This window comes from Armigeres subalbatus, chromosome 2 (genome assembly GCF_024139115.2).
Source record: "Armigeres subalbatus isolate Guangzhou_Male chromosome 2, GZ_Asu_2, whole genome shotgun sequence".
NCBI lineage: Eukaryota > Metazoa > Arthropoda > Insecta > Diptera > Culicidae > Armigeres > Armigeres subalbatus.
In genome coordinates, this window is record NC_085140.1 from 218858083 (window position 1) to 218982594 (window position 124512).

Below are 124512 nucleotides of genomic sequence, written 5' to 3' on the forward strand. Positions count from 1 at the left end.
AAGGCAAAGTTTATTTTTGATCAAGCATAAGTCCTAAGCCTCACTAGACCAATTAATTAACCCCATTCATAGTGACATATGTCTGCTAGAAGGAGATTTGGAAGCATTCGGGGAAATTTTCCATTTTCGCAAGTAAGTGGATAACTTTTTTGCAATCTACTACTGCAAACGGGCTTCGCCCTTTGGCGAAAGGCCCGTGTCATCTGATCTAATAAATAATTTTGGATCAGTTGGACACAGTCAAACATTTTCTATATATCAAGAAGAGCGACTCCAGTCGAATATCCTTCAGATTTGTTGAGTCTAACTTGTTACCGAATGAGGTAACAATATAGTCAACTACTGGTTTCATCCAAACGAAAAACCATCCCATCCAAAAACCAACTAACACACCCCTGGACATTTTCCACAACCGGCGAAATTAAATCGGGCAACCCACCTTTTTGGAGCGAAAAAGCGACAACCCGGAAACTGAACGAAAGGGGCAGCGAAGAAAGACAAAAAAAGGGGGAATCGAGGAGTCAGTCGCAGACCGTTGAAGCAGAGAGTTGAAAAACGAGGAGTCTCCGTATCCAACCTCCGCGCCGTGGTGAAACGTGTTTGCCAACCCGTCGGACCACAACCAAGCCAATACAACGTCTGCGAGTCCAACCTCCGCTCCGGGAAACGGGCCAGCGAACCCGTCGGACGCCAAGCCAGCCACCAAAAGTCTTCGAGTCCAACCTCCCCTTCGGAGAACGGGCCTGCAAACCCGTCGGACGCCTCCATGCCACGTGTAAGTCGTCACATCCAACCTCCATTCCGGGAACCGGGCTTGCGAACCCGTCGGACCACAACCAAGCCAATACTAAGTCTGCGAGTCCAACCTCCGCTCCGGGAAACGGGCCAGCGAACTCATCGGACGCCAGGCAAGCCACCAAAACATCTTTGCGTCCAATCTCCCCTTCGGGGAACGGGCCTACGAACCCGTCGGACGCCTCCAAGCCACGTGTGGGTCATCACACCCATCCTCCGCTCCGGGAAACGGGCCAGCGAACCCGTCGGACGCCAGGCAAGCCACCAAAACATCTTCGAGTCCAACCTCCCCTTCGGGGAACGGGCCTACGAACCCGTCGGACGCCAACCAAGCCAACAAAGGTCTTCGAGTCCAACACCAAACCCCACTTCGAGGAACGGGCCAACGAACCCGTCGAAAGAACCCAGCCACGTATCGGGCCTACGAACCCATCGGACGCCTCCGGCGACCTACTAGGCGACGCCACGTCTTCGCCGTCGCCTGCATCCTGCCTTTCGTTCCGAGACAGCCACCTATACGAACGCTTCCGGCGAACGAACGCTTCCAACCAAGCGACGTCACGTGTTCGCCGTCGGCACCATCCTGCCCCTCGTTCCGGGCCAGCCAACCCGTCGAACCCATTCCTCCGTTCCGGGCGTATGAACCCGTGTAACGCCACACAAGGTATGTCAACAGAGCATCTTCTAAGTCGCATGACCCAACCATCAGGTACCCAACGTAAGCAAACGGCCGCACCGAATGTTAACCCTCCCCAAAACTAACCCTACCAAAATGAACCCACAATAAACAAAGTAAAATGTATAAAAAAATCTTTTAAATTAACCACTCAGCCCTAGGTAGCATGCCAGTCCGTTGACTTTCTTGTCCAGTCCGCTTCAGCCAGATTAATGTGTCGTGTGTTCCCCCAAGCAGGAGTCGTGCCGACCCTGAGAAATTAAGAGCAGAGAGCTAGTGAGGGGGACGTAAGGACGTCCACTCCGCAGGCGTACGGACGTCAAAGGAGTTTGTAACAAACTAAATTCGTAACTCTTAATAACTGATGAGTTATTGAATGCCCATGGTGAAAATCAAATTGCTCATAAGCAAAAATAGGATTGTCATTAATATGAACCATCATTCTATTTAAAATAATCTTTTCAAACAGTTTGCTTATTGAAGAAAGCAAACTGATTGGGCGAAAGCTAGAAGCCTCATCTGGATTTTTGTCCGGCTTCAAAATTGGAACAATTTTGGCAGATACATTGATTTCTTGCATATGGTTTGATCAATCAATTTTAGAAGCGTAATAATATTTTTTGTAGACCTGTCGGCTACGTTCCTTTTTGGCATCTTTCAGACTAACCCAGGTTTGTTTTACGCGGTTGGAATTTGATTGGTTTCTCGGTTAACCTGAACTTTCACAGTTTTTTAAATACCCCCTAAATTTTCTTTGATTTTTTGTGATTTTTTTTTTGTGGGGTAACTCATTGCTTCATTGATGCTGAGATCTTAAACGACCAAAACCAAACCGTGTAAAAAAACCGAATAACGAATTGAGTACAGTATACCCCCGCTGATCCGACAAATGTATGGCCGGACTATCGGGGTTTCTCTCGTTAATCCGACTGTCAAATCCATACAAATGAATCAAAACAAAATCACAGCACATTTTTGAAAACTGACAGCATAATGTGTTTAAATGGGTGTTGATACTTTTTAATCCGGAAAATTCCGAATTAGCGAAATCCGGACTAACGAGTCGTCGGATTAGTGAGGTCCGTATAAGCGGGGGGATACTGTAATTGACGATAAATTTAAGCCGTAATTTTCTTTATAATTTATTAGTGTTAACGAAAACCTAGTAGGTAGTCACAACTTTGTTGCGGGTCAAGGATGAAAAAATCATTAAGTATTACAAATGAAAAAACTAACAGCTAAATACAAATCAATTATGTATTAGATAACCTTAGATTTCGTCCAGTGCTTTCTTGAAGGCTCCGATTGTTAACATTTCGAATCAACAGAGAGATTTTTTGAATGAATTCAAATGAATGAATTTTTACCTAAAAAAACGACCATCTCAAATAATTTTGTCGTGACTGCAGAATTCAAACGGGATGCTCTGAGTGTAAGCAATCTTTTCGATATTTTCGATCAGTTTCGTTCCCAGCACACAATGTCTCTCGATTCACGAAAAGAGAGAATGTCACCTAGACACATCCATGCTTCAGTCGCACAGCGCCAGAGAAACGAAATTCTCACAGACCCACAGAAACAGCTGAAACGTCACGGCGAACGGGTGCTTCGTGTTTTGTACGTGGTGCTCTGAAACAGCATTATTATTACCTTGTCGTCGGTCGAGCGCATCCCATTTAATCGCGGTTGTGGACATAAATCAGTGAACTCTATATATATGCAACTATTTACTCCCATTTTGGTGATAATCATTCCGATCGGATTGCAATGATATGAAGATGCGTAAAATGTCACGACGGTAAAGAGTTGACACAAATAAAAGCAGTGCCTTACGATTGTGATACATAGCAGCGTGTTGTGAGCAGGTGAGATTAGTGTTCCCGAGATTGAATAACATTCGTGCGACCGTCGTCCATCGCATGTTACCTTGAAAGTGCATTCGGAATACCATAACAAGGGAAGAATAGAATCAAATCGGGTTGTTGTCAAACCGGTTTCCCATCAATTATCGAGTTTATGGCCGTGGAAATCATTTCTTCTGTGGAACATCACCCGGGAATTCTTCAGAATATGGAAATAATCGATATGGTTATCTGAGTGATTTCGAAATACATGGATAACCTTTTTCCTATCAGTCGTTCGTTAGTTCCAAGTATTGGCTTATCTTATCATTTTGCACTTATGCCTTTAGAAATCGTTGGTAAACAAACGGCAGCAATTTGAATCCGTTACGCAACTAATTTGAGCGCGCTAATTTACCCTGAGCGAATATCGAATTAGGGAATGTGTATAAATTACATACATTTCTGATGATTCATACAAAAACCGTGATTAATAAGTGAGTGTTGAAAATAGTCTGTTATGAAGTGAAGTAATTAGTAAATCTTCTCACAGCATGTATAAAGATTAGTGTCGTGAATCACTTCGACCCATTGTGGAACTAATTTGACAAAAATATAAATCTTGAAATTATTCGAATTTGAAATTGGAATATGAACCGAAATATAGAATCATTTAGTAGGAGATAAATATCATATTTATCTCCTACTCAAAATAACTAGGTTTCTTGACTTTCTAAAGCATTTAAAATGTGTGTTAAAATGAGTCTACGCAACGACGGACTAGACGATGGTCAATGTCATAAAAATGAGATACAAACACAGACTTAAGCTGAAAATGATGCTTAAAGATGAGAAACTGAAACAAAACGAAAAATATTACGCTACTATAAAGCAGTGGCTGATTTTCTTTTTCACGGAATGACTTCGGTGCGTATTCGATTACTCATGAAAGAAATATATTTATTGAGCAGTTCCCAAATTTCAATTGAACTCCAGCTGAAACTGATAAGCTGAACACAGTAAATAATGTAAAATATCTGGTAAAAGTGGTATATCCGTTGGCCAACACTACTAATCTGGTCATAGGAGGTCAATTTATGGATAGTTGAACGCGTCTACGACGTCGACAAAAATCCAGCATGGCTCACGAGTGAGGTATTTCTCGATGAAAAGCCCATTGTATTGGACAAAGACATTCCTTCGACTCAACTGAAAAGACTGTCGCCGATGAATCAATCGACAATTCATCAATAGACACATTATCTGCTAGAGCTGGTACCTATATATGAGAAGGAACCAGAGTTCATATGTGACATGTAGGGTACATGGGGGACCGAAATCCGTACAGCACTGAAGTCCGTCAACCTCAGATATCAGTGAATTGGGTTTTTTAATTTTGAAAAACAAGTTAATTTTTAATATGCATTCGATAGAACACCTTTTTCTGAACCACAACATATTTTTTTCACACTCAAAGACCCTAAATTTGATGTTGAAAATCAATTTTAAAAGTTTTTGAAAATTTAACTGCTTGGCAATTATAGATTCAAGATATGTAATAATGTCAATACCTCTAAAAAACCCAATTAAAGCGATTTAAAAGTAATTACTATATAATTTATTTTATCCTGTTCATACACATGTCTGTTAAATTTTTGGCTATTCAAATAGAAAGTAGGCTTTGAAAACAAAAATAAAAATCAAAAACAATTCACCGTCCGGAGACGAGCCAGCTTCGGCCTGAAAGTCTCCCTAATAAAGACATAAGAAAAATTGGCCGTCCTGCAAACGCGGGGTTTCAGGCACCATTTGTGCGCGTGTTGACCATGATTGTATTCCAGAAGTGTCTACGTTTAATCAATTTGCAATGAATAAAGTAAGCTTATCGGAATACAAATCAAACGGATCTTTCCTCAAGGTGAATATTGAACTATTTACAGTGATAGTCTACTCAATTTGGGTGCTTTGATTTAAAAATTAAGTAAACAAACAGCTGTACGGATTTTGATCCTTTGATTCGATTCAGGAGGTGTTGATTTACTTCATTATTTTATCATGGTTCTCTTAGATTCTATTGCGTAAAAGTGGGATACTTCAAAAATAGAGATCCTCTTGTCACTGAATCAACGACAAACGTCTTAATTACATTTGATAAAATTTTCTAGAGGCTGTTACATATAACAAAGTGCTAAAGTGTACGGATTTTGATGCCCCACGGTACAGGATGATACAGAAATGAAAAAGAAGAATCAAATAACATGAAAACAGGGTTTGCAAACTTTGCTTTCGATTGCTAATGATTTGTATTTGTATTTGTTTTTCATTCATCGGACTGTGTTGTCTACATGAAATTCTTAAATCTAATGGTGGTCAAACAATAAAAACATTAAAGACGGCCCAGCAAGCGGCAGCGAAATCTGGATGTAGAGATGTTGAAATCAAATTCATCGGACACTTCGTTGAAGCGATGGATCATGGCGACAATGGAACTGTTTGCAGCATAGTTAGTAGCTTGTCCGGACAGGTGCGTATAAACTGATCCTCGACAGCAACTCAGGAGCATCGTATTCAGATGATAAAAGCTTGGCAATGAAAACACACTCAGCCACATTCCTCCGCTTGGCTAGAGTATTCAACCCGAGTAGACGACAGCGATCAGCGTAAGCAGGCAAGTTCAACGGGTCATTCCATGGAAGGTGGCGCAAAGCATATCTGAGGAATATTCTTTGGACAGCTACGAACTGGTCACTCCATACAGCCTGGTAGAGATTCCAAACAACAGATGCAAACTCTAGTATTGAGCGTACCATAGAGCAGTACAGTGCTTTGAAACACAACGGAACATGAACCCAAGCTGGCGATTGACTCTATCGATGGTATTAGAGAAGTGGCGGCTATAGGTAAGCTTTTCATCCAAAACAACTCCTAGGTCTTTAACATGATCAACCCGTTGAAGTTGAGAACCAGCAATACTGTAGTCAAACTGGATGAAATTAGTCGTTCGTCGGAAACTTATGACACAGCACTTCGGAATGCTCAGAACCATCATATTCCGAATACACCAGTCATGGAAGATTTCGAGAAGGTTCTGTAGCTCATAGCAGTCAGTGAGGTTTCGGATAACTACATACACTTTAAGGTCATCGGCAAACAACAGCAGCATACCTGCACGTTGCAGTATAAGGGTTGCATCGTTTATGAAAAGCGAGAATAGCAATGGTCCAAGGGTGCTAACTTGTGGAACTTCAGAAAGGTTCGAGAAACACTCGGACGAATTGTTTTCAATACTGACCGACATTTGGCGTCCAACCAGATCTAATCGTAAAGCAAAAAACCCTGATTATACCACCTAGCGGTGTTGGTGCCTTTCTCGTGCAAAAAAAAACTAAAAAATATGAGTGAGTGTTTTTTAGCGTGTTTTGCGCATAGAAAATAGTATTTTAGCCACAACTTCTGATCCCATAGTCCAATCTGGCCAATTTTCAATAGCAAACAATGGGACAAGATTCTCAGTCGAATGGAACTTGTTGCGAGTAATTCGGCCAATGCTAAGTTCCAAAAAGTGTGTCTACAAAATTTTGTACACATACACACATACACACACACATACATACATACACACAAACAGACATCACCTCAATTCGTCGAGCTGAGTCGATTGGTATATAACACTATGGGTCTCCGAGCCTTCTATCAAAAGTTTGGTTTTGGAGTGATCATATAGCCTTTACGTATACTTAGTATACGAGAAAGGCAAAACAGCCCATTTTTTCTAGTTTTGCAAGCAGCAAGTCATGACTAACTTTGTCGAAGGCAGATTTTAGATCGGTGTAAACGGCATCTATTTGGAATTTTTTACACATGTTCTCCATGCAAAACGGAGAACTGGTAAGATTGGTTTCCACAGAGCGGCCGGGAAAGAAGCCATGCTGATAGGGGCTGATGTAATTTTTGCAGGAAGCGAACATTCTATCGTTCATCAGCGACTCGAACACTTTCGACTCCACTCCGAGTGATGTAATGCCACGGTAGTTTCTCACATCACGTTTGTCGCCTTTCTTGAAAACTGGGAACATTGTAGAGCATTTCCACTGCACAGGAAATTTACTCTGCTGGAGTGATAGGTTGAATAGTAGACAAAGTGGAACAGCTACAATATCAGAGCATTTCTTCAGCACGACCGATGGAGGAACGCTCGGTCCAGGAGAAAAGGATGATTTGATCTGACGTTTCGCTGACAGAACCATTTGAACGTCTATATCAAAGACATCCACATCCACTGCATTACTAGGTACTCCACTCACAGCTCTATCAGTGTCATCCTGAGAAGGCGAATAGCTCGAGAATACACTTGAGAAGTGTTTAGCGAAAAGGCTGCATTTCTCCTCAGTATTCAGCGCAATGTCGTTATCGAGAAAAACACTTGATGGCAGTCCAGTTTCCTTCTTTTTAGAATTCACGAAAGACCAAAACTTCTTAGGGTGTCGTCGGAGATTTTGTTGCGTGAGATGAACATAATGTTTGTAACGAAGTTTATTATACCGCCAATAATCATTGCTGGCAATGTTGAATTTCCGTTTAGTGAAGGCACACCGTCGATAGGAATAAGCCCGAAGAGCTCTAGCGAGCACTCTTTTCAGGTTGCGTAATAGAGCATAAGTCCACGGTGGTTTCCTCGGGAGCTTTCGCTTCGGTACAGTGGCTGAAACGCAGTCAGGTAGCAGACAGTTGAAACGGTCTACAGCTGATTCGATGTCCAGGCGGTCTAAAATATTTCAGTCAATACAGGACAAGCATTGTCGGAGCTGTTGAAAATCGGTTTTGCGAAAATTGAGTCGGTCGTCACTCACAGGTCCATCGAAACGTAGATTAAATCCGTTGTCCATTGATATATCCAAAGCAGGATGATAGTTGTCAAGTGGCACAACGGCGTCCGGAGCCTTAAGGATAGTGCATTCATGCAGTGAATAATCATTGATAAACACCAAATCGAGCATGTTTGATTGAAAGTTGGAAATCCTGTTGATTTGGCTGAGTCCAAGAAAAGCAATTCCATCGACTAGTTGGCGACTTGCAGGTGTAGTTGTAGACAAAAGCGGATCAGGAAACGTATATCCATGGTGAGAGAGAGACCAGACAAGTCCTGGTTGATTGAAATCTCCAAGCAAAAGAACCACATCCGATGATAACACCAAAGCGGAGGCAAATTCTGTAGCATCAAGGTGAAATTGTATTACACTGCAATCATGTCGTCGGTCGGGAGGAATGTACGAGGCACCGATGAAAACGCTGCGTCTAGAGAGACTTATTTTGGCCCAAACAGTCTCAATTGAATTGAATTGTCCGACGGCGATCTGGCAGGAAACAAGCTCATTGGAAACAGCAACTAGAACAGCACCACGCACGCGATAACTATTAGATATACTGCGATCCATTCTATAAACGACGAAGTTGTCATCGAAAAGTTGGAGTGAGTTGATTCTCCCATCAAGCCAGGTTTCGGTGAACACATAAACATCATACTCGCCATCAAGCACAGCCAGATAAACGTCGTCCAATTTGGTAGAAAGTCCTCTAGTATTTTGGTAATACACTCGTAGACTCCTAGTGGGAGCGGTGTCCATGACGGAAGTTGAAACCGAACTGAAAAGCGGCGAATTTTCAGGCAGCGACAGATCATTAACGTGATTATACTCGCCTGGTGAAGCAGATCGGAAATCCCGTATACCATCATGATGGATAGCATTTCGATTGCACAGTGTCAGAGGCAGTACACGCTAACGTCGAACGTGTGTCGGATTCATATGTACCGTGTAATTTTTAGTAATCTGTAGTTTGAAATGATTATTGTACGCAAGAATACTCTACATTGAGGAAAATCTTTATATAAAATAAATGTGTGACTCACATACATTTTTGCAATTTTAAAACTCAAATATATCGATATAAATCCTCACATAAATTCAATTTCTGCTTACTCGAGACCACACGTGAATTTCATTTGATTTTAGATTTTATTTGTACTTTGCTTGGAGAGTGGTTATGTGTGTATGTGTGTCATTCAAGGGTGTTTTCGGTCATTTAGTAATCTGGGCTCGATCATTTAGTAGTCTGTCAACAACTCATTCCAGAAGCTAAATTTCAAAATGTGTTATATGGCAGGACTTCTAGCTCTCTACAGCTCCAATTTGGAAATACGGATAACATATGCAATTGTGTATACATAGAAGTCAAAGATAGCGAGACAGTCGCTCGCTACCAAAGACTTCACATCAAAAGCGAATCCATTCCTGTCCGGTTACACGACCTTTCTCTGGCAAGAACCACGGTTATCAAATACTTGGTATGGCGATGTGCAATCGGCGACCAGAAAGAAATGGAATAAGTTTTTTTTGTGTGTCTATGATGTTTACGCGCTTACACGTGAAGGCAAAACAGCCCATTCTTATTACAGCGAACGTTCGCTAATTGGGGTTTTATTAGTTGTGAAATGTGTCAAAACCGCGTTGACGTTTTGGTTACGTGTTTGGCGGGATCGATACTTGTGTTAGTGCGTACAATTTTCCTTTGTTCAATGCAAAACGTAAACAACGTTGACGCTCGTCAGAACACTCCAATTCAAATTCGCTAGTTGGGGTGAGGTAGTGCCCCAATTAGCGATCACTGTAGTAGCTATCCCGGGCAACCCTAAATTTGTGATAAATGCCAAAACCCAGCTTATCTAAAGCATCCTTAACGGGCTAAAATTCTAACTCCTCTGATTTGTGGGCGGTCTACTGCAGCTTTGGCTTCTCTTAGCTCCTCTATGTTCAACCAGGTCTCATCGGTGATCCACTGTTTTCTCTGGGTACAAAGTTTCCCAAGATTATTCTCACTGGTGGCGCTGAAGACGTTCTTGGTAGGTCTTGTACACTGCCACTTTACGGAACATCTGCAGCACGAGTCTCCAGTTCTTCAACAAAGGACCTTTTCACCATAGCCGATGTGGTCGATTTAATTATTTGTAAATCTGTCACGGAAGCCCTTCATGACCTAGTGAACCGGTTGATAAAGGAAGAGCGATTCCCCAAACACTTCTTCGATCATTTCTCCGAAAGCATGGCATATCATAATACGCTCATAGTTTGAGTTGTCAGAACCAATTTTTGCATTGATGTCACCCATATAGATCTTAATCACCCTTCTGATTGCTATCTACGACGGTATTGAGTAGAAGTTGTAGAAGTTCTATTTGTCTTTCGGATCGGCAACATCGGTTTGCGCATAACATCGAATGCCGGAGACGAGTCAGCCTTGGGCTGAAAGTCACTTAGTTGGACGCCAACTCCACGATGGCAAGGAACGTTTTCACCTCGTAAACCAAACTATTCCAGAATTTGTCCCGGTGATATTCAATAAGGTTTGGCTAACGGACTTCACTTAGCATTATGTGATCTCAAGCTTCATATGAAGTGACTCATTATCAAGTTGTACCAATTTACCCTGTTGGGCTAGGGTTAAGTTAAAACGCTCTATGTTCATATTCGTGTCCGTCGTTGCCATTAAATCAGTCCGTAACCTTTCATTGTTTGATTCTCGAAGAAACTGATATTTCGGGTATAGTATACTCGATTCTTTTTTTTTACACGGGGGATGCGTTCCGTGTAAAAAAAAGTTTTCAGTTCAAAATTTGAAAATCCGTTTAAAAAAAGTTTTATGTCAGTACATTCAAAGTTAATTGCCTATATGCCGGGTATTAAGCCACCCGGAGTGGAAATTAATTACTATGTCTGAAACTTGATTATGCATATGTACAACATGTGATAGATTTAGTTCGGAAAAGGTATTGGAGGGTAACCGCCCCTTCGGTGGGGTTTGATCCCACGACCCCAGTTCGCATGACAGATGCTTTCCCTACTAAGCTACGAAGGACCTCCGTCGTCCACCGCAGCTTAGCGGGTACTGATGAAACCAAATTCCCAGCACCAGGTACCAGCCGATCTCTCGCAATACATTTTCAGAACTAACTCTCTCAAATGTATTTTTGTACACATCATGTCAACCAAGTAGGATGAGTATTTAGTATTGTCCGGCTCCTACACACTTGCTTCATCAGCAACGGCGCTCAATGAAGTAGGGTTGTTTGAGTTATTGCCAGTTTGGTCGTCAGATCCCAACACGACCACACAAGCGAAGAGAGATCGCCGCTCGAGATCAGTACATTCAAAGTTAATTGCCTATATGCCGGGTATTAAGCCACTCGGAGTGGAAATTAATTACTATGTCTGAAACTTGATTATGCATATGTACAACATGTGATAGATTTAGTTCGGAAAATGTATTGGAGGTAACCGCCCCTTCGGTGGGGTTTGATCCCACGACCCCAGTTCGCATGACAGATGCTTTCCCCTACTAAGCTACGAGGACCTCCGTCGTCCACCGCAGCTTAGCGGGTACTGAATTTGGTTTCATCAGTACCCATAAGCTGCGGTGGACAATCGTTTCAGAACATAAAGTTATGATTTCTCGACAAATCATGCAAAATGGAGCAACTTTGAAAAATATTGTATAGTGTAAAAAAAAAATCGGGTGTATTTTATTGCCTATCATTATCAATTGCGAGCGAGTTCACACCTAAACCACATTACGTAACGCAAAAATTGGGTATTTTCAGCCCCCCTCTCCCCTACGTCACACTTTTTGTATGAAGCCTCTGAAAATTGTGAAGGTATTGTTACACTTCAGACAACTCCCCCCTTCCGCTCTCTAAGCGTTACGTAATTTATGGATATTCCACAAAAGGATATATAAACAAATAATGCTTCTAAATTGCATGCATTCAAAATACATTTTTTATATGTTATACGAAAACACAAATCGATACAGGAATCTTTAATCCAGGCTTTAGTCGAAATGAATGAGTGACAATTTGAATCTGAACCAGTTTTGAAAGTAATGAACCATGAAACGATTATTGGTCCCTGGTGACAAAATAACACAAATGAAGAAAGATCATGCTGTGCATCTCAGTAGAAATTGGATGTCTAAACTTTGACATCAATCTAATCTATGGTTACTGCTACTGGACTTCATCTCATAGCTCCGATATTCATCCCACGAAAAATGAAAAGGTATTTGAGAACATATGCTTCTTATTCCTTTGATTTTGAAAAACCGCTCCATTAACCTTATTTTGTCCCATTTTATTAGAATTATTGCCAATCATTTATAAAAATATAAAATTCTGTTCTAAACCAACCTCAGCTGCATACATGAGTCGAAAAGTTATGTAAATAGCTTGCGCTAATTATCCACATACATCCACTCTATATGTATACAACATCATGGCATAATACATACTTGCCAGTATACATACTTATCAAATAAGCATTTTAATTGAAATCCTAATCAAATGCAAATGCTAATCCACCGCTTCTTTCTTCTCTTTCAGATATTCGTTTCACCTGTACGATTGTGATATGCATCGCCGATGTTTTTCGTATGAGTCATCCTTACGATTTCTACACGACATTGTTTTACTGCGTGGAGTCACCGTGTGACCCGACGAATTCGAGTCTAAGATTGTGTGACTAATAACGAATACATTCAGTGCCACGTCTCTGATTCACATGCGCTGCAGATATCAAACCGACGTTGCTTAAATTGTTATCTGCGACGGTGGGTTGAGAGTGGTTATATCGCGTGTCTTTTATCTTATGTGTGCATTGTGATCGGTAAACGTGAATTATAGTGTGTGGTCATTCGGAAGTTGATAAGCGAGAAAAAATCGTACATCCATGAGTGGCTCAGGGGTAGCGCCATCTGAAGTGACACCGTTGAAGAGAAGCACTCAGACGCAATCCATCGCTGACAATCAGGTGCAAAATCATCAACCGCCGCAGTCGGTAGTCGTGCACGCTGGTAGTAATAGCACAGACAGTAATACCAGCAACAGTAGTGGGGCCTCGAATCCGAGCAGTGAAGTTCCGATCATTAGGAACAGTCAAAGCGAAAACATGGATGACACGAAACGAATATTGATACGTGTTGGAATTGACTTTGTCATTTTGTGCTGCGGTAAGTCCATAAATAACCATCTTATCTTAATTTGATTTAAATTAGGTTGGAATGTGTTCAGAAACTGGGTGTTTACCTTAGGTCATTTGTTGAGTATAAGCATTGAAGAAAGAACATGCTGTGTCTCTTGATATGAAACGGCGTATACATTATTCTCAGTGGAAATTGGATGCCTAAACTTTGACATCAATCTAATCTAGGGTTATCGCTTCTGGACTTCATCTCATAGCTCTGATATTCGTCCAACGAAAAGCAAAACAATGAAAAGGTGTTTGATTTGTTTCTTATTTTTGTGATTTTTTGCAGCAGTAAGCACGCATGTGAGCAAAAAAGCAAAAATATTGGTGTCGTTTTTCTTTGTTTCGCGTTGAGACGAACATATTATGTTCAGTGAGATGGAAAACGGAGCAGTTCCCCTATATCACATAATTTGGCTAGTGGCATAAATAGGCTTGAAACGATATTATTTCGATCTTGTAAAAACATTTTGGACTTTTGCTAATGTTTTCTTCCTTAAATGACATTTAAAATATGTGAATAGATAAATGATACTATTTATGAATATTTTTCTATGTGAGAAATTTTGTATGCCGACTTATCGAGGCTTATTCATTTAAATAGTGTTGTCTTGGATGTATTGATGGGTACCGTTTTTGGTCAGAGACTGTTTAATATAGACCCTGACAAAAAACGAAACAGCCCAAAAGGTGATGGTTCTAAAGTGTAAATGAATGGGATTCGTCGCTGACGACATGTGATATGGTGACATGTGATAACGATATTAACCGCGAGGTAAGAAAACGTGTTGCAATTCGGGCATTCCACATTATACCAATTACAATTCAGCACACATATAACAAACGTTAAGCAATTGTTCGCATTACAAATATTTTGCATTTATATTTTATTATGTCATTTCATTACATTGAACTGGTTTATGAACATGATTCGTCCATCATCGAACAACGAACACAACCATATTATTTCTAGACCAACATTTGAAAATGGCGTAACAGCCAAAATGTATTGCTTCTGATTCTTTGTCTACATAAATATATAGCTATATATTTTGACGAAGAAGAAGAAGCAATAAATTTTGGCTGTTACGCTGTTTTAAAATGTTGATCTAGATTTAGACTAACATTTTCAACAATTCTGTGTTGCGGCGAAAAAGGACAGAAAAAATCCGGTACAAAATTTGCTAACATCGTCCATAGCGATGAAGCCCCATCAATTATGTATTACATGTAGGGGAGAACGATTACAAAGTAATGCAACCCTTAGGCTTTTTCAGTGTGTTTCGCCATGCATAAACAAAAAAAATACCCAACCATTTCAACGCAAAGGTGTTTAAAATTACAAACCCAGCTACATTTTCATAATTATCTCGTATTCAAAACAACCAAAGGTTTTCTATGACTTTCTGACGCATTTGAAAATGGTTTAAAAAATAGGACTGAGGGCAAAACTTGCCCAGTTAATGTTTGGTCTAAAAATGGCTCCAATTGCAGTTTAAATTATGATGGTGAACGCATCGTTGTTTGTCTTTTCTTAATGGATTGAACTACAATCTTACGGATGTGGTGGAAGAATAGCAAATCGTTAAAGTTGAGTGAATATGAAGGGATTATATGGAGCTCAATGATGGATAACTAATTACGAATTGTAATGGTAATATTCGTTCATAAATGTACTACAACAAATCTCGCTTAACTTTTCAAAAGGACCTAAGTAACATTTTTTTCATGAATTAATTTGAATACTGCAATCAATAGCTTTCATGTTGTTCAGTTGATTGCGCTATTCAAATTATTTCATAAAAAAATATTACCAAATCACCTAAGATGGCAGCTCTCTAGTAATTTTATTAAGTGAGGCCATTTTGCCCCAGGAGTGCATTTTGGACCGTTCTCCCCTATCACATTACTACTTGGAGTTTTCTCCAAATAAATTGTTTGTTATTTTAAGAAATAAACCCTTAAAGGGTAAACAAGATGGAAATATTAGTTAGTTCACAACATGCAGAACGTATCTTTCAACTTTTTTCAACTAGTAAATCAGTTTAGATGGATATCAGCAGTTACATTTTTAGTAAAAATGTAAAGTACGTGGAAGTACTGATCTGACACGATTCGATTGATGTGTATAAATAAATTCAATTAATAAAATCGAAGTACTTACACTTTATACAGCTTTGAAGCATCGGCGTGTGTATGTAAGCGAAATCACGCGCTTAATACTCTCGACATTGTGGAAAACACTCAATATTGTTGAACTCCCATAAGAAATGCACTTGCGTTCAACAATAGGCACCAAAATTAGCCGTTCAACATTTGGCGAATTACCCTACTACCATGTTAGAGTGTTCAATACGGTAATATACCACTTGCCAATAACCAAGGGAGAAATTGTAAACACTTTAGATAAAAATGAAAGATAAGAATGTGTTCTATAAAATATATAACACATTCGAAACAGTTCGGTGTCGACTTTTTGAATCATTTCCTGGTCGTGAGGTAAACCCCCATTAAGGCAAAGCCAAGGTAGTCCGCTAATTCAAGAACCCACACAGACCAACTCTGTATCTTGATGTTTTCAGTATACGCATCCCAAGCCAAAACCGCTACCAGTTCACCATTCACGCTGAGTTGTTTGTTTCAAAGGTTGAATGGGGGGAGGCTAGTCATATTGTACTTTTCAGTTTTATCATAATGTAGACGTAAACATTCGGTGCCATTTCCCTGTGTAGGTACTCGGTGCCTTGCGAATGGATTTGCGTACGATGACACACTTAACGTTAATAGGACAATTTTCCAATCTGCGGTGTGCTTCCACTTCACAACCGAATAAACTTTTCTCTACATCGGGAGTTTTGTGCAACAACAAGGGGAGAGAACTCATGATATGGTGCAAGCAAACTGGAGAAGCATATGCACTGAGCCTTGTAACGAACAATTGTTTTGTTGATGAGTATTTGACTTGGCACAGACTAGCATATTTTGCAGGCATATTTTTCGTAATGCGACAGAACTTGGCTTTAGTTATAAATTGTAGGAGTAAGACCCGAATACCTAGCATGCGTAGTGTAGTGTTGATTTAATTCGCTAAAAAAAAAATGTACCCATAGTTCAAAGTTTGTTCAAACTGCATATCAATGACGTTGCTTTACGTCGAAATTAAACATATTTAAAATACTACGATTTTGATAAGAACTTCATCCTAGTAATGAACAGGTGGAGAATGATTTGCGAAGACCGCCTTAGATTACGTAGATTGACGACGTTGCTGGCTATGAATCCAGATCATGACGAAGACAACTCCGCTTGATAATAAAGGCGATGATACTGTGTTTTGTCATATTTCTAGTTACATAATCAGCAAAATCGACATTAACGTAGAGGCTCGAAACGAATTTTGTGGGCATTTTTGAAGCTGAGTTCAAATCCTAATATACTGAGAATATAGAATTTTCTTCGTGAATTGGATTAATAAGTTCTAACAAGAATTTTATTTTAGCTGCGAGGCGACAATGTCCCGGTAGGATGTAATGCCTATAAGAAGAAAGAAGGGCTTGGGCTTTTATCAACTTCCTACCATCTTCTTTCTATATATAAAATGAGGTTGCATTTGCTTTGAGGCAATATAACTCTGAACAAGAGTTGACCGATTTGTACGGTTTTCTCACTAATCAGTTACGTTTTTGGATTCCACTTTGTGTTTGTATATATGGAAAGATGGAATTGTTTTGATTGGGAAAGTAGGATAATCATGTGAAATGCGATTCGGTGTGTTGTGGAGAAAACAATGCATGCTTGCACTGAAGTCGATCTAGAGTGTGGCGCTGTAATGAGTTAATATATTGTCCAGTTTCAACGCACAAAATACAAACCGAGCAAAATCGGGCGGAGTTCTACTAGTTTTGAATGAAAATAATAATTCCTACAGGTCTTAATCCACTTGATCCCGTGATTCAGTATTCCCTAAAAAGATTAATTTATTCCTCTGTACTACGACCTGCATGTGTTTGCAAAGAAAGCTCTGTGATGGACATTTGGATAGGTATTTCTTCTTTGAATCTCTTTCTCCATCCGGTTAATCTGGCCACTTTGAAACCCATTTTGCAACGTGACTTCATGGTTTTGCAAAGCGTCGACCAAACGAAAAATGGCCACTTCTCCAATACCCAGAAAGGTGATCACTTCAATCAAGAAACGTCCAAAAGTATATATTTGCGTTTTGTTCTATGACATCGGTAAAAGCATTAGTACTAGCTAGTGGTACTTTGATGGCATTCAAAATGTTTTTGTCGATACATTCATGTCTTTCAATTTGACAAAGTGTAACGTGCGTCAACTACAACATATTAACACTTGTAAGAGTATAATAGTAGTTAGTGATTTCTGGTTTCCTTGCTAATTTTTTGAACACTTTCCTTGCGTTCCCCAGCAATTTATTGTTGAAAAATTTTCAAATAAATATGATGTTGCTGCTAAGAAAAGCGCCGTAATATGGATTGATTCGTAGATAGTATGATACCTATTCAATGAATAGTATTCCTTTACAAACGAAACAAATTTGCATTCATTTTTCACGAACACATTTGCATTAACGAATTATAGCTGGGTGAGATTGAAAGCTTTCAGAGATGGCTCTAACCAATCACAACAAAATCACCACAGTCTTCCGAATACCTACCACAGACAAGTATCATGTTTTTTAGAACTTTCTGTACCCTGAATCGCTTACCGTTTCCAGTCCACAACCGGTACCTACTGGACACTGAGATGCCTAAGCAGAACCTGTGTCATAGAGGTACCTATTTCATCAAATCAGTGGATCCTTGCGGAAACCTCCCAGCAACCAGGCACCGTACCAGAGCGCAGTATACATGTCGTCTTCTAGGGACCCTGGCAGCTCAACTCCAATTACACGCTAGATGCTTCTGGATGTCATCACTGAGATTTCCTGTCTTTGAAGAATCATTCCTACCAGCCTGAGGACTCATTGCGCATCAGCTCTTTCGTATGACAGCGGTTGCATGGTTTTGCTCGTTTCGAGGTGAGATGCACAATGCCACCCTAGGTTTAGATCTGGTGTGGGGGTCTCCCAAACACCTCCCAGTTCTTTGCATAAAATCATCACTTTCCAATGGCACCTCGGAATTCACTGTTCCCTACTTCTTCTTCTTATTGGCATTAAATCCTCCACTGGGGCATTGTCGCCCCGCAGCTTAGTATTCAGTACACATTTGTTAACTGCGAGGTTTCTAAGCCAAGTTACCATTTTTGCATTCGTATATCATGAGGCCCTAACAAGATGCTAGTTTGTATGCCCAAAGGAAGTCGAGAAAATTTCCAACCCGAAAGGGTACTAGACCGGACCAGGAATCGAACCAAGCCACCTTCACCACGGTCTTACTTTGTAGCCTAAAATCAGCTTTACAGACAGAATCTAAATCGCCCACATTCTGTTTGATGGACGGCACTTCTCCGACATTATCGACGTCAGGAAATTTCAGTGACGCTAACATCACTCTGACCACTATAAGGTGATGGTTGAAACTGCGCCCCAAAACTATCAGTAATCAACCCAATCTTCGGTACCTACAGCCACCGCGGTATGACGGCGACTAAAAACAGCCTGATGTCGCCAGTGATGCATACGCGCAGCATCTCGAGAACAGCGTTGCCCGGAAGAGGGTGAGCTTGATGGGGCCCCTCTTGAGGACTGCTGCAATACAATTAAAGCAGCCTTTTACAACTGGCGGAGAACAACGTCAGGTGTTGTGGGACGAGGTCGACTAGAACGATTGGTTCGACGAAAACTGCAGACAGATTCTGGAGGAGAAGGACGCAGCGCAGGCGATTCGCGCGCCAGCAAGGTACCCAACAGAACGTGGAACGTTAGACGGGAAGCAGATAGCCAGACCCACCCTTTTCCAGGAGAAGAAACGCCGCCTGGAAGAAGCGGAGTGCTTGCAGATGGAACAGCTATTGCCGTTCTCAAGAAAACACACAAGCTCTATCAGAAGATCAACGCATCCCACAAAGCCTTTGTGACGCGAGCCGAAAGGTGCAGGGATATGGATGGGAGCATCTTGACGGACGAACATGTGGTGATCGAAAAGTGGAAGCAGCACTACGAGGAACATTTTAATGAATTGCTGAGAGTATAGGAAGTGACTGATAGTCAGAATTTGGGAAACTGTACAGCTACCGGAGGAGAGGAAGGGGTTATATGCCCCATCTACAAGAAAGGCAACAAACTGTAGTGTAAGAACTTTCGAGCGATCACCGGCTGTAATACCGCCTACATAAGTGATATCCCAGATCATTTTCCGTCGATACGCCACCGACTGGTGAATGAGTTCGTGAGAAGGTTTTCAGAAACCAGCTTCATTTGACGGCCGCTCGACAACAGATGAGATCTTTACTTGCGGCAAAATCCTTCCAATGTCGTGAAGCAACAAAAGTTAGACTGGTGGTGAATGCATCAAAGACAAAGTACATGCTGGCGGGCGCGGAACCGAAGCGTGACAGAGCCCGCCTGAGAACCTGTGAAGCAATATGTTTATTGTGGCGGCGAAGAATGCGACCACGAGCTCGCCCAGCTCTACGGCGAACCCAGAATCCAGAAGGCTATAAGCCGGAAGAATGCTGGGCACAGCGAGGTGGAGCCGAACAATTTTTTGAACGACTTGGCGAGCGTTGGGCGCATTCGAGGATGGAGAGATGCGGCATCGAGGCAATCATTGTGGCGTCAAATAATTGTTGCTCCAGTGTTATCTTTTGCTGCTAAACTAAATAAATGATTGAATACGTCCCTTTCTATCCCACGAAGAATTTAACTCAATAACCGTCAAAAGCTGGACTATTCAAAACTATGAGTAATCTTACCTGCGATGGAAAATGAGTTAAATTCCCGTGGAAAGAAAAGAAGACAACAATACAACTTTACTCAGTCAATGAGAGGATTGAAATTATTCATTGGCTTTCGAATAAGGGGAAGATTCTAGCACTCCGTAGGAAAAAATAGCCCCCCTAGAATTTGAAAAGTTAGTTTGCTATGATATCCAATTTCAACATATAGCATGATGAACTACTGGAAAAGTTTGAAGACAAAAGAGTTATCTCCCATATTCACCTTATCGCGTGAAATGAGTGGACAAATGAGTTTTGTTTCTCATTTTCTGAGATAGATTCCTATATTAGCAGTGAAATTTCACTTGGTGTTAATTATGAAAAGCGTATCAAATTGATTTGAAAGCATCGAAATTGACTTGATATGAACGCAACGGAGACTTACCAGAATATCAATCAAAGCAATCGTGATACTTTGCCAGCAGACAAAGACATGTGGTTAACCATGCGGACTGGAGTGGCAATTTTGGCAGAAAGGAGTTCCACTTGCTTATCAGCGGCGATAATCTCCACCATTTCGAAATCAGCAGCATCAGAGAAGGATTCTCCAGCCACAATCAGAGAAAATTCTCTAATTGGAATCTCTAATGAATTTATTTTCAAGAATCATCGAAATGTTCCAACCGGAATCCAGAAGAATTAATAAGGTCACTCCTTACGGAATCAAGTTTCAAAGTGCTCCATTTTTCCGGGGGCACCACTCAACTCTGGAAGCCTTGCTGGCTTATGTCATTTTTTATTTTTTCACGCATGCTGCGACACCGAATGGTAGTTATGCGCCGCAACTCGTATCAAGTGGTGTGCCCCAAAATCACTGCACTTGCTGGCTTTAAATTCCATGAGGGCTTGACTGCTGCTGAACCTATCAGCAATGAATCTGTGGTGGATGCTTTTGTAATACATGAGAGAATTTGCTTCAAAATCTCTCGTTAATTTGAAATCCCCAGAGTCGTTCGAAGATTTGTTTCGGCATCGTTCGGAGATATGCTTCTGAATTCCTTGACGATTTGTTTCAGAATACTGCGCCGATTTTCTTCAGAATCCCTTCAATGTTAATTCATAGTCTCTCAACGTTTTTGCCTCAGGAATGCCTCAATAATTTGCTTTGAAATACTGAATTGCTTCAGGGTAATCATTCGACGATTCATTTCGGAAGTTTTGCTTCGGAACTCATCGAAGATTTAGTTTGGACGCAGCCGACGAATTGGTTCCGAATCATTCGACTATTTTTTTTTTCGAAATCCTTGATGGTTTGCTTTGGAATCCCTCAGAGATTTGCTTCGGAATCCCTCGACGATTTGCTTCAACATCCCTGGAGGATTCCCTTCGGAACATTCTTTACGGAATCCCTGGAGGATTAATTCGGAGTTCCTCGACGATTTGTTTCGGGACCCCCTCGACAGATTGCTCAGGAATCCTTCGACGATTTGCCTCTACATCCCTGAAACATTTCCTACGCAATTCCAGAACATTCACGTTGGAATTCTTGGAGGTTTTCCGACGGAATTTCAGGAACATTCTGAAAAATTTTCGTCGAAATTCCTAGAATACTCCCGTCGGAATTTCTGGAGAATTTTATACGGAACCTCTAGATGATTCTCATTGAAATCCCTGAAACATTTTTCATTCATTTCATTTTTCATTTATTTAGTTAACATCTAAACAAATAACACTGAATCAACAATTTGACGCCCTACCAATACACGGTTCGAGGCCGCATCTCTCCATCCTCGGATGCGCCCCACGCTCATAAGTCGTTCTGCACCTGGTCATGCCCATCTCGCTCGCTGCGCTCCACGCCGTCTCGTACCTGCCGGATCGTAAGCGAACACCATCTTCTACCCAGGGTTGCTGTCCGGCATTCTTACGCTTATGTCACTGCCCATCGTACCCTTCCAGCTTTAGCTACCTTCTTGATACTGGGTTCACGCGTAGAGTTGGGCGAGCTCACGGGTTCATTCTTCGCCGCCACACACCGTCTTCTTGCACACCGCCAAAGATGGTCCCTAAGCACCCGTCTCTCTCGAATACTCCGAGTGCTTGCAAGATGCCTCGAGCATTGTCCATGTTTCATGTCCGTAGCGGACAATCCCCGGTCTTATAAGCGTCTTGGCACGTGACACATTTGGTGCGGTGGCGAGTCTTTTTTTCGACCACCAGTTTCTTCTGGAGCCCGTAGTAGGCCCGACTTCCACAGATGGTACGCTTTACGTATTTCGAGAGCTAACGTTGTTGTCAGCCGTTAGCAAGGATCCGAGGTAGACAGATTCTCGACCACCTCGAAGGTATCCCCGTCTGTCCCCTGAAGCATTTCCGTCGGATTCTCTGGAACATTACCGTTTAAATTCCTGGAGGATGGAGGATATCTAAAAGATTTTCACTAAAATCCCTGGAACATTCCCGCCGGAATCCCTGGGGTATTCCCGTCGACATCCCCGGAGGATTTGGAATCCCTGGAACATTCCTTTCGGATTACCTGGAATATTCCTGTCGGAATCCCTGGTGGGGTGCCTTCCGAATCCCTGGAGGTTCCATTCGGTATGCTTGAAGGATTCCCGTTGAATATCTAGAGATTCCCACTGGAATCACTAAAGGATTACGCTATAAATTTGAGTCGTTGTAGCAATCATCGACTGGTAAACAAACACACTTCTTCGATACTGGTAACTACAACAGAAAGCACGATAACGAGAAAGAGAATATAGATGAGTGTGATTGAAACGCAATTGGCCTAGGTGGTTGGATAAGCCGCCATCCACATTACCACTAAGATAGCTTAATGAGGTGGTAAAATGTAATAGGGCAATGTAATGTAAAATAGATGAAGGGGCTATAAAAACCACGCGAGTCAAATTTGTTTTGGATTCCAAAAAGGCTTGTCCTTCAGAGTAAAACTTCACGAGCCCTGCTAGTGACAGATTTATTGCCAGACCGAATCGATTAAGAGTGCTGTACTCCAGATCGAACAAATTAATGCCAAAATTCAGCCTAAGTAATAAGCATAATATTCACGTCATTTCAATCACTTCACTAATAGAGGCCATCAAAAGGTTCAAAGATCATTCAACCAAACTTTCGGATTTCTTTGATTACCACCTTCCACGACAAACACTTTGCAGACAATCTTCTTCATGAAGTATCCTCAACTTCTTTTTTCGGAATTGTAAGATGATGTGATTCAGTGATGTAGTTTCACAAAAAATAATGATTCTTTGGAATATGCTTTGAATTACATACTGCCCACATCTGCCAACGAAATTTAATTGAGAGGACAAATAATCAATAAACTCCAGTGGATGTAATCGGCTTCCATGTAAAGCACTTAAACTGAAACAATCAAATAACAGTGAGTGAAAGCGATTCTTCCACAAAGAAGAAGCAATTAATGAATCCATCCACTTACATTTTAGAACGACAACAGCCACTAAGTGTATGTTCGTCACTTGTCGACAACCAGATGCATTACATTACTGTTACATGTCTATGCTTGCTGCAACAATGCCAACCGGAGCAGCGACCGCAAGAGTCCTACGTCTTTTCAACTTTTTGCTCCCTCAAGGGTCCTTAAAGCCGCGATCAAGTTCGAATATCTTTGCTACTGTGCACTTATAAAGCAAACGTATGGCGCAAAATAAATATTTTATAGAGAAAATATGACGGAGCCATGTGCTCACCATTTTCAAAAACATCATCACTGGTGCAACTCTTGGGGATCAAACCGTGACAAATTTCGCTTTCGCTTTCCATTTTCTGAGCCAACAACGCCAGAAGAAGGGAGTAAATTGTTTTATGTTAAGTGTCAACTCGTTCACCGCAGAGTGACTTATTTTGATTTTCTTCGTCGAAACTGGCAGAATTGACTTTGCTTTCTGTAATTGCCCGAGCGGCTTTCTTCATTTTGGGCAAAATTGCAGCAACTCTCCACGCAGATTACAACCTCTCTCTGCCAGAAGCATCACATTTATTTTGTAGGCCATGTAATTTAGCTTGAAACGAATTTGTCGTCATCCCCATCCATTCCATGAGTAATTTTTATTTGTGAGGCAGTGGTGTAGTGGTGACACAGATTTCGTGTAAAGGTATTGTGGGGAAGAATGCATTTGGACTGCGTTTTAATTCACTTGTTTTTCGGAATGGTAACGGGAGAGATGGCATTCGGCAGAGAATTGGAATTTAATTATTCTTCTCGTTACAAATGGGAACGAATTTCAACAAATTGCTATGCATGCCAATCAATAGTGGCAACCATATGTGGATATAGCGTTGACATCTTGAGCAAGGGATTTTTGTACTTATAATTGTTTATGAAAAATTGAAGCATTGGCACGTGCTATTCAAATCAACCAAAATGGTACTACACTCATGTTGAGGCATGTGTACCCTTATTTAACACTAATAATTAGAATGTCTTACTTTTTTGTGTAATTTATTTTATCTAGATCTCAACTGAAGATAATTTCTTTTAATTTGAACATTGCAGCAATATAAAGCAAGTTTGTTATCGAATTTAACAGAAATAGATACAAGGATTTTTCGTTGATTTCGTTTTGTTCTACAATAGCAAACTTTAAGCAGTTTTGAAGGTTTGCAATATTTAAAGGTATTTCCTAAATACAAATCTTTCATTTGTTTATTATTATTATACAATAGTATTTGTGATAATTTTCCACGGGTTGTGTATGAATTGAATTACTTTCAGCTAATTTCTCAAAATAAAATAGGTGATACTTCCTTCCTTATCCAGTGGTAAGCTAATTAGTAAAACATAATTTTAGATTACGCTTTTGAGAATTGGAAAAAAATCAACAAAAGCTTACAAATGTTACAAATTATGCGAGAATGGGCAGTGTAGCAGATGGGAAAAAAAAACATCCTCTGTAGGAAACAACAGATGCTATCAAACCATTTCTTGCTTCACTCCAACCACGTGTTGGAATATTATTACAGTGTTGACCCGATTTTTTCACATAACAGTATTTCAAGCCAGTTTCTCTGAAACACCCACTATATACGAAGTACGAAGACTACACTCTTTCACGTTAGCTCATTCATAAAATCTACAACCGAGTGTTATTTTTCGTATTACATTTTGGGGGTTAAAATGACTACCATACAAGATTTTATGGAATTTTGCCTTTAAATGCTTATTGAAGGAACAATGAACAAGGAAGAAAATAGGGGAATGAGGAAAAATAAGAATAAAACAGGAAGAAATAAAAATTAAATAAGTTTTAGGGATAGCTCTTTTCATTGTTTACTACTCGCTTCTCCTTTTTATTTATATTTTTCCACTTCTCACCTTTCCCTTTTCACTTCTGGATTCTTGCTTCATACTTTCAACTTCTTACATCTCACATCTTGCGATCTCATTTTTTACTTTTTATTTGCTCACTTTTTAACTTCGCATTTTCGCCTCTCTACTAACTTCTTACTTCTTCTTTCTCACTTCTCACTTCTTACATCTCACTTTTCAGTTCTTACTCATCCAATTGTCACTTCCAACTACTCACTTATTGTTCCTTATGTGACCGTGGTGTTTTTCTTTTATAAAACCCTAAATTGAACCACCTAGTAGTGGTACTACCTTTCTCACCATTTAGCCAAAGACACCAACCATATTGGTTAGTTCACCACTTGCTTTATTACTTTTGAACGCGTGACCAATCGTTGTATCAAATTCAAGTAGCGATCAACAAAATATACCACCTTGCACAATGCAACTTGTTTGAATTTTATATGTACTGTCTATAAATGTTAGAGGTAATTGGTATTGTTTAACATCTGACAACTTGAAATTACACATTACCTCAATAAAAATATCCATTTGAATCTGAACTAAGAAATTACAACCGATCATGCAGAACACGTAAATACAGACTCCACATTAGACGGATGCGATACTTTCCATGTAGCCCGCGGTGGCATTGGTGTATTATTCCACATCAACCAACAGAAATAATTTATGCTGATAATATGCAAATATGCTGGGAACTGCCTGTGAGCATTCAAGTAACTTTCATTTTTCTTTGTAATGAAGAAATGATCGTAGATCACGGCATGTTTGGCTTCAACGTTTTGGAAAACAAAATTGCAAAAATACTGCTAAAAAATAAACCTATTTACTAAATATATTAATTATTGTTTTTTTATGCTACCATGCCATGTAGCGGCACTTATTTCACGTTTCGCCTTTCTCTGTTTCTCTAAGTTTACCGAAAGGCAATACGTCCATTTCCACCATTACATTTTGCTTTGTTATTTTAGATCTCAGTTGCAAATCGCTACCAAGGGGTATGATGTCATGCAGACCACATTTTATGTACCTGCAGGTTTATCACTATGGATACGATCAACAATGATGTGCTGATTACAGATTTTAACGATATACTGGTGAGATCCACTGGTATAACTGCGTTGCCTGAAACGGTTAATACATTAAATAAAACTTTTACTGACGAACAAGCATGCAAAAGAGTTTCCATAAATTTGAATAATTTTTCTTTGTAAAGGCTACAAGCTAAATGATAAATAAACAAAACTGAGCAATTGCATACGTTATCTTCTTTTCTCTGGTGTATTGGCATTTACTACCCTGGCTTTTTGCTAACTATACTAACTTATTTATACTAAATACTCTCAGAAGGCGTTTGATCTTTTCTTACAATTCTGAATAAAAGCCTAACAAAATGTGTACAGGAGATGAGCAGAAAAATTTAGATATTCATACCTTCGTATGGTATCGCGTATTGCTGTATCATGCATGATTTTTGTAAAAAAATGCGGTATTACACAATGTTTTCGTACTACTCTAATTATGTTTTTCTGAATAGCGATGTTTTTTAGCCAATGATATTTTTATCTGTGAGAATTAAGGAATCGTCTATCACTCGCCAAATCTGAATGAATTGATCATAAATAGTTAGTACCTCATTTAAACAGGAATCGTCTAGTTTGGACTTGATTAGGGGTATATGGGGTCTCCAGTAGCCTTGCGAGCAATGGCGGAGGATTACTAATCCGGAGATGTTAAGCTCGATTCTTGGTTCGGTCTAGGATGTTTTCGGCTTGGAAACATTCTCGACTCCCTGGACATAATTATTCCACATTGTACTTGCCACACAATGTACATTCTCATGCAATGGCGGATATATAAAGGAATTTCATTAGAGGCAAAGATAAAGGTGCTGTTTTGTTAGAGGGCGCCTAACATTTAAAGTAAAATAAATTTCCTTGTATGGACCAGAGGCGGGCAAAACACGCTCATTGCAGTGAGCAGATCTGATCCGTTCAGCTCATTTGAAAAGAGTCAGCTCCTTGGATCCAGCTCTTCAGTTCTTTAATGCTACATATAGTAAAAACATAATTGGTAATATTATTGGCCTGGTATTATTGTTAAAAAATTTGAAAAAATTTATGTCATTCATTAATTTATTCATTCATTCATCATTCATCTATTTACCTTTCTTTGAAATTGGTACTAAAATGTTTAGCTACAGTGAGGTATAATAATTTCTATTGGAAAACCGACAATTTTAAAATAATAACATTTATTACGCTTTTTCTGACCGTCTAGTTTTAAAGTCTAGGAGTTCATTTAGAACCATCACATTTATTTCTATACAAAAACTAACTCCACAACATTATTTTCTATTCCTTAATTTTTAAAGTTACATTTTTGTTGGTAACGTTTCACCAATCGTTAATTTTAAATGAATTCGGTCCCCTGATCTCTGATATGTGTATGAACCATATGCGTGTCATAAGTTTTCTCTTCATGCAGGTGCAGTAAATCGTGCCTTGTTTGCGCGCGCTACTAACCCTTCTAACGGCGTAGTTGGCGTCTTTCCTTCGGCAGGCCCATTTATCTATATTGGTTCCCGAAATGCGAGAGAAATAAAAACAAGAGAGTAAAAAATACGGAAACTTGCACGGTGCTACAAACAAACCGAGTGCACATGCCCAGCAGTATGCTGGCAGGAAAACCCGTCGCAAAGTAAAAGATCCGCTCCGTGCAAGACACAGCACCCAGCTCAGTTCGTTTTGAACCACACGGTTCGCTCACTTTAGAATCGGCAGTCGCGACAGTCCGGATCGAGATCCGTGTCCGCACCAGATCTGAGCGAGTGGCGCGGCTCTCGCTTCCATGTCATAGCAATTTCGAGCTGGACAACGGCATGAGCGGAACTGAGAGTTGTTCGGATCTTCGGATCTTTTAGCAAGTACAGTTCGTTCGCTACCGCACTACTAGGTATCTTTATTATGTGTCCGTTCGTAGCGCCGAGTATGGCGGGTATGGGTTAAGAAATAGGCGGCAAGCAAGATTATTTTTGCTTGTGTGTTTCTTATTCCTCTCTGCAGCAGAAGGCGAGATTTCTGTCGCTTGGTGCCCAGAGGTGCAAATAATAAACGATCAACACGTGTGCGGTACTGGACTGGAATGCTCATAGCCTGACTCGCTTGTGTTGTGTACCTGAGCGTGGTATTTTCGTTTGTGCTGTACAAAATACAACAGCGCGCGTACTCGAGTGCACGTACGCTCGAGGGAGTTTCTCTAGGCGCGTGTTTGACAATGATTTCATCAATTTAAAGTGAGCTGCTGGGCTGAACTTGTTTAAAAAGATCCATGGCTCATCAGCCCAATGTATGGAATGAATCTTTGGAACAGCTCCTGACCGGAGCCGCCCATCTCTAGTATGGATAAATCATCCGTTCTCCTCAATAACTACGCATCGCATCAATATAGAAAGCTAGGTCAAAAAAGCAACAAATAAATTTTGAATTTTTGTACCCACGACAATTCTAAGCATCAAAAGAGATTTCATTGTACCTCCATACTAAATTCTAGCTGAATACTTTCCAATTTCTTCAAGACTGTTCTTCGCCTCGTGTGTGTGGAAGGAACATTGAAAGCTTACGATATCAAAACAGCAGATGTCAGTAGTGTATATGTAATATTACATTAGTACAAACACATAACGTACCACCTGTCGACTGATTATTGAAATATTGCGAATTATACCATCAGGTGTAGTGGCTGTTGTAAAAATGTTTTGTAAGAACCTCAAGCGAAATTTCTGCTAGAATGCAACTGACGACCTCCTATTAATAACTGAGGAAATGCTAATAGAATACTGAAATGCTAATAGAAGTTGAAAAGCAGGCCATTGGAATGTAGTTGGAATGTAGAGCCATTAAAGAAGAAGAAGAAGGGGTATATAATGAGTCCATCATCATCACCATTCTACTACTTTATCCACAGAAATTAAAATTTCTTCAATAACGTCATTGATAAGGGTCTGTTCATATACCACGTGGACAGTTTAGGGGGAGGGGGTATGGCAGATGCCCACGGTTCGTACAAATTGTTGAAAGTTTGTATTATCAGTTGTCCATGCTGGCCCCTTCCCCAGGGTATCTAAAACTGGTCAAAACCTGTTAACGTGGTATATGGACAGCTCATAAGTTAAAATCTCAGTGTCTTCTACAATTAGCCGAAAGTCATGTACGAGGCATGTAGAAGTATCTGTCAAGATCAACAAAGAAACTAAACGAAACTCACTTCTTAGACGGATCAATAATACCTAATAATAATAAACTTTAGTCAGATTGTCATCTAGTTGCGGTAATTGTGGTATCTGGTTCCTTATCAAAAGGGCTGATGTTATATTCATTCATCAATATTTGCCAATTAAAATAACCATCTGTTTGAATTTCCTTCCACAAGCAATTAACTTTCTAGGTGCATATTGGTTTTCAAGATTAATTTATGACTCTCGAAAACTCCATTCCCATCTGAGGCATTTCCAGACAAAACTGGTGACCATGTTCGAAATACTGAAACCAAATTGCCCTCGCTACCTGGTCCCCTTTTTCTCGTTTATTTTTACTACCAGTCGGCATAGTAAGGTCAGCTCTCTTATATTTATATGACACAGTTTAACTAAACCCGTCGGGTTGACGAGACAATGAAACACTTATTCGTGTGGGCCACAAACAACCCGCCACGTCAAATATTGATAGTGAATAAGCTCCAAGACACTTTGCGGCAACCTGCTGTACTATAATTCGTCGCGCCAGTAAACGGTTCTTACTAGAAAAGCAAATTTTAACAACACATGTTCCTTTCTCCATTTTTCCGCTTACAGTTGGTTTCCCGATTTTGATCTTTTTCCTCGCCGGACAGCAGCCTTACAGACGAGGGTTTTTCTGCGACGATGAATCACTCATGCACCCGTTCCACGAGTTCGACCGTCACGGTAGGTTAATTGAGCAGTAAATCGTGTTTCCACATTCAGTTAATTTGACTTCTTTATTTATACACATCCTCAAGAATTGGATGCTGTTACATCATTAGCATAACGGTACCCATATTGTAGTGGTAAGTAACAGAAAACGATGAATCCTTCACATTTTATTTGCTAATCTAATGGAACCCCATAAGTGGCAAGGCAAAGATAGTTAATCATCAACTGGTACTCCAACTAACCAATATTGGTTGTAACATTATTTATCCACTGATAGGCGAGGTCACGTTACAACTCCATTGGTAGCACAGCAAAATGCGAATAACCTTGGAATAAGCGGATCACGACTTCCATAACCGATGCATGACACATGGTATTAGACCAATGATTCCCAACTCTATATAATAATCATGACTCACTCATCTCTCCCAGCAGCATCTCGCGCTTGGTACCAACATTTTTCTATATTCAGGGAGGTCAATCGGTCATTCATATGTGCCTAAATTATGCTTTACAAAATCCATGAAATTCATATAAGAGTGAGAACAATGAATATTAAAAACTTAAAAATTTTCCGAATAAAAAATGTTGTAGCAGGTTATATCCGAGACACGACCACCAATTGGGTTACGTAAAGTGTAAATTATTTTACTTTAAAACTGATGGAACTGTTTTAAGCGCTAGTAAGCTGCTACTGTGACCATTATTGATATATCATCGTTGCGGTGTAATTCAGTCATCAGGTGGATATATTTTGCTTTTTTTCTCTTGTATGACATGGTGGAACCCTAAAGAAAATTCACCCAAAAAATCGGTATGAATCGACCGATTGTCAGACCCTCGCTTATATGAATTTAATACAGGCATTGACCGATCAATTCCCGGATAAAAATGTACCATTGGATCAATAGTATAATTGCACATATCGTATCCATACTGCTGATACTATACGTTAACATATTACTCTAATGTGACTATACTTCAGATTGTTGTTGTTTCGTTTAAGAACAGAAGATTTAATCATTAAACCACGAAAAAAAAATCTTTATATTGCTTGTGCGCGCGGTCGGAATATAAGAGCGACCTGACCAGGTGTGGCAGCGTCTCGAGACTGGAGGGATACGCGGAGGATGAATCGGTGGGCGATGGGCACGAGTAACAGCGCCGGCGGCAAGACTAACCCACCACGGTTGCCGCATGCAACTATCTTGGTTACCATCAGCAGATTACCTGCGGAGACGACCTGCACGAAAAGATTGCTCAAAAGCCACTACGCGTTGGAAGAATCGGTGGTGGCGATACCGCAGGAAACAGCAAAGGAGAATCGTGCTCGGGGAATATTGGAGCATACAACTAAACGTGTCGGTGATCGCTTTGAAACTGGATTGCTGTGGAAGACAGACGATTCACTGTTCCCGGACAGCTTCCCAATGGTCCTGCGAAGGATGAAGCAGCTGGAGAACAAATTCGACAAAAATCCAGTGCTGCATGAAAACGTTTGCTATCAAATTGAGGAGTACCAGGGTGCCAGGTACGCACATATCATCAACTCGGCGCAGTTTGTGAAGAACCGGAACTTAGAGGAGCTTACCGCACATTAATCGGAAGCATCAGCCGCGATCATCCATCGCAATTACGTCGACGCCTATTTGAACAGCGTTGTTGATACTGTGGAAAGCGGTCGTTAAGCTGGCGCAGGAGGTTAGGGTGGTTCACCGAAAGCATGATTCGAGATCCGGAACTGGGTGTCTAACTCAACCTGCGTTTCTACGGAATCTGTGAGAGGGCGGGCAGGTACACTACTGCCGGGTTAAAACGAAGCATCTAATGAGCGAGTTTTGAGAGTGATTTGGGTTCAGAATGCGTATGAGTTTTCGTTCTTGACAATGCACCGCGAAGATTTGCACCCATTTTGCTGGTAGGAAGACTTGACCCTCAAAACGACGCCCGCGGGGCGCGTGAAGTGGGGTTTTATCGATCCTCGAATTTACTGTCGCCGTTCATCATCCACGGCAAAATCCTCATTCAGCATCTCTGGCGCTCCATCTATAGATGGGATGGAGAAATCGATGAAAATTTCTGGGCGTTGTGGTAGCGGTGGATAAATCTCTTGCCGGAAGACCGGCTTATCCGGATTCCTCGCCATCATCTCGGAGGCGCCAGACTTCGCCGAAATCCGGTTGTGCTGGAAGTTCACATCTTCACCCCGATGCCAGCGAACACGGATATGGTTGTGCAGCAGCCTGTTTGCGAGCAGGTTATTGAGGAAAGATGTCCCCAGTAAAGGGTGATCGATTTCCGTTTGGAGCTGATGGGGTGCCTCTCTAGGGGCGTGAATGAGAGGCCAAGACAATTCTGAGCATGCATTACGTACCAGATCTTCACACAGTTTTCAGGACGGATTCCCGCACCGATGATAGCCGGTTGCTGCTAACTCAGATCAACATCGCTTTACAAACAATTCGTTTGCATTTCGAGTCGGCAGCGAGATTCAGGAGTTGACGAAAGTGCCAGACTGGCGATGGAATCCGATAAACTGAACATCACCAGACGTGCTGACGAAGAATGGGGTCAAGGCCCGCCGTTACTAAGTGAGGGAGACTGATTTTGCAGACCCTCGTTCCTATTTCAGCCGCAAGGTATGCAACCAACACATGAAGTAGTACTCAGAGGAGACCAACGAAAGAAGCTGAGGGGTGTCATGCACGGGCGATCAACGTCAATATATATATACTAGAAGGTCATATCAAAATTATATCATCCTATGTTATTAGGTTATACTAAATTTTTTAACAAAATTTGTTAGAAACATGGTGCAGGATGTTGTAAAAATATCTAAATTTCTATCAAAAAGCTTACACTACTGGAAACAAAAAAACTATCAAATGTAGTTACAATTTTATCAAAAAAAAATAACATATTTTGTTAAGAAATTTATAACAGAATCAGATACAAAATATATTGTTTCTGTGCAGTTTGGAAGTACACAGGTCGTGATGGGTTTCGAGATTGTGATCAACAATCACTTAATTTTTTGTTTTTCGTCTGAACAAGAACCTTTTTCGAGAAGAACATGAAATTAACAGCGCACTTAACAAATAAGGCAACCTTCTCCAAATTATATCAACGTTGTGATATCTATAACTGAGAGACTTTTTACATCTATTTTGGTACCTACTATTTGGTAATTCGGTGTTAAGCATTTTCAAAATCATATTATGATATAATCCTGTTACAACATTTGGAAGATGTGGCTACTGAGAACTAAAATTGTATCAAAATAAGTTATAAATATCACAATATGTTAAAAGTGCGTTCAATTTTTATTATGCTGTTCTAGTCGGGATATATCCAGCTGGGCGAAGCTACTGCGAGTGACAGCGATCGTAGTACGTACGCTTTATCGCCAACTATTCATATCAACCAATTATTCCATATCGAGTTGCAGAGAGTTTACTGTACCTATCTTTGTCAATCATGCGATAGCAAAATCGAAATTGGCCATCTTGCCCATAAGACGATACTTTTTCCTACTAATTTATGAAATTAATTTTGTCAGCACTACTTTCTTTGCTAGACTAGACATGAGCCACTTGTTTCAACTATTGAATTAGCTGTCATTAAAAGATAATTTACGGCGTGCACTACATCGGAATAGTGGTTGAGAATCTCTGCCACAGAAGCATTGAGGCCTTCCGCACAAATCCCCAGCCGGCTTAGCGCACTTTAGCAGCCGGTAAAGCGACCACCTTGCATAGGCTGAGACGAGCCAGACAGACAGCTCTTGCCAATGAAGCCGAGCCAAGAGTTTTCTGCTTCGAGCTGCTTCCCTAACCATCCCCCTCCCAGGAGATGCACTTTCTCGTATTCCGACAGTTTTCTTCACCACTAATCGGCATCTTCACGCTTTAACGTCACTTTTATCAGCGAAGAAGAACAAATGAAAGCTGAAAATAAATAAACACGACTCATTAAAGAAGTATGTGCGGTGACTTCCGTATTTGAGATGCCTCTGGAAGATGCGAGCGACTGCGACTACAATCACTTGGGGTGGCTAACAGTTCCAGGTCAAAAAGTCGCAGAATAGCCGATGAGTTGTCCTAACGAAAACTGAATTAATGGGTGTGATGGCCATGGGGGCAACCGAAAGTTCAAACTATGTGTGTCGTGCCAGTCAACTTTGCAATTTTTAGATAGCATAGAGAATCTTTTTCTTAATCGCTCTCAACCTTTGGGGACTCGCAACGTTGTAAAAAGTATATAACACATCGAGAAAATAAAAAAAAAGACAAAGTTTAAAACAAAAGCTCGGAAAAAATGTGCATGTTTGGACCATGCTGCCTGCGAGTCCTGGAAAGTTAATATCAAATGCTGGGTTTATTTTGTTTTAGTATTACGTATTTTTTCTTATGTTGTATCAAATATATGATTTTGAATTAAAGGAAGACGGAACATTTAAAGGTTATAGTGATGTATAAGTATACTAACAGGTTGTCGTCGAAAAGTTTTAAAGATTAATACTTTGATTTCCTTATCTCTTACCCTTACGTACGGTTTGTAAAGCACACATTTTTTTGTGTACACCCAGGTTTTTTTACACGGCTTGGTTTTAGTCGTTTAATACCTTCAGCGTATATAAAATAATGAGTTAACCCCACAAAAAATTCTCAAAAAATCAAAGAAAATTCAAATGGTATTTAAAAAGCTGTGATAATTCGGGTTAACCGAGAAATGTTATATAAATTCCAATCGTGTAAAAAAAAACCTGGGTGTATTAGATCGTGTGAAGCGTTTTGATTTATTGAAATTGTCATGTTAACTGATGATTTTGCTACTGGTTCATTGTATACTATTTTCCCCTATTTTACTCAAAGGAAACAAACCACCAACTGTTCTTGGAAGCATATTTCATTGCCTATCTACGGATGTACCAAGAATCTTCAAAATAATAAAAAAAAAACTCCGGTCTGAATTTTTTGTCACTTTAATTTTGATTCTTTTTAATTTAATGCTCTCTTCCATATGGTTAATATAGCACTTTTATAGAGATGGCACATTTTCGCTATACACGAGATCCTTTATACAAGCTTGCATCTTCCTCGTGTTGAGCACGCTTGATTATCGTCAGATTCGACGCGGTACTCCCAGATGATTTATAGATTGCAACCGAAAGCGGAAGCCCGCACTTCCACTTGATTGTCCACAATCCCCTGTGATCACACTCCTGGCCTTAATAATGGGACCGGCGATAGTGGCACAATCGTTTATTGCATTCCTTCGGCGAGATGCAGTTTGTTCCACTGCTGGCTGGTCCCGTGCACAGCGAAGAAGAAGATGAAACGCGCCCGACATGTATTTATGCTTGCTGTTTGCTGTATTTTTTTACGATAAAGACCGTGCCTCTGCAACACATTACCTGTAAATCCTTTTGAGCCGGCTTTGAAGCGTGCTTTCCAAAATCCGGCCAGTGTCTGTGAACCGCATGGATGAGTTGATTTGGTATGCGCTGTGCTTAAATAATCCCGTCAAAACAAACATGCTGCTACTAGCTAAATAAATCCAAATAGAGATGATAGCAAATGCGGTGCTCCGTGGAATTCCCACGTCTAAACCATATTTATTTATCCATTGGGATCGATGTGAATTTGTTCACCATGAAAGAGGTTGAAGATGGAATCATAATTTAATTGAATAACATTCATCGACCGGGTCATAAGAGCATGAGTTCATAATGAACCCTCTGTACTGGATCTGAGCTGACGAATGCAGGCTCACGACGATATGGCCGATGTGATACAGTTGAAACAGTAACATCGAGAACATCTTGCAGGTGCTGAAACACATAATTACCCAGGAAGAGATTCGGAACTATGGCCCGTTACGGAAGCTTATCTGGTCATAAATTAAACTTGAAAGTGACATTGAAAATAATTCTGACGCATAGAACTCGTGCTTCATAATCTAGCTTTGCAACTCTGCTAAATATTTTATTGAGTGTCTTATTTAAGTTTTATTGAAGTTTAATTTGGGAATTTTTATTTTATTTGAATTTCAACTAAAAGTTCTTTTTAATTTTCACGGTATTTTTTTCTGAATTTTGACGGCATTTTTTTTAGTTTCCACGGGAAATTCTGTTGAATTTTCATGAATTATATCTGCTTTAAGGATCCGGTGTACCAATTGTCATATACATGAGAACAACTGTTTTTAAAAATAAGTAAAAGGCATGTGGGTGGACTTTATATATCAATGAAAGATTTTACTTCATTTTCCTTAGTACAGCTGTGAAAACCACAATAAAAATTTGTTATTATCCTCAAAATTGATTAATCCATAATAGGAACGCATACACCAGTTGTGGCACTATTCTTAATTTTGGTTCCTTATTTGGTAAATCCATTGCATTTCTTATGGGACTGGCCAAATAGGGACCACTGAATATACAACTGGTGCAAAAGCCGTCAAAAGTACGCAAAATCAATTTTTACAAGTATGCTTTCTTACTTGTTTGGGAGGAAATCAAAGGTGTTATCGTATCATATGAAGACCTTTATCGGTGAACTTTGTTTGCGGTGATTTGGTTGGCCATTTGGCATATAAAGCACTAGTGCGACAGCTTTGGTTCTTTTAGCCACAACTAGTACACCCAACCCTAATTGTGTTCTTGGTGGAATCGACAAAACAAACTGGTATGTTACGACACTTTGAGTTCGATTATTGTTTGAATTAAATATCGATAGGTTGAAGAATTGGAACGTCTTTACTACTAACTTCAGTGAGAAGTAAGAAATGAGGAACTGAAATGAGACATCTTATCCATTTTGCGTTTCTCACTTCTTATATATCACTTCCTCATTTCTTGTCTCTCTCGCTGTAAACATCATGAATCACTTTTCACATTCACTAACGCATATAGAATATTCGGTAAAAAACATTTACGACCACATGACCCCGTTGAGTCGAATGATGACATTTTTCAGCCCGTTGGCCATATGACTCATGGCGTTGTGTGCCAAATATGCATATGTCCAAGAGATGTTTTTGGACAAATGAATTTCTGCCAGGTAAGTTGTTTATTTGGATGGTTTGTTCTGCCAAACAACTTCCAGCCAAACGACCCACCCTCATAAAATGTCTTTTCTTGACATGTTTATGACACCCATCAATTTACAATACCCTTTTCATAGCAAACGGCGTGGTAAAATATCTAGACCAACATTTGAAAAGAACGTAACAGCCAAAATTTATTCCTATTATTTATATGTAGACGAGGAACAGAAGAAATAAATTTTGGCTGTTCCCTCTATTCAAATGTTGGTCTAGATATATTCGGTGGCGTGGACAATATTCATTAGGTAGCGTGCCGATTCATTTTTAGACGGCGGTGGCGTACAATTTATTATCTTAAATTCAATGTTTCCATCCTTAATTCACTTCAAGCCATCATAGTGCTTAACTGCCGTAATCTGGAAAAGTGACGTATACGCCATTTTCCAAAAATGGTGTTAACGAGTACTACTCATCGAGCTCTTTAACAGAAAAACCGAGCTTATGCATGTTGTAAAATGGCGGTTACGTTCCTTGTCCAAATTACGGCAGTTAAGTATAAGCTACACGTGAGTGGTTTAGGTTGTGATTTCTTAGGGTGTCCAGTCCATATAAGTACCCTTATGAGAACATTACTTTTTTTTTGTTAAATATCTTGGCTGTGCGAAAGAGAATCCACGTGTCTTGGAGGGACTCGGACCCTCAACCTCCTACTCTCTAAATGGGCATTGGTAACCCTTACACAACAAGACCACTTAAAGATCACGTTTGCGGAAAAACCTTCAGAATCCGAGTATAACCTCCACCGCGGTTTAGATGCTTTTTAATAAATTGAATATCTTTCGGATGCTTGATTTGTCCAATCTTCACATGTTCTTTACTGTTGTATATCTGGGCTGGGCGGATTTGTATAAAGTGTGAATCAATCGGTGGAGGTTGGTACTCGGATTCTGATGATGATTCTTTTCTTTCAAACGTGACCTTTAAGTGTTCTTGTTGTGTAGGGGTTATCATGCCTATCAAGAAAAATGAGAGGTTAAAGGATAAGTCCCTCCAAGACACGTGGATTCTTTTTCGCCAATTTCATATCAATTTGTCCATTTCGAAACATGTGCTGTGTATATGCCGAGTTGCCGAATAATATGCAATTAATAAAATATATTTGCTTAACCATCAAGTTTCTAAGCGGCAATGTTTCAGCAAAGGAAGCAAAACCAGTAAAGCGAAAAAAAAGAAGATCGACGTTATTCGCCAGCGAATGCCTTTTGTGGATCCGCCTTTCCAGTGGAAATTCGTTGCGCTACATACACTGTGTCAAAAAAAAGTTGTCGTGCAGTGATGGTTCGGATATAAAATCATTAATAACACATATTTGATTAATTAAAACAAACGTCACATTCGTTGTTGAAAGAAAAAAATCAATGTAAGTTTTGTCTTTCTAGCGATGAATTCAAAATAAAAAAGATTAACCCACCTAGCAGTGATGATGCCTTTCTCGTGCATTATAAAAGATATTGAAAAAACCACATTAGAAAGGTTAAAAATGTTGTTTAGGAGAATAGATCACATTTTTTCGATCTTTTTGCATATTTTTGCATTGAATAAAATGCATTACCACCATTTTAAAAAGGGGGGGGGGAGAACCTTGTATAATATGATCTCGAGCTTTCGATACAAGAACCGCACAGACTTTTAATGGGGTTGAAGTCTGCGAATTGGGGAGAATGTGGGAATGTTGATTAAGCTGATTGTAAAGCAGCCACTCTTTGAAGAGATTGGAAGAATGTTTTGGATAATTGTTTTGGCCAAAGTAAAAATTGGATCTTGCTTTTAAGTTATCCTTCAAAATGTGCAAATAATTTAAACGAATAAACTGGCTAACCAGTCCATCGGTACCGAAATGGTTCAATTTTCTCTCGTCCATGAATATGACATTCTGATAAAACTCTTGCGGCTCAGCCACAGCCTTTTTCAGCATACTATAGTCGCTTCTTCATATTCTTGGCAGATATAATATTCTTCCTCGAAATGCAATCACGGTATCCTTCGACGACTATGATGTTTGATATAGTTCCGGATAGTTTGCGGATTGACCATGGTGTTCGCTCACTTTAGAGGCACTACGTTTATTATTTTGCCTAATTTCGTGGAGAAGAATGCGGTTGCTGGTCAGTGTCGCTCGACTCGGAAGCAGTTTCAACTGATGTCAACATAACTGACAGTTATGTATCACATACTGTACGGACGATTACGACACAAGATTTTGCCACCATTCTTGATAAATTTTTGTTTTACTATCGGGATTTTTTTCTATCTGGAACAGCCATTTTCCTTCAGAACAAACACTTTGGTGCTAAAAACTATCCAAACTTGGTAGACCGTTGTATTAATCACTTTATAGTAGTTGTAATCACTTGATAAAGCTTTCCTACAAAACTCTACAAATGCTAGTTATTGATAAACCTTTCTATTTATTTATTTAGTTCGTCAAACACAATGCAGACTACATTAAAAAACTTATAACTATGTTCTATTGTAACTAACACTCCTAAAATATTGTCTTAGGCTTATACGAGGCATGGCTAAATCAATTGATTCAATTCAATTGATATAAAAGAAAAAGCTTTTGAATTGATTCTATTCGATCCTCATGTGATTTCATATACGGAGACCATACAATACTACAATATTCTAAAATTGATCTGATATACGCAACGTACAAAGTTTTAATTATATAAGGATCTTGAAAGTCTAAATCTTCAAATAAAACTAAGCATATTTGTTGCTCTATGAATAATGGTGTTGTAGTGGTTAGCAAAGGTTAGCTTAGCATCTAAGATTACACCCAAATCTCTAACCCTCTCTCATTTTTTTTACTGGTTGATTTCCTAGAGTTACAGTTATCGATGGTGTGCTCCGTTTTCTACTGAAAGTGATCAAATTACATTTCTTGACATTAAGTTGTAGCAAGTTTTTTGTTACACCAGTTATCAAATATGCATATTTCGTTCAAATAGATGTCATTGTCAATAGTATTTTGATTTCCATAAATAGTTTCATATCATCCGCATAAATAAGGATTTTAAAATGCTTAAGAATAAGGGAAATATCGTTTACAAACTATATGAACAGAAAAGGTCCTATATGCGAGCCTTGGTGATCCCCAGATGTTACATTGACTGAAAGCGACTGTGTCCCTTCAAATCGTACTATTTGTTGGCGGTCAGTTAAATGCGATTCAATCCACTTAAGGAGTCTCATTTCTTAAACTTGAAAATCATCATAGGAATATCAAGTCTATTAAATGCTGTGTAAAGCGCCTCAACGTGACTAGCATTTAATGAGTAATTTACAAATTCTAAAAGATTGGTAGGGGAAGAGGTCGTAAAATGAACAGTTGGCTATATTTATATTAAAACTCTATTTAGGTGTATGTTAATCATGCACACGTTTTCCTCGAAATAAAATAAGGTACCTGAGCTAATATTTTGATTTTGAGACCGAACGAATAGCTATTACTATCCAGAATATAAAACGAGGCCGTAAAAATAGGGTCTGATGTAATTTTTACCCATTTTTCCGCAAGCTTTAATTCTTAATAAATTCATAACAACATTGATTCAAACCTGTTCTAACCACAATATCAAATAGGATAACCTCCACAAAGATGTTGCAGCGGTAAATAATAAAATTATTGTTTTGCAACTATTCCTCTATAGTTATTTATCACAAGGCACGTATGGGGGTAAAATGAACACTTGTATCAAACTTTCACAAATTTATGATAAAAGTTGTGCAATTGTGAAGCGGAAGTTCAAGAAACGAACCATATCGAATAACCAAGATAAAACTTTGAATATGTAAATTTAATTTAAAAATAACTGATATTTTAAAACTTTTTTCATCTTTTTATTGTATTGATAATTAAGAGCTTTTCAAAAGTTATACCAGATTTTTCAAAAGGCTCTCGTAATCTTAACTAGTTATATATACAGTAGAGTGATTCAAATTTTGACTTTTTTGCACCCCGATGCTTAAACGATTGCATTTGCCATTTAAATAAACCTCCTAAATTTTTAGCTGATTTGGATGTAATTTGATTGTGCACACGTCATTTGAAGTTTGTATGAAAATTACTATGGAAAAATACTCATTATTGATATTGATGATATTCTTTTACGTGTTAAATTGAATTTCCAACGATTCAGTGTTTCCTTAATAACTTTTCTTGTAAGCATCAAATCGTTTCGCAACAAAGATGAGCTGCTTCCTTGCTAAATTTGCTATGTAGCCGATGTATTCATACGTTTTTGAAGCTTATTGGGAAGCATTGTGGAGCATTTTGCCCAAAAGTTACTGTTTTCATATTGATTTTCATACGAACTTCATATTGCGCGTGCTCACTCAAATTACAACCAAATTGGGTAAAAATTTAGGATGATTGTTAAAATAGCAAATGTAATCGTTTAAGCACAGGGGAGCGAAAATATCAAAATTTGAATCAGTCTAATATACAGTGCACTAGTTAAAAAAAGAAAATTAAATGTTTCAAAAGGGTTTTAGAAGCGATGCTCATTTTACCACCAGGCAGTGTTCATTTTACCCGCACTATTTTTGTACATACGAAATTTCGATGTTTTTTTTATTTCGATGAAAAACTATATAAAACAATGTTTATTAGCGAAAAAAATGTTCAGTGCAATAAGAATATGAGTTAATTTGCTGAGCCAAGTGGTAAAACTAGCAAATTATCCTCGTTTTATGATTGAATTCAACGCTAGTCCTTAACATGTTAATTTTACCACCTGTTCCCCTAGTAGTTGATCGTCCTGTAAAGAACCCGTTTTGTGCATCTCTAATTCTTTGATTTATTTGGTTGAACAACCTTCTATTGATGATTGATTCAAAAAGTTTTGGAATACATGAAATAATGACCATTCCACGATAATTTCGAATATCGTATTTTTTATTAGAAATGCTTCTTCCATTCTTTTGGAAAGCTACTAGTTGCTAAAGATAATTTGAATAACCAAAATAAAGATGTTGTAAATTTGCTTGCCAACTTTTTTAAGAACATAGATGGAATTCCATCTGATCCGGATCCTTTTGAGACATCCAAATTCTGTGGAGCTGCCAAAATCTTAGTTACATAAATTTGATTAACACCAACACTGCTTAAATAGTCAGGAAAATGTGAAAAATTACGATCATTTTCGAGTTTGCATTTTGCCGTCGTTGTAGTCGGAAGAGCGAAAAGTTTTCTACGCGTGATTATAGATACAGTGAGTGCGAACAGAAGTTTTTGCCTTTTGTGTGCTCCAGTTTGGGTGAATTCGTTCGTTGTTCGCATGATGCTTGCGAGAGATGCAGTGCAATTCCGATTTCCGCTATCCGCTTCCCGACAAACATGGGCTGAGATAGCAGGTTTTATAAAACAGTTGGACACTGATGGGTGTTTGATCTTCTGAGAAATACCGGATGAGGATCTTTCTTCGGTACTCGGACAATACCCAGTGGAGTATTCAGTGCGAGAAAAATTTCCGATGGATTTGGGCCTCGATCACTTATTACACGGGTATACGAAGTGTCTTTATAGACGTGAAAAGAGCAATACCATAATCGCTGGAAATCGGAAATCATAAAGGGAAGTTTTTATGATGATCTGAAGAACAAATGTTTCGAAATTGATGCCAAAGAAAGAGCATCGCAAAGATGCAAGTCCTTTGCAGAAATAAACAGATGACCAAAAAATCGGTAACGTCACGTGTTTCTGAGAGAACAATCAAAGTACGCGGCTCTTAAAAAGCGCGAAAAATGTATTGTAATGGTATAATAACTTTGTTATTTAATATGTTTTTCGGCTCCGTAGAGTTTTATATAAAACAAACGAGCCTCAAATAAACGAATTAGAAAAAAACGATCAAACGAAAAACGGAAAATTCGGTATATTTCTTTTGAAAAAAGGTTGCAAAAAGAGTACAAATTTCATCTTCGATGGGAAATTTCTGGATTTTAACTTGGTTTTGGCATAGGTAAAAAGTTTTTTAGACATGATTCGATTTTATTTTCGGTTTTACCATTAAACTAAGAACAGAAGACATGGCTAAACTAAGCTGATCGCCAATATTCAAATAGTTTTCTAAATTTTCTTGACTCGTGTATTGTTTATAAATTTTGTGAACCTTTTGCTTTCAGTTTTTCAATTTTTTTTTTGTCGAACCATAACGGGTATTTTGAGCTATAATTGCGACCTTTCTTCACGAGTGGTCATTTACTCCGAACAATGTCTAATAAAATTGCATTAAAAATCTGCTGTCAGCTTGATTTTGTAAAATATGTTGCCAATTAGCTCCACAATTTTTGTTTAACGTGGTCAAAATTTGCATTTTTCTAATCGAGAATATTTTCGAAATCATAACCTTAAGGATCATTGTTCCGATGCACAAATACAGAATACTTAATTGCTATGTGAAATGCATCATTTTTCTATAAAGACGATAGAGACTTATTTACACAGAAATCATTGTGAATCATTTTGAATAAAAAATTTAAATAACAATTTTGTTGATTTTTCACATGATTAATTTAATTCAGACCTATTTAAACATGCAGTTTTTTTTCAAAAATAAAATTTTAATATGAAATTAGAAGCTTGATCTGGAGGAAAGCACACTGTTGCAAAAATGTGAGTTTCGCCATGAGTATGCGTTTTCACCCACACATGCTCAAATTCATTGAATTTGGTAGACTCTATGAGCACCGAATTAAGTTTTGGGGAGATTGCGATGAGTGAGGCGTTCTTTGCCAGACAATCGTCGCCCTAATACGAGATCTCGGTCATCTCTAAAAACATTATAATCTCTACCAAATTTCTTCGCTTTTAACGCTTTCTGAACAACTTATGTATTTCGTTCATTATAAAAGAATTTTTCATTCGATTGAAATTCTGACAGTACTTCAGTTGCCTATGCGTTTGATGAAGTTTTTGGTAGTTCGTCAATAATAACATTACAATTTTCTACGACTTCCCTCAATGAGTGCGTTAAGTTGACCGGCAGTACTTTTTGTTGGTCGCATTCTGCATCTCCCGACTGCGTCAATTCCTTTAAAAACCCGTGTGTTGGCAGGAGCACGAAGTACAGTGATTTGTAAATGAGCTCCTTAGCGCATATGACAGAGCATTGTTTACTTGACAAATTTTCTAAAAAGCCTTCAGTGTACGGACAATTTTTTGGCGTCAGTTTTGTGACTTTTTGAAGTGAATTATTTTAATTTATTTATTGAGCGTACTTTTTGATATTTCGGATATTGACAAAACAAAGGGGAATAAATCAATGGTGCAGCAAGTCTGGTAAGGTATTATCCGAGTAGACGAAAATAACTCAATGATATCAAATATTAATAAGATAGCAAAATAAAATATGGACATGATTGATAAAAGATCAGACGACAATACCAATATTTTGCTCTAAAACATCATGAGGTGATCAAGTTATGCTATTTGTAAGAAGTAATCAATATCATGTACCATTAGGTTGTTCTTGTCCATAGCATATCTTGTTATTTGAATGATATTTCAGTGCAAATTTTTGATATTGTTGCCTGTTCTTTTATTTCTTATATCAATCAAGTACCTATCATGTTTTGTTATTCTGTTTATGGCTTCTGCCTGGGTATGGATTTTTATAACTATTTTTTTATATGCGCGACACAGTGTATGCAAAGCAACACATCGAAATCGAGGTCAATTTCGGAGAATAATCCAACGAATGATGAAGCTACCAGATAAGATGTCCAAGCGCTTTTACGTTCCGCGCAAAATATTGAAGATGTAAACAATAATGTCATTTTTATTGCTTTGATAACCCATTCTAACTTTCAACTTTTGTTTGTAATTTTAAGAGCCCGTATGTCTATACTTGGAAGGAAGTCCTAAAATAAAAGGTTATCATTTGACTGACAACGCGTCGAAGCGGCGCTATCCAGTTCATTGAGAAGAAAGTGGAATTAAGAATAACAACGCTTATAATAAGGCTGCGCTGCTACAGACATGCGTCTAATTGAATTCATTAAGCTAATATAGGTCTCGGAGAATTGTATGCGTCCGGTCATAATTTCTTCAATAATTCAGACAAGCAGTGGAATTCTTTGTATATTGCTTCTACACACTACGAATAAAGTAATAAAATATGTAACTGATTTTTATAATTCAAGCATCTTTGCTTTCATTCTTTACTTCTCGTATGAAGGCACAAAAGCCTCAATGTTTATTTTTTAAAAACTATATTATATAATATATATATAAAAATAATTCAAAGAAAATTTAAATGAAGAAAGATACAACCTACGGCAACATGTTACGGTACTTCAACCGCAATTCCTCGTTGCGAAATGAACTGTTTGAATAAAACGTGCCTATGAATATCATTAACCCTTCCCGAGAGGATTCTGTAAACTCACCATCATGAATTTGCTCTATAGGTCGGCCGATGGTGCATTGGTTGAAAAAAAACAAATTACTCACGTTCTTCTGCCCGGATTTAGCCAGTGAGCTTTGTCACATGAAAGCGTGGGCTATGTGGCGGGTGCTGATAATCAACTCATTGTACAAACTCAGACAATTTATCATTGGATTAGGCGTGCATCATCGGAGTATATCTTTCGTTTTGAGAAGTTTATTAACGAAGTGAAATGTGGGCACCATTCGTTGTCGCCAGTTGATCCTGGCTTGCGGTGAGCATGCGAGGTTGTTTATTGTTATCCAGCTAAAGGTAATGATTCTTAACTTTTCTACGCCCATCAGACAGCCAATTCTTGCAGCAATGGGACCATTCCTGCGCGCAGCACACTCTATTGTAACCCACGGCTACAAAGCTGTGCCGTGACGCCTGGCGTTGCGTAGCGTTATTTGTATACAGGGATATGAAAGTATGGCATAATTTATTACTGTCAAGCGTTGTAAATCAAGATCGGAATGCAAACACTCAACCGCTTAAGATTATAATCAATGCTGGAAATTTTTCCTTGCTCACACTTATAGGAAGGGTTCCTGAATTTATGATTCAAGTCTGCCTGATCAGATTTTATGACTGTTTTGATTGTTTCGGAATTTCCAAAACAAAAGTTATCTTGAATGAAAAAACCTCTCAAAATTACGACTGCGATAGAGGCTGGACAAAAAGCTAGGAACTATCCAAATTTTAACAAAATACAAATGATCAAGATTCCATAAAATATCAACCAATGTCTTTGATTCTGGGAGCGTTCGAAAAGCATGCTCAGAAATGTAGTGTAAAAGATTTCGTAAACGAATTGGAATGCTATGGTCTTCAAAAACCATGAAGCTTGATATTGGTATAAATGAAAAAAAGCACTTTTAAAATACCCTAAAATGTTCCGGAATATCGCCGGTACCCGGTGATCTAAACATGCTTTTGAACCAGTTTTCTAGATAAATCTTCCTATTGAATGCTGTCAGAACCAAAGAGATCGGTTGATTTTCCAAGGGGTTATGGGTTTTGAATTTAGATAGTTTAAAAGTTTACCAGGCTCGACCATTTTGTCCGCCCTAGTCAACAGCCCTTCGACCAATCAGAAAGCTCTAAGACTCTAAGCTCTTTAATCATGTTATGTTTTATTTCCGAGCATGCTATAAAGGATCGTTTTTTGGAGTGGTCCTACAGCCTTAAATACACTTAGTGTAGGAAAAGCAAAGCGTATAATATCGTCATAAACAAGGCAAACAATACAAATGTTCAAAGGAGACTAAATCTAAAGAAATGAAATATTACAAACATGTCACCAACTTGGTACCGAGGAAAATGCAGAAATAATGCGATATGATCAATTCAATTAAAAAATCAGCGTGAACTGTCGCAGATTATGCACGCCCTTGCTCTTGCATTTTACGTACGGTTTCCTCCGCGCAAACTCCACACACTCAGAATTGGTTACATCGCGGTATGTCATATTAATCTCATTCATCATTGAATTTCCGCTTTCCTCTCAGACACACTGGATATAAGCTCAACTAGCAATGAGGGGTCCGGTCCACACCAACTGTTCGGGCATTTCAACGTACTCAACCAACTCATGTTCCCTCTTTCTATCCATTTCGCTGCAGATACTTGGAACAGAGCTGGTCCGATCGCACGTGAAAAAATCGAATGCACAGCCGCTGAAGGTATACAACATCGAAATCCCCTACTGGATCGTGGAAGCATACAAATCGATCGGAATGTTCGGTTTTGGAGCCGCCTGTAGCCAGCTGTTGACCGACGTGGGGAAGTACACCATCGGTCGGTTGCGACCACATTTCTTTGATGTAAGTAGATTTCCTCGGGAGGACAACGTTGGGCTACAAAACATTGGAGACAAACAAACACATATGACATAAATTTTATCTCATTGATTTATAGAAGGCGGAACATAAACAATATTTCGTAGTATATCAACTTTTTTATTGAATTAAATTGAGCGGTTTGGATGTTTTGTTTCAATGCAATATACAATTGAAAATCTAAACTAGGGGAGCTGTTCCGTTTTATATCTTACTGAACATATTCATCTTATCGCAAACAAAGAAATACAGCACCAATCTTGTCGCTATTTTTTTTTTGCTAACATGCGTGCTGACTGCTAAACAATCACAAAAACAAGAAACAATTCAAACTCCTATTCATTGCTTTGTTTTTTATGGGATGAATATGGAGGCTATGAGACAAAGTGCCGAATTTCTTCTTCTTCTTATTGGCATTACATCCCCACTGGGACATTGCCGCCTCCCTGCTTAGTGTGCATTCAGCACTTCCACAGTTATTAACCGCGAGGTTTCTAAGCCAAGTTACCATTTTTGCATTTGTATATTATGAGGCTAACACGATGATACTTTTATGCCCAGTGAAGTTGAAACAATTTCCAAACCGAAAATTGTCTAGACCGGCACCGGAAATCGAACACAGTCACCCTCAGCATGGTTTTGCTTTATAGCCGCGCATCTTACTGCTAGGCTAGACTTACCGTTTAGCAAAGGCTAATGTTCAATTTGCTCTCAGTTTCTTCAGCCAATGATTTAATACGACTTCTGCTTGACGCAATTTTTTTTTGTAAATTCGACTTCACAAACTATGTGACTATATACCCGGGTAGAGGTGAATAACAAACAAATAACATAATAATAACAAAATTTGCTATGATATCAGATTTATTTATTCTTATGTTATTCATAAATAACATGTGGGCCCTCCTTAGCCGTTCAGTAAGATGCGCGGCTACAAAGCAATACCATGCTGAGGGTGGCTGGGTTCATACCGGTGCCGGTCTAGGCAATTTTCGGATTGGAAATTGTCTCGACTTCCTGGGCATAAAAGTATCATCGTGTAGAAGAAAACAACAAAATAATATCAAATTTTACTATTAATTTATGAATAACTGAATAGCAAAATCTGCTATTAGTTTGTTTGATATAGTTGCTAAAATAGCAAAAATAATAACAGACATTGCTCTAGCAAATTACTCATAAATAACTCATTTTGCTATTATAATAACAAACCAATAGCAAAATATTTGAAGAAAAGAAAATATCAAAATCAGTTATTATTGGTATGTTGAAAATGCAAATGATAAATGAATAACAAACTTTGCTATGATTGCAAAATGTGTTCTTCATTTATTGTTCTGCTCCTTCTTACAATAACATATAAATAACTTATTTTACTATTATAACAAAATTTGTTGTTGGAATGTTATTTTATGTTATTTATGAATAACATAAGAATGACTAAATCTGATATCATAGCAAAATTTGTTATTATTATGTTATTTGTTTGTTATTCACCTTCATTTGAATCCCATTTATTTCCACCACTTAACAGATACGTTTTTCGACCTCAACTGTAAGGTCGTCTTAGTGTCTCGTACTTTACTCGACTTAGTCGGACTTAGTCGAGTCAAGTACGAGACACTGAAGACGATCTTACTATTGAGGTCGAAATACGTATCTGTCAAGGTACAATTAAGTGGTGGAAATAAATGGGATTGTACACACTCGTCTTATGACAAGTGAAGAGAAAATGCAGAGCCATTGAAAGACAAGAAGGTATTGGCGATTGATCAGAAAAATTATAAGAGAATGAATTGACACAAATACTTTGCTCCATTAAATTTCTGCACGCAAAGGTTTTTTTGCCCTTATTTGAGAGGTTTTCAGCCCAAAACCGGCTCACCTCTAAACACGCAAAGGTTTTTTTTTAGTTTTGATATCAGAGAAGTATTCAAACAATTACAACCAAAATCAAGATAATTTTTAAAAAATAAACAGCGCCGGAGATATACTCATTTCTAAAATGTATCACAACAATGCTAATGATTATATCATAATCTGAATGTGGTGTCATTTAGCTAAAGCATAGTATAGCATTTCTAACACTCAAATGATTCCAAATTACGCATTTCAGAGAAAAGAAAACAATAAAGAATGTAAAATCCAATTTAACAAGCAATTTCATTTGTAGGTTTGCCAACCAATGATGCCTGATGGAACTACCTGTAGAGATCAGGTAAACCACAATCGTTACATCGTAGATTTCACTTGTACCAGTGCGAATTCCACGCCTCGTATGCTGAAAGAGATGCGCCTATCATTCCCAGTGGTCATTCCAGTTTTTCGATGTACACCCTCATCTATTGTGCGGTAAGCTGATACTACATTTTGAAACCACCACCTCTGCTTCATTTCGAATGTTCTGTTTCACAGATTTATCTCCAATCGAGGATGAACTGGCGAGGATCGAAGCTGCTGAAGCACTTTCTACAGTTCCTGCTCATAATGTTGGCGTGGTACACGTGTTTGAGTCGCATTTCCGATTACAAACATCACTGGTCGGACGTACTAGCTGGAGCGGTTCTGGGTTCCACGGTGGCTATCGTTGTTTCGAACTACTGCTCCGATTTGTTCGACGCCCGAAGGAAACGCACATCTGCTCTACCCCAGACACGCTATGAGCTTGGCCAGAGTCATACTACTTCCAACGGAAACCAGCAATAGCTGATAGTAATAGGCATTACGTAGCATATGTGATTTTTAAAAACTATTGCCTTTCACGTCGACAGGGGCAATCGACCTACAAACTATATTTATTATATAGTGATGAACTAATTTATTTTACGTATGATAAAAGAAGAGACAGCTATTTATTGATTGAAACTGCTGCATCCTGTAAGATAAGATATTGTTTTAAGCAAAACTTCAAATCTTCCGTTTTGTTTTGTTTTATACAGCTTAGCGTGCTACAAAATTGTATTAATAAAGAATTTAATTTTAACATACTGGACTAAATTACACTTCAATTAATACAGCCTCTTCCCTGAAAAACATAATCAAACTAAAGCGTTTAATGAGTAACGAGGGAAGGGTTAAACGTCTAAACAAAGTAACTTTTCGCGTTTTATTGCACTCTTTTGTGCTTTTAAAGGCAGATAATAGGGACATACGATGGTTTCCAGTTGGCCTTGCGAGCAAAGGCGTATGATTGCCAATCTGGAGATGACAAGTTCAATTCTCGGTTTGGTCTCTATGGATACCCAAATGTGGGTTGTTTTCATTAAAACCTTTTTACCCAAAAACTAATTTTGCGTAAAATGGCATTTCCACTACTAGGTAGTTTGCCTTTAATCCCATACAAACAATTTACCCAACGCTGAGTTCAGTTTACCCAAAGCAGACCTTATTCAACTCAAAATTGAGAATATTGAATTTACTCAAATTTGGATTATGGTGCTGAGCAATAAATTAAATAAATAAATAAATAAATCAGTAAGTGGACGAGGGAAGTTGAGTCTCCGGAATTTGTGACAGTTTGTTACAGAAGAGTCCCGGCTTTGGTTGCATCGATCTAGAAAAAAAACTTGATTGCAGTTTAACAACAATTTGTTTACACAAAAATGGCCGCTTCTCCAATACCAGAAGGTGATCCTTCAATCGAAACGTCCAAAGTATATATTTGCGTTTGTTCTATGACATCAGTAAAAGCATTAGTACTAGCTAGTGGCGCTATTGGCATTCAAAATGTTTTGTCGATACATTCCTGTATATAAATTTGACGTGTAACGTGCGTCAACTAACAAATTAACACTTATGAAAGTATATTAGTAGTTATGATTCAGTTTCCTTTAATTTTTTAACACTCCTGATTTCCCCAGCAATTTATTGTTGAAAATTTTCAAATAAATATAATGTTGCTGCTAAGAAAAGTGCCGTAATATGGATTGAGTTCAATGAATATATGACCTATTCTTAAACAAACAAATTTGCATTCATTTTCTAGAACACATTATAACAAACTATGTGGCTGAGATTGAAAGCTTTTCGAGGTCAAGCTCTACCCAATCACCAAGCAAATGCCACAGTTTTCGAATACCTACAAGACAAGTATCATGTTATTTAGAACTTTCAGTGCCCTGAATCGCACCGTTTGCAGTCCCACAGCCAGTACTTACGACACTGAGACGCCTATACAGAACCTGTGTCATAGATTACCTATTTCATCCGTGATGGATCCTTGCGACCTCCCAAAACGGGCACCATTCCAGAGCATTATCTGTCGTCTTCTAGGGGACTAGCACTCAACTCAGTTACGCTAGATGCTTCTGGATGTCATCTCAAAGTTTCCTGTCTTCAAGTCATTCCGGCCCTGGGGCCTCATTGCGCATCAGCTCTTTCGTATGACAGTTTGCATGGTTTTCGTTTCGGAGTCAGGATGCGCAATACCACTGGTTTGAATCTGGTGTGGATTCTCAACACCTCCCAGTTTTGCATAAAACATCTGCTTCAATGGCACCTCAGATTCACTGTTCCTACTTCTTCTTCTTCTTGTTGGCATTACATCCTCCACTGGGGCATTGCGCCTCAGCTAGTGTTCATAAGCCTTTCACGGTTTTAACCGAGGTTTCTAAGCAGTTTCATTTTTAATTCGTTTCATGAGGCTAACAAGATGCTGTTTTATGCCAAGAGTCGAGAAAATTTCCACGAAAATTTTCTAGACCGGACGGAAATCGAACCAAGCCACCTTCAGCACGGTCTTGACCCTGGAGATCACCACCAAACAGAATCACAACGCCATGTTCTGATTGATGATGCATACCGGCATTATCGACTTCAGAATTTCGTGACGCTAACATCCACTCAACCACTATCTGGGAGTTAAACTGTGCCCAAAACTATCCGTCATCAGCAATTTCCAGTAGCTACACCGCCGCGGTATAACCTAGAGTGACTGAAGCAACCTGCGCGCGCACATCTCGAGACAGCGTGGCCGGAAGGGATGAGGTCGATGGGCCCCTCTTGAGGACTGCTGCAATCAATAAAACAACCTTTACAACGCAGCGGAGAACAACGTCGATTGTGGACGAGGTCGACAGAATGATTGGTTCGACAAGATACTGCAGACAGATTCTGGAGAGAGGACGCAGCGCGGCGGTCGCGCAATACCCGGCGAACGTGGAACGTTAGACGGAAGAAGAGACAGCAACGCCGCCTTTTCAGGAGAAGAAACGCCGCCTGGAAGAAGCGGAGTGCGAGAGATGGAACAACTGTGCCGTTCTCAATAAAGCAAGCTCTATCAGATGCTCACGCATCCCTCGAGCTTTGTGACGCAGCAGGAAATGTGCAGGGATAAGGATGGGAGCATCTTGTCGGACGAACGATCGCATGATCGAAAAGTGGAAGCAGCACTACGAGGAACATTTAAATGGTCGAGTACGGAGTAACAGATAGTCAGAACTTGGGAAACTGGACAGCTACCGGAGGATTGGAAGGAAGGGTTATATGTCCATTCTACAAGAAAGTTGGGTGTGAGAACTTCAGGCGATCACCATCCTTAATCCGCCTACAAAATGATTCGAATCATCTTCTCGTCTGTCACCATTAGTGAATGAGCTCGTGAGAAGTTATTAAGCCGGCTTGTTGACGCCGCTCGACAACGGACCAGATCTTTCTTACGGCATCACAAAATGTCGAAGCAACAAAAGTTGGACTGGTGGTGAAGATCGAAGACAAAGTCCGCTTATGGGCGGAACTCGAGCGTGACAGGGCGCCTGAGAACCTGTGAAGCAATATGTTTGCGGCGAAGAATGAACCACGGGCTCACGCTCTACGGCGAACCCAGAATCCAGAGATATAAGCCGGAAGAGATGGCACAGCGAGTGGGCCGAACAGGTAAAAACGACTTGGCGAGCTTGGGCGCATTCGAGGATGGAGAGATGCGGCATCGAACCGTGCATTTGGCGTCAAATTATTTGCTCAGTGTTATCTTTTATATATAAACTAAATAAAGTTGAATGCCGTCCTATCCACGAAATTTAACTCAAAACCGTCAAAGCTGGACTATTCACAGGTAATCCTGCTTTGACCGAAAGAGTTAAATTCCGTGGAAGAAAAGAGACAACACTTTACTCAGTCAGGAAGTTAGAGTGTATTCATTGCTCGAATAAGGGGAGGTCTAGCACTCCGTAGGAAAAATAGCCCCCTAGAATTTGAAAAGTTAGTTTGCTGGATATCAATTTTCAACATATAGCATGATGAACTACTGGAAAAGTTTGAAGACAAAAGAGTTATCTCCATATTCACTTATCAAATGAAATGGAGGAAATGAGTTTTGTTTCTCATTTCGAGATAGATCCTATTGGCGGTGAAATTTCACTTGGTGTTTTATGAAAAGCCAATATCGAGTTTGAAAGCATCGAAATTGACTTGATATGAACACCAACGGAGAGCCACCAGAATATCAATCAAGCAATCGTGATACTTTGCCAGCGACAAAGAACATGTAGTTAACCATCACGGACTGGAGTAACAATTTTCCAGCAGGGTTCCACTTGCATCAGCATGATAATCTCCATTCCAATCAGCATCCGAAGGATTTCATCACAATCAGAAAATTCTCATTGGAATCTCTACGAATTCCTTTCAGAATCTCAAGTATTTCACGGAATCCAGAAGAATTAATAGAGTCACTCTTCGGAATCAAGTTTCAAGTGCGCTTTCAGGCCCCACTCATACGGAAGCAACGCAGCTGTCATTTTTTTTCCGCATGCTGCGACGCAGAATGGTAGTTGTGCGCCGCCTTCGTATCAGGTGTGCCCAAATCGCAAACACTAACTTTCGTATGAAATATAACGAGATATCCTTTGTGAATCTGTGGATACCTTTTATAATACATAGAGAATTTGCAAAATCTCGTAATTTGAAATCCCCGAGTCGTTCAAAGATTTGTTTCGGAATCGTTCGAGATTTGCTTCAATTTCTTGACGATTTGTTTCAGAATACTTCGACGATTTTCTTCAATCCTTCAATATTTAATTCAGTCTCTCAACGTTTTGCCTCGAATACCTCAATAATTTGCTTTGAAATCCTGAATTGCTTCGGAATCATTCGACGATTCGTTTCGGAAGTTTGCTTCGGAACTCATCGAAGATTTAGTTTGGACACCTTCGACGAATTGGTTCCGAATCATTCGACGACTTTTTTTTTCGAAATCCTTGATGATTTGCTTTGGAATCCCTCAGAGATTTGCTTTGAATCCTCGACTTTGCTTCAACATCCCTGGAGATTCCTTCGAACATTCTTTACGGAATCTGGAGGATTAATTCAGTTCCTCGACGATTGGTTTCAGGATCCTGCGGATTTCGGAATCCTCGACGATTTTCCTCTACATCCTGAACATTTCACGAAATTCCAGAACTTTCGTTGGAATTTTGGAGGTTTTCCGACGGAGTTTCAGGAACATTCTAAAAATTATCGTCAAATTCTAGTACTCCTTCGAATTTCTGGAGAATTTTATACGGAACCTCTAGATGATTCTCATTGAAATCCCTGAAATATTTCCGTCGGATTCTCTGGAACATTCCCGTTCAAATTCCTGGAGGATGGAGGATATCTTAAAGATTTTCACTAAAATCCCTGGAACATTTCCATGGGGTCATTCCGTCGACATCCAGGAGGATTGAAATACCTGGAACATTCCATTCGGACTACCTGGAACATTCTGTCGCACCTGATAGATTGCCTTCAGAATCAGGTTCCTTCGGTATGCTTGAAGATTCCTTGAATTTCTGGAGATTCAATGGAATCACTAAGGATTACGCTATAAATTTGAGTCGTTAGCAATCATCGCTGGTAAACAAACACACTTCGATACTGTTAGCTACAACAGAAAGCACGTCTTGAGAAAAGAATATGGATGAGTGTGATTGATCCGCAATTGGCTTGATTGGTTGGACCAGCAGCTCACATTACCATAAGATAGCTTAATGGGGTGGTAAAATGTTCAAGAATTTTGAAAAGAAGCTCAAAATAAAAAAATAGATGGGGGGCTATAGAAACCAGAGTCATTTGTTTTGGATTCGAGCTTGTCCGAAGTAAAACTTCAGGAGCCCTACTAGTGACAGATTTTCTGCCAGGCCGAATCGATTAGAGTGCTATACTCGAACAAATTAATCAACGTTCAGCCTAAGTAATAAAGTAATATTAAAATTACCACTACCATCGCAATCACTGCACTAATAGAGCCATCAAAGGGATTCAAAGATCATTCAGAAGCATCAGTTTCTTCGATTACAACCTTCCACGACAAACAATTTGCAGATAATCTTCGCATGAATTATCCTCAACTTCTTTTCGGATTTGTAAGATGATGTGATTTAGTGAAGTTTCACAAAAAATAACTAATCCATGGAATATGCTTTGAATTACATACACATCTGCCAACAAAACTTAATTGAGAGGACAAAAATCAATAAACTCCAGTGGATGTAATCGGCTTCATGTAAAGCACTAAACTGAAACAATCAAATATGAGTAAGTGAAAGCATCAACTTCCAAAGAAGAAGCAATTAATGAATCATCCACTTACATTTAGGACAACAACCACTAAGTGTATATTTCTCCTTGTCGACAACCAGATGCACTTCATTGCTTGTGTCTAGCCTTGCTGCGCAATACCAACCAGCAGCGACCGCAAGTCCTACTACTTTCAACTTTTCTCTGGTTCCGCGCGATCAAGTTCGAATTCTTTGCTACGTATGCACTTATAGCAAACGCTATGGCAAAAAATATTTATAGGAAAAATAAGAATATGTCACCATTTTTCAAAACATCATCACAATGCTCTTGGGGATCAAACCGTGACAAATTTCTTTCCATTTTCTGAAACAACGCAGAAGAGGAGTAATTGTTTTATGTTAATTGTCAACTCGTTCACCGCAGTGACTTATTTTGATTTTTCTTCGTCGAAACGGCAGAATTGTTTGCTTCGTAATTGCCCGAGCAGCTTTCTTCATGTTAAAATTGGCGCTCTCACGCGATGTCACCTCTCTCTCGAAGCATCACATTGTTGTAGGGCCATGCAATTGCTTGAAGCAATTTGTCGTCATCCCCATCCATTCCATGGTAATGCCAGCTGTGAGGCAGTGGTGGGGTGTGACACAGATTTCGTGTAAAATTATTTGGGAAGAATGTTGGACTGCGTTTAATTCACTTGTTTCGGAATGGTAACGGAGAGTGGCATTCGCGAGATGGAATTTATGTGTTTCTCGTTACAAATGGGAACAATTTCAACAATGCCATATGCCAATCAATGTGGCAACCATATGTGGATATAGCGTTGAATCTTGGGCAGGATTTTGTACTTATAATTGTTTGTGAAATTTTGAAGCATGGTACATTGCTTTTCAAATCACAAATGTTACTGCATCATGTTGAGGCATGGTACTATTTAACACTCATAATTAGAATGTCTTACTTTTGGTAATTTGTTTTATCTAGATCTCAACTGAACAATGTCTTGCAATTTAAATTTGGTTTGTTTATCTAAATAAGATTGTTATCGAATTTAACAGAAATAGATAAGAAATTTTTCGTTTATTCCGTTTATTCTACATAAAACTTTAGCAGTTTGAAAGATTCAATATTTTAAAGTATTTCCTAAAACAAATCTTTCATTTGTTCATTAATATTATACAATAAAATAGCATTTGTGATAATTTCCCAGGTTGTAAATTGAATTACTTTCGCTACCTCAAGTAAAATAGGTGATCTTCCTTCCTTATCGGTGGCAGGCTGATAGTAACATAATTTTAGATTACGCTTTACAGAATTGAAAAAATCAACAAAACACAAATGTTACAAATTATGCGAGAGGCAGTGTAGCAGATAGGAAAAAACATCATCGGTAGAAACAACAGATGCTGTATCAACCATTTCTTGCTTCACTCCACCGATGTTGGAATATTATTACTGTTGATTGATTTTTCACTTCCGATTTTGTCTCTCCCGATTTCATCACCTTTTCGATCCGGCTGAGTGCCTGTCAAGAATTTTGGATCTTTTACGACAAGAAATCTATATATAAAAACCAATCTATGTATGTATGCTAACTACTTCTGAACCACTAGGAATCCACCCATTAATTTGCACTTCTCTATCCTCAGGGAAGTTAACAAAGTGGAGGTCATTTAGGAAAGGGAGGGGTTTTGTTTAGAAAACGAACAATTATGTACTTTCATCTCATGACCGATTTCAACCAAATTTTGCACATATTCACTATGGAAACAATCATATGAGAGATTTTGGGAAAGGGGGAGGGTCTGGAGGGAGGATATTTTCAGAAAACGGTAATTTGAAGTAAATTCTGAACCCTGCCAGATTTCAACCAAATTTAGTACACATTACCCTAAAGAAAGATAACAAATGGGGTGGGGCGGTCATGTAAAAGAGGAGGAGTATGGGGGAGGTTGTCTTTATAAAACAGCATGTCATTCTCCCAACTTCCAGTACCTTATCAACAAATATTGATACTATTCACTAAGAAGTCGATCACATGGAAGTGTAATTTGGGAAAGAGGGAGGGTCGGGGAGGATTGTTCAGAAAAACAGGCAATTCAGTGTTTCTTTTGACCAGCTTTTCATCCAAATTTGTACACACATTCTCTATCCTAAGGAGAAAATAACAAGGGTGGGATGATCATTGGGAAAGGGAGGTAAGGGAAGGGTTGTCTTTAGAAAAAGCAATTCAGTGTAACACCCAACTCCCAGGACCAATTTGCACAATTTGGTGCACAATTTTCTAAGGAGAAGATAACAAAAAGAAGGTGGGAGGGTCATTTGGAAAAGGGAAAGTTATGGGGGAAGGGTTGTCTTTAAAAAGGCAATTCAGTGTAACTCGGATAAATTCCACAGATTTGGTACACTTATTCTCTATTTTTGATGTTTATTGAAAGGTAGGGCCAAACAAAGTATAAAATATATTGATACAAGGTTCATTCTATAGGCGGTAGATCTACCTCTTGGGTTTCGTGCTACAGCATTGGACATTTAATTCTAATTTACTTTTGATCCCTAACGACCGGATACATATAGTATTAATATCTATATATCTGGATATTACTGTATGTGACATATGTGATTTGTAAACAAAATTTAAACTTGATTTCTGCATCAATAGCACTCCCGCAAACTATCCCACATACAGGTAGGGAGGTTTCGCTATGTTCGTTTATTGGTTTGCGTGGGTGTCATCATATTTGACAAATCAGCGTATGCATCTTTGTTTAAATCACACGTCATTTTGAATAATTGCCGAGATATATAAAACTCAATGTTTGTATGTTTGTGTGTGTGCTCAGCCTTCTAGACCCATTATTGTATTGTTTGATTATCGATCAATTCAACCATTTATCAGAAATCATGGTTTAGCGTAAAAGCAATTAATGTGTTTCTCTGGATGGTGAATGTGATCCCTTCTTTAAAAATAGACGTTTGCTCGAATAAGGCATCGGTGGATGTTTTCCTTCTTTAGAAATAGATTTGCCCGGAATATGGCGATTATGGATTCGCTCCCTTTTCCAAAATCAGTCAATGTTTTTAGTAAATCTGCCTTCGTCAAATGATGAAGTATCGATAAGATAACGCAATTATCCTGTTGACCAATTGGTTTATTCATTTCCGATTGTGAAAAAACTGCCAGATCAACTGGCAATTCGAGCAAGGCCGGAGTACATAAAGCTAGTAAGGCATAAACAGTTTTCATAGTTGTGAAATAAATTTAAAAATGTAAATAAAAAAATCCGACTGTTATTTGTATTTTACTGACCTTTGATTTTTTCAAAATTGTATGCGCGTACCCTTCAGAAAGGTATCGCCACTTTCTGCACCGTTTACTCGATTCTTATGTTTATAACAGTATTTCAAGCAGTTTCTCGAAACACCCACTATACAGACAGGTGTCCCTCTTTACGTGAGTTCATTCATAAAATGTCAATCAGTGTAATTTCTTACATTTTTGGGGTTAAAATGACTACCGTTCAAGATTTTTTGAATTTGCAATTGAAGGAACAAGTAACTAAGGGAAAAAAGGGGTATGAGAAAAAAAGAATAAAACAGGAAGAAATAAGGAATTAAATAAGTTTTAGAAATAGTTCTTTCATTGTTTACTCTCACTTCTCTTTTTATTTATATTTTCCACCTCTCCTTCTGGATTCTTGCTTCATACTTTCAACTTCTTACATCTCATCTTAGATCTCATTTTTCTTGCTCACTTTTTAACTTCTTTTTCCTTCTCTCTGCTAACTTCTTCTTCTTCTTCTCACTTCTCCTTCTACATCTCACTTTTCCTTCTTACTCATCAATTGTCACTTCCAACTTCTCACTTATTATTCCTTATGTGAGGAGTGAGACAATGAGACATATTTCATTCCTCATTTTTCACTTTTCACTACTCGCAATCTGAGAAAAAAAAATCAACTATTCGGCCAAACGATGGCATACGACCAAAAATGGCCTCAACATTTTTCAAAAATGGCAACAACAACTGTAGTAGAAATACGTAGCACCAGGATTAAATCCAAAGCAAAATGAAAAAAATCTCGCTCATCATCTCTATATCAACTCACACTGTTACGAAAATTAAATGATTCGGGCTACTCTATGATGAATTTCTTTTTATAAACCTAAATTGAACCACTAGTAGTGGTACGCCTTTCTCGCATTTAGCCAAGATACCAACCATATTGGTTTGGTTCACCATTTTCTTTATTACTTTTGAACGCAATACCAATCGTTATCAATTCAGTAGCGATCAACAAAGGCTATACCACCTGAATGAATTGTGACAAATTTTATATGAACTGTATATAAATATTATAGGTTATTATTAGTTTTAACATCGACTCATGATACACATTACCTCAATAAAAATTCAATTGGATCTGAACTAAAATTACAACTGATCCTGCAGCACACGTAAATACAGACTCACATTGAACGGATCCGATACTCCAATAGCCGCGGTGGCATTGGTGAATTATTCCACATCAACAGGAAATAATTTATGCTGATAATATCCAAATTACAGGAACACCCTGTGAGCACATTCATGCTTTCATTTTCTTTGTAACCAAGAAATGATCAAACGAATCACGGCATGTTTGGCACAACGTTTTGGAAAATAAAATTACAAATACTGCTAAAAATAAACCTATTTACTAAATATATTAGGGTAAATTGTTTTTTATGCTACAAATCCATGTAATGACACTTATTTCACTTTCGCCTTTCTCAGCTATAAGTTTACCGAAGAGAATACAGCTACAAGCCGTCATTTCGCTTTGTCCATTAAATCTCTCGGATGCAAATCGCTACCAGGCGGTATGATGTCATGCGACTACATTTATGCTCCCAGGTTTATCACTGGATGCAATCAACAATGATGTACTGATTACAGATTTTAACGATATACTGGTGAGGTCCACTGATGTAACTCGTTGCTAGGTATGTGATAATATCTTACTTGTGAACAAGCATTAAAGTTTCCATAAATTTGAATAATTTTCTTGTAAAGGCTACAAGAAATGTTAAACAAAACTGATTATATTGGATACATTATCTTCCTTTTCTCTGGTGTTGGCATTACCACCAAACTTATACTAACTATACTAACTTATTTATACTAAATGATTTACTACTCTCAAAAGGCGTTTGATCTTTTTCTTACAATTCTGATTAAAAGCCTAACAAAATATGTATGGAGCTGAGAAAAATTTTAGATATTCATACCTTCGTATGGATCGCGTTTGTAAAATCGCGTTTTTGTAAAAAAAATGCAGTAGAACACAATGTTTTATTTTCTCTAATGATGTTTTCTGGTAGCGATGTTTTTGCGTGATATTTTTATCTATGAGAATAAGAGGATCGTCTATCACTCGCCAAATCTGAATGAATTGATCATAAATAGTTAGTGCCTTATTTAAACAGGAATCGTCTAGTTTAGACTTGGTTAGGGTATATGAGGGTCTCCAGAAGTCTTTGAGCAAGGCGTACGATTACCAATCCGGAGATTTGAGCTCGATTCTTGGTTCGGTCTAGGATGTTTTCGGGTTGGACATTCTCGACTCTCTGGGCATATGTATCCATTGTCCGCCACAAGATACATTCTTATGCAATGGCTTATAGAAAAGCTTGTCCCCACCCCTTGGGAGGAGGTCGCATGAGACGGAGGACAAAAAGAGTTAGAAAGGCCGGTCAAGATGGCACTGGTCCCCAGCCCACTTACCACAATCAGCCAAAACAAAAGAAATGGTTCGAACAAAGTGGAACCAATGGCGAATACTCGGAGTCGCTCTTAATAAAATTAAAGCATAAATTTCACATACCAAATTAAAAGTGTTTAATATTTACTTACATTCTTTCAGCCAAACCTGGGGAAGTTTAATTTGTGTGTGTCAGTGTTGAAAGTGTATCCCCGGCGATGGAACGTAATGCCTGCCGGGCAGACCGATGAACTCACAGCAATCTGCCGGCCATCCACAGCTGCCGCTTTTGCCACATTCCGCCGGGCGATTGGTGTGTTGGCGGTGAAAGATGGGCCTGTCGTGAAACAACGGATTACTTCACTGCACCACAGAGCATCACATATTTCGGATTGCTTTATCTCTTCCCACCGATCTAAGCAATCCGTCTCTCTATGCACTGCATTACGGTGGCATGTATCGGTGATGGAACTCAGTACTGGGCATTGGTGGCTAAAGGTGAATAAAATAATTAGCCGTGAATTCTCTACTTTGGGTGCTACCTTGCCCCAGCCCGCCACTAATCACTTGTCCACAGGTTTCACCTTCACGTTTCTTTTGCCGGTCAGGCACCGTAGCACTAACTTTGACTTGATTGTTGCAATCTGTTGCTAATCACGCGTGCTGCCTGCTAGCAGTTAACCGACAACTCAACATTTGTGTCGGTGCCTTCGTCTCGGCTTTGATGGTAGGCTAATTCTCTTATCTCTTGGGGAAGTGATAAGAGCAGCGATTGATAATGGAGCAGAGATCTTTGGATGCTGTGAAGTCTGGGCAGAGAGTTACTGATGTCGGTTTATGGTATCTCTATGTGAGGATACCAATTGGTTCGTATGTAGAACTTTCAGCTCGTAATCTTTCATAGTCCCTTTCTCAGTTGGATGTGGACTCTCTCAACGTTGTTCTCATCTATATTTGGACTTTATTCGTGTTCTGTTGTGTGTGTATTGTACGTGTGGTGTATTTAACATGGTAAGTTGATTTCTCTTCAATTAGTTAAAATTGGGGTACATTGATGCCCTCCGAGCCGTTAGGTGTGCAGGTTACAAGCTTTCAATTAATAACTGAGGAAATGCTAATAGAATACTGAAATGCTAATAGATTGAAAAGGCAGGCCATGTTCCAGTTGGAATGTAGAGCCATTAAAGAAGAAGAAAAAGATATATATAATAAGTCCACTCATCAGCCATTCTACTTTATCACAAATATTAAAACTCCTATATAAATTAGTGAGTTAAACTCATCCCAAACGATTTTTTTCGATACTTTATTGATGAGGGCTGTTCATATACCGTGGACAGTTTAGGGAGGGATATGGCGGTGTCACAGTTCATACAAATTATTGAAAATTTGTATTATCAATTGTCCATGCTGGGGAAGGGGACGGGTCAATAATACCTACCTGGTTCCTATCAAAAGGGCTGATGTTATATTCATTCATCAATATTTGCCAATTAAAACAACCTGTTTGAATTTCCTTCTACACATTAACTCTATTGCATATTGGTTTTCGTTAATTTGACTCTCGAAAACTCATTCCCATCACAGGCATTCACGACAAATTTATGACCATGTTCGAAATACAAACCAATTGCCCTCGCTACCTGTCCCTTTTCATTTTGTATTTACTACCGGTCGGCATAAATGTTAAAGCCTCTCTTATATTTTAAGGCACAGTTTAACTAAGCCGTCGGGTTGACGAGACAATGAAGCACTTATTCGTGGGCCACAAACAACCCGCCACGTCAAATATTGATAGTAGATAAGCTCAAGACACTTTGCAACCTGCTGCCACTATAATTCGTCGCGCGATACAGTTCTTACTAAAAAATTTTAACAACACTGTTCCTTTCTCCTTTTCCACTTGGTTGGTTTCCGATTTGATCTTTTCTCCTCGGACAGCCTTACGAACGGGGTTTTTCTGCGACGATGTCACTCGTACCCGTTCCACGATTCGACCGTCACGGTAGGTTAATTGACGTAATCGTGTTTCCACATTTGAATTAATTTGACTTCTTTATTCTAACATCTCAGAATTGGATGCTGTACATTTAGGCATGGTGCCCATATTAGTGGTAAGTAACGAAAACGATGAATCCTTCATTTTATTTCACTAATCTAATGGAACCCATAAGTGCAAGGTAAAAGATAGTTAATCGTCAACAGGTACTCCAACTAACCAATATGACGAAACATTATCCACTGTTAGGCCGAGTCACGTTACAGTATGTCCACAAAAATGCGAAAATCCTACCTCAGTTTCAAATAAGCTTTTTCGAAAATGAAAAAAACAAAATTTTATTGTAGGAATTCGTTTATTATTTTCTATGATCGGCCACCAACTATGTCACTTATTTCTCGAGTGCACTTCCAAATGGGTATCGGATCGAGTAGCATACTTTGAATGTAGAGTGTAGTCATCGGTTCCATCCTTGCAAATTGAGGCTTTCAGGCGCATAACACTGGGGTGAGAAGTTCACAGTCTAGCTGAACAGACTGCCCATAGTACGATAATCCAAAGGTTCAAGTCCGGCTGCTAGAGGCCAAAATGTCCCTTGCCAAAATTCATGATTTTCCTTCAGTTTGAGTGCTCGTGGTATGACATGGCTCCGCTTGTTGGAAAAATGATCGTGTTGGTGCTCAAGTTGGCTTTTATCCATGGCAGAACGTATCCTTCAAAATACCTCATGTAAACCTCTGGTAAACTTTAATCCAGTTTTGATAAATGAGCATTTTCAAGCCATTGGACAGCAACTGGCCCGAAACCATGACTCCGCTGGATGTTTTGGTGTAACTAAATTTCACCATCTCTGGAATCCTCAATCTTCTTCGCGAATAAAACCTGTCTGTACGTGTGTAGAGATGGATCGATGGATGAACATTTCTCATCAGATACGATGATGATATGCCTCTTTTTAATACTGATACCAAACGTTCGAGGCTCAGCGCAGTTGTTTGATTCGTCCGTTATAGGTGGCGCTTCACTCTTGCTCAGATCAGACATTTCAGAGTCATTCATGGATATGATGTGCATAAGTAGTTTTTGAAATATTGGCTTCTTAGCATTTCCGGATCGAATCTGACAGGCTTTCACCTCACTTTGTCTCTCACTGGATCGCATGACTTCGATTGCGAGGGATTCTGGACGCACTCTCCGGTTCCAGTGACGTGTCCATCAAGAGATGAACGTTGGATACGTAAACGGTAGGGCATCCCACAATCGTTGCAATTTCTTTTACGGGCTTCGGGCAACACCCTTCGACAGTCAAACTCCTTTACGTACATTTTTTCTAACTTTTATTACCGTACAAACCACTGTTTGTTTACGTCGTCCCAGGTATATACAGATAGACTGATTAAAACACACGTCATAAAAATGTTAAAAGTTGCTACCAAGTACAGTGAAAATTTTCGCATTTTTATGGACCTTTCTGTATCAACCTCCGATGGTGGCAGTAAAATGCGAATAGCTTTAGATAAAGCGGATCCACGACTTCCCATAACCGATGCATGACGCATGGTTTTGAATAATGATTCTATGCTCTATAACTCTCATCTCTCCCAGCTTCTCATAGTGGTACCAACATTTTTCTATATTCAGAGTCAATCAGTCATTCTTTGTCTAAATTATGCTTTCAAATTCCATAGACATAAAATGTTGAATATAAAACTTAAAATTTTCCGAATAAAAATGTTGTAGCAGGTTGTATCCGAGACACGACCACCAATTGGGTTACGTAAAGTGTAAATTATTTTTACTAAAGAGTAGGACTGTTTACAAGCGCTAGTATAGCTCTGTGACCATTGTTGATGCATCGTTGCGATTGTAATTCAGTCAATCAAATGGATATATTTTGCTTTTTTTTTCTTTTGTATGACATAGTGGAACCCAAAGAAAAATTCACCCAAAAAGAGTGAGTGAATCGACCGATTGTCACACCCTCCTTATATGAATTTAACACAGGCATTGACCGATCAATTCCGAATAAAAATGTACCATTGGATCAATAGTTGATCAATCAATTGATCTTACTCACATAATGTACAATATACTACAGAATATTGTTTTTTATAGTTGCACATCGTATCCATACTGCGGATCCTAAGGCCTGTCACAAATTTCGGACACGTGGATAATGTCCAGTGATTTGTCGCTCATTAATGAATTTGATTAAAGCTGAAACATGCTGAAAACATCACATAGAAATAGAGATTCACCTGTTATAAAATGGATCTGTCAGTGGTCTGTGAAATTTTGAAAATTCGCGTTGAAGATCGGTGTCAGATTTTGGTGGACAGGCTTATACGGTAATATTACTCTAATATGACTATACTTTAGATTGTTGTTGTTTCGTTTAAGAACAGAAGATTTAATATTAAACCACTTTCGAAAAAAAATCTTTTATTTTTCTTCGGCGCGGTTCGGAATACAAAAGCGTCTGACCATTAGGTGGACCAGCAACGTCCTCGAGACTGAGGATACGCGGAGGATGAATCGGTGGGCGATGGGCGAGTAACAGCGCTCGGCAAGACAACTCTCACTACGGTTGCCGCATGCAACTATCTTGGTTACCATCAGCAGATCACCAAAGACGACCTACGAATTGCTCAAAAGTACTACGCATTCGGAAGAATTCGGGATGGCGATACGCAGGAAACAGCAAAGGAGAATCGTGCTCGGGAATATTGAGCATACAACTAAAATCGTGTCGGATCGCTTTGAAACTGGATTGCTGTGGAAGACAGACGTTCACGGTTCCGACAGCTTCCAATGGTCCTGCGAAGGATGAAGCAGCTGGAGAACAAATTCGACAAAATCCGATGCCGCATAAAACGTTTGCTATCAAATGAGGAGTACCAGGTACACATATCATCAACTCGGCGCAGTTTGTGAGAACCGGAACTAGAGGAGCTTACCGCACATTAACCAGCATCAGCGATCATCCATCGCAATTACGTCGACGCCCATTTAGAAGCGTGGTACTGTGGAAGCGGTGGTTAAGCTGGCAGGAGGTTGATTCGGTTCCAAGAAAGCATGATTCGAGATCCGAACTGGTGTCTAACTCGTCTGCGTTTCTAGGAATCTGTGAGAGGAAAGACAGGTACACTTCGCCGGGACAAGCAAACATCTAATGAGAGAGTTTGAGAGTAATTTGGGACCTGAATGCGCTGAGTTTCGTTCGACAATGCACCACGAAGATTTGCACCCGTACCTGCTGGTAGAAAACGACCTCAAAACGGCTTGTCGCAAGTTGTGGAGTTTATCGATCCTCTAGGGTTACTGTCGCAATTCATCATCCACGGCAATCTCATTCAGCATCTCTGGCGCCCATCTATGGATGGGATGAAGAAATCGATGAAAATTTCTGGGCGTGTGTAGCGGTGGATAAATCTCTCCAGAGGTCGAACATATCCGGATTCCTCCATCATCTCGAGGCGCCAGTTTCGCCAATCGATGTGTGAAGTTCGACTCTTCACCGATGCCAGCGAACACGGAGATGGTTACGCAGCCTGTTTGGAGGGTTATTGAGAAGAGTACCCCGATAAGGGGTAGTCGATTTCCGTTTGGAGCTGATAGCCGCTCTAGGGCGTGAATTAGTGACAATTCTGGGCATGCATTCGTACCGATCGCTCCGCACAGTTTTCAGGATTCGGATTCCTGCACCGTGTGTGCGTTGCCTTTAACTCGGATCAACATCGCTAAACAATTCGTTGCATTAGTCGGCGAGATTCAGGAGTTGACGAAAGTGCCAGACTAGCGATGGAATCCACCACTGAACTATCGCAGACGTGTGACGAAGTGGGTCAAGGCCCGCCGTTACAAGGGGGAGAATGATTTGGCAGACCTCGTTCCTTGCAGCCGCAAGATATGTGGCCACGCATGAAGTAGTACTCGAAGAGACCAACGAAGAAGCTGGGGGTGCGCAGGGCGATAAACGTCGAACAATATCCAGCTGGCGAAGCTTCTGCGAGTTACAGCGATCGGGATAACTTCACCAATCTATTCCTTATCACAATTATTCCTATCGAGTTGCAGAGAGTTTACTGTATCTTTGTCAATCGCGATAGCAACTCAAATTGCCATCTTGCCCATAAGACAATACTTTCCTAATTTATGAAATTAATCTTGTCAGCACTATTTATATTTGAGACTTAACACGACCACTTATTTCAATTATTAAATTGCTGTCATTAAAATATCATTTACGATTGCACTACATCGAATAGTGGTTGAGAATCTCGCCACAGAAGCATTGAGGCCTTCCCACTAAATCCCCAGCCGGCTTAGCGCACTTTCTGTAGCACCGGTGCGACCCCTTACATAGACACAGACAGGCAGACAGACAGCTCTTTAATGAAGCTGCAGGCAAAGTGCGCCTGCTGAGCGCTTCCTAACTAATCCCTCCGGAGATGGACATCTTTCGTATTCGACAGTTTTCTTCCTCTAATCGGCATCTTACGCTTAACTCACTTTTATCGGCGAAGAAGAACAATGAAAGCTGAAAATAAAATAAACACGACTCATTAAAGAAGTATGTGACTAGTGAGCCGCATGCAGATGCCTCTGAAGATGCGGGCTGCAGTACAATCCTGGGTGGCTAACAGATTCGGTCAAAAAGTCGCAGAATAGGAATGAGTTGTCCGATGAAAACTGAATTAATGGGTGGGAACGAAAGTTCAAATTCTGTATCGTTATGATCTTTGCAATTTTTTGATAGCACAGAGAATCTTTATCGTAATCGTCTCTCAACCTTTAGGGACTCACCAATGTTGTAAAAATATATAACCCATCGAGAAAATAAAAAAAACATAAAGTTTAAAACAAAGTTCGCAAAAAACTTGCATATCGTTTGTCAATAAAGATTGGACCATGCTGCATGCAGTCCTAAAGGTTAATATCAAACTCTGGGTTTATTTTGTTTAAGTATTACTTTTTTCATATTAGTATCAAATATGCTATAGATTTTGAATTAAAGAAAGATAGAAACATGTTATAATGATGTATAAGATACTAACAGGTTGTCGAAAAGTTTATAATAATAATGCTTTGATTTCCTTACCTCTTCCCTTACACCGGTTTAAAGACCATTCTTAAAATGAAAACACATTTTTTATAGTATTAGATCTATGTAAGTTTTGAATGGATTTATTGAAAGACATGTTAACTGATGATTTTGACTACTGGTTCATTGTATACCATTTTCCCCTATTTTCTCAAAGGAACAAGCCGCAACTATTTCTTGGAAACATATTTTTGCCTTCTACGGATATTACCAAGAATCTCAAAATAATAAAAAAACTCGGTCCCAATTTTTTGTCACTTTGGTACGATTCTTTTTAATTTATTGCTCTTCCATACGGTTAATATAGCACTTTATAGGAGGTAACATTTTCGCTATACACACGAGATCCTTTATACAACTTGCATCTTCCTGTGTTGAGCACGTTGATTATCGTCGAATTCAACTGGTCCTCGGATGATTTGATAAGTAACCAAAGCAAAATGCCTTCGCCCGGTGTCCGCAGTCCCGTGATCGCCTCCACAGCGCTATTGATAGGACCGCGATAGTGGCACAATCGTTTGTTATAATTCCTGACGAGATGCAGTTTGTTTCCCTTGGCTGGTCCGTGCACAGCGAAGAGAAGATGAAACCGCCCGACATGTGTTGCTTGCTGTTTGCTGTATTTTTACGATAAAGACCGTGCCTCACCATTACTACATATCCTTTTGAGCCGGCTTTGAAGCGTGCTTTCCAAAATCCGGCCAGTGTCTATGAACCGCATGAATGAGACGATTTCAGTATGCCTTTATGTCAAAAATCCGTCAAAACAAACATGGTGCTACTAGCTAAATAAATCCAAATAGATCTGATAGCAAATGCGGTGCTCGGAGATTCCGCTTAAACCATATTTATTTATCCGTGGATCGTCAGAGATTTGTTCTCCATGAAAGAGGATGAAGATGGAATCAACCGTTTAATTGAATAACATCTATCGACCGGGTCATAAGAGCAGAGTTCATGAACCTTCTAGCTGGATCTGAGCTGTGACGATACGGGCTCACGACGATATGTTGATCATGATGCAGTTGAAACGATAACATCGAGAACGTCTTATAAGTGCTAAACACATAATTACCAGGAGAAAGTTGAACCTTGGCTCGTTATGGAAACTTATCTAGTCAAAATTAAACTTGAAAGTGACATTGAAAATAATTGACATAGAACTGGTGCTCATAATCTGCTTGCAACTCTGCTAAATATTTTATTGAGTGTCTTATTTAGTTTTATTGAGTTTAATTTGGGAATTTTTATTTTATTTGAATTTTTAGAAAAATCTTGAATATAATTTTCCATTAAAGCCTTGTATTTCCCGATAGACTAAAAAATATTGTTCTTGGTGAATCGACAAAACAAACGGATGTTACGACACTTTGATTCGATTATTGTGACGAATTAAATATCGATAGTTTGAAGAATTGAACGTCTATACTTACTTCAGGATGAAAGTAAGAATGAGAACAGAAATGAGACATCTTCATCATGCATTTCTCACTTTTATATCACTTCTCATTTCTTGTCTCTCACTTCTTAAACATCATGAATCACTTTTCACTTCACTATTTTCATGTATAGAACCCATTCGTAAAAAACATTTACTACTGCATGACGTTGATCGAATGATATTTTCATCTATATGACTCATGTGTGTGCAAATATGTATATGTCAGAATGTTTTTGGACAAATGAATTTCTGCCAGGAAGTTGTTTTGTTGATGGTTTGTTCTGCCAAACACTTCCAAACAACTTTTATTTTGAGGGGTCACGTAGCGTAGATGTTCGTTCGCCTTAAAGCGAATGGTCATGGTTGTTGGATTCCAGCCCCCATCGAACCCTCGTCAGTCGTTGGATATGCAGCCTAGCGGTGGCGGGTATTGGGGAGCGCCTATCGTATGGACTGCCTGATGACGACTGACAATTGATTCTTCCTCAGGCATTCCTTCCACCGTACCTGGATAACTGGCAACCGAACAATGCGCAACTTGCATTGAATTCACGACACTGGACAAATGAACACAATGGACTCACTGAGATGGACCAGACAACGACAACAACAATGAATAATGGAAAATCTTAAATAGATTCTGTGGATTCTGCAGAGAATAAATAGATTTCGAATATGCGGCAATACACAAGGTGCCTACTAAAAAAGAAAGGAATAAAACAAAATTAAGTTTATTTTACATTATTTTGTTTTGAATCTTCAAGAAGTAGGTACTGTTCTCAATCATTTGATTCTTTTAGAATCATTCAAAAGTCTTTCTGAATAATTCTGATTGTTTCAAATCATCCATCATAAAAACGACGACTTGAAAAATAATTTATATAAATCAACTGAACAAAGTTGAGTTGAAGACAGTTCCGAACCAAGGGAAATTTGGTCGGCTTTAAGCTAGATCTAAGGTCCCACGTACTTTAACGTTAGTTCACATACCTAGAAGTTGTCTGCAAATTTCATCATATATGGACGAGATTTAAAAGATTCCGTTAAATTGGAATTCGCTCGATTTAAAATATGTACAATCCGGCGGAAATTCCGAGAACTACTCTTCGACAACCAGTATAAATTGGCCAAGATTTTTTCCCTTTCCGCGACGAAATTGCTTGAGTCCCTTTTTTGGAAGCACATGGGAGCAAAATCAATTGACAATATTCGAAGTGAGGCTATTCTAGCGTCATTGAAAATCAATTTCGATCAAAAGGAATTGAATAGATTTCACTATTGTTTGATATTTCAAATATTCAGGTTGGAAAGTTTTGATATTCGGCCAACAATAATCAAAATGCATATCTTAGGAGATTAAAAAATTCCATTTTTATATTGGAAGATGCAATTTTTCTTTTCCTTCGTGTTTTTGTCTCTTCCATTGAAAAATGTAATATTTGTAGTTCAGTATTTTTCCACACTAACTTAATACAATAGAAAGTTATGGAATGTGATTCACTCTAAAATATTCCACTTTCCAAGGAAAATGAAAATAAAGCCTAAGCATTTTGGAATTTCCACAGCTCTTGAATTTTATCACAAGGTTTTTTGACTTGTCCCGTTTTTTCGAAATGATCTACAGCCTAGATAGAGACTTATTCACCAGAAATCATTGTGAATCAAATTTCATTAAAATTAAATAACAATTTTTTGATTTTTCACATGATTAATTTAATTCAGACCTATTTAAACATGCTTTTTTCAAAAATAAAATTTTAATATATTAAAACATGATCTGAGGAAAGCACTGTTGCAAAAAGTGGATTCTACCATCGTATTTTTACCTAAAATGCTCAAAATTCATTGTTGGTAGAAACTATGAGCACAATTAAGTTTTAGAAGAATTGGATGAGGGAGGTGTTATTTGCAATACATTTTTGCGCTAACTGAGACCTACATCATATCTAAAAACATTATTTATTTTATTTATTTATTCTTGTCTTCGTCTTGAATTTATAAATTCCACAGACTGATTTCTAACTAAGGGTCTGTCTATTTGGAGAATTAAACTGAAAATAAACTTAAAGTGACATTTTCAATAATTATCGAATAACCCTGCTCAGACATGATTACTTTTCGCGATATCGAATCATTTTGCATCGATGTCTTATAGGAATTGCTGGTAGGGAATGGTGGTCCGAAACTTTTCCCAAAATATCCAAAGCCATTAGATATCACCTAACGAAGCAAAACCAAATCATCGTTCATCGCGATAAATTCTTCTCGACATCCACGAGATATCACGCACTTCCACCAGTGCCAACCAGATAAATCCACTACCTCGTTGCAGTATTCCTGCGACTCCGAACTCTCGACGTGTACAACACGCGTCGAAGTCGGAGCTCGCCTTAACATTGGGCATTACAAGACGGTAGACTAGCCCAAGAATACGCGCAGCAGCTAGTGGCACTTCGAACGAAGAGCAGCAGGCGCAGCGTCTCTTGAAGATGGCTGGAGAGATATTCGATCCGCATTGGAAGCACCGCAACCGCTGCACTAGGACGGCGTCCCCGGATCAGAGAAACGACTGGTATGACGGCGAACGTGAGCAGTTAGTGAAGAGAGGTACAGCATGGAAGCAAGATTAACCCACACGCACGAGGGCGAACGAGGCACGATATAAACAGGCGCGAACAGCAAAACTCGACTTTCCGGAGGAAAGCGCAGCAGGAAGATCGAGACCGTGAAGAAACGGAGCAACTGTACCCGCTAATAACGCACGAAGTTCTATGAGAAGTTAAACCGTTCGCATGGGCCGATGCCACAGCCTGATATGTAAGGACATAACGGAACCTTCTTACGAACGAGCGTGAGGTGATCCAAAGGTGGCAGCAGCACACGAACACACCTGAATGCGATGCGCAGACGAAGATGGCGGTATGGTGATGGACTATGGGAGAACGCGCAGGATAATTCTACGGCTCCGGATCTCAAAATCAGGAGGAAGTTGGCCGCTGAAGAACAACAAAGCCCTGGGGTTGTTGACCAACTTCGGAGAGCTATTTAAACACGGTGGTGAGGCACGGCTAGAGCGCTGCACTGGTCATTACCAAGATTTGGGAGGAAGGAAGTTTTGCCGGGGAGGGATGGAAGGTGTCAAAACCCATCTACAAAAGGCGATAAGCTGAGTTGTCACGCGCAATCACATTGCTGAACGCCGCCTACAAGGTACTCTCCCAATTTTATGCCGTCGACTAACTGTCCAAAGGAGTTCGTAGGAGGCAGTACCAAGCGTTTTGTAGGTCGAACGCTCCACCACGGACCAGGTGTTCGCCATTCCTCTACGCAGAAATGCCAGAATACAACGTGCCCACACATCATCTATTCATCACGACTAAAGCCGCATATGATACAATCGATCAGGACAGCTATGGCAGCTAATGCACGAACACGGATTTCCGGATAAACCCAGCACGATTGAGTCAGCGACGATGGATCGGTGATGTGCAGTTTAGTTTCAGGCATTCTGAGTCCTCTGAAACCCGCAGAGGGTTAGGCAAGCAGTGTTATCTTTCGTGCTATTCAACATCGCTTTGAAGGTAATAGAAGAGCAGGGATTAACACGAGGTGGTACAATTTTCAATAGTCCGTCCAGCTATTTGGTTTCGCCATGACATAGATATTATGGCACGTAATCCTTGAGAGATGGAGAGCACCATCAGACTGAAGAGGGTGGCTAAGCGGATCGGACTTGTCATCAACACGTCGAAGACGAAGTACATGATAGGCAGAGGTTCAAGAGAAGACATGCAGAGCCCACCCACCGCGAGTTGCATTGGTGGTGACGAAATCGATGGTAGAAGAATTTGTGGCCATCACTGGTGACTGCTGAAAATGACACCAGCAGAGAAATTCGGAGATATGTGGCTGGAAATCGTACGTACTTTGGACTCCGCAAGACGCCTGATCGAATAGAGTTCGCCGCCGTACCAAACTGACCAATCTACAAAACGCTAATTAGACCGGTAGTCCTCTACAGGAGACCGGACGATGCTCGATGGAGGACCAACGCGCACTTGGAGTTTCGAAAGGAAAGTGCTGCGTACCATCTATGGTGGTGATGGCGGACGGTACGTGGAGCGAATGAACCACAGTGCATCAGCTGTTGGAAACCATCCATGGTCACGAAAATTCGGACGACTGCGATGGGCCGCGTAGCCAGAATGTCGGACAGTAACCGGTGAAATGCTCGACAACGATCCGACGGGCACTGAAGGCGAGGTGCGCAGCAGGCAGGTGGATGATCAGGTGGAAGATGACACCGGGAATCCGTGAACTGCGTGGTTGGGACGTAGTATATGGACCGAGCGAATGGAGAAGACTCTTATATACGCACAGGCCAGTTTCGGCCTTAGTCTGAATAAATAAATAATAAATAAATAATATCGATGGAAAATGATTCGATATCTGTCAAATAATCGTTGCTCATGAGCAGGGTTATTTGATAATTATTGAAATGTCACTTTTGTTTAATTTCGTTTAATTATCCAATTGAGACAGACCAGCGTTTCTAATTCTACTTTTAAACACGGACGTTGATACATTAAAATCAAAAACATCACTAACATTATTAAAAAGTTCAACACAATTGTCAAGTGGGTTGTTATGCAACCGTAGGTAGGTTCTATGTCTTCTAACAAGGAAAAGGTCTGAGCTGACGAGAAGGTCATAAAATTGATGTTTCTCAAGAGTGAAGGGCTATCTACGGTTATTCACGATGAGATCAAACACTGAAAAGAATCTAAAAGTTTTTTCACCTAACTAGCTGCTGGTCAGAGCCAACGGCAGTTTCCGGAGGGCACACAAGACCTCTTTTCTCCCATCCGGGCGTTGCTTAGAAGGGAGAGTTTTCGGTGGGGTGGTCCTAAATAAAAAATATTGCGTTACCTTTTAGGTTTGTTTATTCGCGGGCTACGGGCGGTGGTAATTAGCAGCAGTGTCCAGGGTCCGTGACAGGCGACTCTGCGGACGCATAGATTTGCGGCGTCGAATGGCGGCTTGACGACGGCCGGATGGTGTTTCAACTGACCGTAGCACGCCAGAACGGATTTCACGACTGCTGAACGGCGGCCAATTTGTGGCCGATCGGTATGACGGCGTGAAGTAGCGTGGGCGGAGCAGGAGGGAGCTTGGTAGCCGTTGAATGGCGGCACGTTAACGGTTGGCTAGTGGCTTGTCGGAGAACGGCGATGGCGCGGTTGGCAGCTTCTGTAGTCGCGGAATCGGGGCTCGATGACGGGATGGTGTCTTCACCTGACACGGATAATAGAAGGCCGTAGCGCAAATCAGCAGTGCGCGTCAGAACCGTTTGACGACGGCTGAACGGCGGCCAATTGATGGCTGAACAGAAGATAGTGATGGCGTGAAGTAACGTGGGCGGACAGGAGTAGCCGAGCCGCTGAATGGCGAACACGTTGACGGTTGGTTGGTGGCTGGCGAAGAACACGATCACGGCAGGAATTTACTTTCTGCGGCAGAATGGCAACTCGATGACCGATTCGATAACGGCGATACTGGCAAAACCTTTGCGACAGCGGAATGGCGAACTCTGAAGCGGCGCCGATGACGAGGAAACCGATCGAAATGGTCTACAATCGCGGTGGTTGCGTTGGTGGCGTAACTACACTTTCGATGAACCGCGGCTTTTTGCCAGGGCAAAATCTCCGAAAATAGTTTTGGTTTTCAGCGTGGATTCCAGAATCCAATTATCTTTATCAAAAAGACGTCCGTACTCTCGACACTGCTCACGAACACTCTGCTTCACATTTTTCTACCTCCCACCAGTCCAATCTACCTGGCTGGGAGAAACCCATTCTCCACCCGGTTCTCACTCTGCTATCATCCGCCCTGCTACCACGGTTCCACTTTGTATCCAGTGTTTGGTAACCCAATGTCGCTTAGCCAAGCGAACGATTTTTAAATTGATCGTTAACAGTAATAATAATTTATTCCGACCGACCTAAAAACTTGTCAAACATGTTACCGTTCGGTAACAGTATAAAGATTCAGGTGAACATCCGTGAAACGTATATAAATTCCAGTTACCAGAATGCTTTTACTGTTGTCGACTAACGTGCTCAGCTGAATCTAAGTTTATTGTCTATAATTACACCCAAATCGAGATAGTTTGAACTGATCCAGGGCAAACGAGTTGACGCAATATTCAAACCCAGTTTGAAATTGGTGGCGGAAAACGAAATAACCTTATTTGCCAACGTTCAGTTCCATTCCATTTCCGATGCACCATAGCTGAAGCTCGTCAATATCAGCTTGAAGGGGCACAGCAGTCAAGATACGATGAGATTACTTGTAAATTTTGAGATCATCGGCATAGAGCAACAGATGCTATTTAAACGGTAGCACAAATCGTTCACGAAGAGAATGAACAAAGGTCCCAGAACGCTGCCTTGAGGGACGCCCTGATGTGATGGTAATGTGCAGGTGTGATCCATTTATGTTGACAACGCCTTTCTTCCACCGATAAGACTCTAGCCATCCGGTGAGCCATTCGGGTAATCCAAGGTGTCAATTTGGCTATTGCGAGATCATGAGGAACTTTGTCGAACGCCTCGAAAAATCAAAATTTATCATCCTTGTCGAGACTTTCACTCCGTAGAGAGATTATTCACAAGTCATTAGATTGTTGTTGCAGCGCTTTTAACAAAACCGTGCTGCATATCTGATATCAGCGGAAGAAGCTTGTACAAACACTGCTGAACTGATACTAAACACCTTGGCCAGGCAACATAATATCGAAATACCTCTATATTTTCCACAGCATGATTATCACCAGCCTTTGAGATCGGATTAATGGAGATAGTTTCATGCTGTTGGAAGTGCTCTCATTGATAATCTATTGAAGATAAGCGTTACTAGCAACAGCAAATAAAGACATTCTTTTAAAACAGCGGTGGTAGATTGTCCACACCAGATCCTTCGACGCGTCGAGATTCAGCAAACTGACAAAATATCCCTCTGTTCTACTAAGATGGCAATGTCTCATCGAAATAGCTTTCTTGCTTATGCGGAAGTCGGAGAAAGTTTTAGCAGTGCTGTATACACTCGAAAAATCGCAAACAGATCTGCAACTTCTTCTGGTGAGTCAACGGCGTCGTTGAAAGCCATTTCAGCAGGAATACGGTTTTGCTTTTTCTGCTTTGATATAGGACCAGAATGACAGGATTTTCTTTTGCAGATGTCTCTAATCGAACAATGTAACTACGGAAAGCAATTTCCTATTACGATTGCGATTCAGAGAGCGAAGACTGTTCAAATTCTCATTCGTTCGGGAACGAGAGTACGTTTACGCAACTTACGGATAACGTTCCAGGTCTGTAATTCCGGTGTCCACCAAGGTTGTCGGTAAGCAGCTCCTCTTCTCCTTTTAGCGGAACTGGATCTGCAGAATATCGAATATTTTTCGTAGAAAATACATACTATGGAATCGGTGTCTGTAGTATGAATCATTTCCAGATCCACGCTCGACATTGCGCTATTCAAGTCAGAAAAATTACATCGCCGAAGTCGAAATCAAAGCTATCGGAGTGGACAAGATTCCTAGCGTGCTGCACACGTTGTCATTGACCTCGATAAGAAGAACGACGGCTTGTGATGATTGTCCATTTTAAGAAGTGGTTCGTCGGATCTCAAAAAAAACTTCTTCGCTTTGTTCTTTTGACCAACTTGTTTCATGATTTTTATATTTCGTTCATTTTAAAAGCACTTTTCATTCGATTGAAGTTCTGACAGCACGTGCTGCGTGTGCTTTGATGAAGTTTTGGTAGTTCGTCAATAATAACATTACAATTTTCTACGACTTCCTCAATGAGGTGCGTTAGTTGACGGCGTACTTTTGTTGGTCGCATTCTGCATCTCCGACTCGTAATTCCTTTAAAACCCGTTGTTGGCAGGACACGAAGTACAGTGATTTGTAAATGAGCTCCTTAGGCATATGACAGAGCATTGTTTGCATAATTTTCTAAAAGCCTTCAGTGTACGGACATTTTTGCTTCGTTTGGACTTTTGAAGTAATTATTTTTATTTATTATTGAGCGTACTTTTGATATTTCAGTATTGACAAACAAAGGGAATAATCAATGGTGCAGCAAGTCTGGAGGTATTATCCGAGAGACGAAAATAATTCAATGATATCAAATATTAATAGATAGCAAAATAAAATATGACATGATTGATAAGAATCAGACGAACAATACCAATATTTGCTCTAAACGCATGAGGTGATCAAATTATGCTATAATATATTTGTAAGAAGTGATCAATATCATGTACCATTAGGTTGTTCTTTCCATAGCATATCTTGTTATTTGAATGATATTTCGTGCAAATTTGATATTGTTGCCTTCTTTATTTCTTATATCAATCAAGTACCTATCATGTTTTGTTATTCTGTTTATGGCTTCGCCTGGGTATGGATTTTTATAACTATTTTTTATATGCGACACAGTGTATGCAAAGCAACAATCGAAATCAATTTCGGAGAATAATCCAACGAATGATGAAGCTACCAGATAAGATGTCCAAGCGCTTTTACGTTCCAACATATTGAAGATGTAAACAATAATGTAATTTTTATTGCTTTGATAACCCATTCTAACTTTCAACTTTTGTTTGTAATTTTAAGAGCCGTATGTCTATACTTGGAAGTCCTAAAATAAAGGTTATCATTTGACTGACAACGCGTCGAAGCGGCGCTATCAGTTCATTGAGAAGAAATGGAATTAAGAATAACAACGCTTATAATAAGCGCTGCTCAGACATGCGTCTAATTGAATTCATTAAGCTAATATAGGTCTCGGAGAATTGTATCGTCCGGTCATAATTTCTTCAATAATTCAGACAAGCAGTGGTCTTTGTATTGCTTCTACACATACGAATAAAGTAATAAAATGTAACTGATTTTTATAATTCAAGCATCTTTGCTTTCATTTTTACTTCGTAGAGAAGCACAAAAGCCTCAATGTTTATTTTTTGAAAACTATATTATAGAATCTATATATAAAATATATACAACTACAACCAATAATTCAAAGAAATTTATATGAAGAAAGATACAACCTACGGCACATGTTGAGTACTCAACCGCAATTCCTCGTTGCGAAATGAACTGTTTGAATAAAACGTGCTATGAATATCATTAACCCTTCCGAGAGGATTCTTAAACTCACCATCATGATTTTGCTCTATGGGTCGGCCGATGGTGCATTGTTGAAAAAAAACAAATTACATCGTTCTTCTGATTTGGATGAGCTTTGTCACATGAAAGCGTGGGCTATGTGGCGGGTGCTGATAATCAACTCATTGTACAAACTCAGACAATTTATCATTGGATTAGGCGTGCTCATCGAGTATATCTTTCGTTTTGAAGTTTATTAACGAAGTGAAATGTGGGCACCATTCGTTGTCGCCAGTTGATCCTGGCTTGCGGTGAGCATGCGAGGTTGTTTATGTTATCCAGCTAAAGGTAATGATTCTTAACTTTCTACGCCCATCAGACAGCCAATTCTTGCAGCAATGGACATTCTGCGCAGCACACTCTATTAAACGGCTACAAAGCTGTGCGCGCCTGCGTTGCGTAGCGTTATTTGATACAGGGATATGAAAGTATGGCATGTAATTTATTACTGTCAAGCGTTGTAAATCAAGATCAGCAAACACTCAACCGCTTAAGATTATAATCAATGCTGGAAGTTTTCCTTGCTCACACTTATAGGAAGGGTTCCAATTTATGATTCAAGTCTGCCTGATCAGATTTTATAGTGTTTGATTGTTTCGACTTTCCAAAACAAAAGTTATCTTGAATGAAAAACCTCTCAAAATTACGACTGCGATAGAGGCTGGACAAAAGCTAGGAACTATCCAAATTTTACCAAATACAAATGATCAAATTCCATAAATATCAACCAATGTCTTTGATTCTGGAGCGTTCAAAGCATGCTCAGAAATGTAGTTAAAAGATTTCGTAAACAATTGGAATGCTATGGTCTTCAAAAACCATGAAGCTTGATATTGGTATAAATGAAAAACACTTTTAAAATACCTAAAATGTTCGGAATATCGCTGGTACCCGGTGATCTAAACTGCTTTTAACCAGTTTTCTAGATAAATCTTCCTATTGAATGCTAGAACCAAAGAGATCGGTTGATTTTCCAAGGGTTATGGGTTTTGAATTTAGATATGTTTAAAAGTTTACCAGGCTCGACCATTTTGTCCGCCCTAGTCAACATATTTTTAACCTTTGACCAATCAGAAAGCTCTAAGTCAAGCTCTTTAATCAGTTGTTTTATTTCCGAGCATCTATAAAGGATCGTTTTTGGAGTGGTCCTACAGCCTTAAACACTTAGTGTAGGAAAAGCAAAGCGTATAATATCGTCATAAACAAAAAACAATAAAATGTTCAAAGGAGACTAAATCTAAGAAATGAAATATTACAAACATTCACCAACTGGTACCGAGGAAATGAGAAAATAATGCGATATGATCAATTCATTAAAAAATCAGCGTGAACTGTCGCAGATTATGCACGCCCTTGCTCTTGCATTTTCGTTTTCCTCCGCGCAAACTCCACACACTCAGAATTGGTTACATCGCGTATTCATATTAATCTCATTCATCATTGAATTTCCGCTTTCCTCTCAGACACACTGGATATAAGCTCAACTAGCAATGAGGGGTCCGGTCCACACCAACTGTTCGGGCATTTCACGTACTCAACCAACTCTATGTTCCCTTCTATCCATTTCGCTGCAGATACTGGAACAGAGCTGGTCCGATCGCACGTGAAAATCGAATGCACAGCCGCTGAAGTATACACATCGAAATCCCTACTGGATCGTGGAAAGCAAATCGATCGGAATGTTCGGTTTTGAGCCGCCTGAGCCACTGTTGACCGACGTGGAAGTACACCATCGGTCGGTTGCGACCACATTCTTTGATGTAAGTAGATTTCCTCGGAGGACAACGTTGGGCTACAAAACATTGGAGACAAACATATGACATAAATTTTATCTCATTGATTTATAGAAGGGAACATAAACAATATCGAGTAAATCAACTTTTTATTGAATTAAATTGAGCGGTTTGGATGTTTTGTTTCAATCAATATCAATTGAAAATCCAACCTAGGAGAGCTTTCCGTTTATATCTTACTGAACATATATTCATCATAGCAAACAAAGAAATACAGCTCAATCTGTCGCTATTTTTTTTGCTACATGCAGGCAGCTAAAAATCACAAAACAAGAAACAATTCAAACTCCTATTCATTGCTTTGTTTTGATGGGATGAATATGGAAGCTATGAAATAAAGTGCCGAATTTCTTCTTCTTCTTATTGGCATTACATCCCCCAGTGGGACATTGCCGCCTCCCTGCTTAGTGTGCATTCAACATCACGTTATTAACCGCAGGTTTCTAAGCCAAGTTACCATTTTGCATTTGTATATTATAGGGCTAACACGATGATACTTTTATGCCCAGTGAAGTTGAAACAATTTCAGAAAATTGTCTAGACCGCACCGGAAATCAAACAGTCACCCTCAGCATGGTTTTGCTTTATAGCGCGCATCTTACTGCTGACTAGACTTACCTTAGGTAATATTCAATTTTCTCATTTCTTCAGCCAATGATTTATACGACTTCCTTGACGCAATTTTTTTTTTTTAAATTGACTTCACAAACTATGACTATATACCCGGTAGAGGTGAATAACAAACAAATAACATAATAATAACAAAATTTGCTATGATATCAGATTTATTTATTCTTATGTTATTCTAAATAACATATTGGGCCCTCTAGCCGTGCGTAAGATGCGCGCTACAAAGCAATCCATGCTGAGGGTGGCTGGGTTCGATTCCCGTGCGTCTGGGCAATTTCGATTGAAATTGTCTCGACTTCCTGCATAAAAGTATCATCGTGTAGAAGAAAACAACAAAATAATATCAAATTTTACTATTAATTTATGAATAACTGAATAGCAAAATCAGCTATTAGTTTGTTTGATATAGTTACTAAAATAACGTATGCGACAAAAAGCCACTAGTTATAAATTGTAGGAGTAAGACCCGAATACCTAGCATACGTAGTGTAGTGTTGATTCATTCGCTAAAAAAATGTCTTATCGTTCAAAGTTTGTTCAAACTGCGCTATCTGACGTTGCTTTACGTCGAAATTAAACATGTTTAAAATACTACGATTTTGATAAGAACTTCATCCTAGTAATGAACAGGTGGAAAATGATTTGCAGACCGCCTTAGATTACGTGATTGACGACGTTGCGGCTATGAATCGAATCATGAAGACAACTCCACTTGATAATAAAATGATGATACTGTGTTTATCATATTTCTAGTTACGCAATCATCAAAAATCGACATTAACGTAAATTTCAAACGATTTTTGTGGAGCATTTTGAAGCTGAGTTCAAATCCCAATATACACTGAATATAGAATTTTCTTCGTAGATTGGATTAATGAGTTCTAACCGTTTATTTTAGCTGCGAGGCGGCAATGTCCCAGTGGGGGATGTAATGCCAATAAGAAGAAGAAGAGCCATTTATCTTCTTCTTCCATCTTCTTTTCTATATATAAAAATGAGTTTGTATTTCCTTTGAGGCAGTATAACTCACGAACGGGTGACCGATTTGTACGGTTTTCTCACTAATCGATTCGTTTTAGGATGCGCTGTGTTTGTATATATGGAAAAGTGGAATTTTTTTGGTTGGGAAAGTAGGATAATCATGAAAATGCAATTCGGTGTGTTGTGGAGAAAACAATCATGCTTGCACTGAAGTCGATCTAGAGTGTGGCGCTGTAATGAGTTAATATATTGTCAGTTTCAACGCACAAAATACAAACCCGAGCAAAATCGGGCGGGTTCTACTAGTTTTAAATGAAAATAATAATTCCTACAGGTCTTAATCCACTTGATCCCGTGATTCAGTATTCCCTAAAAAGATTAATTTATTCCTCTGTACTACGACCTGGGCCCTGTAGCATAATCAGACTAATAATATTAGCTACAAGTTACAAGTTACAAGTCAAAAAATTACAAGTACTTGTAATTTGTGTTGCATAAAAGTGATTCGCCAACTAATAATATTAGTACTTGTATTATTAGTAAGGTTGAAATGACAAGTCTGTCAGGTTCATTTACCTGTCAAAATTCATCCAACAGTTCACTGTAAATGCGGCGATAAATGATTTGTTTATGTTTTTCTGCAAGTTTTTGCATAGAATACTGCGATAGATATACACGGAACACGAATTTATTATCCTTCTCTCTTTATTTTTTGATTCCGCGGTTCAATCCGATTTCGTGGTATTGGCATTTTTTACGAAGATAAAGTATTGCACACTGAAGTGATTTTTTACGTAGTTTTATAAGTGGATTTTGAGATTGACATGGGTTTTAAATTTGGGCGATTTATACTTGCGGTTTTCAATTTACGTGTTTTGCGGGACTTATGCAGATTTTGATTTTGTTTTTAGTCCAATAATTGAAATTGTTGAAATTATTATGAAATTCAGGCAATCAATCAGATAAATCTTCTCAAAATTTTAGTTCAAAATACTTACTGATGATAATATCGTATCAAATTTAATTTAGATATCAGTTCAACAACTCACATTTGAGTTGAATAAAGTACACTTTAGGTGAACTAAAGTTACTAAACTTTGCTATAGGTAATATGTTTTTACGTGGTTTAAGGTAAACGGTTTTAGGTAAAAGGTACGGTTTTAAGCGAAAACGACCCACTTTTGAGTGTAGCGCCCCAACATTTTTTTCTAAATTTATATTTTTTTCTTAGTTGTTTATGTTAATAATATAAAATATATAGTTGTCCAATCCTAATACTTTTAAATTAATTTCTATATGATAACTGAAAAATTGACCTTTGAATTCTTGATGTCAGCACTTAAAGTATTTCTGCTTTCTCCAGAGTTATTTGAAAAATTTCTTAATTCTCAGTTTTGTATTAGAACGAGAAATTTATTCTTAGTGCATAGTATTTCACTGTATGGTAATTTAAAGCACTTTGAATAATAGTTTTCCTCTCTGTTAAGTCATTAAAAACAATAAAACGATGTATATTTACTTTGAACAGCTGAAATAATAAAATAAAAGCTACTTGTAAATTAAATTACGGCACCATTCATACTTGTAAAAGAAACTACAAGCCAACGCTAATAATTTGTACTTGTATTTTCTTTATGCAACAGTTAATTGTAAATTCTGCTAACATTATTAGTGCGCTTCACTTGTAATATTAGACTTGTAAATTGATACTTGTAGATTCATTATGCGACGGAAAAATACAAGTTACAAGCTACTCTATTAATATTATTAGTAAAATTTCGATTATGCTACAGGCCCCTGCATGTGTTTGCAAAGAAAGCTCTGTGATGGACATTTGGATGTTTCTTCTTTGAATCTCTTTCTCCCTCCGGTTAATCTGGCCACTTTGAAACCCATTTTGTAACGTGACTTCATGGTTTTGCAAAGCGTCGACCAAACGAAAAATGGCCACTTCTCCAATGCCAGAAAGGTGATCACTTCAATCAAGAAACGTCCAAAAGTATATATTTGCGTTTGTTCTATGACATCAGTAAAAGCATTAGTACTAGCTAGTGGCGCTGTTGGCATTCAAAATGTTTTGTCGATACATTCTGTATGCTAAATTTGACCGTGTAACGTGCGTCAACTACAACAAATTAACACTTGTAAGAGTATATTAGTAGTTAGTGATTCAGTTTCCTTGCTAATTTTTGAACACTCGCTGATTTCCCCAGCAATTTATTGTTGAAAAATTTTCAAATAAATATGATGTTGCTGCTAAGAAAAGCGCCGTAATATGGATTGATTCGTAGATAAAATGATACCTATTCATACAAACAAACAAATTTGCATTCATTTTTTCTAGAACACATTGCATTAACGAACTATGTGGCTGAGATTGAAAGCTTTTCGAGGTCAAGCTCTACCCAATCGCAAGCAAATGCCACAGTCTTCCGAATACCTACCACAGACAAGTATCATGTTATTTAGAACTTTCCGTACCCTGAATCGCTTACCGTTTCCAGTCCACAACCGGTACTTACTGGACACTGAGACGCCTAAGCAGAACCTGTGTCATAGAGGTACCTATTTCATCCGTCAGTGGATCCTTGCCCGAGCCTCCCAATAACCGGGCACCATTACCAGAGCGCATTATCTGTCGTCTTCTAGGGGACCCTGGCAACTCAACTCAGTTACGCTAGATGCTTCTGGATGTCATCACAAAGTTTCCTGTCTTCGAAGTCATTCCGGCCCTGAGGCCTCATTGCGCATCAGCTCTTTCGTATGACAGTTTGCATGGTTTGCTCGTTTCGAGTCGAGATGCGCAATGCCACCCCTGGGTTTGAATCTGGTGTGGGAGTCTCCCAAACACCTCCCAGTTCTTTGCATAAAATCATCTGCTTTCCAATGGCACCTCGGAATTCACTGTTCCCTACTTCTTCTTCTTATTGGCATTACATCCTCCACTGGGGCATTGCCGCCTCGCAGCTTAGTGTTCAATAAGCACTTTCACAGTTGTTAACTGCGAGGTTTCTAAGCCAAGTTTCCATTTTTGCATTCGTATATCATGAGGCTAACAAGATGCTAGTTTTATGCCCAAGGAAGTCGAGAAAATTTCCAACCCGAAAATTTTCTAGACCGGACCGGGAATCGAACCAAGCCACCTTCACCACGGTCTTACTTTGTAGCCTGGAGATCAGCACTACAGACAGAATCACAAATCGCCCATGTTCTGTTTGATGGACGGCACTTCTCCGACATTATCGACGTCAGGAAATTTCGTGACGCTAACATCCACTCTGACCACTATCTGGTGATGGTTAAACTGCGCCCAAAACTATCCGTCATCAGCAATCTTCAGTACCTACAGCCGCCGCGGTATAACAGCGACTGAAGCAACCTGATGTCGCCAATGCATACGCGCAGCATCTCGAGACAGCGTTGCCGGAAGAGGGTGAGCTCGATGGGGCCCCTCTTGAGGACTGCTGCAATACAATTAAAGCAGCCTTTTACAACGCAGCGGAGAACAACGTCGGGTATGTGGGACGAGGTCGACAGAACGATTGGTTCGACGAAGACTGCAGACAGATTCTGGAGGAGAAGGACGCAGCGCGGGCGGTCGCGCTGCAGCAAGGTACCCGGCAGAACGTGGAACGTTAGACGGAAGAAGAGACAGCAGACCCGCCTTTTTCAGGAGAAGAAACGCCGCCTGGAAGAAGCGGAGTGCGAGGAGATGGAACAGCTGTGCCGTTCTCAAGAAACACGCAAGCTCTATCAGATGCTCAACGCATCCCACAAAGGCTTTGTAACGCGAGCCGAAATGTGCAGGGATAAGGATGGGAGCATCTTGTCGGACGAACGTGCGGTGATCGAAAAGTGGAAGCAGCACTACAAGGAACATTTAAATGGTGCTGAGAGTACAGGAAGTAACTGATAGTCAGAACTTGGAAAACTGGACAGCTACCGGAGGATTGGAAGGAAGGAGTTATATTTCCATTCTACAAGAAAGGCAACAAGTTGGAGTGTGAGAACTTTCGAGCGATCACCATCCTTAATGCCGCCTACAAAATGATATCCCAGATCATCTTCCGTTGTCTGTCACCATTAGTGAATGAGTTCATGGGAAGTTATCAAGCCGGCTTCGTTGACGGCCGCTCGACAACGGACCAGATCTTTACTTTACGGCAAATCCTTCAAAAATGTCGTGAAGCAACAAAAGTTGGACTGGTGGTGAATGCATCGAAGACAAAGTACATGCTTGTGGGCGGAACCGAGCGTGACAGGGCCCGCCTGAGAACCTGGGAAGCAATGTGTTGTGTGGCGGCGAAGAATGAACCACGAGCTCGCCCAGCTCTACGGCGAACCCAGAATCCTGAAGGCTATAAGCCGGAAGAGATGGGCACAGCGAGGTGGGCCGAACAGGTAAAAAATGACTTGACGAGCGTTGGGCGCATTCGAGGATGGAGAGATGCGGTATCGAACCGTGTATTGTGGCGTCAAATTGTTGCTCCAGTGTTATCTTTTTATATATAAACTAAATAAATGATTGAATGCCGTCTCTTTCTATCCCACGAAAATTTTACTCAATCTCCGTCAAAAGCTGGACTATTCAAAACTATGAGTAATCCTGCTTTTGACCGAAATTGAGTTAAATTCCCGTGGGAAGAAAAGAGACGGCAATACAACTTTACTCAGTCAATGAGAAGTTAGAGTGTATTCATTGGCTCGAATAAGGGGGGGAGGGTCTAGCACTCCGTAGGAAAAAATAGCCCCCCCCTAGAATTTGAAAAGTTAGTTTGCTGTGATATCAATTTTCAACATATAGCATGATGAACTACTGGAAAAGTTTGAAGACAAAAGAGTTATCTCCCATATTCACCTTATCATAATGAAATGAGTGGAAGACAAATGAGTTTTGTTTCTCATTTCTGAGATAGATTCCTATGTGGCAGTGAAATTGCACTTGGTGTTAATTATGAAAAGGCAATATCTTATTGATTTGAAAGCATCGAAATTAGCTTGATATGAACAACAACGGAGAGCCACCAAAATATCAATCAAAGCAATCGTGGTACTTTGCCATCAGACAAAGGCATGTGGTCAACCATCACGGATTGGAGTGACAGCAGACTTCCACTTGCCTATCAGCATGATAATCTCTATAATTCCCATCAGCATCCGAGAAGGATTTTCATCACAATCCGAGAAAATTCTCATTGGAATCTCTAAAGAATTCCTTTCAGAATCATCAAGTATTCCAACCGGAATCCATAAGAATTAATATTAAGGTCCTCCTTACGGAATCAAGTTTCAAAGTGCTCGCGTTTTCGGGGCACACCACTCGATACGGAAGCAACGCACAACTGTCATTTTATTTTTCCACGCATGCTGCGACGCAGAATGGTAGTTGTGCGCCGCCTTCGTATCAAGTGATGTGCCCCCGAAATCGCGAGCACTTTGAAACTTGGATTCCGTAAGGGGTGACCTTAACAGGAATATCCTTGGGAATCTGTGGTGGATACCTTTTATAATACATAGAGAATTTGCTTCAAAATCTCTCGTTAATTTGAAATCCCCCGGCGTCGTTCAAAGATTTGTTTCGGAATCGTTCGGAGATTTGCTTCTGAATTCCTTGACGATTTGTTTCAGAATACTTCGACGATTTGCTTCAGAATCCCTTCAATATTTAATTCATAGTCTCTCAACGTTTTGCCTCGGAATTCCTCAATGATTTGCTTTGAAATCCTGAATTGCTTCGGAATCATTCGACGATTCGTTTCGGAAGTTTGCTTCGGAACTCCTCGAAGATTTAGTTCGGACTCCTTCGATGAATTGCTTTCGAATCATTCGACGATTTGCTTCGAAATCCTTGATAATTTGCTTCGCAATCCCTCCGAGATTTGTTTTGGAATCCCTCAACGATTTGCTTTAACGTCCCTGGAGGTTTCCCTTCGGAATCGCTGGACGATTCCTTACGGAATCCATGGAGGATTAATTCGGAGTTCCTCGACTATTTGCTTCGGGATCGCTCGACAGATTGCTTAGGAATCCTTCGACGGTTTGTTTCTACATCCCTGGAACTTTTGCAACGAAATCCCTGAATATTTACGTTGGAATTGCTGGAGGATTTCCGACGGAATTTCAGGAACATTCTGAAAAATTTTCGTCGAAATTCCTAGAATATTCCCGTCGGAATTTCTGTAGAATTTTATTCGGAATCTCTAGTTGATTTTCATTGGAATCCCTGAAACATTTCCGTAGGATTCTCTGGATTTTCACTGCAATCCCTGGAACATTCCCGCCGGAATCCCTTAGGGATTCCTGTCGACATCCCTGGAGGATTTGGAATCCCTGGAACATTCCCTTCGGACTACCTGGAACATTCCTGTATCCCTGGTGGATTGACTTCATCCCTTGAGGTTTCCTTTGGTATGCTTGAAGGATTCCCGTTGATTATCTGAACATTCCCACTGGAATCACTAAAGGATTACGCTATCAATTTGAGTCGTTGTAGCAATCATCGGCTGGTAAACAAACACACTTCGATACTGTGGGCTACAACAGAAAGCACGTGCTTGAGAAAAGAGAATATGGATGAGTGTGATTGATCCGCAATTGCCTTAGGTGGTTGGACCGTATTCATCACATTACCACTAAGATAGCTTAATGAGGTGGTAAAATGTTCAAGAATTTTTGAAAGAAGCTCAAAATAGAGAAAATATATGAAGGGGCTATAGAAACCACGCGAGTCAAATTTGTTTTGGATTCCGAAAGGCTTGTCCTTGAAGTAAAACTTCACGAGCCCTACTAGTGACAGATTTACTGCCAGGCCGAATCGATTGGAGTGCTATACTCGAACAAATTAATGCCAACGTTCAGCCTAAGTAATAAAGTAATATTAATTACCACTACGTCGCACCAATCACTTCACTAATAGAGCCATCAAAGGGATTCAAAGATCATTCAGCAAAGCATCGGATTTCTTTGATTACCACCTTCCACGACAAACACTTTGCAGACAATCTTCTTCATGAAGTATCCTCAACTTCTTTTTTCGGATTTGTAAGATGATGTGATTTAGTGATGTAGTTTCACAAAAAAATAATTAATCCATGGAATATGCTTTGAATTACATACTGCCCACATCTGCCAACGAAACTTAATTGAGAGGACAAATAATCAATAAACTCCAGTGGATGTAATCGGCTTCCATGTAAAGCACTTAAACTGAAACAATCAAATATGAGTAAGTGAAAGCGATCAACTTCCACAAAGAAGAAGCAATTAATGAATCCATCCACTTACATTTTAGAACGACAACAGCCACTAAGTGTATGTTCGTCACTTGTCGACAGCCAGATGCATTACATTGCTATTGTGTCTAGCCTTGCTGCAGCAATGCCAACCGGAGCGGCGACCGCAAAGTCCTACGTACTTTCAACTTTTACTCCTCGAGGTTCGCCCAGCCGCGATCAAGTTCGAATGTCTTTGCTACTGTGCACTTATAAAGCAAACGTATGGCGCAAAATAAATATTTATAGGAAAATATGAAGGAGCCATGCTCACCATTTTTCAAAACATCATCACAAGTACGCTCTTGGGGATCAAACCGTGACAAATTTCGCTTTCGCTTTCCATTTTCTGAGCCAACAACGCCAGAAGAGGGAGTAAATTGTTTTATGTTAAGTGTCAACTCGTTCACCGCGAGTGACTTATTTTGATTTTTCTTCGTCGAAACGGGCAGAATTGTTTGCTTTCGTAATTGCCCGAGCGGCTTTCTTCATATTGGGCAAAATTGCGGCAACTCTCCACGCAGAGTGCAACCTCTCTCTGCCAGAAGCATCACATTTGTTGTGGGCCATGTAACTGCTTGGAACGAATTTGTCGTCATCCCCATCCATTCCATGGTAATGCCAGCTGTGAGGCAGTGGTGGGGTGGTGACACAGATTTCGTGTAAAATTATTGTGGGAAGAATGTTGGACTGCGTTTAATTCACTTGTTTCGGAATGGTAACGGGAGAGATGGCATTCGGCAGAGATGGAATTTAATTGTGTTTCTCGTTACAAATGGGAACAATTTCAACAAGTGCCATGCATGCCAATCAATAGTGGCAACCATATGTGGATATAGCGTTGACATCTTGAGCAAGGGATTTTTGTACTTATAATTGTTTATGAAAAATTGAAGCATGGTACATTGCTATTCAAATCAACCAAAATGTTACTGCACTCATGTTGAGGCATGTGTACCCTTATTTAATACTCATAATTAGAATGTCTTACTTTTTTGTGTAATTTGTTTTATCTAGATCTCAACTGAACAATATCTTGAAATTTAAATTTGGTTTGTGCGGCACTATAAATAAAGTTTGTTATCGAATTTAACAGAAATAGATACAAGAAATTTTTCGTTTATTCCGTTTATTCTACAATAGCAAACTTTAAGCAGTTTTGAAAGATTGCAATATTTTAAAGTATTTCCTAAATACAAATCTTTCATTTGTTCATTAATATTATACAGTAAAATAGCATTTGTGATAATTTCCCACGGTTGTGTAGAATTGAATTACTTTCAGCTAACCCCCTCCAAGTAAAATAGGTGATACTTCCTTCCTTATCAGTGGCAAGCTGATAGTAACATAATTTTAGATTACGCTTTACAGAATTGAAAAAAATCAACAAAAACACAAATGTTACAAATTATGCGAGAATGGGCAGTGTAGCAGATAGGAAAAAACATCATCGGTAGAAACAACAGATGCTATCTAACCATTTCTTGCTTCACTCAACCACGTGTTGGAATATTATTACTGTGTTGACCCGATTTTTTTCACTCCCCGATTTTGTCTACTCCCGATTTCATCACCTTTTCGATCCGGCTGAGTGCCTGTCAAGAATTTTGGATGCTTTTACGACAAGAAATCTATATATATAAAAACCAATCTATGTATGTATGTTCGCTAACTACTTCTGAACCACTAGGCCGAATCCACCCAAATTTGGTACACACGTTCTCTATCCTCAGGGGAAGTTAACAAAGGGGGTGGGAGGGTCATTTAGGAAAGGGGAGGGTTTTGTTTAGAAAACGAACAATTATGTGTAACTTTCATCTCCCATGACCGATTTCAACCAAATTTTGTACACATATTCACTATAAGGAAACAATCATATGAGAGATTTTGGGAAAGGGGAGGGGTCTGGAGGGAGGGATATTGTTCAGAAAACGGGTAATTTAGAGTAAATTCTGAACCCTGCACCGATTTCAACCAAATTTGATACACACATTCTCTACCCTAAAGAAAGATAACAAATGGGGGTGGGGCGGTCATTGTAAAAAGAGGGAGGGTATGGGGGAGGGTTGTCTTTATAAAACGAGCAATTCAGTGTTACTCCCAACTTCCAGTACCCATATCAACCAAATATTGTACACGTATTCACTAAGAGAAGTCGATCACATGGAAGTGTAATTTGGGAAAGAGGGAGGGGTCTGGGGGAGGGTATTGTTCAGAAAACAGGCAATTCAGTGTTTCTTTTGAACCCCTGGACCGCTTTCATCCAAATTTGGTACACACATTCTCTATCCTAAGGAGAAAATAACAAAGGGTGGGATGATCATTGGGAAAAGGGAGGGTAAGGGGAAGGGTTGTCTTTAGAAAAGAGCAATTCAGTGTAACACCCAACTCCAGGACCAATTTCAGCCAAATTTGGTGCACACATTTTCTATTCTAAGGAGAAGATAACAAAGAAGGTGGGAGGGTCATTTTGGAAAAGGGAAAGTTATGGGGGAAGGTTGTCTTTAAAAAATGAGCAATTCAGTGTAACTCCCAGGATAAATTCCAACCAGATTTGGTACACTTATTCTCTATTTTTTGGAAGATGTTTATTGAAAAGGTAGGGCCAAACAAAGATATAAAAATATATTGATACAAAGGTTCAATTCTATGAGCGGTAGATCTACCTCTGTGGGTTTCGTGCGACAGCATTGGATATTTTAATTCTATAATTTACTGATAAGTCCCTAGCAAAGCCGGATACATATAGCTATTAGCTATCTATATCAGTCGGATACTTACTCTACGTATGTGACGTAAGTGATTTTGTAGGAAAAAATTTAACCGTTGACTTCTGCAATCTGATAGCACTCCCACGCAAACTATCGCCACATACAGGTAGGGAGGTTTCGGCTACATGTTCGTTGTATTGGTTTGCGTGGGAGTGTCATCATATTTGACAAATCGACGTATGCATCTTTGTTTACAAAATCACATACGTCGTTTTGAATAAGTTGCCGAGATATATAAAACTCAATGTTTGTATGTTTGTGTGTGTGCTCCAGCCTAACTTCTGAACCCATTATTGTATTGTTTAGTTATCGATCAATTCAACCATTTATCGAAATCATGGTTTGCCCAACGTAAAAGCAATGATTAATGTGTTTCCTTCTGGATGGTGAATGTGATCCCTTCTTTAAAATAGACGTTTGCTCGGAATAAGGCATCGGTGGATGTTTGTCCTTCTTTAGAAATAGACGTTTGCCCGGAATATGGCGATTATGGATTCGCTCCCTTTTTCCAAAAATCAGTCAATGTTTTCAAATGAAATCTGCCTTCTTTTGATCAAATGATGAAGTATCGATAAGATAACGCAATTATCCTGTTGACCAATTGGTTTATTCATTTTCCGATTGTGAAAAAAAAACTGCGAATCAAACTGGCAATTCCGAGCAAGGCCGGGTACATAAAGCTAGTAAGGCATAAACATAGCTGTTCAAAGTTGTGAAATAAATTTAAAAAATGTAAATAAAAAAATCCGACTGTTATTTGTTATTTTACATTATTGCCTGATTTTTTTCAAAATTGTATGCGGCGTACCCTTCAGGAAAGGTACCGCCGCACTTTCTGCACCCCGTTTACTCGATTCTTATGGTTATAACAGTATTTCAAGCAGTTTCTCTAAAACACCCACTATACGAAATTGCAGGTGTCCCTCTTTTACGTGAGTTCATTCATAAAATGTACAATCGAGTGTAATTTTTCGTACATTTTTGGGGGTTAAAATAACTACCGTTCAAGATTTTTATGGAATTTGCCTTTAGATGCTATTGAAGGAACAAAAAACAAGGAAAAAAGGGGGTATGAGAAAAAATAAGAATAAAACAGGAATAAATAAGGAATTAAATAAGTTTTAGGAATAGTTCTTTTCATTGTTTACTACTCACTTTTCCTTTTTATTTATATTTTTCCACCTCTCCCTTCTGGATTCTTGCTTCATACTTTCAACTTCTTACATCTCACATCTTAGATCTCATTTTTTACTTCTTATTGCTCACTTTTTAACTTCGCATTTTCACTTCTCTCTGATAACTTCTTACTTCTTCTTTCTCACTTCTCACTTCTTACATCTCACTTTTCACTTCTTACTCATCAATTGTCACTTCCAACTTCTCACTTATTATTCCTTATGTGACGTGAGGAGTGAGACAATGAGACATATTTCTACTCTCTATTCGGCCAAACGATGGCATACGACCAAAAATGGCCTCAACATTTTTCAAAAATGGCAACAACAACTGTAGTAGAAATACGTAGCACCAAGGATTAAATCCAAAGCAGAATGAAAAAAAATCTCTCACTCATCATCTCTATACCAACTCACACTGTTACGAAAATTAAATGATTCGGGGCTATACTCTATGATGAATTTCTTTTTATAAAAACCTAAATTAAACCACCTAGTAGTGGTACTGCCTTTCTCGCATTTAGCCAAGATACCAACCATATTGGTTTGGTTCACCATTTTCTTTATTACTTTTGAACGCAATAACCAATCGTTATCAAATTCAGTAGCGATCAACAAGGCTATACCACCTTTTGAATGCAACTTGTTGCGAATTTTATATGTACTGTCTATAAATATTATAGGTAATTATTAGTTTTAACATCGACTACTTGAAATTACACATTACCTCAATAAAAAAATCCATTTGAATCTGAACTAAAATTACAACCGATCATGCAGCACACGTAAATACAGACTCCACATTGAACGGATCCGATACTTTCCAATAGCCCGCGGTGGCATTGGTGTATTATTCCACATCAACAACGGAAATAATTTATGCTGATAATATGCAAATATGCTGGGAACACGCCTGTGAGCACATTCATGCTTTCATTTTTCTTTGTAACCAAGAAATGATCAAACAGATCACGGCATGTTTGGCTTCAACGTTTTGGAAAATAAAATTACCAAAATACTGCTAAAAAATAAACCTATTTACTAAATATATTAGGGTAAATTATTTTTTTATGCTACAAATGCCATGTAATGACACTTATTTCACGTTTCGCCTTTCTCGTACTATAAGTTTACCGAAAGGCAATACGTCGAACACGCCGTTGCATTTCGCTTTGTCCATTGAATCTCTCGGATGCAAATCGCTACCAAGGGGGTATGATGTCATGCGACCACATTTTATGTACCCGCAGGTTTATCACTATGGATGCAATCAACAATGATGTGCTGATTACAGATTTTAACGATATACTGGTGAGGTCCACTGATGTAACTCGTTGCCTGAAACGGTTAATGATAATATGCTTACTTGTGAACAAGCATTCAAAGAGTTTCCATAAATTTGAATAATTTTCTTGTAAAGGCTACAAGCTAAATGATAAATAAACAAAACTGAGAGAATTGGATACATTATCTTCTTTTTCTCTGGTGTATTGGCATTACCACCCAAACTTATACTAACTATACTAACTTATTTATACTAAATGATTTACTACTCTCAAAAGGCGTTTGATCTTTCTTCTTACAATTCTAAATAAAAGCCTAACAAAATATGTATAGGAGCTGAGGAAATTTTTTTAGATATTCATACCTTCGTATGGTATCGCGTATTGCTCTATCATGCATGATTTTTGTAAAAAAAAAATGCAGTAGAACACAATGTTTTATTTTCTCTAATGATGTTTTTCTGGGTAGCGATGTTTTTTGGCAATGATATTTTTATCTGTAAGAATTAAGGGATCGTCTATCACTCGCCAAATCTGAATGAATTGATCATAAATAGTTAGTGCCTTATTTAAACAGGAATCGTCTAGTTTAGACTTGGTTAGGGGTATATGGGGTCTCCAGAAGCCTTGCGAGCAAAGGCGTAGGATTACCAATCCGGAGATGTTGAGCTCGATTCTTGGTTCGGTCTAGGATGTTTTCGGGTTGGAAACATTCTCGACTCTCTGGGCATAGTGTATCCATTGTACTTGCCACACAAGATACATTCTTATGCAATGGCGGGTATAGAAAAGCTTGTCACCACCCCCTTGGGAGGGGAGGCCGCATGAGACGGAGGACAAAAAGTTAAGAAAGGCCGGTCAAGATGGCACTGGTCCCCATGACCCACTTACCACAATCAGCCTGAAACAAAGAAATGGTTCGAACAAGTGGAACCAATGGCGAAAAGTACTCGGAGTCGCTCTTAATAAAATTAAAGCATAAATTTCACATGCAAATTAAAAGAAGTGTTTATTAATTACTTACGTTCTATTTCAGCTTAAACCTAGGGAAAAGTGTTAATTTGTGTGTGTGTCAGTGTTGAAAGTGTATCCCCCGGCGACGATGGAACGTAATGCCTGCCCGGGCAGACCGATGAACTGCACCAGCAATCTGCCGGCCATCCATAGCTGCTGCCGCTTTGCGCCACATTCCGCCGGGCGATTGGTGTTGGCGGTGAAAAGATAGGCCTGTCGTAGGAAACACAACGGATTACTTCACTGCACCACAGAGCATCACATATTTCGGAATTGCTTTATCTCTTCCCCTTACCGATCTCAAGCAATCCGTCTTCACTCTAGCACTGCATTACGGTGGCATATCAGTGATGGAACTCAGTACTGGGCATTGGTGGCTAAAGAGTGAATAAAATAATTAGCCGTGAATTTCACTACTTTGGGGTGCACTACCTTGCCCCAGCCCGCCACTAATCACTTGTCCACCGAGTTTCACCTTCACCGTTTCTTTTGCCGGTCAGGCACCGTAGCACTTGTAACTTTGACTTGATTGATTGCAATCTATTGCTAATCACGCGTGCTGCCTGCTTAGCAGTTAACCGACAACTAGCCCAACATTTGCTTACGCGGTGCCTTCGTCTCGGCTTTGATGGTGAGCTAATTCTCTTATCTCTTGGGGAAGTGATAAGAGCAGCGATTGATGTGGAGCGAGAGATCTTTGGATGCTGTGAGATGATCGTGGGCAGAGGGTTACTGATGTCGATTTATGGTATCTCATGGTAGGTTGCACCAATTGGTTTGTATGTAGGGGTAGCATTTCAGCTCGTAATTCTTCCATAGTCCCTTTCTCTGTTGGATGTGCACTCTCTCAACGTTGTTCTCATCTATATTTGGACTTTATTCGTGTTCTGTTGTTGTGTGTTGTACGTGTAGTGTATTTAACATGGTAAGATTGATTTCTGCTTCAATTAGTTAAGGGTACATAGGGGCTACATTGATGCCCTCGCGAGGCCGTTGGAAGTGTGCAGGTTACAAGCTTTCAATTAATAACTGAGGAAATGCTAATAGAATACTGAAATGCTAATAGAAGTTGAAAAGCAGGCCATGTTCCAGTTGGAATGTAGAGCCATTAAAGAAGAAGAAGAAGGGTTATATAATTAGTCCATCATCATCAGCCATTCTACTACTTTATCCACAAATATTAAAATTTCTTCCTAATATTAGAATTATGAGTTAAACTCATCCCAAACGATTTTTTTTCGATAACGTTATTGATAAGGGGCTGTTCATATACCACGTAGACAGTTTAGGGGGAGGGGGTATGGCGGATGTCCACGGTTCATACAAATTGTTGAAAATTTGTATTATCAATTGTCCATGCTGGGGAAGGGGGACGGGTCAATAATACCTACCTGGTTCCTTATCAAAAGGGCTGATGTTATATTCATTCATCAATATTTGCCAATTAAAACAACCTTCTGTTTGAATTTCCTTCCACAAGCAATTAACTCTAGGTGCATATTGGTTTTCGGATTAATTTATGACTCTCGAAAACTCATTCCCATCACAGGCATTCCAGACAAAATTTATGACCATGTTCGAAATACAAACCGAATTGCCCTCGCTACCTGGTCCCCTTTTCTCATTTGTATTTACTACCGGTCGGCATAGTAAGGTCGGCTTCTCTTATATTTATATGACACAGTTTAACTAAGCCGTCGGGTTGACGAGACAATGAAGCACTTATTCGTGTGGGCCACAAACAACCCGCCACGTCAAATATTGATAGTAGATAAGCTCAAGACACTTTGCGGCAACCTGCTGCCACTATAATTCGTCGCGCCGGTAAACAGTTCTTACTAGAAAAGCAAATTTTAACAACACATGTTCCTTTCTCCCATTTTCCACTTACAGTTGGTTTCCCGATTTTGATCTTTTTCCTCGCCGGACAGCCTTACGAACGAGGGTTTTTCTGCGACGATGAATCACTCATGCACCCGTTCCACGATTCGACCGTCACGGTAGGTTAATTGAGCAGTAATCGTGTTTCCACATTCAGTTAATTTGACTTCTTTATTTCTATACATCCTCAAGAATTGGATGCTGTACATCATTGGCATAGCAGTGCCCATATTAGTGGTAAGTAACAGAAAACGATGAATCCTTCACATTTTATTTCACTAATCTAATGGAACCCATAAGTGGCAAGGCAAAGATAGTTAATCGTCAACGAGTACTCCAACTAACCAATATTGAACGTAACATTATCCACTGATAGGCGAGTCACGTTACAACTCCGATGGTGGCACAGCAAAATGCGAATAGCCTTAGATAAAGCGGATCACGACTTCCCATAACCGATGCATGACGCATGGTTTTAGACCAATGATTCCCAACTCTATAATCATGACTCACTCATCTCTCCCAGCTTCTCATAGCGGTACCAACATTTTTTCTATATTCAGAGTCAATCAGTCATTCTATGTGCCTAAATTATGCTTTACAAATTCCATGAAATTCATATAAAATTGAGAACAATGAATATTAAAAACTTAAAATTTTCCGAATAAAAAATGTTGTAGCAGGTTGTATCCGAGACACGACCACCAATTGGGTTACGTAAAGTGTAAATTATTTTACTTTAAAACGATGGAACTGTTTACAAGCGCTAGTAAGCTGCTGTGACCATTGTCGATGCCATCGTTGCGATTGTAATTCAGTCATCAAGTGGATATATTTTGCTTTTTTTTCTTTTGTATGACATAGTGGAACCCCAAAGAAAATTCACCCAAAAAATCGGTATGAATCGACCGATTGTCACACCCTCGCTTATATGAATTTAACACAGGCATTGACCGATCAATTCCCGAATAAAAATGTACCATTGGATCAATAGTTGGATCAATCAATTGACTTACCACATAATGTACAATATACTACAGAATATTGTTTTTTTATAGTTGCACACATCGTATCCATACTGCGGATACTAAAGCCTGTCCACGTTAAATTTCGGACACGTGGATAATGTCCATGTGATTTGTCGCCATTTAATGAATTTGGATGAAAGCTGAAACATGCTGAAAGCATCACATGAAATGTAGAGATTCATCTGTTATAAAAATGGATCGTGTCAGTGGTCTGTGAAATTTTTGAAAATTCGCGTTGGAAGATCGGTGTCCGAGATTTAACGTGGACAGGCTTTATACGGTAACATATTACTCTAATGTGACTATACTTTAGATTGTTGTTGTTTCGTTTAAGAACAGAAGATTTAATCATTAAACCACTTTCGAAAAAAAAAAATCTTTATTTTTCTTCGGCGCGGTCGGAATACAAAAGCGTCTGACCATTAGGTGGACCAGCAACGTCTCGAGACTGGAGGATACGCGGAGGATGAATCGGTGGGCGATGGGCACGAGTAACAGCGCCGGCGGCAAGACAACCCACCACGGTTGCCGCATGCAACTATCTTGGTTACCATCAGCAGATCACCAAAGACGACCTACACGAGTTGCTCAAAAGCCACTACGCATTGGAAGAATCGGTGGTGGCGATACCGCAGGAAACAGCAAAGGAGAAACGTGCTCGGGGAATATTGGAGCGTACAACGAAACGAGTCGGTGATCGCTTTGAAACTGGACTGCTGTGGAAGACAGACGATCCACGGTTCCCGGACAGCTTCCCAATGGCCCTGCGAAGGATGAAGCAGCTGGAGAACAAACTCGGCAAAAATCCAGTGCTGCATGAAAACGTTTGCTATCAAATTGAGGAGTACCAGCTGAAAGGGTACGCACATATCAGCAACTCGGCGCAGTTTGTGAAGAATCGGAACTTAGAGGAGCTTACCGCACATTATCCGGAAGCATCGGCCGCGATCATCCATCGCCATTACGTCGACGCCTATTTGGACAGCGTTGATACTGTGGAAGCGGTCGTTAAGCTGGCGCAGGAGGTTAGATTGGTTCACAAGAAAGCATGATTCGAGATCCGGAACTGGGTGTCTAACTCGCCTGCGTTTCTACGGAATCTGGGAGAGGAATAGGCAGGTACACTTCTGCCGGGACAAGCAAACATCGAATAAGAGAGTTTTGAGAGTAATTTGGGACCTGAATGCGTATGAGTTTTCGTTCTCGACAATGCACCGCGAAGAGTTGCACCCGTACCTGCTGGTAGGAAAACGACCAACAAAACGGCTTGTCGCAAGTTTTGTGATGGGGTTTTTCGATCCTCTAGGGTTGCTGTCGCCGTTCACCATCCACGGCAAAATCCTCATTCAGCATCTCTGGCGCTCCATCTGTGGATGGGATGAAGAAATCGATGAAAATTTCTGGGCGTTGTGGTAGCGGTGGATAAATCTCTTGCCGGAGGTTGAAACTATCCGGATTCCTCGCTATCATCTCGGAGGCGCCAGTTTCGCCGAAATCGATGTGCTGGAAATTCACATCTTCACCGATGCCAGCGAACACGGATATGGTTACGCAGCCTGTTTGCGAGCGGTTATTGAGGGAAAGTGTCCCCGATAAGGGGTAGTCGATTTCCCGTTTGGAGCTGATAGGTGCCGCTCTAGGGGCGTGAATGAGCCAGACAATTCTGAGCATGCATTCGTACCAGATCGCCCGCACAGTTTTCAGGACGGATTCCCGCACCGTGTGTAGTTGCCTTAACTCGGATCAACATCGCTACAAGCAATTCGTTGCATTTCGAGTCGGCGAGATTCAGGAGTTGACGAAAGTGCCAGACTGGCGATGGAATCCGACCAAGCTGAACATCGCAGACGTGCTGACGAAGTGGGGTCAAGGCCCGCCGTTACTAAGTGAGGGAGAATGATTTTGCAGACCCTCGTTCCTATTTCAGCCGCAAGATATGTGGCCAACGCATGAAGTAGTATTCGAAGAGACCAACGAAGAAGCTCGGGGTGTCATGCACGGGGCGATCAACGTTGAACCAATATCCAGCTGGGCGAAGCTACTGCGAGTGACAGCGATCGTAGTACGCTTTATCACCAACTATTCATATCAACCAATTATTCCATATCGAGTTGCAGAGAGTTTACTGTATCTTTGTCAAACATGCGATAGCAAAATCAATATTTTTTCTACTAATTTATGAAATTAATTCTGTCAGCATTATTTTTTTTGGTAGACTAGACACGAGCCACTTATTTCAATTATTAAATTAGCTGTCATTAAAATATCATTTACGGTGTGCACTACATCGGAATAGTGGTTGAGAATCTCTGCCACAGAAGCATTGAGGCCTTCCGCACAAATCCCCAGCCGGCTTAGCGCACTTTAGCAGCCGGTAAAGCGACCCGCCTTACATAGACACAGACAGGCAGACAGACAGCTCTTGTAATGAAGCCGAGCCAGAAGTGCCTGCTTCGAGCTGCTTCCTAACTAATCCCCTCCCGGGAGATGCACTTTCTCGTATTCCGACAGTTTTCTTCCTCTAATCGGCATCTTCACGCTTTAACGTCACTTTTATCGGCGAAGAAGAACAAATGAAAGCTGAAAATAAATAAACACGACTCATTAAAGAAGTATGTGCTAAGTGAGCCGCATGCGAGATGCCTCTGGAAGATGCGGGCGACTGCAGTACAATCGCCGGGGTGGCTAACAGTTCGGGTCAAAAGTCGCAGAATAGAATGAGTTGTCCGATGAAAACTGAATTAATGGGTGGGGGCAAAGTTCAAATTCTGTGTATCGTTATGATCGCTTTGCAATTTTTTTGATAGCACAGAGAATCTTTATCGTAATCGCTCTCAACCTTTGGGGACTCGCAATGTTGTAAAAAGTATATAACCCATCGAGAAAATAAAAAAAAACATATAAAGTTTAAAACAAAAGCTCGCAAAAAAAAAAACTTGCATATCGTTTGCAATAAAGATTGGACCATGCTGCATGCGAGTCCTAAAAGGTTAATATCAAACTCTGGGTTTATTTTGTTTAAGTATTACTTTTTTTTCATATGTTGTATCAAATATGTATATGATTTTGAATTAAAGAAAGATGAAACATGTTATAATGATGTATAAGTATACTAACAGGTTGTCGTCGAAAAGTTTAAAATAATAATACTTTGATTTCCTTACCTCTTCCTTACCTTCCTCTACGTACGGTTTGTAAAGCACCATTCTTCAAAAAAATGAAAAAAAACACATCATGTGAAGCGTTTTGAATGGATTTATTGAAAAGTCATGTTAACTGATGATTTTGCTACTGATTCATTGTATACTATTTTCCCCTATTTTACTCAAACGAAACAAACCGCAACTGTTCTTGGAAGCATATTTCATTGCCTATCTACGGATATTACCAAGAATCTTCAAAATAATAAAAAAAAACTCCGGTCCCAATTTTTTGTCACTTTGGTACGATTCTTTTTAATTTTATTGCTCTTCCATACGGTTAATATAGCACTTTATAGGAGGTAACATTTTCGCTATACACACGAGATCCTTTATACAAGCTTGCATCTTCCTCGTGTTGAGCACGCTTGATTATCGTCGGATTCGACTGATCCTCCCGGATGATTTATAGTGCAACCGAAAGCAAAATGCCTTCCGCCCGGTGTCCGCAGTCCCCTGTGATCGCACTCCGCAGCGCTAATGATAGGACCGGCGATAGTGGCACAATCGTTTGTTATAATTCCTTCGGCGAGATGCAGTTTGTTTCCCTGCTGGCTGGTCCCGTGCACAGCGAAGAGAAGATGAAACGCGCCCGACATGTGTTTGTGCTTGCTGTTTGCTGTATTTTTTTTACGATAAAGACCGTGCCTCTGCAACACATTACTACATAAATCCTTTTGAGCCGGCTTTGAAGCGTGCTTTCCAAAATCCGGCCAGTGTCTGTGAACCGCATGAATGAGACGATTTCAGTATGCCTTTATGCTCAAATAATCCGTCAAAACAAACATGGTGCTACTAGCTAAATAAATCCAAATAGATCTGATAGCAAATGCGGTGCTCCGTGGAATTCCGCTTCTAAACCATATTTATTTATCCGTGGGATCGTCAGCAGATTTGTTCTCCATGAAAGAGGATGAAGATGGAATCAACCGTTTAATTGAATAACATTCATCGACCGGGTCATAAGAGCATGAGTTCATGAACCCTCTGTGCTGGATCTGAGCTAACGAATGCAGGCTCACGACGATATGTTGATCATGATGCAGTTGAAACGATAACATCGAGAACGTCTTATAAGTGCTGAAACACATAATTACCCAGGAGAAAGTTGCAACTATGGCCGTTATGGAAACTTATCTAGTCATAAATTAAACTTGAAAGTGACATTGAAAATAATTCTGACATAGAACTCGTGCTTCATAATCTAGCTTTGCGACTCTGCTAAATATTTTATTGAGTGTCATATTTAAGTTTTATTGAAGTTTAATTCGGGAATTTTTATTTTATTTGAATTTTTTACGAAAAAATCTTGGGAACATGATTTTCCATTAGAAATACCTTTGTATTTCCCCGTAGACTAAAAAGTATTGTTCTTGGTGGAATCGACAAAACAAACTGGTATGTTACGATACTTTGATTCGATTATTGTTACGAATTAAATATCGATAGTTTGAAGAATTGGAACGTCTTTACTTATAACTTCAGTGAGAAATAAGAAATGAGGAACGAGAAATGAGACATCTTATCATTTCGCATTTCTCACTTCTTATATATCACTTCTCATTTCTTGTCTCTCACTTCTTAAACATCATGAATCACTTTTCACATTCACTATTTTCGGCCATAGAACCCATTCGGTAAAAAAACATTTACGACCGCATGGTTGAGTCGAATGACATTTTCGGCCGTTTGGCCATATGACTCATGGCGTTGTGTGCCAAATATGCATATGTCCAAGAGATGTTTTTGGACAAATGAATTTCTGCCAGGTAAGTTGTTTGTTTGGATGGTTTGTTCTGCCAAACAACTTCCAAACAACTTTTATTTTAGGGGGGTCACGTAGCGTAGATGGCTATACGTTCGCCTTACAAGCGAATGGTCATGGGTTGGATTCCCAGCCCCTCCATCAAACCCTCGTCAGTCGTTGGATATGCAGCCTATACGGTGGCGTATTGGGGAGCGCTCCTATCGTTACGACTGCCTGATGACGACTGACGAATTGTTCTTCTCGGAGGCATTCCTCCACCGTACCTGGATAAATGGCAACCGAACAATGCGCAACGATCATTGAATTCACGACACGGACAAATGGACACAATGGACTCACGGTGAGATGGACCAGCAACGACAACAACAATGAATAATGGAAAATCTAAAAATAGATTCTGTGTGGATTCTGGCAGCAGAATAAATAGATTTCGGCACAGTAGCGGTTAAGTAACACAAGGTGCCTACTAAATAAAGAAAGGAATAAAACAAAAATTAAGTTTATTTTACATTATTTTGTTTTGAATCTTCAGAAGTAGGTACTGTTGCTCAATCATTTGATTCTTTTAGAATCATTCAAAGTCTTTCTGAATAATTCTGATTAAATCATCCACTGTAAAAACGACGGCAGGAAAAAAATTATTTATAATAAATCAACTGAACAAAGTTGAGTTGAAGACAGTTTCGAACCAAGGGAAATTTGGTCGGCTTTAAGGCTAGATCTAAGGTCCCCACGTACTTTAACGTTAGTTCACACATCAGGAAGTTGTCTGCAAATTTCGCTCCCATGTGTGTGGACGAGATTTATAAGATTCCGTTATGAAAAATTAGAAATTCAGCTCGATTTAAAATATGTACAATCCGGCGGAAATCTCCGAGAATCCGAGCTATAAACCAGGCTATAAATTGGCCAGGTTTTTTTTCTCCTTTCCGCGACGAAATTGCTTGAGTCCCGCTTTTTTTGGGAGCACATGGGAACAAAATCAATTGACAAAATTCCCGAAGTGTGAGGCTATTTTTAGCGTCATTGAAAATCAATTTCGATCAAAAAGGAATTGAATAGATTCGTGTTTTGACTATTGTTTGTTATTTTCAAATGTTCAGAATTGGAAAAGTTTTTGATATTGGTGAATAACAATACCTTAATGCATATCTTAGAGTAGATTAAAAAAAAAATCCCCATTTTTTTATATTGGAAGATGCGTAATTTTCTTTTCCCCCTTGTTTTTGTCTGCTTCCCATTGAAAAATTTGTAATATTTGTAGTTCAGTATTTTTCCACAACTAACTTAATACAATAGAAAGTTATGTTGCTGAATGAGTCACTCTAAAATATTTCTAATTTCTCACAAGGAAAATGAAAATTAAGCCCATACATTTTGGAATTTCCACAGCTCTTGAATTTTATCACAAGGTTTTTTGACTTGTCCCGTTTTTTCACCGAAATGATTTGGTCAGCCTACGATAGAGACTTATTCACACAGAAATCATTGTGAATCAAATTTCATTAAAATTCAAATAACAATTTTGTTGATTTTTCACATGATTAATTTAATTCAGACCTATTTAAACATGCAGTTTATTTTTTTTTTCAAATATAAAATTTTAATATGATATTACAAGCATGATCTGGAGGAAAGCACACTGTTGCAAAAATGTGAATTCCACCATCAGTATGCGTTTTTACCCACACATGCTCAAATTCATTGAATTTGGTAGAATCTATGAGCACCGAATTAAGTTTTGAAGAGATTGCGATGAGGGAGGTGTTATTTGCCAGACATTCTTTGCGCTAATACGAGACCTCGGTCATATCTAAAAACATTATTTATTTTATTTATTTATTCTTGTCTTCGTCTTGAATTTATAAATTCCACAGACTGATTTCTATACTAAGGGTCTGTCTCATTTGGAGAATTAAACTGAAAATAAACTTAAAAGTGACATTTCAATAATTATCGAATAACCCTGCTCGCAGAGCATGATTACTTTTGACAGATATCGAATCATTTTGCATCGATGTCTTATAGGAATTGCTGGGTAGCGGAATGGTAGTCCGAAGCACCTTCTTTCCCCGCAAAAATATCCACAAAGCCACATGGATATCACCTAACCAAGAAACGGAAAACCAAATCGATCACGTTCTAATCGACGGTAAATTCTTCTCCGACATCCGCACTTACCACAGTGCGAATATTGAATACGACCACTACCTCGTTGCAGTATGCCTGCGCTCAAAACTCTCGACGGTGTACAACACGCGTCGAAGTCGGACGCCGCGGCTTAACATTGGGCGACTACAAGACGGTAGACTAGCCCAAGAATACGCGCAGCAGCTGGAAGTGGCACTTCCAACGGAAGAGCAGCTAGGCGCAGCGTCTCTTGAAGATGGCTGGAGAGATATTCGATCCGCCATTGGAAGCACCGCAACCGCTGCACTAGGGACGGTGCCCCCGGATCAGAAAAAACGACTGGTATGACGGCGAATGTGAGCAGTTAGTGGAAGAGAAGAATGCAGCATGGGCGAGATTGCTGCAACACCGCACGAGGGCGAACGAGGCACGATATAAACAGGCGCGGAACAGACAAAACTCGACTTTCCGGAGGAAAAAGCGCCAGCAGGAAGATCGAGACCGTGAAGAAACGGAGCAACTGTACCGCGCTAATAACACACGAAAGTTCTATGAGAAGTTAAACCGTTCACGTAAGGGCCACGTGCCACAGCCTGATATGTGTAAGGACATAAACGGGAACCTTCTTACGAACGAGCGTGAGGTGATCCAAAGGTGGCGGCAGCACTACGAAGAGCACCTGAATGGCGATGTGGCAGACGAAGATGGCGGTATGGTGATGGACCTGGGAGAACGCGCGCAGGACATAATTCTACCGGCTCCGGATCTCCAGGAAATCCAGGAGGAGATTGGCCGGCTGAAGAACAACAAAGCCCCTGGGGTTGACCAACTACCAGGAGAGCTATTTAAACACGGTGGTGAGGCACTGGCTAGAGCGCTGCACTGGGTCATTACCAAGATTTGGGAGGAGGAAGTTTTGCCGCAGGAGTGGATGGAAGGTGTCGTGTGTCCCATCTACAAAAGGGCGATAAGCTGGATTGTAGCAACTACCGCGCAATCACATTGCTGAACGCCGCCTACAAGGTACTCTCCCAAATTTTATGCCGTCGACTAGCACCAACTGCAAGGGAGTTCGTGGGGCAGTACCAGGCGGGTTTTATGGGCGAACGCTCCACCACGGACCAGGTGTTCGCCATTCGCCAAGTACTGCAGAAATGCCGCGAATACAACGTGCCCACACATCATCTATTCATCGACTTCAAAGCCGCATATGATACAATCGATCGGGACCAGCTATGGCAGCTAATGCACGAACACGGATTTCCGGATAAACTGACACGATTGATCAAAGCGACGATGGATCGGGTGATGTGCGTAGTTCGAGTTTCAGGGGCATTCTCGAGTCCTTCGAAACCCGCAGAGGGTTACGGCAAGGTGATGGTCTTTCGTGTTTGCTATTCAACATCGCTTTGGAAGGGTAATACGAAGAGCAGGGATTAACACGAGTGGTACAATTTTCAATAAGTCCGTCCAGCTATTTGGTTTCGCCGACGACATAGATATTATGGCACGTAACTTTGAGAAGATGGAGGAAGCCTACATCAGACTGAAGAGGGAAGCTAAGCGGATCGGACTTGTCATCAACACGTCGAAGACGAAGTACATGATAGGCAGAGGTTCAAGAGAAGACAATGTGAGCCACCCACCGCGAGTTTGCATTGGTGGTGACGAAATCGAGGTGGTAGAAGAATTTGTGTACTTGGGCTCACTGGTGACTGCCGAAAATGACACCAGCAGAGAAATTCGGAGACGCATAGTGGCTGGAAATCGTACGTACTTTGGACTCCGCAAGACGCTCCGATCGAATAGAGTTCGCCGCCGTACCAAACTGACAATCTACAAAACGCTAATTAGACCGGTAGTCCTCTACGGACACGAGACCTGGACGATGCTCGTGGAGGACCAACGCGCACTTGGAGTTTTCGAAAGGAAAGTGCTGCGTACCATCTGTAATTGGGGTGCAGATGGCGGACGGTACGTGGAGGAGGCGAATGAACCACGAATTGCATCAGCTGTTGGGAGAACCATCCATCGGTCACACCGCGAAAATCGGACGACTGCGATGGGCCGGGCACGTAGCCAGAATGTCGGACAGTAACCCGGTGAAAATGGTTCTCGACAACGATCCGACGGGCACAAGAAGGCGAGGTGCGCAGCGGGCAAGGTGGATCGATCAGGTGGAAGATGACTTGCGGACCCTCCGTAGACTGCGTGGTTGGCGACGTGTAGCCATGGACCGAGCCGAATGGAGAAGACTCTTATATACCGCACAGGCCAGTTCGGCCTTAGTCTGAATAAATAAATAATAATAAATAATATCGATGGAAAATGATTCGATATCTGTCAAAAGTAATCTTGCTCTGCGAGCAGGGTTATTTGATAATTATTGAAATGTCACTTTTAAGTTTAATTTCCGTTTAATTATCCAATTGAGACAGACCCTAAGTTTCTAATTCTACTTTTAAACACGGACGTTGACACATTAAAATCAAAAACATCACTAACATTATTAAAAAGTCTAACACAATTGTCAAGTGGGTTGTTATAACCGTAGGTAGTTCTATGTCTTCTAACAAGGAAAAGGTTTCTCGCGCGGAGCTGACGAGAAGGTGCATAAAAATTGATGTTTCTCAAGAGTGAAGGGCTATCTACGTTATTCACGATGAGATCAAACATGAAAAGTCTAGCAAGTTTTTTTGCCTAAGCCCCAAGCTGCTGGTCTAGAGCCAACGGCAGTTTCCGGAGTGGGCACACAAGACCTCTTTTCTCCCGGGTCCCAGGGCGTTGCTTAGAAGGGAGAGTTTTCGGTGGGGTGGTCCTAAATAAAAAAAATATTGCGTTACCTTTTAGGTTGTTTATTCGCGGGCTACGGGCGGTGGTAATGTGCAGCGGTCAGTCCAGGGGTCGGTGACAGGGCGACTCCGCGGACCGGTAGATTTGGTGGCGTCTGAATGGCGGCTTGACGACGGCCGGATGGTGTCTTCAACTGACCGTGGCACGCCAGAACGGATTTCACGACTGCTGAACGGCGGCCAATTTGTGGCCGATCGAGGTATAATGACGGCGTGAAGTAGCGTGGGCGGGCAGGAGGGAGCTTGGTAGCCGTTGAATGGCGGCACGTTAACGGTTGGCTAGTGGCTTGTCGGAGAACGGCGATGGCTTGCGGTTGGCAGCTTCGTAGTCGCGGAATCGGGGCTCGATGACGGCCGGATGGTGTCTTCACCTGACACGGATAACTGAGAAGGCCGTAGCGCAAATCGGCAGTGGCGCGTCAGAACGGGTTTGACGACGGCTGAACGGCGGCCAATTGATGGCCGAACGAAGGGTAGTGATGGCGTGAAGTAACGTGGGCGGACAGGAGTGAGCTTGCGAGCCGCTGAATGGCGGCACGTTGACGGTTGGTTGGTGGCTGGCCGAAGAACCACGATGGCTTGCAGGAATTTACTTTGCTGCGGCAGAATGGCGGCTCGATGACCGATTCGGATAACGGCGATAGCTGGCAAAACCTTTTGCGACAGCGGAATGGCGAACTGCTGAGCGGCGCCGATGACGAGGAAACCGATCGAAATGGTCTACAATCGCGGTGGTTGCTTGGGTTGTGGCGTAACTACCTTTCCCGATGAACCGCGGCTTTTTGCACCCGGAGCAAAGTCTCCGAAAATAGTTTTTGGGGTTTTCCGCGTGGATTTCCAGAATTCAATTATCTTTATCAAAAAGACGTCCGCACTCTCGACACTGCTCACGAACACTCTGCTTCACATTTTTCTACCTCCCACCAGTCCAACTACTAGCTGTAGGAGAAACCCATTCTCCACCCGGTTCTCACTCTCGCTACATCCGCCCACCCTGCTACCACGGTTCCACTTTGTATCCAGTGTTTGGTAACCCACGTCGCCGCAGCCAAGCGAACGATTTTTAAATTGATCGTTAATAGCTAATATAATAATTTGTTCCCTACGACCCCACAAAACTTGTCAAACAGTTACCGTTCGGTAACAGTATAAAGCCTTCAGAGCGTGAACATCCGTGAAACCGTATATAAATTCCAGTGCCGCGAATGCTTTTGCTGTTGTCGTACTAACGTGCTCATTGAATCTAAGTTTATTGTCTATAATTACACCCAAATCACGGATAGTTTGAACTCGATCCAGGGCAACCGAGTTGACGCAATATTCAAACTCAGTTTGAAATTGGTGGCGTGAAAACGAAATAACCTTACATTTGCCAACGTTCAGTTCCATTCCATTTCCGATGCACCATAGCTGAAGCTCGTCAATATCAGCTTGAAGGGCACAGCAGTCAAGATACGATGAGATTACTTTGTAAATTTTGAGATCATCGGCATAGAGCAACAGATGCTATTTTAAACGGTAGCACAAATCGTTCACGAAGAGAATGAACAACAAAGGTCCCAGAACGCTGCCTTGAGGGACGCCTGATGTGATGGCAATAGTGCGAGAACGTGATCCATTTATGTTGACAAACGCCTTTCTTCCACTCAGATAAGACTGTAGCCATCCGGTGAGCCATTCGGGTAATCCAAGGTGTCGGAATTTGGCTATTGCGAGATCATGAGGAACCTTGTCGAACGCCTTCGAAAAATCAAAATTTATGGCATCCACTTGTCGACGACTTTCAATTTCCGTAGAGAGATTATTCACAAAGGTCATTAGATTGGTTGTTGTCGAGCGCTTTTTAACAAAACCGTGCTGCATATCTGATATCAGCGGAAGAGAAGCTGTGTACAAAACGCTGTGAACCAGACCTTCAAACACCTTGGCCAGGCAACATAATATCGAAATACCTCTATAGTTTTCCACAGCATGATTATCACCAGCCTTGAAGATCGGAGTAATGGAGGATAGTTTCCATGCTATTGGAAAAGTGCTCTCATTAATAGATCTATTGAAGATAAGCGTTAATGGCAACAGCAAATAAGGAGCACATTCTTTTAAAAACAGCGGTGGTAGATTGTCCACACCAGATCCTTTCGACGCGTCGAGATTCAGCAAAGCTGACAAAATATCCCTCTGGTTCACTACTAAGGATGGGCAATTCATGTCGAAAGCCGGGCCTGTGCTTATACGAGTCGGAGAGAAAGTTGTTGGAGCAGTGCTGTATACACTCTCGAAAAAAATCCGCAAACAGATTCGCAACTTCTTCTGGTGAGTCAGCAACGGCGTCGTTGAAAGCCATTTCGGCAGGAATACGGTTTGTGCTTTTTCTGCTTTTGATATAGGACCAGAATGAAGCAGGATTTTCTTTTGCAGATGTCTCTAATCGAACAATGTAACTACGGAAAGCAATTTCCTGGCTATTACTGTATTGCGATTCGAGAGAGCGAAGACTGTTCAAATTCTCATTCGTTCGGGAACGGAAGTAGCGTTTACGCAACTTACGGATAACGTTCCGGAGATGTTGTAATTCCGGTGTCCACCAAGGTTGTCGGTAAGCAGCTCGTCTTCTCCTTTTGAGCGGAACATGGGTCTGCAGAATATCGAATATTTTTTCGTAGAAAATACATACCATGGAATCGGTGTCTGTAGCATGAATCATTTCCGTCCAATCCACGCTCGACATTGCGCTATTCAAGTCAGAAAAATTACATCGCCGGAAGTCGAAATCAAAGCTATCGGAGTGGACAAGATCCCTAGCGTGCTGCACACAGTTGTCATTGACCTCGATATGAAGAACGAACGGTTTGTGATGATTGTCCATTTTAAGAAGTGGTGTCGTCGGATCTCTACAAAACTTCTTCGCTTTTAACGCTTTTTGACCAACTTGTTTCAGTGATTTTTTATGTATTTCGTTCATTTTAAAAGCACTTTTCATTCGATTGAAGTTCTGACAGTATACAAGTACTTCAGCTGACTGTGCGTTTGATGAAGTTTTTGGTAGTTCGTCAATAATAACATTACAATTTTCTACGACTTCCCTCAATGAGTGCGTTAAGTTGACCGGCAGTACTATTTGTTGGTCGCATTCTGCATCTCCCGACTACGTCAATTCCTTTAAAAATCCGTCTGTTGGCAGGAGCACGAAGTACAGTGATTTGTAAATGAGCTCCTTAGCGCATATGACAGAGCATTTTTTACTTGATAAATTTTCTAAAAAGCGTTCAGTGTACGGACAATTTTCAACGGACAATTCAGTTTTGGAACTTTTTGAAGTAAATTATTTTAATAAATTAAAATTATTAAATTATTGTAAATTATTGAGCGTACTTTTTGATATTTCGAGTATTGACAAAACAAAGGGGAATAAATCAATGGTGCAGCAAGTCTGGCAAGGTATTATCCGAGCAGACGAAAATAACTCAATGATATCAAATATTAATAAGATAGCAAAATAAAATATGGACATGATTGATAAAAGATCAGACGACAATACCAATATTTTGCTCTAAAACATCATGAGGTGATCAAGTTATGCTATTTGTAAGAAGTGATCAATATCATGTACCATTAGGTTGTTCTTGTCCATAGCATATCTTGTTATTTGAATGATATTTCAGTGCAAATTTTTGATATTGTTGCCTGTGCTTTTATTTCTTATATCAATCAAGTACCTATCATGTTTTGTTATTCTGTTTATGGCTTCTGCCTGGGTATGGATTTTTATAACTATTTTTTTATATGCGCGACACAGTGTATGCAAAGCAACACATCGAAATCGAGGTCAATTTCGGAGAATAATCCAACGAATGATGAAGCTACCAGATAAGACGCCCAAGCGCTTTTACGTTCCGCGCAAAATATTGAAGATGTAAACAATAATGTCATTTTTATTGCTTTGATAACCCATTCTAACTTTCAACTTTTGTTAGTAATTTTAGGAGCCCGTATGTCTATGCTTGGAAGGAAGTCCTAAAATAAAAGGTTATCATTTGACTGACAACGCGTCGAAGCGGCGCTATCCAGTTCATTGAGAAGAAAGTGGAATTAAGAATAACAACGCTTATAATAAGGCTGCGCTGCTACAGACATGCGTCTAATTGAATTCATTAAGCTAATATAGGTCTCGGAGAATTGTATGCGTCCGGTCATAATTTCTTCAATAATTCAGACAAGCAGTGGAATTCTTTGTATATTGCTTCTACACACTACGAATAAAGTAATAAAATATGTAACTGATTTTTATAATTCAAGCATCTTTGCTTTCATTCTTTACTTCTCGTATGAAGGCACAAAAGCCTCAATGTTTATTTTTTGAAAAACTATATTATAGAATCTATATATATATAAAAATATATACAACTTTAACCAATAATTCAAAGAAAATTTATATGAAGAAAGATACAACCTACGGCAACATGTTACGGTACTTCAACCGCAATTCCTCGTTGCGAAATGAACTGTTTGAATAAAACGTGCCTATGAATATCATTAACCCTTCCCGAGAGGATTCTGTAAACTCACCATCATGAATTTGCTCTATAGGTCGGCCGATGGTGCATTGGTTGAAAAAAAAAAACAAATTACTCACGTTCTTCTGCCCGGATTTAGCCAGTGAGCTTTGTCACATGAAAGCGTGGGCTATGTGGCGGGTGCTGATAATCAACTCATTGTACAAACTCAGACAATTTATCATTGGATTAGGCGTGCTCCATCGGAGTATATCTTTCGTTTTGAGAAGTTTATTAACGAAGTGAAATGTGGGCACCATTCGTTGTCGCCAGTTGATCCTGGCTTGCGGTGAGCATGCGAGGTTGTTTATTGTTATCCAGCTAAAAGTAATGATTCTTAACTTTTCTACGCCCATCAGACAGCCAATTCTTGCAGCAATGGGACCATTCCTGCGCGCAGCACACTCTATTGTAACCCACGGCTACAAAGCTGTGCCGTGACGCCTGGCGTTGCGTAGCGTTATTTGTATACAGGGATATGAAAGTATGGCATGTAATTTATTACTGTCAAGCGTTGTAAATCAAGATCGGAATGCAAACACTCAACCGCTTAAGATTATAATCAATGCTGGAAATTTTTCCTTGCTCACACTTATAGGAAGGGTTCCTGAATTTATGATTCAAGTCTGCCTGATCAGACTTTATGACTGTTTTGATTGTTTCGGAATTTCCAAAACAAAAGTTATCTTGAATGAAAAAACCTCTCAAAATTACGACTGCGATAGAGGCTGGACAAAAAGCTAGGAACTATCCAAATTTTAACAAAATACAAATGATCAAGATTCCATAAAATATCAACCAATGTCTTTGATTCTGGGAGCGTTCGAAAAGCATGCTCAGAAATGTAGTGTAAAAGATTTCGTAAACGAATTGGAATGCTATGGTCTTCAAAAACCATGAAGCTTGATATTGGTATAAATGAAAAAAATCACTTTTAAAATACCCTAAAATGTTCCGGAATATCGCCGGTACCCGGTGATCTAAACATGCTTTTGAACCAGTTTTCTAGATAAATCTTCCTATTGAATGCTGTCAGAACCAAAGAGATCGGTTGATTTTCCAAGGGGTTATGGGTTTTGAATTTAGATAGTTTAAAAGTTTACCAGGCTCGACCATTTTGTCCGCCCTAGTCAACATATTTTTAACCCTTTGACCAATCAGAAAGCTCTAAGGCTCTAAGCTCTTTAATCATGTTATGTTTTATTTCCGAGCATGCTATAAAAGATCGTTTTTTGGAGTGGTCCTACAGCCTTAAATACACTTAGTGTAGGAAAAGCAAAGCGTATAATATCGTCATAAACAAGGCAAACAATACAAATGTTCAAAGGAGACTAAATCTAAAGAAATGAAATATTACAAACATGTCACCAACCTGGTACCGAGAAAAATGCAGAAATAATGCGATATGATCAATTCAATTAAAAAATCAGCGTGAACTGTCGCAGATTATGCACGCCCTTGCTCTTGCATTTTACGTACGGTTTCCTCCGCGCAAACTCCACACACTCAGAATTGGTTACATCGCGGTATGTCATATTAATCTCATTCATCATTGAATTTCCGCTTTCCTCTCAGACACACTGGATATAAGCTCAACTAGCAATGAGGGGTCCGGTCCACACCAACTGTTCGGGCATTTCAACGTACTCAACCAACTCATGTTCCCTCTTTCTATCCATTTCGCTGCAGATACTTGGAACAGAGCTGGTCCGATCGCACGTGAAAAAATCGAATGCACAGCCGCTGAAGGTATACAACATCGAAATCCCCTACTGGATCGTGGAAGCATACAAATCGATCGGAATGTTCGGTTTTGGAGCCGCCTGTAGCCAGCTGTTGACCGACGTGGGGAAGTACACCATCGGTCGGTTGCGACCACATTTCTTTGATGTAAGTAGATTTCCTCGGGAGGACAACGTTGGGCTACAAAACATTGGAGACAAACAAACACATATGACATAAATTTTATCTCATTGATTTATAGAAGGCGGAACATAAACAATACTTCGTAGTATATCAACTTTTTTATTGAATTAAATTGAGCGGTTTGGATGTTTTGTTTCAATGCAATATACAATTGAAAATCCAAACTAGGGGAGCTGTTCCATTTTATATCTTACTGAACATATTCATCTCATCACAAACAAAGAAATACAGCACCAATCTTGTCGCTTTTTTTTTTTGCTAACATGCGTGCTGACTGCTAAACAATCACAAAAACAAGAAACAATTCAAACTCCTATTCATTGCTTTGTTTTTGATGGGATGAATATGGAGGCTATGAGACAAAGTGTCGAATTTCTTCTTCTTCTTCTTATTGGCATTACATCCCCCACTGGGACATTGCCGCCTCGCTGCTTAGTGTGCATTCAGCACTTCCACAGTTATTAACCGCGAGGTTTCTAAGCCAAGTTACCATTTTTGCAATCGTATATCATGAGGCTAACACGATGATACTTTTATGACTAGGGAAGTAGAGACAATTTCCAAACCGAAAGTTGTCTAGACCGGCACCGGGAATCGAAAACAGTCACCCTCAGCATGGTTTTGCTTTATAGCCGCGCATCTTACCGCTAGGCTAGACTTACCGTTTAGCAAAGGCTAATGTTCAATTTGCTCTCAGTTTCTTCAGCCAATGATTTAATACGACTTCTGCTTGACGCAATTTTTTTTTTTTTGTAAATTCGACTTCACAAACTATGTGACTATATACCCGGGTAGAGGTGAATAACAAACAAATAACATAATAATAACAAAATTTGCTATGATATCAGATTTATTTATTCTTATGTTATTCATAAATAACATGTGGGCCCTCCTTAGCCGTGCAGTAAGATGCGCGGCTACAAAGCAATACCATGCTGAGGGTGGCTGGGTTCGATTCCCGGTGCCGGTCTAGGCAATTTTCGGATTGGAAATTGTCTCGACTTCCCTGGGCATAAAAGTATCATCGTGTAGAAGAAAACAACAAAATAATATCAAATTTTACTATTAATTTATGAATAACTGAATAGCAAAATCTGCTATTAGTTTGTTTGATATAGTTGCTAAAATAGCAAAAATAATAACAGACATTGCTCTAGCAAATTACTCATAAATAACTCATTTTGCTATTATAATAACAAACCAATAGCAAAATATTTGAAGAAAAGAAAATATCAAAATCAGTTATTATTGGTATGTTGAAAATGCAAATGATAAATGAATAACAAACTTTGCTATGATTGCAAAATGTGTTCTTCATTTATTGTTCTGCTCCTTCTTACAATAACATATAAATAACTTATTTTACTATTATAACAAAATTTGTTGTTGGAATGTTATTTTATGTTATTTATGAATAACATAAGAATGACTAAATCTGATATCATAGCAAAATTTGTTATTATTATGTTATTTGTTTGTTATTCACCTCTACCCGGGAATCCCATTTATTTCCACCACTTAACAGATACGTATTTCGACCTCAACAGTAAGGTCGTCTTCAGTGTCTCGTACTTTACTCGACTTAGTCGGACTTAGTCGAGTCAAGTACGAGACACTGAGGACGATCTTACTGTTGAGGTCGAAATACGTATCTGTCAAGGTACAATTAAGTGGTGGAAATAAATGGGATTGTACAAACTCGTCTTATGACAAGTGAAGAGAAAATGCAGAGCCATTGAAAGACAAGAAGGTATTGGCGATTGATCAGAAAAATTATAAGAGAATGAATTGACACAAATACTTCGCTCCATTAAATTTCTGCACGCAAAGGTTTTTTGCCCTTATTTGAGAGGTTTTCAGCCCAAAACCGGCTCACCTCTAAACACGCAAAGGTTTTTTAGTTTTGATATCAGAGAAGTATTCAAACAATTACAACCAAAATCAAGATAATTTTTAAAAAATAAACAGCGCCGGAGATATACTCATTTCTAAAATGTATCACAACAATGCTAATGATTATATCATAATCTGAATGTGGTGTCATTTAGCTAAAGCATAGTAGTAGACAATATCTAACACTCAAATGATTCGAAATTACGCATTTCAGAGAAAAGAAAACAATGAAGAATGTAAAATCCAATATAACAAGCAATTTCATTTGTAGGTTTGCCAACCAATGATGCCTGATGGAACTACCTGTAGAGATCAGGTAAACCACAATCGTTACATCGTAGATTTCACTTGTACCAGTGCGAATTCCACGCCTCGTATGCTGAAAGAGATGCGCCTATCATTCCCGAGTGGTCATTCCAGTTTTTCGATGTACACCCTCATCTATTGTGCGGTAAGCTGATACTACATTTTGAAACCACCACCTCTGCTTCATTTCGAATGTTCTGTTTCACAGATTTATCTCCAATCGAGGATGAACTGGCGAGGATCGAAGCTGCTGAAGCACTTTCTACAGTTCCTGCTCATAATGTTGGCGTGGTACACGTGTTTGAGTCGCATTTCCGATTACAAACATCACTGGTCGGACGTACTAGCTGGAGCGGTTCTGGGTTCCACGGTGGCTATCGTTGTTTCGAACTACTGCTCCGATTTGTTCGACGCCCGAAGGAAACGCACATCTGCTCTACCCCAGACACGCTATGAGCTTGGCCAGAGTCATACTACTTCCAACGGAAACCAGCAATAGCTGATAGTAATAGGCATTACGTAGCATATGTGATTTTTAAAAACTATTGCCTTTCACGTCGACAGGGGCAATCGACCTACAAACTATATTTATTATATAGTGATGAACTAATTTATTTTACGTATGATAAAAGAAGAGACAGCTATTTATTGATTGAAACTGCTGCATCCTGTAAGATAAGATATTGTTTTAAGCAAAACTTCAAATCTTCCGTTTTGTTTTGTTTTATTGGCCACAGCTTAGCGTGCTACAAAATTGTATTAATAAAGAATTTAATTTTAACATACTGGACTAAATTACACTTCAATTAATACAGCCTCTTCCCTGAAAAACATAACCAAACTAAAGCGTTTAATGAGTAACGAGGGGAAGGGTTAAACGTCTAAACCAAAGTAACTTTTCGCGTTTTATTGCACTCTTTTTGTGCTTTTAAAGGCAGATAATAGGGACATACGATGGTTTCCAGTTGGCCTTGCGAGCAAAGGCGTATGATTGCCAATCCGGAGATGACAAGTTCAATTCTCGGTTTGGTCTACATGGATACCCAAATGTGGGTTGTTTTCATTAAAAACCTTTTTTACCCAAAAACCTAATTTTGCGTAAAATGGCATTTCCACTACTAGGTAGTTTGCCTTTAATCCCATACAAACAATTTACCCAACGCTGAGTTCAGTTTACCCAAAGCAGACCTTATTCAACTCAAAATTGAGAATATTGAATTTAGTCAAATTTGGATTATGGTGCTGAGCAATAAATCAGTAAGGGGACGAGGGAGGATGGGTCTCCGGAATTTGTGACAGTTTGTCACAGGGGAGTCCCGGCTTTGGTTGCGTTCATCCAGAAAAAACCTTGATTGCAGTTTAGCAACAATTTGTTTAACTTAAAAAATATTCATGCAAATAAGAGGTAATTCTCACTACCATTTTGACTCAAATCCCGAACATATTCCAAACACTGGCGTTTTATATAACGACCTAAACTAGAATGTTCCTCGGTTTTTCATATTGAGAACCAAGATTACAAACGAATTTATGGAAAGAAATGCACGAATAAAGTATTGTGCTATTGTACTGTGCGGTTGTCTTTTCTCTTTGCTGCAGGAAGTTTTTAATACTACCCGAAGCTATTTTAATTGCCACAGTGCTTCTCAGCGCTACCTACTGATCCCGTTGCTGATCTTCTGTTACCTACAACTATTGTCTGAGTCACACAACCCTTAAGACGATTTCATCGAGCAAGGACCTCGAAATCGTTCTCGAGAGTAAGCTTCGTTTTACTGAGCATGTCTCATTGTCTCAGTTACCATCGCTAATGCCAACACAATGCAATGCTTGGATTCTTGCGGCCTTAGACAAGTTCGATGATTGTACTTTGATTCGTAGCATACTCTAGTATGGAGTACACATCTGGGATCCGTATCACTCCGTTCACATTGACCACATTGGGAGAATACAGCAGCGCTTCCTCATCTACGCTTGGCGCCGCTAAACGATTTTATAATCTTAACTAGGTATGTAAGTGCAACTAATAAAGCGATATTTCAATTTTCTATATGTCATGTCAAACTGTCAAAACTGTCTGGAGTGTCTTCACTGGAGTGTATCTTCAGCGCACGTTCTCATGTGGCTCTGGCGTGCATTTTTTTGGCAGTTTAACATGACATGTGAAAAGACGGAGCTACTGTATCGCGCTAATAACACACGACAGTTCTAGGAGAAGTTGAACCGTTCACGTAAGGGCCACGAGCCACAGCCTGATATGTGTAAGGACACAAACGGGAACCTTCTTACGAACGAGCGTGGGGTGATCCAAAGGTGGCGGCAGCACTACGAAAAACACCTGAATGGCGATGTGTCTATGGTGATGGACTTGGGGAAACGCGCGCAGGACATAATTTTACCGGCTCCGGATGTCCAGGAAATTCAGAAGGAGATTGGCCGGCTGAAAAACAACAAAGCCCCTGGGGTTGACCAACTACCGGGAGAGCTATTTAAACACGGTGGTGAGGCACTGGCTAGAGCGCTGCACTAGGTCATTAGGGGCCGTACACATATTACGTAAGCACTTATGGGGGGAGGGGGGACCGTCATTTTCTTACGCACCATATAAATAAAAAATCAATTGTATGAAAAAAATCTTACATGGGGGGAGGGGAGGTCGAAAAACCCAGAAAAAATGCTTACGTAATATGTGTATGACCCCTTACCAAGATTTGGGAGGAGGAAGTTTTGCCGCAGGAGTGGATGGAAGGTGTCGTGTGTCCCATCTATAAAAAGGGCGATAACTGGATTGTAGCAACTAACGCGCAATCACATTGCTGAACGCCGCCTACAAGGTACTCTCCCAAATTTTATGCCGTCGACTAAAATTGCACCAATTGCAATGAAGATGAACTTCAGTACCAGGCGGGTTTTATGGGCGAACGCCTCACCACGGACCAGATATTCGCCAAATACTGCAGAGATGCCTCGAATACAACGAATCGACTTCAAAGTCGCATATGATACAAACGAGCGGGACCAGCTATGGCAGCTAATGCACGAACACGGATAAGGGGTAATACGAAGAGCAGGGATTAACACGAGTGGTACAATTTTTAATAAGTCCGTCTAGCTATTTGGCTTCGCCGACGACATAGATATTATGGCACGTAACTTTGAGAAGATGAAGAAAGCCTACATCAGACTGAAGAGGGGAGCTAAACGGATTGGACTAGTCATCAACACGTCGAAGACGAAGTACATGATAGAAAGAGGTTCAAGAGAAGATAATGTGAGCCACCCACCGCAAGTTTGCATCGGTGGTGGACGATGCTCATGGAGGACCAACGCGCACTTGGCGTTTTCGAAAGGAAAGTTCTGCGTACCATCTATGGTGGGGTGCAGATGGCGGACGGTACGTGGAGGAGGCGAATGAACCACGAGTGGCATGAGCTGCTGGGAGAACCATCCATCGTTCACACCGCGAAAATCGGACGACTGCGGTGGGCCGGGCACGTAGCCAGAATGCCGGACAGTAACCCGGTTAAAATGCGTTAGACTTCGTGGTTGGCGACGTGTAGACATGGACCGAGCCGAATGGAGAAGACTCTTATATACCGGACAGGTCACTTCGGCCTTAGTCTGATTAAATAAATAATAATACATGACATATGTAATACATGACATGTAGATTGAAGGTAAAATGTGTTTGTTGTCCTTGCATGTATATAAATTGAAGTTAGGTATAAGGCATTTCATTATTTGCGTTAAACTTAATTCTATTTTTACGATAGTGATTTTCAGTACGCAACAATGACCTTTAAAGAATTCAAATATCCCTCTATTAGTTGCGATTATTTAGCTAAGATTATAAAATCATTTAGATTAAGTAATATCAAAGAGCAGATTCTTTGCACTGAGTGTAGGACAATACCTTACCGTTCTTTAGTTCTCGAATAGATTTTCTTGCTTCGTCTAACATTGGTGGTTCCAATACTTTCCCATCATCCTCAATACTGATTCTGTTTGTGCCCTCTGTGTCCGATTGTCCATTCAACAATAACTCAAGGAACTCTTTCCACCAGCAGCCACCCCTACTCGGTCAGTCAACAGATTTCCGGGGCTGTGATTGATCATATGCGGCACTAGAACTAGGACAACACTGGCCAATTTGTAACTGGTTCAGACTACCCTGGGAAAGTGACATCGGGTCAGAGTTTTCGTTTTCGAGAAAATTGTCGTATCTATGCGTATTCCTGACACATTCTTGATCTGCAGCCAACATCAAATGTATGTTCAACATATCTTTGAAAAATCCGGGTCCCGGAGCATCTCCGGTGTTCTTGTACCGATCGGTGTCTCCAAGGACAAGAGACTAGAAAAAAATCTGCCTTTGATTATTTCGGTTTTATGAAAATAGAATTATATAGAATTATTAATTATCCTATAACGAGCACTTAAGGTGAATCGCGTTAGAATCCAATTTCAAACTTCAAGGTTTCAGTAGTACACATCTCCAAAATTAAGAAGAAGGAAACAGTGAAAACCACTTTTTGAACGTTACTCCGTTGCAACATGCACTTAAAAATGAATGTCAGATTTGCTGATCGCCAATTAATTGACATTTGTTTCGACAAAACGAGAGGTGAGCGGTGAAGGCTGGGTCGGCCATTGCAAGTCTGCCATTCTCGGACCTTGTTGTGATTGTCCTTCAGCACCTTGTCTACTTTGATGGTCTTTAAAACACATGAATGGAAACCTATTAAAGAATAAGTTATTTCCATTTATATGAAACACATAAAAACATATAAAATCATATGAAACACTTCGACGAAATATCTCCACAAACAAAAAAATGTGCGGAATAGAGTCCTTGAGGATGCGAAGCATGGTAGGGGAACAGGTGGTAAAATGAACACTGAAAATGACTTGCGTTGAAATCACGAGGATAATTTGCTAGTTTTATCACTTGGTTCAGCAATTTAACTCATATTCTTATTGCACTGAACAATTTTTTCGCTAATAAACATTGTTTTATATAGTTTTCAATCGAAATAAAAAAACATCGAAATTTCGTATGTACAAAAATAGTGCGGGTAAAATGAACACTGCCTGGTGGTAAAATGAACATAGCTTCTAAAAACCCTTTTGAAACATTTAATTTTCTTTTTTTAACTCTAGCACTGTATATATATAACTAGTTAAGATTATGAGAGCCTTTTGAAAAATCTGGTACAACTTTTGAAAAGCTCCTAATTATCAATATAATAAAAAGAAGAAAAAAAGTTTTGAATTATCAGTTATTTTTTAAATTAAATTTACATATTCAAAGTTTTTTCTTGGTTATTTGATATGGTTCGTTTCTTGAACTTCCGCTTCACAATTGCACAACTTTTATCATAAATTTGTGAAAGTGTTCTTTTTACCCCTATACGTGCCTTGTGATAAATAACTCTTCCTCTAACTATGCAAACCAATAATTTTACCTATTTACCCCTGCAACATCTTTGTGAAGGTTGTCCAATTTGCCGCTGTGGTTAGAACAGGTTTGAATCAATGTTATTATGAATTTATTAAGAATTAAAGCTTGCGGAAAAATGGTTAAAAATTACATCAGACCCTATTTTTACGGTCTCGTTTGATATTTTGGATAGTAATAGCTATTCGTTCGGTCTCAAAAACCAAAATATTAGCTCATTTTATTTCGAGGAAAACGTGTGCATGATTAACATACGCCTAAATAGTGTTTTAATATAAATATAGCCAACTGTTCATTTTACCACCTCTTACTCTATACCAGTACAGTAACAGTTCGCTAACTGGGCGCTTTTTAACTGGACTGTTTTTTAACTGGGCGTTCGCTAACTGGGCCCAGTTAAAAAGCATTTATCCGTCAAAAAACAACAAAAAAGACTCGGTGACGAGGGGATTCTGAAGGATATATTCTTTAAGCTTCATGTAAAACACGATCACAACAATGCATCGCGAATTTCCTAGTCAGCCCAGTTAAAAAGCGGAGTTCGTTAACTGGGCTGGTGTTTTAGCCCAGTTAGCGAAGGGTTGCTGTATATCGGTACTTTAACTTCTTCTAATACATCATGAAGCACAACACGATAACACGATAAGTACTACAAAACATAG

The 124512-nt window shown here is 39.8% G+C and overlaps 2 protein-coding genes across 2 annotated transcripts; both read left to right on the top strand.

Moving 5' to 3' along the window:
• Window positions 1-3042: 3042 nt before the first annotated feature.
• LOC134211682 (putative phosphatidate phosphatase) lies at window positions 3043-119173 on the top strand. Its single transcript, XM_062688811.1, has 7 exons — window positions 3043-3336; window positions 12743-13368; window positions 98749-98855; window positions 98929-98973; window positions 115957-116157; window positions 118358-118537; window positions 118601-119173. Exons 2-7 carry the CDS (start codon window positions 13089-13091, stop codon window positions 118889-118891), a joined length of 1104 nt encoding a protein of 367 aa, XP_062544795.1. The 5' UTR covers window positions 3043-3336; window positions 12743-13088; the 3' UTR covers window positions 118892-119173.
• On the top strand, window positions 47447-50813 carry LOC134211684 (putative phosphatidate phosphatase). Its single transcript, XM_062688812.1, is given in 5 exon segments — window positions 47447-47539; window positions 47703-47903; window positions 50092-50221; window positions 50224-50270; window positions 50334-50813. Coding segments are annotated over 5 exon segments (747 nt in total). The 5' UTR covers window positions 47447-47461; the 3' UTR covers window positions 50625-50813.
• Window positions 119174-124512: the final 5339 nt, after the last annotated feature.

What these genes read in the sequence shown, in the direction of transcription:
- LOC134211682 (XM_062688811.1), top strand. Translation starts at nt 13,089, where the DNA reads ATGAGTGGCTCAGGGGTAGCGCCATCTGAAGTGACACCGTTGAAGAGA. An exon ending in CTTTGTCATTTTGTGCTGCG is followed by an intron (nt 13,369 to 98,748) that starts GTAAGTCCATAA and finishes TTCCACTTACAG; the next exon opens with TTGGTTTCCCGATTTTGATC. An exon ending in ACACCCTCATCTATTGTGCG is followed by an intron (nt 118,538 to 118,600) that starts GTAAGCTGATAC and finishes TCTGTTTCACAG; the next exon opens with ATTTATCTCCAATCGAGGAT.